The sequence below is a fragment of the Eurosta solidaginis genome, chromosome 1 (assembly GCF_040869045.1).
Source record: "Eurosta solidaginis isolate ZX-2024a chromosome 1, ASM4086904v1, whole genome shotgun sequence".
In the NCBI taxonomy this organism is placed as follows: Eukaryota; Metazoa; Arthropoda; class Insecta; order Diptera; family Tephritidae; genus Eurosta; species Eurosta solidaginis.
In genome coordinates, this window is record NC_090319.1 from 53,583,444 (window position 1) to 53,705,339 (window position 121,896).

The 121,896-nt window shown below is 37.3% G+C and overlaps 1 protein-coding gene across 1 annotated transcript; it reads right to left on the reverse strand.

Annotated features, from left to right (window-relative positions):
* Positions 1-45,064: 45,064 nt before the first annotated feature.
* Positions 45,065-121,655, reverse strand: LOC137253407 (probable multidrug resistance-associated protein lethal(2)03659). Its single transcript, XM_067790282.1, has 11 exons — positions 121,501-121,655; positions 113,362-113,560; positions 111,171-111,256; positions 79,937-80,096; positions 73,168-73,540; positions 65,063-65,835; positions 60,228-61,073; positions 57,673-58,115; positions 52,285-53,063; positions 51,795-52,211; positions 45,065-48,008 (listed from the first exon to the last, which is right to left on the reverse strand). Exons 2-11 carry the CDS (start codon positions 113,436-113,438, stop codon positions 47,970-47,972), a joined length of 3,993 nt encoding a protein of 1,330 aa, XP_067646383.1. The 5' UTR covers positions 113,439-113,560; positions 121,501-121,655; the 3' UTR covers positions 45,065-47,969.
* Between the last annotated feature and the right edge of the window lie 241 nt (positions 121,656-121,896).

Here is a 121,896-nt window from a genome sequence, read left to right on the forward strand (position 1 = left end):
ATAGGCTTGAGTCAATACAGAAGCAATTTTTACTTTTCTCTTTAAGGACATTTCATTGGGACTCTGCGTATAATCTTCCACCTTATACTAGTCGGTTAAAGCTTATCAATCTTCCAACTCTCACAAGTCGTAGAGAAATGCTAGGCGTATTATTTATGGCTAAACTACTGAACGGACCAATTTCTAGCCCCTTTCTTTTGAACGAAGTAATCTTCAATGTCCCATCACGAGCGTCAAGACATTACACACCTCTTCTTTTGAGGCAGTGCAGAACTAATTTCGAATTAAATCAACCTTTTCGGTGTTTGTGTTATGATTTTAACTCTCACTCGAATTTGATCTAACGGATTCACTTTTTACTATTAGGAAAACTGTCCTATCCCAACTCGTAACAAAATAAAAAAATAAAAAAATTTAATTCTTTATATGCTAGAAGCGTTAACTTATTTAACGATTTACTATATGTATTAGGGTGGGTCGATTTGTATGGACGAAAGTTAACCGATATCGCGCCATCGATTTTTCGATAGGATTTGAGCTCAGGAAAAAAAAGGTTCCACTACGCAACCCATAAAAATAATTTTCGAGCCTGCGAAGTTTCATTTTTTTGAGTTTTTTCGACTTTAGTTTTTAAGGTTTTTTTCATGACCTACCCAAAAATGTCCGCTAAAAACGTTGGTCAAAAAATATTTTTTTTTTTTCAAAAAACTGTTATCGCCAACGTTTTTAGCGAATACTTTTGGGTAGGACAGAGTATACATGAAAATATTACAATCAAATGAAAATTTTTTTAATAGGTCATAAAAAACCTTAAAAATCAAAGTCGAAAAAAAGTCAAAAAAATTAAATTTCGCAGGTTCGAAAATTATTTTTTTGGATATGCGTAGTGGAACTTTTTTCCTGAGCCCAAATCCTATCGAAAAATCGATGGCGCGATATCGGTTAATAAATCGACCCACCCTAATATGTATGTATAATTTCCAACTGTTATGTATAACACTCAGCTGATGATTTTTATTCTGTAGCTAAGCAGTTTTAGATCTCGGCGCTTAACAAACCTCCGCCTATCAACAACTCGGCAAAAAAAAATCCATGCGTCTTGCGGATGCCCCCCTCGTGTCGGTTGGGCGGGCTTGGGGGGTTAATCCGTTGGGTTTACTATTATTATAAATGCACATAAAATTTGTTTTGTCAAAGCTGCTCAACTCGGCAAATATCGTAAAAATAGTGGCGAATATTTCCGAAACTAATAAAAATGCCGCAACCAGGAAATACAAAATGTTTAAAAAATATGTAGCTGACTTACAAAAAAAAACATAAAGATACATTCATCCCATTTTTTTTTTTACTATTTCGCTAAGTTTCTCTAAACATTCTATAGTAGTTTTTTGCAGTGCAGAAGTTCAACTTTTCTTTTTTTTTTTGCTTAGAAAAAAAAGGAGTACAAAATAATATGTTGCAACTTTTGTTAAAATAATTTAAACAACTCATATTGTATTGAAAATTTATTAAATATAACATACCCAAAAAGTTAAATACACAAACCTAAACATCTTTGGAATATAAGCTACATATGGAAAGGCCGTCATACCAGTTGCGTTTCCCAATCGTAATATTTCTCACAGGAAAAATTAACATTTGTGCGACAGCTGAGAGCAGTATCTAAATTGATCTTTAAACTTCGTATCTTGTTGGTATCATAACTGATTTTAAATTTTCCTCAAGTAATTCTTTGTATACATTAGACTGGGTCGATTTATTAACCGATAGCGCGGCATCGATTTTTCGATAGGATTTGGGCTCATTTCATTTTTTTTTTTACTTTTTTCGACTTTAGTTTTTAAGGTGTTTTCATGACCTACTAAAAAAATTTTCATTTGATTGTAAAATTTTCATATATACCTGTCCGACCCAAAGATCTCCGCTAAAAACGTTTTTTTTTTTTTTTTTCAAAAAACTGTTATCGACAACGTTTAGCGGACATTTTTGGGTCGGACAGGGTATGCATATGAACATTTTTTTAGTAGGTCATGAAAAAAACTTTAAAAACAAAGTAAAAAAAAGTAAAAAAAAAACGAAATTTCGCAGGCTCGAAAATTATTTTTGTGGGTATGCATAGTGGAACTTTTTTCCCTGAGCCCAAATCCTGTAGAAAAATCGATGGCGCGATATCGGTTAACTTTCGTCCATACAAATCGAACCACCCTAGTATACAAATATACGTAAACAAAAAAATTAAGGAAACCGTCAAATAAAATGAAAATGAGTTATGACAATTCAAATTTTCATTTTATTTTGTGAGATTTCTTTAACACCTCCAAGAATCAATTAAACAGCAAAAATGCCCTCTTTCTGACAACATATACTAAGTTTTGTTCGCAGGCTAAACAGAAATAATGTTATAGGCCAATATTATGGATCAGCCAATGACCAATAGTAAAGTATTGTAACGAATTTTGGGGGATTCCTGATTGTTTTTGCAGCTGCTGTTACCATTCGAATATCTGAACTGTCGAATAAATAACTCAAATATTCAGTATAGCGTTTAAAACAAAACTGATTGACCATCGCTTTCACCGCGCTGCTTTTATACTCTCAGTTCACCTTGTTTACCTATTTCTCCCAGGGTCTAGACTTTTCAATTTTATTTCCACACCTTTCGCATATTTGACTTTAATTCCAAGTAATAGGAAGAAAGTCTGGCCATTTTTGATACTCGGTTAATGTTGGACCTTATTTGGGACTCGCCCATATAAGAGTTAAGGATATACGTATGAAGAGTTAATATATATTTCGTTATACAAATGTGATAGCTCAGTCGTAGTAGAGTACACTAATCGGATCCGTCACAAAATTTAAAACAAAGCGGTTAAAGTGTATGCTCTGAGGCTTAAAATCCAGTTCTGCGCTACCCAGTTTTCCTAAAACCCCATACACTGTCGACTATGCGATAAAAGATAATAACTTTCAATTTTCACTACAAACTACTTTCTGCTACAGTTGGAATTTGAGTCGATGTCTGCACTTGGTGGTAGAAGAAAAGTGTATGTTTAATATCCAGAATAGCTAAAAATTATTAAAAATAAGACCCGAAACCCCAAAAAAATTGGATATTTACAATATTGACGTTTTCATTCAATTAAGTTCTTCCGTTCTACTGAAAAGTTTGTTTAGATGGAGTTAGCAACTTTTATCGCGTCGTCGACGATATTTAATATTTTTAAACAAGTCTAGTTTGTGCATATATGTAGCCTAAAAAGTTTCAGATGTGAGCTTAAATTTTTAACCGTGTACCTTGTAGATATGTAGCAATAGACAGAAACACAAATATTCGTTAACTCTAAATATAGGTATGTATGTAGTAATACGTAATTGGAGCTTAAGTCAGCATAAACCATAAGTGATATTGGTATCTTATATATCATTTCTAATTGCTGTTTTTATGTACAGGTCCGTTTTTCGCTCTTATCTGGAATCTAAATCTATAAATAAAGTTTGGTTGTAAAGATAGAGATTCGTGCTATTAGCGAGCTTAGGGCTTTATTAGTCGTAGTGCGTTTGTTTAGCTATGTTTTATTAAAATAATTTGCTTAAAATTAAAGATTGTGAGCTCACAAAGAAATCTATTTGTACTATGGCACTATTGTGAATATTTGATTAAAACGAACATTGCATTACCGGCAGTTGCTAACATTCGCCAGATGGTTTGATTGATAGAACAGCTGGTTGCTGTTGATATTTGATATGAGACTTTAATATTTGTTGCGCAATATGCGCACGGGTCCGGCTCGTAGTTTATAAATGAATGTTTTATTTGTTTTCCAAATCCTTGCTTTATTTTGCATTTTTCTTTTGTTGCGTCTTAAATATGCTCTCCGTCAAAACCCTAAAGTCGCAAAACATTACAGTACTTACTTAATTGGCGCTTAACCGTTTGAATCGTTATGACCGTCCAACAAGGCTCGCCAGTCGCTGCTTCGTTGGGTTAACTGGCGCCAATTAGACACACGAAGTGAATTTAAATTATTTTCCACGTGGTCCTTACAGCGGTGTGTGAGGGGAGGGAGAGGGGGGCTCATCTTCTTCCTCTGCGAGTTCCGATAAAAAAAAACTTTCTTAGGCCGAACATCATCCTTTATTCGCATAACTTGGCCTATCCAGCGGAGCCGCTGTGTTTTAATTCGTTGGACTATGTTTTATGTAGTACAGCTCATCATTAAATCTTCTTCGGTACTCGCCGGAACTTCTCTCTCGAGCACTACCAAAGTAAAAATACTAATTCCTCCATAGTTGGCACAGTTTTCCGGATCCCTTTCTTTTGGGCTGGGCAGAGAGCACTAGATTCCAATCGTCGGGCAAACACTCCTTCGACCATACTTTTACATAGAAGTTTATGCATGATCCGCAGCGCTCGATTGTTCGTTTTTAATCTGGTTGTCGCTACTCTTACTTCGTGATAGTTGGGTAGGGCGACAATAATTCCATCATTAATAAAATATATGCTTACATATATACACACTAGAGAAGTGCTGCTATGTCGCAGAGTGAAATGATAGAGTAGTACGCCAATACTCAAACTTCACTCGCAGCAAAGATTTCAATGTTCCAATTGTCACATTAGGTATACTGTACCTAGAAACAAGGCATCGCTGCCACCAGGAACATTTTGGCCTAGGCACCGTTTTGAGAGTAGATCTTTATGTTTCCCGAATTATTTTGTCAGAATTTTGTAATAATTTCACGATGAGCTAAAAATTATTTAGGGACTGCTCTCAGAATTGTTCAGAACTATTTTGGAAATCATTTACAATTGTTTTCGGTACCATGTATAGATTCTTGAGGAAAATCAGAATGGTGCTAGGCTTTAGAGAGTGTATGTGTCTTTTGGCGATCCAAGGATCTTAGTTTTCTTCTCGCAACAGCGTCACAATATATACCTGAAAAAGTAAGTAATATTCATATCCCACCAATGTTTAAAATTTAACCAAATTCAACCACTTTTTCTCAAATATACCATAATTTTTTGAATAAACTCTCACTCAGTAATAATAATGTTTAAGTTCGAACGCCGTTGCACACCACAGGGCACAAAAATATGCAAATATTTTATATTTCTACAATAAACGATTAGGCTGGAGTCGCATTGGAGCACAAGTTGAGAGCTAATAGTCGCTCAACTTCATAATCATAACGCTCTCAACAAAAATAACATCATCCTGTGGACGAATTTCAAATTGAGAACTAAAATTTCTCAAAGTTTGCCGATTAAGTGGATCATGATGTTTCACCAGCTTCAGAACTAAAAAGTTCTCAAATGTTAGACGAGTATTTTTTCGATGTTTGTTGGATTAACGCGTGATAGCGTACTCTAAATCAAAGGTCGTGAAATAATTATATGCGCTCACTTCACGCATATAAGTAACGTTCCAATGACGCGTGAACCGGGTACGGATAGAAATTTAACATGAAAATGCAACAACAGCGTTGTGATCCTGATATTTATCTGGTTCAATTTCTGATCCGTATAGCAGTTCTGTTCGCGTTGTTTTCTGTAATAGATTTTTTGACAGCTAACCACTTTTGAGTTGGTAGGACTGAAATAAATATGTGTACCTATTAGCGGTGGCACTATTCGAATAAAAATTATAGAATAATAAACTCTTTTATTCGCCAGGTAGGTATTCGTAATTCGAACTTTTTATTCGTTTATTCGCTTACATTTATTCGAATTCCTTTCCTTATTATTCGAATAGGCGTACCGAACTATTCGAATAGTGTGTCCGAATAGTTCGAATAGTAAAATAAAAAACACTTCTGTTTATCTTACGCTCATCGCTTGTACATATCGCTCATTTACTTCAATAGTGTCTTAACTCAAAAAACACAATTTTCCAGGAGATCCATTCAAAGATTTTAACTGCCATATGTTGCGCATATAAAGGCATATTTTCGTTTTTATAGGACGTGGTAAATTTTTAACTGATCACAAATATTTTTTTATACAACATAGATCATGATATTGGGTATGTTTCTATGTAATTAACTCAAAATTCATGTTTTTTGAGTTATGACACTATTGAAGTAAATGAGCGATACGAGCATGCACATGTATGTATACGTACATATATTTAAGTGTGTATAGATGCATAAGTGCATATATTTTTGTTTGTTTGAGATTGCTTTGTTAATATTCATTTATTTAGTTATATTTGTAACCAAAGTTGTGCTTGAGTCCTTAGCTAGAAATATCAGGGTCGTTATCCACTGTAAGGATCATAGAACTTTGTTTATTAGTAAATAAATGTTCATACACAAATGTACATGTATTTTAATGAGATTAATATGGTAGGAATTTTTATTTCCCATATACATACATATTAGAGGTTTACGCCGGTCACCTAATCGGCGGCGGCGGCGTGGCCGGCGCGCCGACAAAGCGATCGGCGTAAACCTCTGAATTGAATGGCTGGACTTCAGAGTATCACATTCTCCACAACTAATGAATATGGAAACATACTGCTGCCGTCAATGGTATGTTTGACGATCTGGAACAATATCATTATACGGATGAGTAGGGAGGGAGGCTTGTAATGCAAAAATTTAAAAAATAATAATATTTGGAAAGGTTTTGTTTATATATATTTAAGGATGTTTCGGCCATTTCGGAAAGATCGGCGGTTTTTGCCTCAAAATCTCGCGGATCGTTTAAAAAATTTCTGGATTAGCCCCTTGCGGAGAGAGGGGGAAATACTTAAAATGGTCACACTTTTGTAGCGTAGCTTCACCGAAGGAGATATTCTGGGCTAACTCTAATACCTGTCGTCGGCACGATTTCTTTAAATCATTTGTGGCTCTGTGTGGGTCATGACTATTGTGGCACAGTTTTAACGATTAGCATCAATGCTGGCTTATTGTTGATCGCGTCCAATGCCGCCTTCAGTTTTTTCGGCTGTTTCTAAGAGCTACAATTCCCGCCGTACGAACAGTAGCAATCCCAACCACCAGGGGCTACCACGCATCTTGTCACCCCAGCGGGTCAGGGGATCAGAATATACCCGCGGTAGGTATGCCTGTCGTAAGAGGCGACTAAAATACCAGATTCAAGGGGCCGTGTAGCGCAACCCTTCAGGTTGCCAGCACAATATATAGCTTCTCCAAACCCAATTGTCAACCTCACCTATCTTCGGCGAATCCTGGTTTACTAACAGACGAGGCTCTGGCGACCCCAAGCTCCTCATGGAACTTGAGGGTGCGGAGGGAGGGAATGGCCTGAAGGTTTAATGTGGCCTCATAAATCGTTCCCGAGATGGTCGGGCTAGCACCTTAATGGTGCTATGGTACCAGAGCGTACCGGATCTGTATCCGGCAAAGGACCATCACATCGATAACACTCCCCAAAGCCTTCGGGGAGCAACCTTATCGCTACAACAACAACAACAACACATCTTGGCCCTTATACCATATGCCAGCACAGAAGCTATAGGACTGCGACTTCGAACTCATACCTTCGTCGACGTCACTTTCCTAGAAGCTCTAGGTGTAGATCCCAAGACTTTCTGACGGATGTTTTTGTCGCGCTATGCTGCCGAGCTACACCAAAAAAACACCTTGAATCGTTAGGGAGTAACTATTCGGCCAAGGATGCCGCCCTCGAAATCATAAGCAATCTAAGTGCGTTCTCATGGCTGAAAATCGTATAATCCTTGGCACATCTACATAATTTAAACTTTATAAGGACCGTGCATAAAAGTTGTAGGCCAAAATTTGCAGACGTTTGTGTTCGATACATTGACTTCAGTAGTCTTCGTTTCCGGCCTTATGATATTAGAGCTCATAATGGATGACCAACTTCAGTTTTCAGACTAGTTCGACTATCCCCTGCGTTAGGGTAGTAGAACACCCGGTCATTTGTTCGACTGTCTTGAGAAAGCTTTTGCTTCACCACTTTGAGTGTTCTTGCGAAGGACAAAACCTAACCTGGTTAAAAAATGTGCATACAACCATACAACCGATCGTTCAGATAGAAACATTTTGGCCATTTCTCCCTTAGTTTCTAATATAAAAACGTGAAACTTGGTGACATATATTCTAAAATATCATAGAAGATTTCCTGTAAAAATCATTTTGATCGGAGCTATATATAATATATATCCCATACAACCGATCGTTCAGATAAGGGTGTTTTTGCCATTTTGTATTTTATATTTATCATACAAATCGTTTAGGTATATATTTCTTATCTTATACATCCGATTATTTGTAGATTACGAACGGGATAAGATTATTGTGCAGCTCCATTCACGAAAGGTCCCATCCTTACTTGTTTCTTTTTATTTTATCTGATTTTTTGTACCAAAGTTGATTATGTCACATTTTAGCGTTGTCGTCTGGCTAGAGGAACATAGTCTATAATACCACATAGTTCGTATTCATTTCAACAGTGTTCGACGAGTTTTCTTCAAAATTTAAATAAAAATTCAAATATTTGTGGATAAAGTTCATTGTGTAAAATTTCGTCTGGCCAGACGACAACGCTAAGATGTGTTGAATTTATTCAGTGCCAATCAGAGGGTTAAGTATGAGCTGAGAATCATGTCAAAGGAGAATTTAAAACACTGGAGCCTACTAAAGAATTTTGCATCACTAATTTCGTTTATTCTTTCAGCCAATCGGGATATAAAATTCGCCACCTTTTTCGGGTAACTTGCTTTTTTAATAACTTTAAGACAATTTGAAAACATGTTCGACTTGGCACATTTTATTTAAATTCATTGTTCTTATTAATTTTTGAAAAAATTATGCGAAGTGAGCATTTAAATTTATATTATAATTTTTCTTTAAGTGTTTTTATTTAATAACTTGGTGAATTCCGTGATGCGAAATCCGTGTTAAGCTGGCATTGAAAGCGCCTGTTTTCTTAAATCACTTTTGAACGGTTAGAAAGTGTTAAATTTCGCAATTGAATTTTTATAACTAGCAGGGATGCGCATCCCTTGATACCCCTTTCGACCATATCGGACCAATTTTCGAGATGAACAATAAATGGCCCAGACAGCCTTAGAAATGTAGAAAATATAGTAACGCGCCGAACGCCGCCGCGCCGATATTTTTGACTTTCGGTGGCGGCGTGCGAAAAACGACGCAAATCGGCGGCGTATATCTCTAATACATATGTATGTACATATGTAAGTTGTATGGAAAAATTTGTTTTGATATCTTTTGGTTTCTATATGTCATTGTAAACATGCGAAGTGTGATGATTCAAAAGTTATTTAAGGTCAATGTTAACTTAATGGAAGCTTTGGTAAAAATTTCCTGAAATAATGTTTGAAAGAAATTCTTTTCTTTTAAATCTTTCGGTTTTTCCAATAATTTTATTTGTCCATACATACATATACCTACTCGTGTATTTTACCTGCTACTGACTGACCGCAATCCTACGACCATACATATGTACATACGCGTAGGTAATTCTAGGACGTGCATTTGCATATACGTATGTACATAATTTTGAATCATCAGACTTTGCAAAAAATGTTTTACAATGACATGTAAAAATATTTTTTAATGGTGACCAATTAGATGTTTATACAAACCAAAAGATATCAAAACAAAATTTTCCACACAACTTCATATGTAGGTATGTACAGGCCGGACGAGAGGGGAGGGAGAATGGGGGGATTGCCCCCGGGCCCGGGGTTTCTCAGAGGGCCCGTGATTTAGAGGTACTAAGACATTTTTTTAAAGTCCATAGTTGTTCCATGTGCAAATTTTAAGCCGAATTTCAAAAGCAATGAATATTGATAATGATTTTTTGGCTGGGCCTTCGAACAGTGAGGAGACAATAAAAACATCAAAAAACAGGTAAGGAAGGCTAAGTTCGGGTGTAACCGAACATTACATACTCAGTTGAGAGCTGTGGAGACAAAGTAAGGGAAAATCACCATGTTGTAAAAAGAACCTAGGGTAACCCTGGAATGTGTTTGTATGACATGTGTATCAAATGGAAGGTATTAAAGAGTATTTTAAGAGGAAGTGGGCCATAGTTCCATAGATGGACGCCATTTAGGGATATCGCCATAAAGGTGGACCAGGCCTGACTCTAGAATTTGTTTGTACTATATGGGTATCAAATGAAAGGAGTTAATGAGTATTTTAAAAGGGAGTGGGCCTTAGTTCTATAGGTGGACGCCTTTTCAGAATATCGTTATAAAAGTGGACCAGGGTTGACTGTAGAATGCGTTTGTACGATATGGGTATCAAATGAAAGGTGTTAATGAGTATTTTAAAAGGGCATGGGCCTTAGTTCTATAGGTGGACGCCTTTTCGAGATATCGCCATAAACGTGGACCAGGGATGACTCTAGAATTTGTTTGTACGATATGGGTATCAAATGAAAGGTGTTAATGAGTATCTTAAAAGGGCGTGGACCTTAGTTCTATAGGTGGACGCCTTTTCGAAATATCGCCATAAAGGTGGACCAGGGGTGACTCTAGAATTTGTTTGTACGATATTGGTATCAAATGAAAGGTGTTAATGAGTATTTTAAAAGGGCGTGGACCTTAGTTCTATAGGTGGATGCCTTTTCGAAATATTGCCATAAAGGTGGACCAGGGGCGACTCTAGAATTTGTTTGTACGATATGGGTATCAAATGAAAGGTGTTAATGAGTATTTTAAAAAGGAGTGGGCCTTAGTTCTATGTGTGGACGCCTTTTCGAGATATCGCCATAAACGTGGACCAGGTATGACTCTAGAATTTGTTTGTACGATATAGGTATCAAATGAAAGGTGTTAATGAGTATCTTAAAAGGGCGTGGACCTTAGTTCTATAGGTGGCCGCCTTTTCGAAATATCGCCATAAAGGTGGACCAGGGGTGACTCTAGAATTTGTTTGTACGATATTGGTATCAAATGAAAGGTGTTAATGAGTATTTTAAAAGGGCGTGGACCTTAGTTCTATAGGTGGATGCCTTTTCGAAATATCGCCATAAAGGTGGACCAGGGGTGACTCTAGAATTTTTTCCTACGATATGGGTATCAAATGAAAGGTGTTAATGAGTATATTAAAAAGCAGTGGGCCTTAGTTCTATATGTGGACGCCTTTTCGAGATATCGCCATAAACGTGGACCAGGGGTGACTCTAGAATGCGTTTGTACGATATGGGTATCAAATTAAAGGTATTAATGAGGGTTTTAAAAGGGAGTGGCCCTTAGTTGTATATGTGAAAGCGTTTTCGAGATATCTACCAAAATGTGGACCAGTGTGATCCAGAACATCATCTGTCGGGTACCGCTAATTTATTTATATATGTAATACCACGTACAGTATTCCTTCCAAGATTCCAAGGGCTTTTGATTTCGCCCTGCAAAACTTTTTCATTTTATTCTACTTAATATGGTAGGTGTCACACCCATTTTACCAAGTTTTTTCTAAAGTTATATTTTGCGTCAATAGACCAATACAATTACCATGTTTCGTTCCTTTTTTCGTATTTGGTATATAATTATGGCATTTTTTTCATTTTTCGTAATTTTCGATATCGAAGAAGTGGGCGTGGTTATGGTCGGATTTCGGCCATTTTTTATACCAAGATAAAGTGAGTTCAGATAAGTAGGTGGGCTAAGTTTAGTAAAGATATATCGGTTTTTGCTCAAGTTATTGTGTTAACGGCCGAGCGGAAGGACAGACGGTCGACTGTATATAAAAACTGGGCGTGGCTTGAACCGATTTCGCCCTTTTTCACAGAAAACAGTTATCGTCCTAGTAGCTAAGCCTCTACCAAATTTCACAATGATTGGTTAATTTTTGTTCGACTTATGGCATTAAAAGCATCCTAGACAAATTAAATGAAAAAGGGCGGAGCCACGCCCATTTTGAAATTTTCTTTTATTTTTGTATTTTGTTGCACCATATCATTACTGGAGTTGAATTTTGGCGTAATTTACTTATATGCTGTAAAGATATTAACTTTTCTTTTAAAATTTGAATTAAAAAAATTTTTTTTTTAAAGTGGGCGTGGTCGTTCTCCGATTTTGTTAATTTTTATCAAGCAGACATAAAGTAATAAGAGTAAAGTTCCTGCCAAACTTCATCATGATATCTTCAACGACTGCCAAATTACAGCTTGCAAAACTTCTAAATTACCTTCATTTAAAAGTGGGCGGTGCCACGCCCATTGTCCAAAATTTGACTAGTTTTCTATTCTGCGTCATAAGCTCAACTCACCTACCAAGTTTCATCGCTTAATGCGTATTTGGTAATGAATTATCGCTCTTTTTCGATTTTTCGAAATTTTCGATATCGAAAAAGTGGGCGTGGTTATTGTCCGATATCGTTAATTTTAAATAGCGATCTGAGATGAGTGCCCAGGAACCTACATACCAAATTTCATCAAGATACCTCAAAATTTACTCAAGTTATCGTGTTAACGGACAGACGGACGGACGGACGGACATGGCTCAATCGAATTTTTTTTCGATACTGATGATTTTGATATATGGAAGTCTATATCTATCTCGATTCCTTTATACCTGTACAACCAACCGTTATGCAATCAAAGTTAATATACTCTGTGAGCTCTGCTCAACTGAGTATAAAAATGTATGTTTACATGAATCCGAAATCGTAAAGTTTTCGTGGTAACACTGATGAAGGTTCATCTTCAAAAAGTCTTCCAACAATACCACCAACTCTGTATCAAAGTCCAGATTACTTAAACGACTTCGATATCGGTACCGTGAATAATGAGTTTTTGCGATCTGAAGAAGTCAACGAAATAATTCGCGAGGTCATCAAAAGTGTCCTGTTATTTTTCCACGTGATTGTCATGACGAGGCATTTCCTACCTCGTTGTTAAACAGAATCTGGCCAAATGGAGAGAAAGTGGAGCGTGACTGGTTAGTGTGGAGTACCAGTTGCAATGCTTTCTATTGCCTACCATGTCGTCTGTTAAGCACCAATACTTTAAATCGACCTAAAATTTGTTAGCCTGGCGGATATGAGAAATTCCAGGTATGGAAGAAGCTATACGATAAACTGCCATCACACGAAAATACTCAAGATCAAATTAAATGTTATATTCAATGGCGATCTTTAAAAAGTCTAGGAGGCTACAATTGATACACTTATCAGCTATTACAGCTAATCACTGAAATTCAAAAGTGGAAAGAAATTTTATATAGAATTTTGGACACTGTTTTATTTTTGGGTGAAAGAGGCCTAGCTTTCAAAGCCGAAAGTATATATCTTGGTGAACGAAACAATGTAAATTTTTTGGGCATCTAAGATCTCATAAGCCATTATGATCCGATACTTATAGATCATTTGGAGAAAGTTAGGATTTCACAACAGCAGCACAAACGTTTACAAGTTCACTATCTTTCCCCAAACATTCAGAACGAGTTTATAGAAATTTGTGCAAAGCACGTGAGGGAAACGATATTAGATCAAGGCAATAAAGCCAAGTATTTTGCTATTATCGTTGATGCTATGCCTGATGCTAATCACGTTGACTACGTTCATTTTGCGCTAACTCCACTTCAATTCGAAAGCAACAAATTTTACAATTCAAGAACAGTTTTTGGCTTTCGTGAGTTGTAACCTAAAACCTGGTCAGAAAATCGCTGATCTAATTTGCCATACTTTAGGTAAACATGAAATCCCATTAAAAGATTGTCGTGCACAAGGGTACGATAACGGCGCCAATATGAAAGGAGCTTACAACGGAGAACAACGTCACATTCTCGACAAAAACTCGAATGCTGATTACTCGCCTCGTGCAACCCATAGTCTCAATTTATGTGGTGTTGATGCTGCAGAATGTTGTACGGCTGCTTTTTTGGGGGTTGTACAAAAATGTTTTACTGTTTTCAGCAGCACTCCACAACAATGGGACGGTGCCTCCCATAAATTTAGAAAGCAAAAATTCAGAAACACATTTTTTCAGAAAACATTAGTCAGAACTCTTTTTTCAGAAAGACAAAATTCAGAGGTTCGAATTCCAGAAGTGAAAATTCAGAAGTCAAATTTCACAAAGCAAAATTCAGAAGTCAAAATTCATTCACATTAAATTTTTCTTAAAATTCAAAAACGTTTATTTATTTGGAAGGAATTATGTATAAAGAAAAAGTAGTACAATTTAAAATTTTGAATTGTGTGCAATAGCAAGCATGTAATTAATTAATTTTTTTTCGCGTTTATCTTTCAAATGAATTTACAATTTTTGTTGTTATAATGGCCTACTGATTTGTAAGATCGCGGGTTCGAATCGAGCTCAAGGCCTAACAATAATTATTTTATCATTATTATTGAATTTGGTGATATTATACATGTTCCATAATTCAATTAAATATAACGCCTTATTTCGACTTTGTTGTGTTCCAGGCTGAAAAAAATCAGAATTAAAATTTCAGAAGTCAAAATTCAGAAAGTAATCAGACAGCAAAAAACATTAAATTTTGCGCAAAAACAAAAATTCAGAAATCAAATTTCATAAGTCAAAATTCAGAAGTCAAATTTCAGAAGAAAAATTTCAGAAGTCAAAATTCAGAAAGTAATCAGACAGCAAAAAAACATAAAATTTTGCGCAAAAACAAAAATTCAGAAATCAAATATCATAAGTCAAAATTCAGAAGTCAAATTTCAGAAGAAAAATTTCAGAAGTCAAAATTCAGAAAGTAATCAGACAGCAAAAATCATTAAATTTTTTGACTTATGAAATTTGATTTCTGAATTTTTGTCTATGAGTTTTGACTCCTGAATTTTGGCTTTCTGAAAAAAGGGTTCTAAAAAATGTGTTTCTGAATTTTTGTTTTCTGAATTTATGGGGGGAACCCGAAGGGACATCCTTAAAATCAAGTTGGATAGAACTCGAGATTAAATTAAATGTAATCAGGGCTCGCACAAGAGGAGCATTACATTAATAATCAGTTCTACAATTAACGCCATAAAAAGGTAGAAAGCTACGAAGATTACTCTGAGGTAAGTTAAACTAAATTGTCTCCAAAAGGAAAGATCAACCAATGTCGCCACTGATAATATTGTAACGGATTTAGGGAAATTCCGCTTATTTGCAACCTTCTGCTAACGTTCGTATCGCTGAGCTGTTGAATAAAATAACTCCAATATTCAATAATGCAAAATGGTCTTTATTAGACTACTTCGAAAATACTTCACAATAACACTTATACTTCGCAACCAATAGTGTGCTTAACTCAAACTGATTGCTCATGCCTCAGCTTGTGCTGCTTTTATACTTTTCGGTTTCCTCGTACGCATATTTCTAGGCGTTTCTCCTTCTAGAATTTACTATTTAGCTACCAGCTATAAACTTACCAGCTATAAACTACAGATGCACGTTTATAGCTTCTCGCATAGCAATATGCGCGTGTATATGTGAGTAATACTTCCACCGATGATTGCATACTTTTGTGAGTATCTCAGATATATACATATGTTTGTGCGTATCTCGCCGCTGCTTGTATGTGCATATGTGTAGACATAATGATTGATTTGTTTATGTACATACCAGTGACTGCTTAGTATTAGAGATGAAGTATCCCTTAGTGTTGCTAATGTCGTCACAATATTATGAACAAAAGAAGGCGAGAGAACCGTTCGTCTGGCTTCCAAGGTTTTTAAATTTATCAAGAGCGAGATTCATAAAATGGAATTGGTTCATCAAAATTCAAAGAATGTAAAGCATATTTAAGAAAAACCTTTTGGACCCGTTCAATCCTATTAAAGTAGTTTTTGTGACTTGGCCTCCATCTAAAAGCAGCGTATTCCAAATTAGAACGCACAAACGCCGTGTATAATAACCTCAGAGTATAAGGGTCACAAAAATTTGAACTATTCCGCCTCACAAATCCAAATACCGAATAAGCTTTCGGAATAATGTGACTAATATATTTATTGAAAGAGAAAATACTACAAAAAATTACACGTAGATCTTTAATTTCATTCAAACTTTGTAATAGTGAATGGGAAATGTGATAAGATGTCGGCAAGATATTACGAGTTTTCGCATACGTGACTTTAAAACACTTTTTGATATTAACAGAAAGGCGAGAATTAAAGCACCATACATCTAAGCTGTCAATGTCTTTCTGAAACTTAACAGCATCATCCGGTTTTACAATTTTCGAAAATACCTTTAAATCATCGGCACAGAACAAAATTTAAGCAGCTGCTTATATAATTAATAAACAAAAAAACAGTAACGGGCCTGGTATACTTCCTTGAGGAACAACAGGCGAAGAATAGTTCAGAAGAAGTGCCGTCTACTGTTACCACACAATTTCTGTTACATAAATAAGACTGAATCCATTTCAAAAAAAACCGAATAATATCCTAAACGAGATAGCTTATAAATCAATAAGGAATGTGAAACTTTATCGAAGGCTTTTGAGAAATCAGTGTTAGCGCAGTCAACTTGAAGTCCCGAAGAGAAAGATGCAATACAATACTCACTGAATAATGCAAGATTCGAAACCGTAGATCGGTTTGAGACAAAGCCATGCTGGTTAGGCGAAATCAGACTCTCACATACAAAGTATATTTTATCCTTAACGATAGTTTCAAAAAGTTTCGATAACGTAGAAAGCTTTGAAATGGGTCTATAATTACAGACATCATTCCTACAGCCTCCTTTGAGAATAGGACTAATTGAAGTAAATCCAATCATCAACTAAAAAACTCCGGTTGACAATGACAAATTGAAAATTAGTTATAAAGGCATAACTAAAGCAGGGCAATTCTTCAATATTAAAACTGAAAGTCCATCAGAGTCCGTTTTCGCAGATAGTTTAAGTTTATTAATGCCAGTAATAACATCTTTAGAAGACAGGGTAAGAGAACCAAAACTCAAAGTAGATTTGCAGTTATAGTCCAAGCTGGCCGGAAGATTGAAAAAATCTGCAAACAAATTGGCCACCTTAAATGGGGTGCACTGGCATTGGTCGCATACTCGTTTGCGACTCACCCCGGATTCATCCTAAACTAATCGCATTTTTTGCAGGGCATTTACACACTTGTTTACTAATAAACAAAGTTATATGATCAGTATAGTGGTTAACGACCCCGATATTTCTAGCTTAAGACTGAAGCACAACTTTGGTTACGTAAATATAACGAAATAAATGAATATTAACAAAGCAACCACAAAGAAATAAAATTATTTGCACATATGCATCTATGCACACTTAAATATATGCATGTACGTATACATGTATTTGCATGCTCATATGTGCAAGCGATGAGCGCAGTGGCGGATCTAGGATTGTACTTCCGGGGGGGCGGTTTTTACTTCATTATTTTATGTCGTATATTTGATTGTAACATGATGTAGGCAGGGTGCATTTATTTTGATTTTTACCAATGGCCAAAAAGGCAAAACGTTCTCCAGAAAAAATTTGGATTATGCAACAAGTAAGGAAGTCTAATTTCGGGTGAAACCGAATATTATATACCCAGCTGTACACTTGAAATGCTGTTGTTGTTTGTTTTGTGGGCTTAATAGTGTTACAAGGCTGCGCAATAATACATATACATATGGTTCTATTCTGAACTAATTTTTCTTCGAGTTATGGCTCCGAAACATAGAAAATTGCTTAGTCATAAAAGGGGCGGTGCCAGGCCCATTTTTTTAAATTTGAAGTTTTTCCTATTTATTGTTATAAATCCACTTGGGAAATGAAATACCATTGATATAAAGCTCTTTTTTTAAATATGTGGCTTATTTTATTCTCCCACGACCATTTTAAAAATCTCAAAATTTTGTTACGATAGGTTTAACGATTTTTGATTTATGATTAATAATATTTGTAAAATTGGTTTTATCACAAGTGGGCGGTGCCACGCCCATTTGAAAAAAAATTTTCAAATTTTTATCAAGAGTCTCAATATCAGTTAACACGTCAAATTTCAACATTCTAGGTGTATTATTTACTAAATAATCAGGTTTTTGTGCTTTCTAAAATGTTATATATGTAAAGTTATGCAATTAATAACGTTTATTATTCAATTCAAAGTTGAGTATTCAAAAATAAGTACAATTAAAGTTATGGTTTAAAGTGGATTACAATTAAAGTAGGTTGGTACAGCGAATAATTATAGTAACGACGGCTGCTTTGGTCGACGGCTGATTACGACTCACTTTCCCGCTCGCTATTAGATTTTCTCCGAGCTAATTTACTCAGGCTGTGCGCTCGTTATTCGCCTTGAGTGTTTTACATTTGCGCTGCCATATGTGTTGGTATATGCGTGCTGTCACAGTGCCTCCTCACCCGACTTACATTCGGCCACCCTGATTAGTCATCTGCCTCAGATGACAAAAGCTCTTCGTTGTTGACTGTATACTTCCAAAGTTTCATATTATCGCAACTCGTGGACGTATTACAGGGCCCCTCTACATCTGCCGCCTTTCTAACGTTGAACCGGCCATTTCGTTTAACTTGTGTGATTTCGTACGGGCCGAGATATTCGCTAGCCAGCTTTCGTCCGGCTACAAACTGCGTGCGTCGTATTGCTACTAAATCGCCGATCTTGTACCCGTATTCCTTCTTTCGTTTGCTATCAAACTGCTTTTTGTATTGGTTCTGAGCGCGCTCGATTTCGTGCCTCGCCTCTTGCCGCAAATTGTGCCGCCCTTCGTCGTATGCATCATATAGCTCCTGCTCGAGTAAAAGTTGTATCTGATCACTGCATGTGTGGTTCATTTTGACACCAAACATAAGTTCAAACGGCGGCCGCTTTGTAGACGCATGAGTATGTGAATTAATAGCTTGCTGTACTTTTGGAACTAACTTGAACCATTTTGCAGGTTCTTCTGCCGAGAGCTTTGCAATAATCGACATAACCGTTCGATTCACTCTTTCGATCTGTCCGTTTCCACGTGGGACCCCGGTAGTGCTCCAGATGTGATCAATACCCCTCTCCTTTACGTGCTCGGAAAACATATGTGCCGTGAACGCGGCACCTCTATCGGTAACTATGCGTGCGGGGTTTCCAAAAACCGCAGACCATGACTCCAGCTTCTGAACCGCTTCTTCGCAACCTGTGCTCTTTGTGGGGTACAGCCACACAAATTTGGTAAACGCGTCGACGATTGCCAAGATATATGTATACTGCTTTGAGGTAGCGTCCATTGGTCCCAGATGGTCAATATGCAACGTATGCAATGGTTGGTCACCTTTATCAATTGCGTGCAGATAACCCTCTTTTTTACCCAACTTCTTATTATAAATGATACATTTCACACAATTGTTGATTACCTGCGTAACTTTTTGTTCCAGGTGTGGTATCCAATAATTTTGTTGTATAGCATGCATAGTTTTTTGCACCGCAAAGTGACCAACATTATGAGCATCGACAATAATTTCTTTTTCCATCTGCTTTGGAACCACCAAAAGATCGTTACCCTCAATATTTTTATATAACAGCCCACCTTTTATTTTAAAAGCTCCGTATGGTCGGCTATCCAGTAGATCTGCGATTGCTTTAGTCATTGTATCCTCTTGCTGTGCTTTTTTAATACGAGCCGCCAACTCCGACGCTACTATCATAACCTGCTGTGGGTATCGACTGAGGCAATCAACGTGCTTTAACCTTTCGCCTGCTCGGTGTTCTACACTAAAGTCGAAGTCTTGCAAATAAACCACCCACGAGGCAACTTCTCGGGGTACATCCTTTTTACTTAACGTTTGTTTGAACGCCGCGCAATCAGTCACTAGCTTAAAATGAATACCCAACAGGTAGTGACGAAACTTTTTAAAAGCGAGGTATACCGCCTTCGCTTCCAAAACATAACTGTGCTGTCGCCCTTCTGCCCCCGTCGACTTTTTTCTCCAGAAGTACACTGGGTATAGCTGGCCGCTATACCATTGCAATAGTGTTGCACCGAAACCATCCTTCGACGCATCTGTATGTACCTCAGTCTTTGCATTTCTGTTGTACAACCTTAGTACTGGCTCTTTAGTCAAACAATTTTTCAGCGTTTGTACAGCTTCGACTTCAGCTGGACCGATAGCAAACACAGAGTATTTACGTAGTAGATTTGTTAATGGTCTGGCGATGTGTGAGTATCCTTTAATGAACTTTCGAAAAAATCCCGTTAGGCCTAAAAACGACTGCACGGCCTTAACATTTTTTGGGATTGCAAACTTATTAACCGCATCCGTTTTCTCTTTGCCTGGCCACACGCATCCATCTTTAACCAAGTGACCCAGGAAACTTACAGATGCCTGCATAAAATGGCATTTCGGCCATTTGATTTTCAAACCGTGTTCTGCTGCCGTTGCAAAAACCAGCTTTGTCTTACGAAGACAATCATCAGCTGTTTTGGCGTGAATGATAATATCGTCCATATATAAGTCTAATACGTTATTATTTATTAGATTCTGGAAGACGTAGTTAACGAAACGTATAAAAACGGCGGGAGAGTTGCAGAAGCCAAACGGAGCCCTATTAAATTCGTAAAGCCCCCTTGTTGTTGTGAAAGCGGTGTATTTTTTGCTACTCTCTTCAATGGGGACGTGGAAAAACCCATTTTCCAAATCCAAAACCGTAAAAAATTTCGACTTCTGCAACTTTTCGAGTACGTCCTCAATTATAGGGACCGGAAAACAATCTTTTAGTACAGCCGAGTTAAGTTTTCGAAAATCCACACAAATGCGGCACGTACCGTCCTTTTTCTTCACGATAACCATGCGGCTGGCGAAGTTGGACGTAGACTGTCTTATGATTCCAACTTTAAGCCACTCATCAATTTGCTTGTTGACTGCTTCAACTTCGTGGAATGGTATGCGACTTGGAGCGTGCCTGAACGGGACAACGTTACCCTCCGGAATGATCTTCAATACAACTGGACATTCCTCAACATAATCGATTGGCTTGTAGTTGGCAATCAAGGAGCGAATTTCGGCTTCGTACTGCGGAGGAACATCAACATGAGAATTTGTGTCGGTTACATTATAAATACTTATCTGATTAAGATCCTCATAAGTTTCCCCCACGTTTAGTGGAGAAAACTTATATCCATCTGCCGTCGCCGCCAAGTTGAACTTCGAAATAAAATCGTAACCCAGTAGCGCATCATACATAATGTCTTTCAGATACTACAATGAATTTTTGCTGCGTCAGTAAGTCGTCAACACCTACTTCAGCAACGAAACACCCAATTGGTTTTGTAGATTTAGTACCGAGGCCGCGAAGCTGTTGCATATATGTTTGCAGCACACCTCCACCAACTTTTTCGAATGTACTTTTTTTCATAATAGTTATATCTGCGCCCGTGTCTACTAACCCGCTTACTTCGACGTTGTTAATCTTTATGTTTTTACAGCGTTTCGAATTATGAACCAGGTTTACAGCAGCAGCTACAGTTGGACAGTCTTTCGACATATGCCCACTTTTATTGCAACGAAAACACTTTGTTTCTGCTTGGCAATTTTTCCGCATATGATCCGTAGCGCCACAGTTAAAGCAATGTGTTTTCTTTTCGCTTGAAATGTGCGAACGCTTCTCGTTTACGTGTACTTGCCCTTTATGCTCTTTGTTGCTTTTTTCCCGCAAAACTATTTTCTCGTAAACTTCGTATTGATCTTGCAATTCCTTATATGACTTACAGCTCCAAAGGTTGTATTTAAATTCGTCTTTTAATTGCAGTCCACCAACTATATAACGAATCACCGACTGCGTGTCTATATTACTACGTGTAGCCAATTTCTTCATCTGCAGCACATATTCGTGGAAACTCTCATTCTTTCGTTTTTTCCGTTCTCGTAGCTCTGCGTGAACATCAGCACTACACATTTTTGACTTGTCAAATTCGTCTTCCAACATTGTGCGCATTGCACCATATTCGTAAACAGCTACCGATTCAAGAAAAAGTTTCGCAGTTTTCGTCATTTTCGCCCTTGCTTGCACGTACTTCTGTACATTGTTCAAACCGTATGCAGCTGCGTTTAATTCAAAGTTAGTAAACCAGTGTTTCACTGGCATATTTCCTCCATCAAATTCGGGTATAATTTTGCCAAAACTTTCTGCCGTAATTTTGGTTTCGGCCTGCTTTGTTTCGTCTGCTTGGATTTTCAATGTAAGCAATTGCACCAGCTGTTGTAGCAATTCATTATTCTTACATTCCACTGTTTTGTTTTGTTCTGCCATTGCCGCTGCTTCTTTTACTGCTTTCTGCTGCTCTGCTTCGGCCATGACTTTCTTGGAAGCTGTCTGAGCGTATTCTCTCCACCTCGTTGCCTGCTTTGTTGAGCGTGTGTTGTAACGCCGTCTCACTTCCTCTACCTGCTTTGTCTGCTTTTTGACTTTGGTGGTGTTTTTTGAATCGCCTGCGCTTTGGCGACTAGCACGAGTCATATGCGTTGAACGGAATTATTTTTGACCGATCAACGACCCTTTTTTTTTTTTTTTTTTTTTTGCGACTGAACTGCAACTGTAGAAGTACTGTTTTGCCCACTTCACTTTATTGCACTGCTTGCCTATTGTTCTTCAATTCGGCTGCAACTTACATAAGTTTAATTCAATTTGTATTAAGGTTCGGCAGGTTGAGCCCCCAAATGTAAAGTTATACAATTAATAACGTTTATTATTCAATTCAAAGTTGAGTATTCAAAAATAAGTACAATTAAAGTTATGGTTTAAAGTGGATTACAATTAAAGTAGGTTGGTACAGCGAATAATTATAGTAACGACGGCTGCTTTGGTCGACGGCTGATTACGACTCACTTTCCCGCTCGCTATTAGATTTTCTCCGAGCTAATTTACTCAGGCTGTGCGCTCGTTATTCGCCTTGAGTGTTTTACATTTGCGCAGCCATATGTGTTGGTATATGCGTGCTGTCACAGTGCCTCCTCACCCGACTTACATATATATAAAAAGTGGGCGTGGTTATCATCGGATTTCGCTCATTTTCAATACCAATATATTCTGGGTCCAAATAAGCTCGTATACCAAATTTGGTGAAAATATCTCAATATTTACTCAAGTTATCGTGTTAACGGGCGGACGAACGGACGAAGGGACGGACATGGCTCAATAAAATTTTTTTACGATACTAATGATTTTTTATCTATCTCGATTCCTTGATACCTGTACAACCAACCGTTATCCAATCTAAGTTATAATACCCTGTGTACAAGTACAGCTGGGTATAAAAAGAAAGTGGAAGACAAAAATTGCAAAATCTCTGCCCAACAAGATGGGCCAATGTCATGAAGTGGTATTATAAAAGATTAAACTCAAGGTAAATGGTTTTGTCAGTTTTAACATCAATGTGAGGATTCTCTTTATTCAAATATTGTCTGCTTATTTATACTAAATTATTATAAGCATATTCTTACATACATATTTACTTTAAGCATACATACTTACACACATATTTACCTTAAGCATACATACTTACATACCTACATACAACTTGACACAAAATATCTACCTACACATCTGTGTTGAGCTGTGACTTCTGTGGGAAATGGAACGTTTGCAAATTTGATGGAATGCAAATTTGTTTGGTTGTGTGTTGTACACACACCTGTATTAAATCGTGTGAATGGCTATGTCAGCAATAATTATCATATGCCTTTTTATGTGTTGATGAACATTTAGACTAATTTTGTTACAGGGTATCATATTAACTGATTTAAATATTTGGCATTGAAATAGTTGGCTGTTTACACTACATTATCCACTTACATTGAACTTCAGTCAGCAATATTCGAAGCCTTTGAAAAGATAGCAGAAGGGAAAAACGTAAATCCGCCACTGGATAAGCGTAAAGGCTGCGGCACAATGACATTTTTCATATAGATGCGTTTAACACAACTTATGCATTCCAATAACATCGCCACAATCAATCTAGATGTTGCGTTTGTAAATATGAAGGAACTTCAGACTTGGCAATTGAAGTTTATATCGCATTGCCCATTCACATACAAAATTTCTCGAAGCACTATTATAAACATTCTCCCTATACAACGAAAATACTTGCTAACATATTTTGTGTCGTATTCGATTGTTATATTGCAGTTTATAATTGCGAAAAATGTTAGGAAAGTTAGCTAAAGTCGCTCAATCTACCGTTCTCCATAAAAATACGTGCAATCTATGCATAATGCATAAGCTTGTGTTAAACCCATCTACATATATGAAACACTACTTTTGTGACGCGGCTTTAATATAAACAGAATTTTTTATTTTACTATTCGAATAATAAGGAGAGGAATTCCAATAAATGTAAGCGAATAAACGAAAAAAAATTCGAATAAATATTAGAAACGAATAAATTTATTCGTCTTTGCCGATTCGGACAATGACTTTTCACACATCAGCTATAAATTTATAACTACATGAAAAATTATAGCGAATTTCTTTAAAATATTTGCCATTACTTACTTCAAAGAATTGTTCTTCTATTTTCTTTTTATTTAATTTTGCGTTTTTCTATCAGTATCTTCAAATTTTGTGTACGTTTCTTCTTCTTATTTTCAACAAAACATATGTTTTATATTAGTGCTGCCAGCTCTCATAAAGTTGATCCAGATCGTTCCAAGAGATTTGATCGTGAGCCAGAGCTCGATAACTCAACGGAACGCTCCTATTATTATTCTATTTCGTTTAGTATTCGCTGATCAAGTAGACATTGCAAAGGTGTTTTAAATAAGATATGTATCAGCTGTTCATTCACAGCTGGGCGCACCTGGCCTGAATGCTTGTTCCAACTCCTTTTTTGTGGAGGCTATTCGGCAACATTGTACTACTTTGGTATAAAATAGTGTAGTAGCTGTAGTGTAATAATGTGTGTAGTAGATGTAGTACTATTTTTCGCGGATAACTTTTGAAAGGGCCGAAAAATTTTGCTTTTTGTCTGGATTCTTAATGTTGATATAAGTACGCGTCTTTGTATACCCCATTCTCCGACTTTTGTAAAGTTTTTCATATATCACATTTCACACTAAATGTTCCCAAAAAATGTACCATCACAGCTCCCATATCTGAAACATCGCAAATTTGTTCGTTATTCCGATGGTAGCAGACCTGGCAATTTTAACACTTCGTTCAGTGCCAAACTCACGTTCCACACACTGGTCAGTGTTAGATGGCAGAGTGTTAGAAAGAGAAAAAAAATTTACATATCTTACTTGTAAGCCTATACAATGCACGCAGAGTAGCGCTATCGGAGGGGCTATTGTTTATTTGCGTATTGCAAAAAATATATTTTGCAAACAAATGCTCATGCGCAGAATTTTTTAATTGTTTGATGTTTGCAATGTATTTTGTTTAAAATTTTTGTTAGACTCAAGCAATAAATTACTATTTTTATAGCTTATTCTTTTTTAGAGTGTTAATAAACATGCGTGCATACATCTTATCTCGTTGCTTGTTGATCAACGACTAAACCACTACCACTATGAAGATTTTACGCTTACCAACACAGCTAAAGTTGCCTGGGCTTTCCACTGATGGAGCCATTACAATGGTCGTCGAGTTATTTGAATTGAAAACTAAGTAAAATATTGAAACTGATTGGTTTTATGTTTGGTAACACTTTCAAATTTTTTTACAAAGAAATCCTATGTAAAAATTGCAGGAGTATTGTGGTGTTAAGGCACGCCGAATACTTGAAAACTAAGTAGTTTGGCATAAGAAATATTTTAACTGAAATTAAGGGAGGAATACTTTTTGACAGCGGTAACTTTATAAATGAATAACGAATCGCGATTGAACAAATTTACTTTTATATTCAGATTTTGAAGCAAATATAAACAAGTAAGGAAGGCTAAGTTCGGGTGTAACCGAACATTACATACTCAGTTGAGAGCTATGGAGACAAAATAAGGAAAATCACCATGTAGGAAAATGAACCTAGGGTAACCCTGGAATGTCGTTGTATGACATGCGTATCAAATGGAAGGTATTAAAGAGTATTTTAAGAGAGAGTAGGCCATAGTTCTATGGATGGACGCCATTTAGGGATATCGCCATAAAGGTGGACCAGGGCTGACTCTAGAATTTGTTTGTACGATATGGGTATCAAATGAAAGGTGTTACTGAGCATTTTAAGAGGGAGTGGGCCTTAGGTCTATCGGTGGACGCCTTTTCGAGATATCGCCATTAAGGTGGACCAGGGGTGACTCTAGAATGTGTTTGTACGATATGGGTATCTAATGAAAGGCGGTAATGAGTATTTTAAAAGGGAATGGGCTTTAGTTCTTTAGGTGAACGCCTTTTCGAGAAATCGTCATAAAGGTGGACCAGGGGTGACTCTAGAATATGTTTGTACGATATGGGTATCAAATGAAAGCTGTTAATGAGTATTTTGAAAAGGAGTGATCCCTAGTTCCATAGGTGGACGCCGTTTCGAGATATCGCCATAAAGGTGGACCAGGGGTGTCTCTAGAATGTGTTTGTACGATATGGGAATCAAATGAAAGGTGTTACTGAGCATTTTAAGAGGCAGTGGGCATTAGGTCTATAGGTGGACGCCTTTTCGAGATATTGCCATTAGGGTGGGCCAGGGGTGACTCTAGAATGTTTGTACGATGTGGGTATCAAACGAAAGGTGTTATTGATCATTTTAAGAGGGAGTGGGAATTAGGTCTATAAGTGGACGCCTTTTCGAGATATCGTCATTAGGGTGGGCCAGGGGTGACTCTAGAATGTGTTTGTACGATATGGGTATCAAACGAAAGGTGTTACTGAGCATTTTAAGAGGGAGTGGGCATTAGGTCTATAGGTGGACGTCTTTTCGAGATATCGCCATTAGTGTGGGCCAGGGGTGACTCTATAATGTTTGTACGATATGGGTATCAAACGAAAGGTGTTACTGAGCATTTTAAGAGGGAGTGGGCATTAGTTCTATAGGTGGACGCCTTTTAGAGATATCGCCATTAGGGTGGGCCAGGGGTGACTCTAGAATGTGTTTGTACGATATGGGTATCAAATGAAAGGTGGTAATGAGTATTTTAAAAGGGAGTAATCCTTAGTTCTATAGGTGGACACCTTTTCGAGATATCGCCATAAAGGTGGACCAAGGGAGACTCTAGAATGTTTGTACGATATGGGTGAGTAAGGGAGTAATCCTTAGTTCTATAGGTGGAGATATCGCCATTAGGGTGGGCCAGGGTGACGCTAGAATGTGTTTGTACGATATGGGTATCAAACGAAAAGTGTTACTGAGCATTTTAAGAGGGAGTGGGCATTAGGTCTATAGGTGGACGCCTTTTCGAGATATCGCCATTAGGGTGGGCCAGGGGTGACTCTAGAATGTGTTTGTACGATATGGGTATCAAAAGAAAGGTGGTAATGAGCATTTTAAAAGGGAGTAATCCTTAGTTCTATAGGTGGACACCTTTTCGAGATATCGCCATAAAGGTGGACCAAGGGAGACTCTAGAATGTTTGTACGATATGGGTGAGTAAGGGAGTAATCCTTAGTTCTATAGGTGCAGATATCGCCATTAGGGTGGGCCAGGGTGACGCTAGAATGTGTTTGTACGATATGGGTATCAAACGAAAGGTGTTACTGAGAATTTTAAGAGGGAGTGGCCATTAGGTCTATAGGTGGACGCCTTTTCGAGATATCGCCATTAGGGTGGGCCAGGGGTGACACTAGAATGTGTTTGTACGATATGGATATCAAATTAAAGGTATTAATGAGGCTTTTAAAAGCGAGTGGCCCTTAGATGTATATGTGAAGGTGTTCTCGAGATATCGACCAAAATGTGGACCAGGTGATCCAGAAAATCATCTGTCGGGTACTGCTAATTTATTTATATATGCAATACCACTAACAGTATTCCTGCCAAGATTCCAAGGGCTGTTGATTTCGCCTTGTAAAACTTTTTCATTTTCTTCTACTTAATATGTTAGGTGTCACACCCATTTTACAAAGTTTTTTCCAAAGTTATATTTTGCGTCAATAAACCAATCCAATTACCACTTTTTCATCCCTTTTTTCGTATTTGGTATAGAATTATGGCATTATTTTCATTTTTCGTAATTTTCGATATCGATAAAGTGGGCGTGGTTATGGTCGGATTTCGGCCATTTTTTATACCAAGATAAAGTGAGTTCAGATAAGTAGGTGGGCTAAGTTTAGTAAAGATATATCGGTTTTTGCTCAAGTTATTGTGTTAACGGCCGAGCGGAAGGACAGACGGTGGACTGTGTATAAAAACTGGGCGTGGCTTCCACCGATTTCGCCCATTTTCACAGAGAACTGTTACCTTCATAGAATCTATGTCCCTACCAAATTTGAGAAGGATTGGTAAATTTTTGTTCGACTTATGGCATTAAAAGTATTCTAGACAAACTAAATGAAAATGGGCGGAGCCATGCCCATTTTGAAATTTTCTTTTATTTTTGTATTTTGTTGCATCATATCATTACAGGAGTTGAATTTTGACTTAATTTACTTATATACAGTAAAGATATTAAATTTTTTGTTAAAATTTGAATTAAAAAAAATTTTTTTTAAAAAGTGGGCGTGTTCTTCATCCAATTTTGCTAATTTTTATTTAGCACATATATAGTAATAGTAGTAGCGTTTCTGCCAAATTTCATCATGATATCTTCAACGACTGCCAAATTACAGCTTGCAAAACTTTTAAATTACCTTCTTGTAAAAGTGAGCGGTGCCACGCCCATTGTCCAAAATCTTACTAATTTTCTATTCTACGTCATAACTTCAACCCATCTGCCAAGTTTTATCGCTTTAACCGCCTTTGGCAATGAATTTTCGCATTTTTTCGGTTTTTCGAAATTTTCGATATCGAAAAAGTGGGCGTGATTATAGTCCGATATCGTTCATTTTAAATAGCGATCTGAGATGAGTGCCCAGGAATCTACATACCAAATTTCATCAAGATACCTCAAAATTTACTCAAGTTATCGTGTTAACGGACGGACGGACGGACGGACGGACGGACATGGCTCAATCAAATTTTTTTTCGATCCTGATTATTTTGATATATGGAAGTCTATATCTATCTCGATTCCTTTATATATGTACAACCAACCGTTATCCGATCAAACTTAATATACTCTGTGAGGTCTGCTCAACTGAGTATAAAAAGATTTGATTTCGAAAGAAGTGTTTTGTGTTTTATTCTAGTAGGAACAGAACCCATAAACTTCAATAACAACGCTGTTAACTAATTTCTAGTACCTACGTGCCACTGCGTATACGTAACATTTTAATATTACGTATAAACAAATAAAAAAAATTGCAATAAAATAATATTACGACTATAAACTGAGATATAACCTATCCTATATTTCAAGTTAGATCAAACTACCCACGGGGTGCAAAACAAATTCAAAATCGGTTCAGTAGTTTAGGAGTCAATTGGCCTCAAACCTGTGACACGTGTTGTTTATATATTAAGATAACTATCATGCCAACCTAATATAACGCACGGAAGTCATTTTCTGTCAAAAATGTCTCATGCACATACAACTTGTATAAGAGCAACCCATGATTCAATTACTAGAGGTTTGTTCTTCAATGACGGCAGAACTTTGACACTCCCAAATTGAAAAATCTGGACGGGTTGCTTTTACGAAGTAAGGAAAACGGGTAATAATTCAATCCCCTTTAGCGAAAATTGTAGTACAAAAGTACCTTTAGTAGTATATTAGTAGTGATAAAAAATTTGTAAATGGCAACAGGTTTTGGAGAAAATAATTAATTTTCTACTAAATATTTCATGAATTTATAAAGAGCTATGTTGGTTTAGAATTTTATTCAAAAATACACTATCACAATTTGCTTCAAAAACTCCCTATATGAGCATAAGTTCAATGCATTTTAACATAAGGGGGAGTTAATGAAAATCATTCTGAGGCGTTCTTCAATCTAATTCTAAAATAGGACGTTTTTGTGACAAATCATGAAATGGGAAGTTTTTGAAAAATGTTTTGAGATAGGACTATATTTAAAAGGCAGCCGACATAGTCTGCCAAAAAAAATGTAAAAGAAAATGGCTTATTGTCTTAGAACTTTATATTCCGGTCTTGACTTTGACAGAAGAGTTCAGCTTTTATGCGGTCCTGCTACACAGGGAGTATTCACCTTTTTACTCTGAAATTTCGGAAAGCTCCTTTACGTTGAGTATTCATGGAAGTCTTCCGTTAATTTAGAATATTCGGAACACGTTCGTTTCATACTACCTCACGAAGTCCGAATATATCAAATAAGTATTTACTACATAATATTCTAAATATAAACCGATTCCCCAAATTCTTAAATGGTGACGAATTTTCCGAACGTACGGAATGAATAAGTTAACATGCTCAATGAGTACATTTCGTTATGGCATCTCCGATATTTACTAATTACATTTTTACGTAAATCGATTTACTAGTCGAGTTTTTGACGTTGAACGATGAATTTTGAAGTGGTTTAGGCTTCGTCTGTTCATAGGTTTACGAAAGTGAACGATTCCTTGATGTCCGTACTTTTCAAAAAATTACCTATGTTCAGCCACACTAATAGATCATGGCATAGTTAATAAATTCGTCATAAAATTAAAATAAATGTTCTAAGGAATTATGCACTTCAGTACTTATCGGGGATTTGTAAACTGATTGCTTCCTATTTCTACTACTAATATTTTTCGAAAAATTGCAAAGAAGCAACACTGTTAACGGATGTCAATTCGATTTGGGAGCAAAATGGCTGCAATTGTCAAAAAATTCGTCTGTCGAGCAAACCTCTTCTGATTGAATCATGAGAGCAACCCAAATTGTTCTGCGTGACATTTAGATTTGACGTTTGCACACATGCTTTACATTGTCGCAACGCATGCTTATTTGGGTTTGGGCAAAAAACGCCGGTTGTTTGCGTGTGCTAAAAAATCGCAGTGCGGTTTTATTAGGTTGGCATGTATGACACTTTTGTGAATTGCTTGTATCATAATCAAATAAAACAAAAATTTCGTACTTTTTCTGAGATTTGGTCCTTTTTTTCGATGAATTTTGGTCCCAAATGAAAACATGGTGTGGCAACCGTGTACCCAACTATTATTTTGAGTTGTATTTCCCCCTAAAATTGTAAAAAGTTATCAACATTTGTTTTAATAAATATATATTATATTTAATAATTTGGGAAAAATTTAAACAACGTGACATCAGGACGAACAAGACGACAGCTGTTTCGATTATACCTTGTAAATCTCTTCAAAGCCTTTTCTCCCGGGAATTTTCCCCAAATTATTAAATAAATTATAATTAAAAAAAAATTGCTTCAATAAATGTTTTTCATACATTTAAAGCAATAAGGCAGCCCCTGCTTAATTCATACAACAAATTTTTTGTTTTTAGGCATGCATTTATTGTCTCTTCAGTTTTTATAGATTTTTATATTATTATTTAAGCACTAATCTACACATTTAACAAGTCTTACAAAAGTCATGTGAAAATTATTTGTTCTTTTTATGTAGTACACAGTACATAGATTTTATTTTTGAAACTTTTCTTTATTCTTTTTTTTATGTTTTTTTTTTTTTTTAATATGCATGATTTTGTTTTTTAATTTCAGTAAATAACCAACAAAAAATCGATGCTGTTTTTTCAATGAGATTTTGTTTCTCATTATAGATGCGTTTTACTTGGTTTATAATTGTGCAATAGTCCTACATGTATTTGTTACATTTAATTATTTACATAGATGCACCTTGTTTTTTTATAAACAACATCGTAAGCGTATATTGGTTTTTTTAGATATATATAATTTTTTTTTTATATTGTGCCCTTATATTTTATATTTTATGACCATTTAACCGTAAGTTCATAGTAAAGCTTGAGTTCTGATTATTTTATGTTTTATATTTTGTTTGATCAAAAGTCACAGATTGTTTTTATATTGTCTGATTAATTTATTGTTCCATGTTATGCTATATTAATTTTGATATTAGAGAAAAAGTTGCACACGGCTATGATTACTTCTTAATTTCACTGCTTTATCCGTTAGCTTTTCGGAACTTTAGTCGAGTTCACTTGCATTCATACTGATATTAGGGCAGATGGCTCTATCCACACTCAGCCATTTGAATGCCCCGCTGCCTCCCCAGCTGGTTAGGGGGTTTAAGGGCCCATTACTGATACTTAGCATAGACTTGACTTGACTTGAGAACTGTCACTTACAGTTATGTTAAATGAACATTACATGTTACTGATTACTCAAAACTTAGCAACACTTAACTTGACATAGAAGTCTGTTGAATTTTGAATTTTGATTTTCTATGTAAGTTCTAAGTGACATTTACATTTTGAGATGCCATTTGTTTGTTTTCATTTCATTTTGACGTTTTGTCATACAAATTGACATTTACTCATTATAATGCCAGATTGTATACGCTAAGTGGAGTATAATCGTGGCTAAGTTGCCAAGTTTACGCCAAGTCAAGTCTATGCTAAGTATCAGTAATGGGCCCTTATAATATACCCGCGGCAGGTATGCCTGTCGTAAGAGGCGACTAAAATACCAAATGTATACAAAGAGTTGTGTAGCGCAACCCTTTCAAGGGGCTGCCAGCGCAATTTTTGGCTTCTCCAACTCAATTGTCAACCCCATCTACCCTTGGCGAATCCTGGGTCTAGAAGTATAGGAGTTAGATTGTTATTCTTTGTGACCATATGGTACTAAATGTTGCACACTTTTCTGCGCATTTGATATTGTTATAGATATTTTGGTCGATATAGTTTTAGAGTTAGCGATGTTTGGAATTTTTTGGCTGGTCGATAGTAGATTTACCAGGTCTGAAGTCGCCTTGACAAGATACAGTCATATTGAACTGGCGGATTTCTTATGGATAGGGCAGACTACACTAAAATTCCGATCGAATGCATGCGCTCATCCGACCATATTTTGAATAGGCGTTGATGCATGCTCTTTACCAACTCCTCGCCTACGTATAGAACAGCTCAACGGGTAGTCCGTCATTATCTGGCGCTTTGTGATTTTTTAGCCAGGATATTGTCATTCTCACTTCGTCATAGTCGGGTACCGGAACGTGTTTCCCATATTCGAGGTTAAAATAAAATAAATGTAAGGCGCGATAACCTCCGAAGAGATCTAAGGTCGAGCTTCTCTTCCAATTTGCGTCGTGCTCCTCTTGATTTTCCCTACAAATTGGACCTACATGTTTTATACCGACTCCGAACGGCATCTGAAAGGCAGATGAGTTTTCACTGAGAGCACGCTACCATCACACCACGATGGCCGCCGCACGCATATTCGAGGTTAAGGTCTCAGTTTTTTCTCCCTCGCTAGCAATGAGAATGTTTTGCTAGAATTGTTTTATCGGCCTAATGATAAAGGATTCAAGGTTCGATTCCAGCTCTAGGTCAGAACAATAATTTTTTAATGATAATTATTGTTTTTTTTTTGTTTTTTTTTTTTTAATTATTATTGGCCTTTAATCCTTAAAATTTATTAAACTATTTTATGAGCTCGAGGCCTTATCCAAATAAAAAACGCAGTATATATATTTTATATTTGTATTTTTATTTTATATTCGATATTTCGACTTCAGTCTGAAGTCATCATCAGGACTGTGAAACAAAACAAAAACAAAAATTATAACATTTTCAAAAATCAACCTTAAAACAAATACCACTTACACAATTGAGTATGTTGTACAGACTAACCATATGTGCGAAAATTAAGATTAAAATAAAAATACAAATATAAAATATTTATACTGCGTTTTTTATTTGGATAAGGCCTCGAGCTCATAAAATGGTTTAATAAGTTTTTTTTTGTTTTAATTTTTCTATAATTGATAAATTGTATTTTGTTTTTGGAATATTAAGTATAAAACAAACCACCGCTGTATAACTGAATGCGCAGCGTGCCTAAAACTGATGATGAAGGCTTAGCACCCTTCTAAATGGATCTATCTACGCAGCTATACTACTACAATGTTTTAATTATAGAAAAATTAAAAAAAAAATAATAATTGTCATTAAAAAATTATTGTTCCGGCCTTGAGCTCGAATCGAACCTTAAATCCAAAATAATCATATGTGACCTGGAATCATGAAACGAACCTATTGTGCGAAAACAAGTTTTCAAGAAAAACGCGTTTAAAGTTTTTGTTTAGCTTGACTCTGTGTATCGGCCGGCCGTTGTGAACGAATTTTGTAATTAAAATTTAAGTAACTTCCCGATAAGCTGCAAGCTTGAAATTTGGAACATAGTTCAGAACCCGATGACAATGCAATAATAAGAAAAAAACTCCGATAGGTGGCGCATGGATCGAAATATTTGAAAAAATCGTATATGTGGTCCGATTTGGCTTTAAATGCGGTTTGTGAGCTGCGGTTTATTCTGTTGGAAAGAGCGTTAAATTTTCTATAAGAATCACTCAAAAAGTGAAGAACGGTATTTTCGCACAATAGGGTCGTTTCATGATTCCAGGTCACATATATATTATTTCTTATTGCTGTTTTTTTGTACGGGTCCCTTTTTCGCTCTTATTTGGAATCCAAATCTATAAATAAACTTTTAGTTGTAAAGATGTGGATTCGTGCTATTAGCGAGCTTTGGGCAATTTTGGTCGTAGTGCTTTTGTTTAGCCTCTATTTTATGACAATAATTTGTTAAAAATGAACGATTGTGACCACACAAAGAAATTATTATTGGCATTATTATGAATATTTGCACTGCTTTACCGGCAGTTGCTTCCATACGCCAGATGTAAGTTTTAATTGATAGATAGATGAGAAATTAATTGATAGAACAGCTGATTTTTGTTGATATTTGATAAGAGACTTGTATATTGGTTGCGCCAGATGCGCATGGGTGAGGGTCGTAATACTAAATTATCAAGTATGTAATATTGTGACTTCTTATTTTGAGTTATTTGGGCAATTCACAAGAGTGTCGTATTTATGTAAGTTTTTAAGATTTGAGTTGTTTCCAAAGTTTCCAATATAAAAATTGATTAAAGCATAGCCCTTACGGTGAATAGAAGACCTTGTGAATTGCCTAATTATTTTGCTTTTACGTGTTTTTGTATTATAGCATGAGAAGTATGATCTAATAATTGACATAATAAATTAGAATTATTTTATGACCATTTCATATTTAGTACTTTTACGTTTTTCTCGCTATAAAAAAATTACCTATGCAACAATTAGTAGCTTAAAGCTCAATATAGAAAGCATTAATATAATTATTTTAGTTGCATACATATAGCTTATCTAAATAAAGTAAATATATAATATTTGTAATATATATCTATAACTATTAACAACCAATAAAGTTCTTTTTAGAAGCAATGTAATAGTTTTAAGTTTTTTTTTTTTAGATTAACGGCCTTCAAGTTTCTTTCTTGTGAGTTCCATAAATGTTTTAACTTTTAAAATATTTTTTTTTTTGTTTTTTCCTTTACTAGTCTATTTATTATTGTTTCTTTGTTTCAGCTATTTCTCAAAATATCTATAATTTAGTTACAATTATTTACATATACATGCATATGTAGTACAATAAATATATTTAGAATTAAATTTTGTTTGTTTGTATATTACACTCAACATATTAACTGTGACTACTTTTTCTGCATTTAAGTGTTAATTAATTGCGTTTGTCTTTGTAAATGCTCATTTTTATATTGTGGACATACGGTTATAAGCTGTTCTGTGTAGTACATTATGTTTGTGGATCGATAGTGGATGTCTAGCTCTAAGTGATGTGGAAAATTCGGAGAGTTTTAAGATTTAAAAAAATATCTTAGATATGTAAGTAATTTTTTTAGTATATAGTTTACAGTTAGGTTAGGTTGAACAGGCCGGTCAATAAATACCTCACATAGACTGAATGTGTCCATAGTGTTACCAGAATTTCTTTGACGACCAAACGGAAGTTATATAATAACTCCGTCCTCTTGGCAAATACTAGCAGTTTTCTGGGACCCAGCTTAATTAGTGCCTCGAGATCTGGCAACTCTGCCGCCCTTAATAGCTGGGGCCTTGACCTGGCGAGCGCAGGACATGAACACAGAATGTGCTCAACCGTTTCATCCTGCAGCTCACACTTCCTACACTTGCTGTTGTTACTGACGATGCCTAACTTATAAGCATGGCACGCCAGAAGGCAGTGTCCAGTCAGTATGCCCGTGAGACTTAAATCCTCTCTCTCCAGCGATATGAGCCACTTTGTGAGTCTAAGGTTTTGCACATGATCTTAGAAATTTTGCGGCCCCGCGCTGTTGTCCACTCCTTTCCTGCTTGATGAATCCTATGCAACTCCTGTCTCCTTTTGATTTCTCCCAAACGGATTGGGACGTCTATCGTCGACTCAGCCAGTGTTGCACTCTCCTTTGTCAACTCATCGGCCTTTTCCTTACCTTCTATCCCTTTATGACCGGGAACCAATTAAAGATGTATAGTCCGGCCTAAGCGAAGTTTTTCCAATGCTTCTTTGCATTCCAGAACACTTCTTGATGAAGTACTGTGTGCGATTATTGCCTTAATCCCAGCCTGACTATCGATATATAAATTGACGCGACTGCAGCTTAAGCACGCTTCTTCCAGAATTGCTGCTGCTTTCTTTACTGCTATAATTTTGGCCTGAAAAACGCTGCAGTAATCTGACAGCCTGTAGGATTGACTTATTTCTGGTCGACAAAGTAAACAGCAGACCCAACCCCTTCCATTAATTTGAAACCATACGTATACACGTGTATAGTATGTTCTGCCATTTCTTCACCCGGCACCAACCCTCCGCCTCAATTGTGGCCCAATATTTCTTTCGTAGCTCAGGCACGGAACCCTATATTCCGTTGCCCGATATTAGATGGCGCTATACTGGTGGGGCCATAAGGTCTGCACTCAAGCTGCCCTTGTTGCTGTTGCTAACGCGATGTTTTTGGCCGTAAGGTCTGCAGGCGGGATGTGTAGTATGGCATGCAATGCTACTGTCGGGGTAGTTTTTAAGGCTCCCGTTGTGCTAATCATTGATACTCTGCATACCCTCTCAAGTTTTTTGGCATTCGTTCCTTTTTTGTGTGGCTGTCCACCAAACAGGAACGCCATAGTGAAGTATGGGTTTGACAATTGCCGTAAATACCCAGTGAGAGAGTTTGGGTGATAGGCCCCACGTGCATCCTAGTATCCTCTTGCATGCATGGAGTGCCGTGGAGGCTTTCTTAGCTCACAACTTACAACTTACTGTCTAGTATAACTCCTAGATACTTTGTGCTATATTTTCCTTGCGGGTTACCCCTCTTAGTCCAATTATGGACCTTATACTTCCTAGTAAATAATACTACGTCGGTTTTTTCCGCGTTGGCGATCAACCCGACTCTACATGCCCAGGCATGTACATCCCGAAGTGCCTGATCCATCAGAGAGCAGTTTGGGCATCTGCCGCTTATGATGACAGAAACGTTATCTGCATATGCCGTAAGTTTGACTGGCCCTCCGTCGAACCACCTAAGCAATTGGTTTTTAACCAGCGTCCATAGCATTGGTATTAAAAACGCACCCTGCGGCGTTCCTCTGTTTACAGATTTCGTTGCCTCGCGCAAACCCCATTGCGAGGTGATCGTTCTGCAGCTTAACATGGAGGCGATCCAATTTGCTAAAGCCGGATGAACTTGAATCGAGTTCAGACTGTCCGTGATTGCTTTTTTCGAGACATTGTTGAAAGCTCCAGCAATGTCCAGAAAAACACCTAGGGCATATTCCTAGTGTTCCAGGGCCTCGTGGGAGGCCTCGAGTAAAGGGCGTTGGACTTTCACACTAGTTTGGAACGTAGCTCAATGGAATGAGCGGAAGCACGGCGAACTGAACTACCATCTGACGCAGATAATGAGTGGACATGGCGGTTTCAAAGAGTATTTATGGAAGCGTAGGATAGAGGAAGATCCTCATTGCCCAATGTGTACCACAGAGTTATAAAACGCAGAACACGTCATGTTCTACTGCCCCCGTTTCCACGAAGAAAGACTCACCTTGCATGGAGTCTTTGGGGAGGAACCTACCACGAGAAATTTAGTTTCACATATGTGCAGCAGGAAAGAATGCTGGACTGCAGTGAGCAAAATGGCATTTATAGTAATGACACGCCTGATGGATGCTGAGAGGAAGCGCAGAGAAATGCGCATGCGAAGCAGTGGCGATTAAATGGACACTCAGAGCAAATAGCGGGAACCTGGACGCAGAGACAACAGTAGGCTCTTAAAAATGAGAAATATGGAACGCCACCCTGAAGTAATGCGAAAGTGGTGCCGGGGTGGGCGACGGTTCCAGAACGGGGCTGTTTTTTAGTCTACGGACACACGGTTACTGCGACGGCAGCAATTATGGTGCATTAGGCATTTTTCAGCCTCCCCGCAAAAAAAAAAAAAAAAAAAAAAAAGGGCCTTCTCTATATTCATAACCACCCGATGCAATGCAGTATCGACTGACTTGTCTTTGGCATAAGCATGTCGTGCCGAAGAGAATAATTCCTGGTTCATTTTTGATTTTAAATACACATCTATTAATCTCCCTAGGATTTTGAGTAGAAAAGATGTCAAACTAATAGGTCTGTAGTCTTTCGGGTGCAGATGGCTGGCTTTTCCCGCTTTCGGTATGAAGACTACTTGAGCTGTTCTCCAAGATTGCGGGACGTGGTTCAGTTTTATACAACCCTCAAAGAAAGTCCGTCTATAATCGTTCCACCGGCCATCTGCAGCGTAGCATATAGTATAGAGTACCCATCAGACTTCGTTTTTATAAATCCATACAAATTTATGTGCAACTAACGTAGGCACAATTTTAAAAAATGCATTCATTTTCGAGGAGTTTCCCTGCCCGATGATATTTCTCCCTGCGATGTATATACTCTCCCAGTAGACAGAGACATTTGCCATATTGCAGGTTCTGCAAAACAAAAAAGTAAAATGTTCCACATCCAATTTATTACCCATATTGTGAAAACACATTCTATGACCCCTTACAAGACTTCATAAATAATAAATTTCATGTATAAATAATAAATTTCAAACAAACCGCGAACAAATTGGTCGGACCCTGGTCCACTTGCCGAAAAGAAAGGGCCCAAGATATTAAGCTTGTCGAAGAGGAACCCCTGTACTAAAGTTTTAGAAAATCGCAATATTAATAAGAGTTTTTCGAATAGGTCGGTCTATGGTTCAATGTTCAGAAATAAAAGCTTCTCTAATAATAAGCTAGTCAAGCAAGCTAGTCGCACCCTAATTTAATTTTTTTGGAACAGGTTGGCTGTTGATCCAAACAGTTCTCAAATTTTAAGGTAGGCTAATCTCAAGCGAATGGCAACATTAATACGGTTTCTACAACCCCATAGATAAGATTATTTGGAAGGGGTTGATCCGTGGTTCCTTTCCCAGTAGGTTTCTAAAATAATAATAAGCTGGTCATGGATGTTACCATGTACCACATTTTATGGAAATCGCACCATATTTTTTTGCTTTTTTAAACGCTTTTATTTAGATTTACTCTTTGTAGCCAGCCTTACGAATTTTGTAATTGAAATATAGGTAATTTCGCGAAATCCTGCACACTTAAAACTTGGAATGAAAGCGACCTAGGTGGCGCAAGGATCGAGATATTAAAAAAAATCGTATTTGTGGTCCGATTTGGCTCATATTTGAAACACATATTACATATATGAATAGAAAGAGGCATATGAAAAAAACCGCCGCCAGGTGACGTAAGGATTGAGATAGTGAAAAAATTGTATTTGAGATCCGATTTGGCTCATATTTGGAACACATATTACATACATGAACAGAAAGCGATATATGAAAAAATCGCCGCCAGGTAGCGCAAGGATCGAGATAGACAAAAAACTGTACTTGGGGTCCGATATGTCTGATATTTGGAACAGATATTACATATATGGATAGAAAGCGACATAGGAAAAAATCGCCGCCAGGTGGCGCAAGGATCGAGATAGTCAAAAAATTGTATTTGGGGTCCGATTTGGCTCATTTTGGAACGCATATTACATACATGGAAAGAAAGAGGCATATTAAAAAAATCGCGGCCAGGTGGCGCAAGGATCGAGATATTAAAAAAGACGTCCTATTTGGTTCATATTTGGAATACATATTATATATGTACATGAATAGAAAGAGGCATATGAAAAAATCGCCGATAATCAACAAAATCGTATTTGGGGTCCGATTTGGGTCATACTTGGAAAGCATACATGACATACAGAAATAGAAACCGCTTTTGTAAAAAAATTCACGCTAGGTGCCGCAAGAATTGAGATATTCAAAAAACTCATACTTGTCTGTCCGATTTGGTTCATTGAACAAATATTACATACAGTCCGGTAGAAGTGACATCAAAATACTTTGGAGCACATACGTTAAAATGTTGGAAGTGAAATTTCAGTAATAAAATTCAATTCCCGGGAAAAGTGACGTCAAAATACTTTGGGGCACATAACTTAAAATGTTGGAAGTGAAATTCAAATAAAATAATTAAAAAAAAAAGTTTTAAGTTAAACGGGTTTATTGAAAACAATACTTACATTAAGTAATAATAATACTAAAAGATAGAAAATAATTAGGTAAGTCCTAGGTACTAGTCATTACACTCCTCATAAAACTAGGGCGTTGATCAGACAATTAAATAAAATTGTTGGACGCGTCAAATTTCTATTGATAATCATAAGTAAGACCAGCTGAACCTTAATCAGGTTATGCTACGCCTCACATTTCTAGGAATTTCACGCGACCAACAATTTTATTTAATTGTCTGATCAACGCCCTAGTTTGATGAGGAGTGTAATGACTAGTACCTAGGACTTACCTAATTATTTTCTATCTTTTAGTATTATTATTACTTAATGTAAGTATTGTTTTCAATAAAACCGTTTAATTCAATCACACTTTGTTAAATACACTTTGGACTTCTCGTATTGTCCTTAATTTATTTTTATTAATATACTGGCAGACCACGCAGACGTTGTTCTTCCCTAACCTTGGTCTATATGCACATCTCTTAAGAAGTTTTTAACTCTTATCTCACCCCCAGCAATCGGTCCCTGGTCCACTTCCCGAAAAAAAGAAACCTAATTCCTAACCTAGGCAAAGGGCTACCTATATACCAAATTTCAAGCAAATCGAACTATGAAGAGAAATTCTTCGAATATATCAGTCCCTGGCCCGAAGTTTCATGAATACGAATCTAGGCAAATGCCAGCTCCACTTTCCGGAAAAAAAGTTTCGTAAATAATAATCTAGGCAAAGGTCTACCTACATATATACTAAGTTTCAAGCAAATCAAACCGTGAATAGAAATCATTCGAATGGATCGGTCTCTGGTCCACTTCGTGGAAAGAATTTTTCTCTCCGCAAGAATCACCCTCGTACTTCACGGAATATTCTAAAAAAAAGAAATAAATCGGCTCAACCGTCCTCGAGTCATGCGCTTAGCAGCGACTTATTTTTTTTTTTTTTTTTTTTATTATGGACTAACAGACACGGCAGACTTTGTTCTACCCTAACTTTGATATATCTGCATAACTTTTAGGAAGTTTTTATTCTTACTTTCTATCCTTTTATTCACTAATCTCTCTGCCTTTCTCTCTTTCCCTCTCCTTACTCCTCCGCTCCATCTATCTCTATCTGCATATCTTCATCTAACTCGATCTGATTCTCAGTTTCTTTTTGTTTCCTTTTATTTCCTTTCCTCTTCTTTACTTCCCTTTCTTTTCTTTCCTTTCAGAAAAGCTCACTGAACACCTTTGCACCTATTTTGGTAAATGTACACGATAATTTAAACTTTATTTACGAAAAATATTGATCACTTGTAATCTTTTCGTTCGGGTTATTTAAATCTGTTTAAAAAATAAAACTTTTGTGATGATAAAATTAATTCGCTATGAGCACAGATTACGAACAAATTTCAATAACAAAATTCGTGAAAAAACACATTTAGGGCTGCCATGAAAAAATATAAAAAATTAACGCTCAGTCATTTTGTCTTTACGATCAGCATACAAATTGGCATACAAAATATATTGGAGAATTAAGACTCCTCAGTGCATAGACTATAGCATATACATATGTACATACAAAAATACCAAAATATAGAACTTTTGTTTATAATTTGTAACCAAAGAGTATTTTTCATTAGATGTTCATTAGATCTTTACCATTTATGTTGCATTAACTAGGCAACCCGCATAAATATGTACATACATATGTCAACCTGATATAAAATGAAAATACATACATGCATCCATACATACCCATAAGCCTACGCCCGAAATAGGTAGCAGCGAATGCTATATATGTAAGTATGTGTCGCATCATACCTCACCCAAAAGCAATTTGCGCGCACATTTGACAGCGAACAACCACACGCACTGCATTTTTTGGTAAACATTTTACTTTTGTTTAAATAATTTTGCTGATATAAGAAAGGAATCAAGTATTTTTTTATGCAGAACGAAGGTAAATATTTCAAAGTTTTATTGCAAAGAAGAAATATTCCAATCGATCCATCAGTTTTGAATTTATAGCTGTGTAAACCAAAGTTTTATGATTTATTACTACAAGAGTAGAGGTTTTAGACAATTTTTAGAATTTTTCCCTTCCTAAGAACAACCCTCGTACCTCAAGGAATATTCCAAAAAATAATTAGCGAAATCGGTCCAACCGTGCTCAAGAATCGCGCTTATTTCACAATTCAGCGACATAATTTTTATATTATAGATATTTTAACATGTTGTGTCTTTGAACAAAAAAGTTTTTATATCGTTAATTTCAGAATGAATCTCTGATGTTGGCGAGTACCTGGATCGAGCTTTTGACTGGCGATCGATCTTACACCCCAGTGACAACTTGTCAACGTTTATATTTTAAGGTGCCAATTTAATATTCTATTATTTAAATAAATAGTTTTAATATTTAGCTTGTGATGTATGTATGTATGTAGAAACACAAGTTTTTGTGTAGTTATGTTGGTTCTTGCGTATACATTTTTTCTTTTACTTGCACTGTATAATTAATTTTCGTTTATATCTTTTTTTAATTTTCATCTTTCTACATTAATATGTCTATTTTATTAAATTAAGTATTATTTTATAAATATTTATTCTAATATTTACGTTTGTTAGTATTTATGCCTATATATATGTCGTATTCTTAGTACTGATATGATCAGAGTTAAATGGAAGAATGAATGTCTGGTTTATGGTCTCAGCAAAATTTTTTTTTTTTTTTTTTTAATTATGTATATCTAGTATAATGAACACTAAACCGAAAATAACATAACATATTTAGTTAACTAATTTCATGTCCAAATGCATTACAATTCTTAAAGCAATGTACATTTATAAATACATTAACAAACTGAGAGAGCAGAGATTAAGCACCAGTTTTTTCGGAACCACAATTCGGTATGATAACCGAGTCAAAACTGAAAATGTTTTCAAATTTTAAAACTGTCAATGCTTAAAATAATGTATTACATAACAAATCTACGTAAATTTCTCTCTACATGGTGTTGTAATGCAAACATTCGGTTACATTAATCAAATTGCGTCTGTGTGCTTTTTTTATATATATCAGTGACAGATAAAAAAGGTCTGGCATTTGTATTTCATAAAGAAAACTAAGTTAGGAGTTTTACCATAAAAAGGCGGTAGAACTGGAAAAATGTTTATGAAGAATAGGTTTTTAAATTTTAACCACCCAAACTGACCAAATGTCCCACCGTACAACAATTCAACCCCTAGTAAACTACTAAGGCCCAGTTTTTGTAGTTGGTTAAGTTAAGCTGAAACTCTAGTCAAATTTAAACTCCAGTTAGACTAAGTACTGAGCACTTTTTCAGTCACAGTTTAAGGCCGTCTTTGAGGTATGCTTTTTTGTACAGCAACATTGGTTTTTTATTATCTAGATAATTTGTAGATACGACAACAGCTGGATTTTGATATTTCTCCAGCGTGGTATATATTTAGTTCCGGAGGTGATATCCAACATCATTATCTAGTTATTCTTAAACCAGATAGTTCTCAAGTAGATATCCCACTTTATTCTCCAATCCCCATCCAACCTTTGAGAAATTTTTGTAAAAATTATAGTTTTCGCGTCTCTAACGTTATTAGCATTTTCAAATTATTATTCAACCTTTGAGATATTTTAAATAATGTACAATCATCAATTATCAATTGAATATTCAACACGTTTCTCCAGTTGATATCCTGCATTGGATATCGAGTTAAGGTAAAGTTGAAAAAAAGGTGGTACCACCAAAGGCAACAGCTACATATTTATTGTGAGAAATGAACACCTGATTGATAGCAGTCATGAAGCGTAATTAATCAAAAATAAATTATTTACTATTAAACTTAAGTAATAGAATTTTTCGCTTTATAAAAAATTCCCTCTTTTGCTGAGTATGATCTGATTCTCAAGTTGGGCCACTGTTTCGAAACAACTCTTGAGATTTTAGAGGCATGCGAGTTATCAACATGAGCTCTAATGGTACTCAAGCCCAAATGCTTGTTGGGTATATTCGCCGCCATTTCGAACGAACGCAAATCACCGATAGGTTAACTAGAGTTTAACCCTGCCACTTCGGTCGCTTAAGCTCAGTTTAAACTTCAGTTAAAGTAGACTGAAAAACTGAGAATATGTTTAAGCGTAGTTTAACTGACAGATTGAGTTGAATTTGTATTGAAAAACCGGGCCTAACTTGACACTGAACAAACGTAGAAATATTACATACTTTTAGGCGCGAAATTTTGTATTTAGGTGCGGTTTTAGTGCGAGTTTAAACTTCAGTTAGAGTTGACTAAATTTTAACCCTGCCACTTCGGTCGCCTAAGCTGAGATGGGCAGCAAAATTTTAAGTTATCGAACAAAGTGGCAAGATTAAACTCTAGTCAACTTTAACTGGAGTTTAAACTGGCACTGATAAACCCAGTCATAGTCAGCTTAGCGTGTAAACCGGCCTAGTCTCGTTTTTGTCAAAAATTTATTTTTGATGCAATATGGTAAAGCTGAAGATACCACACAATCTAGGCAAATCAGTAACGTCATTAAACAAGTGAGCCAACTGTATATTTAGTCTGTTTCCTATGATTTCAATGAAAAATTAGAACTGGGCCCTTATGGTATTGTGACGAATATTAGCATCACTAAGCTGATAAGTTTCTATCGGAACCCGCCTATGGAAGCAGATGTAGAGGGCGGCCCACTCCGTTGGATGGACCAGGTGGAAAACGATTTAAACTCCCTTGGTGTGACCAATTGGCGCCGGTTGGCGGAGCGAAGGAGCGACTGGAGCGCCTTGTTGGACGGCCATAAACGTTTAGATGGTTAAGCGCCAATTAAGTAAGTAAGTTGATACTAAATAAATAATCACGCAACAATAAAAAAACATGAAGCAGCCACTCGTATATACATGAACACATCAATCATCATTTACACACATATATAGAGGCAACGAAGAGATATTTCACGCACACGCTTGTGGTCATCAACCGAAGTAGTTGCTCACACATACACACGCATATGACTATGAGAAACGCATAAACTACAAATATACATGTATAACTCTGGTAACCAAGCGGTAGATTAGAGAAGGTGAAACGTCTAGACCTTTGGAGAAATATGTTGACGAGGCAACAGAGAGTATAAGAGCAGCGCAAGCTGAGGAATGAGGAATCGGTTTGATTTAAACACGCTATTAGTTGCGAAGTGAAGTATAATTGTACTAATCCCATATTAGTCTAATAAAGACCATTTTGCAATACAGGATAATGGAGTGATTTATTCAACAGTTCCGCGATTCGAACGTAAGCAGAAGGTTTCAAATAAGCGGAGTTTCCCGAAATTCGTTAGAGTATTATACGATCAGTGATGGACAACCATGCTATGGCCTAAAATATTCAATGCGGTCATATTAAAACGTTCCAGAGATGGTTGGGCTTATACCTCAAATGAGCTTGTTCCTGAACCTTCACTCCTACTTAAGTTAGTCAGAGAAAGCGAATGAATCGTTGAGGGCCATTAGAAAGTAATATGATTGAACGAATGTGCCACCACCCAGTACTCGTAATGGACAAAACATACTCCGGGTGGAAGTGTGGCAAATCCCCACGCACGCACTTTTAACCTAACCTAACCATGCATCGCTGAGTTTGAGAAAGTGTATGACTATCTAAATTTTTCAAGAAAACTTGTTATCGATACCGAAAAGGCGCGGTCGCGTGCCATATCTGTGTCAATGATCGACTATAGGCTTGGTGATCTATTGAACTAAACAACGAGAGAACTAGATCTTTTAATTGAACTAGTTTGCTAGTTCGTTCAGTAAAGTAAACTAAACTTTTATCTGGTAACTTTGCAAATTAAAATTGCAAAATGTATGGGAACTCACTTTTTTGTCAAAATTAAAACAGCTTATCGAATTTCGCGATGTTTACCGCCATATCGTCATTTTGTGAAGTTTTACAATTTATTTTAGAAGTTCAGTATTTTAAATGTAATAGTGTTTGCATTTTGCTTTCAAAAATTTAACTAGAAAAATGTGTGCCTAATACATAATGATTTGTTTCAGATGCCAAAGCGAAGGGAAATGTGGAAGCACATTAAAGAAAGTCATGAAGAAAACATAATTTAATGCAAGTAGGTACTGCTGAATTTCCATAAGTTTTGCTGGCAGCATATATGATGTTTAAATCAGGGAGTGAGTAGATTTGGCTTCCGAATTGAACTATTTCAATTGGTTGAACAATAGTTCAGTTAGGTGACCGAACTAAGAGCCAAAAGAACTAGTTCAAGGGACTGAACGAACTAGAAGTGAACTAATCCTTTCATTGAACTAAAAAATCCAACTCTATTCGACTGCAATGTTTCTCTGTTTCGTTCATTGTGTTAAATAGGTATAAGTATTGGTGTCGTGGAAAGTTCAACTTAGAAAATAGTGGAGTTGAGAATTTAATGCATAATACCTTTCTGTGGTTTAATTAGACGAAATTCTCCCACGTTAAAAAAAAAAAGCAAAATGTGTAACATACAAATATTATTTTTAATGCCCTAATATTGTCATCGGAGGTTTGGAACACATTTAAGTATATAACTACTTTTATAAAACTTGCGTTTAATTTTATATTCACACAAAGTTTGATTATTTTATTTTAATATATAAAATCAAAACATTTTAAAACAAATATTTAAGTATTAAATGAGGTAAATCTGTTATTATTGTATTTTTTTTTTCATTTTATAATTTTTCTTATTATTCTAAAAAATAAAACCTAATAAAAATAATTATTTAACTAAAGCAACGAGCTTTTGTGACAAAATTCATTAACTAAATAATAAATATTCACTAAGTACATACATAGTATAAAATTCTTCTACGGTGAGCTTTACAACAACTCAATTTGCTATTGCACACGCCCAAATTTGGGGTATGATAATTTTTTTTTTTTTTATTTTTCTTTTTTTTTATTTTTTTTTGTTCTTTTTAAGCTTGATTCTATTTTTCTTTGTGTTGCATTAATTATTGTCTCGTTTTACATTTTTAGTTCAATTTTGTATTTAATAATTATATGCACATATTTTTCTTTTTTGTCGATATGTACAATTTACGAATCTCAGGTAAATTTTCAATGTAGCTGCATTATTTACCCATTTACTTAAAAGTTATATTTGGAATTTCTTTTATATACAACATTTTATTTTATTTTTTTGTTCACTAGTTTTAATTGTCTTATTTAGTTATTTACTTTTATTAAGTATTGTATAAAAATAGGCCGCGATATGATAATCTACGATTTCCGTTCCCATTCACCCTTCCATTGTTTGTCACTTCCTGCTATCCCAAGAAATTATGGTGTGTCGCATCGGTGAGTGTTTTCTGTATACGTACATTTGCCGGATGATTTGTTATCGGTTCCAGAAATTTAAGTAAATATTCTTTGAATACCTTTGGTACAGCAAAATGTCAAGAATCCTTTTTCGCGCGCAAATTCTCCTCATGCGCCTAAAATAGAATATTAAAATTCAGAACTATTAATTCAATAATGAATAATGAAAGTATAATTTTAATAAAATAGTATCTAAGATATAAAGTAAAATAAAAACGGAGAGGTGACATAAGCTCAACGGCCATAACATCAATTAGTCTTATGGCAACTTTAAATGGCCACAAGGTAAAATAAAGTCGACGATATGAAATGATCACAGCACCTCGCTCTCTTTCTCATATTTTGGTCTTATTCAATGAAAAAAATTTATAAAAAGCTGGCCCAAAGAGGTCTTTTCTGAGATAAGAAGACCTTTGGCCCTTGACTTCATGTCACCTCATCAAAAAAACTAAATCGAGAAAAAAATGCGCTTGTAATTTACAACCGATTTAAATGTTTTATGCTCATTATTCTAATCTCTATCTTTTTTGTGTCCCTTTCTATATTGCAGCGCACTGCACTCAAGAGGCCCAATGATACCAGGCTAATCCTGCTTAAGTGTCTACACAACGTGGGACCGCCGTTAGGCATAACGTCACGTAGGGAAAGGCCATCTAATAATTTAATCGCTACTGCTTCGCATGCGCATTTCTCTGTGCTCCCTTTCACCGTGCTGCAATCGCGTGATAACTAGAAAGGCCATTTTGCTTACAACAGTTCAACAATCTATTACATAACTAACTCAATGGAAATTTGCACTCCAAAAAAGCTGTGTACAGAGGGTCTTTCGCAGGAAAACGAGGACAATGAAACATTACATGTTCTGCGTGTTCCATTACATTGGGACAATGTGGTCAGAAAAGATTGTTATCTATGATGTATATTGGAACGATTTTCCGTCATCCCTTGTCAAATTTGGTTTTGAGACAAACCGGTTTAGGCGTTGTGCCATCGTCAGTGTCGATTTTCGTTCTGATCTGTTGTTGTCGTTTGTCCTGTATTTATAGTTCGTAGGTATATGAGCAGGTATTGTCAAATTGATGCTTGTGTATATTTACAAATACGCTAAGAACCACTTTACGTCAAAACTATTTTCAATTCAACAATAAAATATATAGACAAACAAACGGTCTTGGAATGGGAAGACCCACATCAGCAATTCTTATGGAAGTTTTCATGCAAAATCTGGAAGAAAAGTACATACAGGAGCTGAAGTCCAAATTAGGCGTGTCATTTTATGCTAGATACGTGGATGACATAATATGCGTTTTAACTACTAATAACGAAGAGCTTGTACTGGAGTACCTCAACAAGCAGCACGGAAATATAAAATTTACAATGGAAACCGAAAAAGACGGAGGAATCAACTATCTAGACCTCACGATAAATATTGATAAAGAAGCCAAAAGGTTTTACTATGACATATATAGAAAGTCAACGGCCACCGATACAATAATACACAATACCTCAAATCACCCTCAACAGCATAAAAATGCAGCATTAAGGCACTTGGTACATAGACTTGAAAGAACACCGCTTACACAAGAGGCATATAAGAGAGAACTTGAGGTCACATATAATATCGCTGCGAACAACGGATATAAAAAAGCACTAGTAGATAAGCTCAGAAGGACAAATGGAGAACCAAAAAGAAATAATGAAAAGGAAAATAATAGCTGGACGACTATGACATATACAGGAAAAGCAACATATAAATTGGCAAACTTCTTTAAAAAATACAACATTAACACAGCATTCAAAACATCGAACAATCTAGGGCGAAAACTAAGAACTAACATTAACTCAGAGGATCGGTTTAGCAGCCACGGCGTATACAAGCTCACCTGCGGATGCCAGCATAGTTACATAGGACAAACAGGACGGCAAATAAGAACAAGGTTCAGAGAACATATTAGAGATTACAACAAAAAAATACGGAATCCAAACATTATACCCGAGTCTAACTTCGCGAATCACATGGTCGAGAATGAATGTTCCCAAGCAAACATCAATAAAACAGTTAGGGTTCTTCACATACAGGAAAAGGGCCGACGTCTCAACGTACTCGAAAACATGGAAATCTACAAACAGAAAACATTCGACGGTAGAATAATAAACGAACAGATAAACACAATTTCTGACACAATATTTGAGCCTTTAAAACTTGTTTACGACACTGACGATGGCACAACGCCGAAACCGGTTTGTCTCAAAACGAAATTTGACAAGGGATGACGGAAAATCGTTCCAATATACATCATTTATCCACCCTGTCGGAAAATCAACCAAACAAGATAAGTCGATTGTTATCTATCCTACGCTTATGCAAATAGCTCCTGAAATCGCTGTGCCCACTGGATATCTGCGTGCTGTGTTAGTTTAGTTCAACATGCTTCCGGTCATACCAAACCTCTGTATGTCGAATTAAGGTGAAGCCCCAGCGACATTTCCTCTATTCTTCCCACTATTCTTGCCACCTAGCTATTGCTCGTGACCGACCGCTTCTCTTGTCATTTTCCGATGGTCGCCCGATTCCAATGCCATACATATTGGCCATTGCCCTTGACAGCAGATCTACTGATATTCTCCGAGATAAAACAAGGATCAAGTATTTACTATTCGTGTAAGAGTAATTTGGTATCAGCCTAGTTCATTTTTTTTAAAGGTTATATTAGATCCGTGCCACACTGGTACAGCGTATAATATTATAGAGCTTATTAAGTTGGACAATAGCTGATAGGTAGCTCCATCTGGTCCGCCGATGTAGGGCATTGTTCGCATTTGGGCTCCACTAACTTTAGATCCTTTCTCTCCCACCGCCCTGGAGTGCTCCTTAAAAGTTAGTTTTGAGTCAATGTTTACTCCTAAATATTTCAAGTAAGCCTTTGAATTCATTTCATAATCTCCTTACAAAGACCACTTCTGTCTTACTGCTAGCCATATCCAGTCCCATATACATCAACCATTCTTTTTCCACTTATTCCTTCCATCAGATCCAGTCTCTTGGCCACTGTTACTACGACAATATGATCTGCATAGTCGACAATTTGCGTGACTCCGGGAAGATCGATTTGTAGCACACCATCATACATCGCATTTCATAGCGTTGGTCCTGGAACAGATTTCTGAAAGGCTCCGCCGTGATGTTGTGTGAGGAGTACTCAATAGCTAAATTTTTTACCAATTATTCTGCGCAGGTAATTAGGTGTACCATAGTTTCGTAGCTCTATCCTTATCTTTATCTCTTTACTATATTTATCTATATATTGCATTATCATCATATATATTATTTCTAATTGCTGTTTTCATGTCAAATCTATAAATAAAGTTTTGATTATAAAGATGGAGATTCGGGGTATTGGCGAGCTTTGGGCAATTTTGGTCGTAGTGCTTTTGTTTAGCTATATTTTATTAAAATAATTTGTTAAAAATAAACGATTGTGAGCACATTTGTTTGTGCTAGGGCACTATTGTGAATACTTGCACTGCATTACCGACAGGTGCTACCATACGCCATATGGCAGCGCAAGCCTGTAAGTTTTAATTGATTGAAAGAACAGCTGATTTTTGTTGATATTTGATAAGAGACTTTTATATTGGTTGCGCAAGATGCGCACGGGTCCGGCTCGTATTGTATTATATTAACTTTTGTATTTTTATTTTTTTTGTAGTTCCTCTGAAGACGATTACCGTGTGTAATCGAAATATATTGGGAATAAAATAAATAAAACTTGCGTTTAAATTTATCATCCACGGACCTCAAGCCGGCTTAAAACATATTTATTTTTCATCTTTATCCTTATCTTTATCTTAGTTAGCCGTTAACGTTATCTTAGTCGTCTTCAATCTTAAGTACTACTCACCTTTTGTGCAACCATCAGCAGATTGTCAAATGCACTATCACCAGCTTGTTTCACCATACCATAGAAAACTTTCGTTTTGCTTACAGTTAATAGCTCAAATGGTGATCCGAATTCTACAGCACGTCCAGCATCCATAACCAGCACTTTATCCGAATCCATAATTGTGTGTAGACGATGTGCAATTGTAAGAACCGTACAATTCCTAAATTTACTTCTTATTGTCGTTTGTATTAGAGCATCAGTCTGTGGATCTACATTTGCTGTCGCCTCATCCAATACTAAAATCTTATTTTCACGTAATATGGCTCTCGCCAAACACACCAATTGACGTTGACCCACACTAAAATTGGTGCCACCTTCAGATATTTTGCTTTGTAAGCCAGTTGGCAAATCTGATAAAACTCCTTTTAATTCCACCTAAACAAAATTTTTTTTTTTTGGTCAATGATTACATTTTTCACGGCGAGGTGTCAAGAAGAAACAATCTTACCTCATCAAGTGCCTCCCATAATTTAGCATCTGAGTATTCATCGAATGGATCCAAATTGTAGCGCATTGTACCTGAGAAGAGCACCGGTTCTTGTGGTATAATTGAGATTTTGCTACGCAAATCATGTAAACCCAAATCATTTGTATTTCGCGCATCAATAATTATCGCACCATCATTGTACGATAATCTGAATAGAGCATTGATCAGTGAAGATTTACCCGCACCAGTTCGACCCACAATACCAATTTTTTCACTAGATTCTATTTCAAGATTTAACGCTTTCAGTACACGCTCCGATGTGGGGTCAGGGAAATAACGCAAGCTGAGTTTATCAAATTTAATTTTACCATGTTCGGGCCATGTTTGTGGTGGTTTTTTAGCTGGTCGGCTCTCCATATCGCCCTCGGGCTCAATTTCATCATATTCCAAAACACGTTCAACACAAGTCATATTATTTTCCAGCTCAGCCGATTGTCGCATACCCCATTGCACCATACCAGTTAAAGCCATAGCCTGTGTAATAGCCAAACCCACATCACCACCACTTTTCGGCGAAAATACAAAGAACCCCAGTGTAGTTATTGCTATGTAGACTACACAGATACAATCAAGCCAATAACCAAAAGCGCGACTTGTTGACAAAAACATGTAAAATCCGGAACTGTGTAGGTCCTGATAGTTATCGAATTCAGCTGTTAAAATTTTTTGTGCACCAAAAGCGCGTATCGTCGAGAGACCATTTAATGAGGCGCCCAAGTGTGAGTATATGGGTGAACGTGCTGTATAGGGAAAATAATAAATTTAAAAAAATATAGATATGAAAAGAGAATGAAATGGAAAGGGAATGGAAAATGGCCCACTGTGCGACTTAATTCAAACTATGTCATTTTCAGCTGTAAATAAGAAAGACTGACGTCAAAAACAAGAATAGACGTTTCAAAATGAGAAAGCGTCAGTTGGAAATACGTTTTCTTAAATGTAAATTAGATTAGTCAATTGAAAATTAATAAGCATCAAATGTAAATGCGAAAGCGTTATATGAAAATGAGAATAGTAAATTGTAAATACGAAAGCGTAACATCTCTAATATATGAGTTCTTTGTAAATGAGAGAGCGTCAAATGAAGCGTCACTGTTCTGATTTTCATATGACGCTTTCTCATTTACAATTGACTTTACTGATTTTCGTACTATTTTGTTTATTTTATATTAAACTTACTAATTGCAATTGACTGCTCTTATTTACAACAGACTTTTCCCAATTACAATTTACGCTTCCTAATTAACGTATGCCGCTTTCGCATTTACAATTGACTATTCTCATTCACAACTGACAATTCTCTATTAAAAGCGACGCTTTGGAAATTTCTTTGACGCTGTCTCATTTACAACTGGAAATGGTGTTGTATTCGCAGTTGCAACATTTTTCAGGGAGCTAATTACATTCACGACGGCGGTGTAGACTCCACATCTGTCATATTATTTTTACACATATTCTTATGAGTGTCGTTATTTTCGGCGCGACAGAGCATCACGACAATCAATCACGAAAGCCGTTGTAGCCAGATTAACCCTTAATCTATTTTTGGGGAGCGACAGTATTATAAAACTAAAATAGAAGTAAATTACAGATAATAAAAGCTAAAATCATTCTTTTGCGAGTTTTTTAAACATAATTAATATTTTTTTCTAAATTTTTCGCTGCTGTTTGCTGTAATTTATATTGGTGGCTGCGGCTTTCAAAGTAATCAATAAGCCAATGCTTGGCTACGGTTGTCGTCAAGCTTTGCTTAATTGTGGTTGTGGTCTGTAGACGCCGTGTTGAATGGAATCAGCCCTACACGTTTAGCTTCATTTAGAGCCGTTTGCACCATCTTCAATTAATTAATTTTCGTTTTTTCCATGCTATTTGAAGGTTCGTGTCTCGGTTAAGGCCTAGGAAAAAGCATGGTGGAATAACCAGGTGAAGCCGTCAATTGTCTCGCTCTAAATTCTTCTTTGTTCTGTCATTCGGCTATCCGAAAATTTTTCACCAATGTTGTCCGCGAAAAAGTGTTGCTTTTTGCATCTTTCAGGAGTAAAATATGCCACTTTTAGTAGTTTTTTCACATAAACTATGAAGCTATGAGGTGAATATCGATGGACCTTTACTGGATTTAATTACAGAAATTCATCAGTTAGGGTATCTTTGGTGTTCTCTTCCATAAGTAAGGCCGTGCTAAACTAATACTTCCATATTTTTCATATTATCAAATATATATATACATATGTTTAATTTTTTCCCAAAAAAATTGAAAAAGGACAAACTATTTGCATTCACGTCATAATTCAACCAAGGATTTTCCCCTGTACAGTACTAGTGAAGACTTTCGAAGAATGTTTTTCTTATTCCTACAAGAACCCCAAAATTGTCGTATTATACCTTATTTTGAAAAAACTTCCGCTAAACAGTTGTATGCTAAATATACAAAAAATTATAACTCACTGTTGCTGTTTCGCCCTAAAAATCAGAACAGTAAGATGAGAGGAGTGTTACACTTAAGGATTGTAATTTAGAATATATGAATCCAGCTCGCTTCGGATCAGCATCTTATCGTTCTAGGCCGAATGCCACTGGGCTAGTCTATTCCCTGATATATTTTGGTAAATAAAACTTGGTAACATTAGTAATACATCATGAATTCAACAGTCAAGAATTTTTGGGGATCTTCTGATTAAGTTTGTTGTTATATATTAGAGAAGCATATTTTTTAAACCCAACTCTCAACGAGAAATCAATAAAGCAGATGAACATGTCAATGAATTTTAACGGGGGAAACATATTTAACACTATCACGATCACGTCCAAGTATGGCTGTAAAACTTTTCATCGAACCCGAAACCAATTTAAGTTCCGCCAAAGGCAGAAAAGTACAACTAAATAACTGATGTACATATGTATGTACTTTATATGAATAACACATGTTTCTTTTATGTCCGGTTTTTCAATGAAAGTTTCAACTTCAGTTGAAATTGAGGTCAGTTAATGTGGCAAAATTGAATTTTTTATTTTTATTCGATCCTAAAAGTAATGTTAACTCGCACTGGTCCTTTGTATTCAATTTTGCATTGGCGTTAGGTGGCACTGATATGCTGAAAACAGCAATTTCTGTAATGGGTAGCAAGGTATTAATTTTTCTATTCCTATTTCTTCAAAGCGGGTAAAAATTTTAGCCTCTACTGGCCGTCGAAAATATATCACTAGCGTTTCAGATAGCGTAGGTACATCTTCCGTCTTTTTTTATTTACTTCACCTGGTGATTCCACCATGAGAAAAAGTGTAAACAAAAGTCAGCTTTTTAACTAATTTTCGAGTGCTCGAATTCTTCGACAAAATATTTACAATTATCGATATAACCGGTGGTTAGTCACTCTGTGTTGGTGAAAACGAAATTATCAAATCATGATGATAGATTGCTATCCTCCAGGCAAAATCTTTCTTATGCTATGTCTACACGGTACACGATTTCGGTAGTATGATTTCGTAAATTACATTCCTGTCCACACGATTATGCTTCTTCTTTTGCATAATTTCAAATTACATTTGTTTTCGCTTTTTTCCCATAGCCGAATTAAAACGTTCAAGATAATCATATGTTTTTGAAATTTGATAGCTAGTGCGGGCAGACCATCGATTATTTTGTGTAAATTGTAATCGACCATATAGTCGCTCAGTAAATTGCACGTAATTTGGGTCCAATTTCGATTAAATTAAGAATTTCTAATTTCGTTTGACAGTTTTTCCATAACGAAATTAGCTAATTTCGGCTTAAATTAAGAATCTTCCGAAATCAACTTGATTTTGGTGCCGTGGAGACATAGTATTACATTGTGGATAAAACAAGTGTGATATCTTTTCCGGCTACTTTTTAGCATCTTGGCAGCGTTTCGAAAAGGTGTTCAATATGCCGGCGCATAGGGCCAGCTATATTCATAGTACAGGTTTACAAGTATGATATGTATGAGAAGGAAGCAGTTCCTTTCTCTTTCTAACACATTGCAGTTTGACATTTCGGTCAGTGTCAAACTATTGTGGAACTCAGTAGAACGTGCGTGGAACACGCGTTTGACACTGAACGAAGTGTCAAAATTACCGGGGTTGATGTCGTTGGAAGCGACGCAGGGAAACAAAAAAAGGAGCGGAATATCAGATATGGGTTGCTGTGATGGTAAATTTTTTGAACGAATTTAGTACGAAAATGTAGTGCACCTATATGGGTCCTACAGAAAATTATACAAAAGTCTTGAATTGGGATATCTGAGAATACAAACACGGGTGCTAAATTTTTCTACCCGTTCAAAAGTTATCCGCGAAAAACAGTTTGAAACCGAGGTTGACTGCAATAACCCGTCCAAAAATGTGGAAAGAGAAATGAAAAGACGCGTTTTGTCCTTTTATCAATTGCCCAAAGGCGAAAAAGTATTCGAATTATTGGAAGCGAGCAAAAACGCGTCTATTAATACCTCCCCCACGGTTTTGGTCGCGTTTTAGCAATTGTCCCCGGTAATAAAGTATCACAATTTGTTAATAAAAATTGTCGAAAACATATGGATTCTAAAGAGGGATGTAATTAAGTGCTCGTTTGACAGTAAATAAGGGCATTTCTTTGTAAAATTACGATAAAAATTTTACGCAGTTTTCGTTAGCAGCTACTACACTTTTCTTGGACCTAAGAAGTACAACAGTGCCAAATAGCATCCACAAAAAACGAACAAGAACAAGCATTTTATCAGGTGAGCGTGACTGTGTATGTGCGTGCTGCTACATATCCTACTTGTAGACCTGTACTATGAGCTATATTCAGCGGTTGATAGAATGAGACAGCGTTAGTCAATTAAAGATCAGGTGATCCATTCTATTTGTAATTTTGACGTCTAAGCAGAAGTTATCACATTTGTTTTATCCACAATACTTTCCATTGTTTACTATATAGTTTGGCAGCTTAAGTAGAGGTTATGTTGCGAATAGAGTGGAAGGCAGTGGACTAGGCAGTCGAATGTCATATAATGAAGGAATGGTGTTCGGAGATTTTTCGAAGTTAAAAAAAAAATGATAAAAGCTTTAATATAAATAAAACTATTGTTTTGATAACAACAAAAACGCCATATATATTCTGAATACATAAATATGTAAGGATTATCTCACTTTAAAATTTGAATTAAATAATCCAAAGTTTTGTTTTGAAACTGAGTCGAGAACTGTGCGTGTGAATGTGCGAATTTTCACCGATCAGCTGTTAGTTGCGCTACTTGGTAAAATTTACAATGATGCTTTCTTAGCTGGAGATGGTGAAAACAGCACTTAGTGAATATCTTTCATAGAAACTCATTTATTTTATATTAAACTTACTAATTGCCTCTAGCCGCTTAACATCACGTGATGTTTTTATATAAAATTCTCGTATATAGTAAAATATAATGCCAAGAATGAGTGCCATCAACAAATTCCATGGATTAACGACTGATATCAACATCACACTACCAAAACAGCTTAAAAATATTTGTATAACATCCATCAATGTCGCTGGTAATATTTCATCAACTTGCCCTAAATCTTTTGCGAATCTATTTAATATTCGTCCTGATGGATTTGTGTGGAAAAAGTACATTGCCGCATGTGTAAGTCCATGGTACATGGAATTGTGCAAACTGATGGATGAACGCTGGGCCATTGTGTAGAAAACAAAACTGCGAGTGATGGCGAAAAAAATGGTTGCCAAAATTATGCCCGAAAATATATAAATGTCAACAGGATCAGTTTCTTCATATAGCTTTGCTTGGTTTTTATTTACCCTGTAAAAATACACAAGAAAAGAAAGAATTTAATATTTATTAAGGTGTGAATATCTAGAAAATTATATCGAGAGTTTGGAAAAAAAAACAAACTCGAAACTGAATCAAAACTAATTAAGCGGCTTCAGTGATGCGATCTATACAGACCTTTCAAAAGCTTTCGACAGAGTCCTTACTATTAAGAATTCATGAGCTTAACATCGGCTTATAATAATTTATAGTTATTATTAAGAATTCATGAGCTTAACACCTGCTTATAATAACTGAATATTCAGTTATTTTGTTTTTCTAAGAGAAACTGAAAAGAAAGAAAAAAACATTTACTGGCATATTGCGATGGTACCATTTCGAAAACCGCTACGAATTCATCATCAGGCAATTTCATCATGTTATCAAAGGTTTCACCGAGATTCGAACCGCGAATCACACGATGAAACTGCAGTTGCCTTAACCAGTAGGCTATCCTGCTTGTATTTGTTTCCTTGCTAACATTACGATATTGCCTGATAATGAATTCGTGGCGGTTTTCGAAATGGTATCATCGCAATATGCCAGTAAATGTTTCTTTCCTTCTTTTCAGTTTCTCTTAGGAAAACATAATAATTGAATATTCAGTTATTATAAGCCGGTGTTAAGCTCATGAATTTTTAATAATAACTATAAATTGAACACACCATTAAAACACACAAACATAAAGAAGTCCTTGATTTCAACACTGAAGGGCTTTGGTTATCACTCTACTTTTCTTGAGTGGCTAAGTCATACTTATCTAACAGGCTCTATAATGTCACTATTGACAATATCTCCTCCTGCACTTGTATGGTAATTTCGGATGCTCCTCAAGGCGGCATCTCGAGGCCCTTGTTGATAATTTCCATCAATAATATTGGTTTCAACTTTCAAAGCTCAAAGCTTCTGCTATATGCTGATGATCTTAACATATATACTCCGTAATTCGAGAATGTGATGACCCTCCTTGCCTTCAAGCCGACCTTGCAAGACTTAACTCATGGCGCATTCGAAACTATCTGTATTTTAGTGTCAACAAGTTTTTCCACTCTACCTTCCCCAGAAGAGTTAGCTCGTTTCCTAAGCGCTGTTACTTGCCTGGGCCAAATTTTACATTAACTTCTGAATTCAAGAATTTACGCGTTTATTTTGATACGAAACTTAGTTTTTTGAACCATATCAACTACATTATCTAAAAATCGTATGTATGTTCGGCTACATCCAGATGAATAGCAGTCTTCTCCGATCCATACACTTTAAAAGCACTTAATGTTTCTCTAGTAAGTTCCAGGCTAGACTATGCTTCTTTCATTCGTCCTACACTAGTAGCCTAGAAAGAGTTTAGAAAGGTTTTAAAGAATTTGATTTGCGATCTTTGAACATCAGTGAATCGTCCCATCTTATGAATCCGTCTGTCTACTTCTTAATATTAAACCACCAAGAAGTAGATTTTCATTTCTTGCAACCATTTTATTCGCCAATGTAGTAAATGGTTTCGCAGCAAATAGAAGGTATATACCTCAGAGTTTCAGCGATGCAGCGAAATGAATGCATACAAGATTTAGCGCAAATTAACTCGAAGAAAGCTACACTCCCTCCAGAACTTAGATACCTGGCGCCCGAGCAGGAAGTTGAATCCTGGAAACCGTATTACGCAGCAATGAATATTTCAGGAAACGAATACCAACGTAATTCGTAGTTATTAACGATAAGGCTTAAGAACCGGATTCGTTTTAATATTATTGCCTTTTTTGTTTGTTTAACAAACGCTTAAACTTATGACGATTAATAAACACTATGTTAAGTTAGAAAATAAGAAAATATTAGCACAAAATAATATATTATCAACATTAACTTGAAAAAAATTACATGGCTTCAAAACTTCAAAAGCTTAGACATATGGCGCCCGAGGAGGTACATGAACCCGAATATTTTCTCAACTAAATATCAACTTATTTCATGTTCATTATGGATGTTTAGACTTTAGAAAAGTATTTGGTTTCCTTACCAAAATAGCCTTACATGCGAATAATGGAGATCCCAGTTCGACTGTTTTTATTCATATCCATATACATTTATGTTTCAAAGCCCCTTTTCACTTACCAATAAGACAAATAATAATCACCAACTGAAGCCAAAATCTGTCCCGTCAAAATGAATACCATTGATAAAATGAACAGCAAATAACCGCCGCTTGCCTTAAAATACTTTGCATATAGTTTAAATTTGATTTTGCCTTCTGCGCGTTTTTCTTCCACCTGCATAGGGGATTCTGTTTCACCAACCACCGATTCGGCTACGGAATTTAGCGAACCTGTGCTATTCTTACGTTGTGCGCTGTTTTGACGTGACATACTCTTCTTATTTGTAATATCGCCACCGGCATCAGTATCCATGTGCACATCTGACGCCATTAATAATTTAGCAAAGTCCAAACCACTACGACGCATCGATTCATAGGTACCCACAGCACTTATCTTGCCCTTGTCCATAATTACAATAACATCGGCTTGTTCGAGAAATTGCAATTGATGTGTTGATAAAATCACAATTTCATCACGCAAAAAACCACGCATACATTGATCGAATAGATGGCGACCGACACGTGTATCCACGGCACTCAAAGGATCGTCGAGTAGATAGATGTCTGCTTTACGATAACAAGCACGTGCCAAGCTAATACGTGCTTTTTGTCCACCCGACAGCGAAGCACCACGTTCGCCCACAATTGTTTTGTCACCATTGGCGAAGAGCTCAAAATCGCGTTCCAATGCACACCTTTTAACTACACCACGATAACGATTCTTATCCATTGGCTCGCCGAATAAAATGTTTTGCCGGATGCTGCCAGTAAAGAGCCAGGGTTCCTGAGATGCATACGAGTGTGTGCCATGTACATGAACGTAACCGGATTCGGCTGGTAGTTCACCAAGGATTGCTTGAATTAAGCTAAAATAAAAATAAGAAGGGAACTATTATTTTTTAAGATTATTTGTGAGCAATTGAGGAAGTCAAGAAAATATATTATTTTATTAACTATTTGGGAGCGAGACTCTATTTATAGTTGGCAGATTCTGTGATTGTTAAAGTACAACGTGGCACGTGACTGCGTCAACACAGTTGCAGCGGTTCTTATCCGTGACTGTAACTGAACGGTGACAGGGGAGCAATATGTTCTTAATCGAAGTCTTCACAGCAGAACGATGACCTGCGATAAATGCCGCAATAAACTGCCATATAGACAGCTATGAAAGCTCCGTCGCTTTCAACTTACTGTGATATTTAGCAGTACACACATCAGCACAAATCATGGCTTCATTGATTCAGTTTGTCGCAGTTAAGTTGCAAGAGAGGGTGTTTGCCTGGTCTACTATGTAGAACCTTTCGCCAATATCTAGCGTTGCTTTGTCACAGGATAAATCACAATCTCTTTGGTTCATATTGTAACGAATTTAGGGAAATTCCGCTTATTTGAATCCTTCTTCTAGCGTTCGAATCGCTAAAATGTTGAATAAATAACTCCAATATTCAGTAATGTAAAATGGTCTTTATTAGACTACTTTGAGATTACTTCACAATAACACTTATACTTCACAACTAATTGCGTGTTTAAATCAAACTGATTAGTCATTGCTCAGCTTTTATACTCTCTGTTGCCTTGTCCGCATATTTCTCCAAAGGTCTAGGCGTTTCTCCTTCTAGAATCTTCTGCTTGGTTACCAGCTATATGCCTGTGTATTTGTAGTTAATAGCCTCTCGCATAGTCATATGCGTGTGTATGCGTGAGTAACTACTTCGACTGATGACCACATGTGTGTGTGTAAAATATCTCTTCGTTGCCTTGTATGTATGTGTGTAAATGATGACTGATGTATTCATGTACATCAGTGTGACTTGCTTCAGGTTTTTGTTGTTGCGTGATTAGTTAATAAAGGCCTAGTGATTTCAACATTCGCCACAATATGTATTAAGGCAGATAAATGTTCCTGAAACTATAGTTGTGATAGAGACGATGATTTGCCATAATTGGCATGTGTGATAACGAAGGAGACGCATATATTGTGATAGCCACGAAGGTGTCACTGTGACAAAATCACATGTCTATGTTGTTGCTTCCACGTTATTGGATTCCTTCAGTCCTCCAGCTTCAGAGCAACAGCTCCTGCTGATGTGCCTATCCTGCCTCGGTGACTTGGCACTGTGTTCTTTCTGCTTCTTAAAAGCAAGCTTGTCGACTTCAGCCGATGACTACCTTTTTATCCTCCCCTCCAAGGCAAAGTTCTTGTTAGCGAATTGCCGTTTATCTGCTTCATTTAGCCTCATTGACCAGTACAAGCCCTCAATCTCCGAGGAGGTTGGGTCGACCATGGCTCCCAATCGCTATGACATTTTTGTCCTTCCCGATACTGCGAGCGAGCTCTCTTACTACATCTTTAGTATTCTTCTCCATTTTTCTCCTCTGTTCGGACACACATGATGCCCCTTGCCGAGCTCATTGACTTTCGTTTGCTACCGACTTATCGCTTGTAGCGATTTCATCTTCTTAGGCTTGTGCCCTATTCTGCCACTCTCCTCCTCATCTTCGTTATAAGCTTCTGAGCGCATAATATTAGTCCTACGACCACCTGACCGGAAAGCGGATCCAGCAATCTAATAAGAAAATAGAAAGAAAGCCCTCCACTACAGAAGCGTCCCTTACTGTAATAAGGTCGGCATTACTTCTGTAGGCGGCCCGGTATCGGCAAGGTTTGGTTCAAATACAACCACCGCAAATCATCCAATAGGCATGATCTGGATAGCACCTTAAATCTGGAAGGTAGGGGGTTATTGGTCGCTGATATCCCGCTGCCCCCTATGCGGCGGAAAGAAGTATGTAAATGCAGGCTCTTCAACCGCTCATCCACTTATTCGGGCCATCACTCCATCGACCAGATGCGTACCTGTATAGCGGTTCATAGTTTAAACGGTTTTATATGTCCTAGAGGTTTACGCCGATCACTTCATCGGCGGCGGCGTGGGCGGCGCGCCGGCGTACGCCGGTGTTCTTACTTTAAAAACCTTGATTTTTCTATTTAAAAAAATAATATTTAGGAAAGGTTTTGTTTGTATGTATTTAAGGAAATCAACGTTTTGGCCATTTCCGAAAGATCCGAGGTTTTTGCCTCAAAATCTTGCAGATTGTTCAAAAATTTTCAGGAGTAGCTCCTTGTGGAGGGATTGTACCTCGTTCACTTATTCCATAGAGGCTTCGAACCTAACCACGGTCTTTGAAATTGGTACTGCTACGTCTGCTGAAAAGAAACAGAGTATATAATCGTCGACGCATCTACATAATTAAAATTTTACAAGGACCCTGGATACAATTTTTAAAATGTAGACCAAAGTTTGCAGACGTTTGTGTTCACAACATAGATTTCAATAGTCTTCGTTAAATCAAAACGATATTTTAGAATGAAAGTGGACCGATTTTAAGTTGAAAGGTGTTAACTGCTGTTTTCTGGCCTTATGATATAAGAGCACATTATGGATGACCGCGTAGCTTCAGTTTTCAGACTAGTCCGACTGTCCACAACGATAGGGTAGTAGACCACACAGTCATTAGTTCGACTGTCTTGGGAAAGCTTTTGCTTCACCACTATGAGTGTTCTTGCGAAGGACAAAGCCTGACCTAGTAAATATATGTGCCTACGTATTCACATTTGTAAAAGGAGCCGTAACGTGTAGGTGATATTTAAACTTGGTTCGTAGGCTATAATCAATGTGATTCAATCCAGGGGACTAGGTTTGCATAGGGCCGCCAACTTTAGGAAATGTCAAACCCGAAGACTTGGGTGTTGGAGGATGAAGTGTGAAAATCAAAATTAACATTTCATACGCTATTGTATAGTTTCGCAAATAAACAACAAATGTTTGAATGTAAGTCCAAGAAATTTTTCAAACCCTTCTCATACTCACATACATATATCCCCAACTTAAGTATGAGGTAAGGATCATTTCAAAGGAGTGTTGATGCCCCTAGAACTTACCAAAGGATTTTGCGTCATTGATTTCGCTTATTCTTTCAGCCAATCGCAATATACATTTTTTTTAAATCGGCATCATTTTTGGCTATTTTTCTTATTTTAACAACTTGAGGACAATTTGAAAACATGTTTGGGTCATTTGATTTGAATTCATTGTTAATTATTTATTTTTTTGAAAAAAAAAAAATATATGTAAAGTGAGCATATAAATTTATTATATAAATGTGTTAGTGTTTTGTTTTAACAACTTGGTGAATTGGGTGATGCAAAGTCCGTGTTAAGCTGACATCGAAAGAGCCAGTTTTTTTAAATAACTTTTGAACAGTTAGAAAGAGTTAAATTTCGCAATTAGTTTCTTATAACTGGCAGTGATGCGCATCCGTTGATACCACTTTCGTCATATCCGACAAATTTTCGACATGAACAATAAATGGCCTAAACAGCCTTAAACGAGTAGAAAATATATTAACGCGCCGGGCGCCGCCGCCGTCGCCGCGCCGATATTTTTGACATTCGGCGGCGGCGTGCGAAAAACGACAAAAATCGGTAGCGGCGGCGGCGTTTATCGGCGGCGTATATCTCTAATATGTCCAACTATGCGTGCTTATCGTTTCTTGGCTTCGCGATCTAGACTCAAATGGAAACCCCAAGTAGGCTCGTGTTCAACTTTGTGCTTTCAACGATGTGGGGATATCCCTCTTCATCTGCTTTCACAGAGCATCGTATTTAATTGCAGTATAATATGGCCTATCCAACTCAGCTTTTGGGTTCTTAATAGCTCAACTATGTCGACTTCCGTGTAAAACTCACGCAGCTCATCATTCATCTTCGATACCCGCTGTACCCCCGATGCCGTGACAAAATCAAGTGATTATGACTCAGCTTCTACGCCTAACAGACTTAATTACCATTTACCTTGTTTTTCCGGAGCCTACTGGTCCAATTACAGCAACCAAAGTGCGTGGCTTCACCTTCAACTCGATATTGTTTATCGTATATTCCGTCATCGAACTATCCCATTTCGCCTTCAATTTATGTATTTCAATACCAATGTTGGGTTTTTTTCCTTCTGTCGGTGGGTTTAAAGGTTTGAGGGTGCCATTCATTCCTAGTGACTTTTCATTCTCCTCTGTTAGAATATATCTTTCTTTAAGCGTCTTTGATTCCTTCACGCTGTCCTCTGAACGATCCTTCACCTTTGTCTCATCATACAACAAATAAGTTTGTATACGTTTCAATGAGACCAATGTCTCAGCAAATTGTGTTATAGCCAATGGAAAGAAGATGGTCATTGTGTTGCGCAATATATTATAGTAGGCAGCGATCATAAAAGCCTTCTCAGCTGACAAGAAGTGCCCAAGCAAAACAAAACCCACTAAACTAAAAAAGGTAGTCACACGTGTCATGAATAAGATGAATGACTGCAAACCGCCACGAATAAAGTTGACAGTGCGTACGGATTTCATTTCTTTTCGGCGTGCTTCTTGAACCATTTTGCCAAAGGGTTTCTCCCACGCATACATTTTGATTACCTGTATACCTGAGATGATTTCGTTCATCATACGTACGCGCTCGTCGGTACAAAGAGCTGTACGCAAACGTAGAACCGATGTTCTCTTGCCAAGATATGCTTGTAATGGCAAAAAAAGTAACATAAAAACAACACCAAAAAACGCTGCCACGCCAATCTACAGGGGAGAGAAAGAAACAGTAGTTACTGCATGTCTATGATTAAATTAAACTGTACTGTCCTGCAAAAACTGAGTACTGAATTTTGGCGATCTTAAAAAAGGAACTTTTTTTTTAGACTGTGGCGAATTTTAGCATCACTAAGCTGTTAGTAAATAAAGGTGCAACACAAAAACATTAAGCAAGCTGCCACTCTTGTATACATGAACACATCAATTTAATCATTATTTACACACATACATGGAAAGCGACGAGAAGTACATGCACACACATAACTAGTAGCTCGAAGTGAAGAGATATCTCACACACACACACATGTAGTCATCAGCCGAAGTTCTTACTCACACATACACCCGCATATAACTAAAATTACTAAGCAGAAGATACAACAATTCTAGAAGGTGAAACGTCTAGACCTTTGGAGAAATATGCGGATGATGCAACAGAGAGTATAAAAGCAGCGCTATTGGTTGTGAAGCATAATTGTAAGGTACTACTCCCAAAGTAATCTAAATAAAGACCAGTGTGCAATACTGAATATTGGAGTGATTTATTCAACAGTTTAGCGATTCGTACGTTGTAAATGAGAATAGTGAATTGTAAATGCGAAAGCGTAATATGGAAATGCGAATAGTCACATGTAAATGAGAATAGTCAGTTGTAAATGCGAATAGTCAATTGTAAATGCGAAAGCGTCATATGGAAATGAGAATAGTCACTTGTAAATGAGAAAGCATCAAATGAAAATGCGAAAGCGTCATTTGTAATTGAGAATACGTAGTCAATTATAAATAAGAAAGTGTCACTTGAAAATGCGAAAGCGTTATATGGAAACGAGAAGAATCACTTCTAAATGAGAAAGCAGATCCAAATTTATTGCTTAAATAACTTAAAACCGTGGTTAGCTTTTTGGGTGGTATTTACTTCACTAAAATAACACTAGGTATTAAATAAGGCTTTGTTGATTATTCCCATTGAGTCCCTCGAACTTCGGACTCCTTATGCATTTTTTGAAGATAAGTCCAAGTTGTTGTTGTTGTTGTAGTGACAAGGACACTCCCCGAAGGCCTTGGGGAGTGTTATCGATGTGTACGGTCCATTGCAGGATGCAGATCCGGTATGTTCTGGTAACAAGCGTTATAAAGGTACTAGCCCGACAATCTCGGGAACTATTTGGTATGACCACATGCAACCTTCTAGGCCATTCCCGCCCTCTTACCCCCTAGATCCATCAGGAGTTCGGGGCCAGAGGCTCTGCTGTTAATGAGACAGTATTCGCCACGGGTAGGTGAGATTGACAATTGGGTTGGAGAAGCTATATATTGTGCTCGTAACCCCTTGCAAGGGTTGCGCTACACAACCCCTTGAATCAATTTGGTATTTTAGTCGCCTCTTACGACAGGCACACCTACCGTGGGTATATTCTAAGCCCCCTAACCCGCTGGGGCGAGAAGTCCAAGTTCTTGTACAGTGGTGGGAAATGGGTAATGATAGGGAACCATTACATTATACCTTTATATAAAATTGAGAAATTTTATTCTTAATAACCAACAAGTCTTTCGAATTTTCATTTAATGCTATATCATTCAAAATTTACTTACTTCTTTCATTTCTATATAACGCTTTCGCATTTACAATTGACTATTCTTATTTCCATATAACGCTTTTGCATTTTTAAGTGATACTTTCTTATTTATAATTGACTGCGTATTCTCAATTACAAATGACGATTTCGCATTTTCATTTGATTCTATCTCATTTACAAATGACTATTCTCATTTACATATTACGCTTTCGCATTTACAATTGACTATTCTCATTTACAAGTGAATATTCTCAATTACAATTGACGGTTTCTAATTTTCAAATGACGCTTTCTCATTTACAAGTGACTGTTCTTATTTCCATGTGACGCTTTCGCATTTACAATTGGCTAATCTCATTCCCAAATTACACTTTCGCATTTACAATTCACTATTCTCAATTACAACTCACTATTCTCAATTACAAATAATACTTTCGCATTTACAATTGACTATTCTCAAATCCATATAATCGCCCTAAATATTGCAAGCACACCCAAAAAAGACATGAAATTCTGCAACGAAAGCTCTGGCCTTAATCGGCTAATCCCTACATGAAGAATTTACTCTATTATACTAAGCCCTATGTACATATCTCCTTGGAGACACTGGGTACAGTCGTTTTTCTTATTACAATTTACTTTGGTGCACTTTTTGAGTGTAGCCAATCGTTGCAGAGGGTTGCGAATGCCTTATTATGTTGTTATTATTGTTAATGTGTAGGAGTACTTGACCATGTTTAACAGCGCCGCTCATATCTTCTATCGCTAGTCTTGGAAAGCGGGATCTTTGAAAGGAAGCGCTGAACCAAAAGAACGAAGGTAGAAGAAAGATTAGTTTAACATCATGTCATATGAACCGATGGTTCACCAAGTGGGAATGTCGGTAACGACTGCATAAGCAAGAGTTTAAACAATTGCAAGTTTAAAATGTCTTACATCTCTCTAGAAAAGAGGAGCTTCGCCGTGTGGGAGATGCTTCATCCAATTTATTCCGACAGTTGTAATGCCTTACCTCGATCTCGACGGTGTGGATGGCGATGTGGATTTTAAAGTTCCGTCTTCCACTTGCAATCTTGGTTTAGATACTAAGGCCTCATTCAGCTAATTAAGGGGTGTGAGAGAGCAAACTTATTGTGACCAAGTTGATGCCAAACGGCGCTTAAACCAACTTCTTAAGCCTCATAACGCTCACTTATTGCTTATTGCACCGATAGGACATTGCCTCAATATTCCGAACAATATATGCAGCGGAATTCAGGGTGCATCATGCTAGTTATACCTCCTTTTTGTCTTACGTACTCTAATTGGAACGTCTACCGAGGTTGCGCTCTCCTTTGCCTGCTAAACTGGACTTTCATTATCATTTGTCTGACGAAAAGAAGTCATTTTCTAGCTATAAGCAAAGTTTTTCTAAGAGACAGGATAGCGGAACCGGCCAGTGGTCACAAAATATGCCAAGGCTACGATATAATAAATAGGCCGAAGAGTAATCATAGCAGACGACTTTAACTCAAGAGTCATCGCTTGGGGCTACCAGTCATAAGTTCGTGCTAGCGTAACACTTTCAGGACAGCAGCCTTCCAAAGAAACTTTATCAGATATCACGATAATTGCTGACATCAACACTGAGATCACTCTGAGATCACGCACAAGTGCCATAGAGCATGGTCATTCTACCAAATGAACAACTCAAAAAGTGTGGGATAAGCCATGAATCAGTCATGCAAAAACAGGGAAAGCCAATATCATGAACAATAATAAACGGAAATGAGAGGAGCTATAAGAAGTCATCAACAGCGGCTCTCGGCTATAAGATATCACTTAAAAATATAACTGGCAGTGTATCGATATCAGAGTTGAATACAGCCGTAATGCACACTTTTCTATTCATGAAATCAGAGCAGATACAGCAGCGAATCCAAGTTTTTCACGGAAGAATGACCTAGAACTTTCAGCGGCCGTTGTTGTGGTTGTTGTTATAGCGATAAGGTTACTCCCCGATGGCTTTGGGGAGTGTTATCGATGTGATGGTCCTTTGCCGGATACAGATCGGTTACGCTCCGGTAACAAAGCACCATTAATAGGGGCTGCAAAATTTCTAAGATCATGTGAAAAGCCTACGATATTAGACTCACAAAGTAGCTCATATCTCTGAAGAGAGAAGACTTAAGGCTCACAATGGGCATACTGACTGGACACTGCCTTCTGGCGTCACATGCTTATAAGTTAGGCCTCGAAGGTAACAGCAAGTGTAGGAAGTGTGAGCTGCAGGAAGAAATGGTTGAGCACGTTCTGTGTTCATGTCCTGCGCTCGCCAGGTCAAGGCTCCAGTTATTAGATCTTGAGGCAGCAATTAAGCTGGGAAACTGCTGGTATTTGCCAAGAGGACGGAATTATTCTATAACATATGTCCTGTCAAACAAATTCTGGTAACACGGCCAGTTCAACCTAACCTAACAAGAGCCGTTAGTACGTGAATGTATCGGAATCATATAAGTAAGGCAAAGGACGGTCACTTTCGCTTTACTCTTTGTAACCATCGGAGGTTATTAAGTTAACATCATAACATTTCTTCGTACATGGTCTAAAATTTGAGCCTTAATTTTAAACCATTCATGGGTTTAATCAAATTTTAAATTCATTTATACCACATTGGCAGCAGTTTCGAAACAGTAAATGACTTCGTTTATTTGGTAACCAGCATTAACACAAACAACAAAAATTCAGTCTAGGAATCCAGCGTTGAGTCACTCTTGCTAACAAATGCTACTTTGAACTGAGTGGTCATTTGTTGTTGTTGTTGTTGTATTAACGATAAAGACACTCCCCGAAGGCTTTGGGAGTATTACCGATGTTGATTGTCTCTTGCCGGTTCATGAGGAGCCTCGTCTGCAAAATATGTTGATACATTCATATTTGTAACAGGATTCCCCTCGCGTAGGTGAGGTTGACAATTGGGTTGCGGAAGCTTCGTATTGCGCTTATCAACCCCTTGAACCCCATATTGGTCATAGTAAAGTCTTCTTTCGGCAAACAAAAATCAGGCTCTACAAGTCACTTATCTTACCCGTTCTGCTATATGGTGCAGAAGCATGAGCCATGACAACATCAGATGAGGTAGTTCCGGGAGTGTTCGAGAGAAAAGTTCTACGACAAATTTATGGGTCTCTGCGTGTCCTCGACGCTGAGTACCGACGTATATTTAATGATGAGCTGTATGAACTTTACACAGACACCAACATAGTCAAGCGAACTAAAATACAGCGGCTAGGCCATGTTACGCGAACAAAAGATGATGCTCCGGCTAAGAAAGCTTTTTTTTTTATCGGAACCCGCCTATGGAAGCAGAGAAAGAGGGCGGACCCAATACCGTTGGAAAGACCAGCCGGAAAACGATTTTATTTCCCTTGCTGTTACCAATTGGCGCCAGTTGGCAGAGATAAACGCGACTGGCGCGCCTTGTTAGACAGCGATAACCATATAAACGATTAACCCTTTCGCGATATTGTTGCCATATGGCAACAGTAAATATTGAAAGGCCGTCAACACTCTCTTATAATATCAACTTTTTTCGTACATATTTTCAAAAATTTAAGTTTAATCGTTAAATAGAAATTAAGTATGTTATAATCGCCCATTAAATATCGGTAATATAACATTTTTAAAGAAAGGCTTCTGGCGTATAGCACTTTACCCTTTTGTGTTTTGCATTTTTAAATTTTTGAGGTATTTTGGGCAAATGTTTTCAACAGTTTTTGAACAAAGTGTGTTGAAAAATGTCCACTCTGTCGTTTGGCATATAAATATTTTTTCGGTCGAAGCTTTAAAAGTAGGGCTAATTTTAAAACTAATATTTGCAAATATGCCAAGAAAAATAAGTGACAGAGTTATAGAAAAGATTTTGGAGAATTTCGAGGACTTAGATCTATCAGATTTTGAGGATTCGGAATCGGAAGAAATATTAGAGGATTTATTTGAGGCATTTGACAATAATGAAACTTTCATGATGGAGGAACTTTCCCGTCAAGGTCCGTATGATATAAGTATTACAAATATCAACGAAGAATGTAATGACGAACTAGCTCAGAAGCTCGTGCTTCGGACTATCAACCAAAACAAGTTAACGACTTTCGATCGAAAAATACTTCGTGGGCTCCTCCTCAATCTGTGTTTTCTGAGTCTTATTCAAGTAGCGATGTACAATTTCCAGTACAGTACTTTTTGGATTACTTCACTGTAGATTATTATTGAAGAAGTATTGCAGGCGACAAACCAAGCCTCTCTTTTAAAAGACGGTCGGCCATTTAACTTAACGAAGGAAGAATTTTTTAAGTTTATTGGTTTGGAGGTTATGATTGGTACAATTGGTTATCCCAGATTGGATATGTACTGGACAGCACCCACAGATATTCCATCATTTCGTCAAAATATCTCAAAGGAAATAGGTGTAGTAAAAAAGGAAGGTAGATGTATTTTTGATTACCGCATCGAAAGGGAGGGCAATCTTTATGTCATAAGATGGCTTGATGGAGGTATTGTCCAATTGATTTCATCAATATATAGCGTAGATCCGCTTAAAAATGTGCAAAGATTTTTATTTGAAAAAAAAAGACGAAAGTTGAAATAGCTCAGCCAAACATTGTGGAAGGAGTTGAAAAAGTAGACTTTCTTCTTTCATTGTATTGGATATGGATACGGTCAAGGAAATGGACTCTTAAATTATTTGACCACTTAATTGACCTGGCCTGCAACTCATGGCTGGAGTACAGGAAGGATCATGAGGGTAATAATAAAAGCCAAAAGCAGAAACACATGGATTTGCTTGAGTTCCGCAACGACATTGCTGATGGACTGCTAGCGCAAGCAAATAAGGACGCGTGTTCTCGCAAACGTGGACAGCCAAAAATCTCTTTGAATGAAATAATCGACAGTCCATAAACTTCTCGAAAGAGATATGAAACAACACCATCAGTTTCTATCCGATATGATGGAAATCAGCATTAGGTGGAGTGCACTGAGAAAAAAAAAGATGCAAATTAAAAGGATGTTCAGGATTTTCGATATAAAAATGTTCAAAGTGTTCGGTTCACCTATGTCTACCCAACGGGGATCGGGATTGCTATGAGGACTATCACTGCAGCGACTAAGTTCTTGGTAAGATACTTCTTTCCTTTGTATTATTTTAAATAATTTATATAGCTCTAGGTTTCTGTATTACTTTATATGCTAAGATTTTTTTTTTAGTTTATATCTTTATTCATTTTGTAATATGTCAGTATATATTTATTGTATTGAATGGAGTTTTTTATTTAAAACCTTTTTCTATTGTTTTACGCTAGTTTAGAACTCTTGATTTATAAAAAAATAAAATTTTGATGTCAAGCCGAATTTTAATAAACGTGCGAACCTTTATTCAAAAACCAAAAAAATACTGCTTTTCTTTACCATACAAAACATTTGTTGCAATATGGCGACATAAAAAAGGCACTTAACAAAAAAAATTTTCAAAATCATCTGGATTGTGTTGGTGCTAAAACAAATATTCAGACAAAAATTTGGATTTTTGAATGGCGCAATAAAAAGATGTAGCGAAAGGGTTAAGCGCCAATTAAGTAAGTAAGTAAGCCATTTTACCATTTTTTTCGAGTGATGAAAACAAATGTCTAAAGTTTGCAGAGTAGTGTTATTATTAATAAATACGTTGGTGATGTTTTAATAAATTCATTATTTTCATATTTGTACGTACCTCTGTGTACATAAGCCATGTTATAATTATAATTTCAATCGGTCCCAGCCATAAATAATGAATTTGTATAAGTGACAGATCCAGCCGTCCCACATCGTTCGATATCAAATTCACTACTTGGCCAGTTGTGGTGCCACTTAATGCCGTCTTGCTCAAACGTAACGCCTTCCGATAAATTACACTGCACAATGCAAGACGTATCTTCATGCCCATATGTTGTATGCCTAACATATACGGATGCGTGAATAAAACATTCAGAGCACTGCAAAGTATTACACCGGCGGCATAGAGATAGGCAGTGCTGATATTGCTATTGTTTGATGTATTGGCATAGAATTTAATAAGTCCTCCAAGAAAGAGTGGCTGAGTAACACTGCAATATTAAAAAAAAAAAGATGTAAAGAAGTGATTAAATTGAATGTGTTAGTGAATTGAAAACAAGTAAGGACGGGACTGTCTTCAGCTGTGCAGAAGAGTTTATACCTTTCATGAATGGGGCTGAACAATAATCCTATTCCATTCGTAATATCCAAATAATCGGGTGTATAAGATATAAAACCAAACAACAGATGTACCTACCGACGCGATTTTTAAAATAAATATAAAATAAAATAAAAAAAATTGAAGCACTTCCTTTATATAAATGGACAAAAATCATCGAAAAATGTCTCCTTATATAAAAACATATTCTTGCTAAACTTTGATTTTTAAATTTTGACACAAATTGCAAAAATATTTATGAGAAGTAAAAATATAAAGGTGGAGCGCACATTGCTTGAATTGGAAAGTTGGTAGGAAAGGAGGTATTATTAGTCAATCAATTGCGCTTCACCTTTATATTTTTACTTCTCATAAATATTTTTGCAATTTCTATGTCAAAATTTAAAAATCTAAGTTTAGCAAGAATATGTCTTTATATAAGGAGACATTTTTCACTGATTTTAGTCCACTTGTATGAAGGAAGTGCTTAATATTTTTATAACTTTCATGAAAATGAAATGGTATATTAATTTCGTCACGAAACCGAAAATTGTAAGTCCTTAAAGGAAAATAGATAGACCTATCATTAAGTATACCGAAATAATCAGGTTGAAGAGCTGAGTTAATTTAGCTATGTCCGTCTGTCCGTCTGTCTGTTTGTATGCAAACTAGTCCCTCAATTTTTGAGATATCTTGATAAAATTTGGTGAGCGGGTGTATTTGGGTGTCCGATTAGACATTTGTCGGAACCGACCGGATCGGACCACTATAGCATATATCCTCCATACAACCGATTTTTCAGAAAAAGAGGATTTTTGTAATATCTTACCCAATTTAACAGATTGAAGCTTCAAACTTCACCATATACTTTCGTATATTGCACATATTGTTGCCTGAAAAAATGTATGAGATCGGTCGTATATATAGTATATATCCCCCACAAACGATTGTTCAGATAAGGAACTTTTCGTAATTACTGCCCTATTTTAAGAGCTAGAGGCTTCAAATTTCAACGAATGCTTACATATATAGCATATATTGTTGTCTGAAAAAATCATAAAGATCGGTGGTATATATAGTATATATATGGTGTTATATATAGTATATATATATATATATTTTCGCAAATTTTAGCCCCATTTTAACAGCTAAAAGCTTCAAATTTCACCGAATACTTACGTATATAGTACATATTGTTGTCTGAAAAAATCATAGAGATCGGTTGTATATATAGTATATATCTCATACAACCGATTGTTCAGATAAGAAACTTTTCGCAATTTCTACCCCATTTTAACAGCTATAAGCTTCAAATTTCACTGATTGCTTACGTATATAGCATATGTTGTTGTCTGAAAAAATCATAGACATCGGTTGTATATATAGTATATATCTCATACAACCGATTGTTCAGATAAGAAACTTTTCGCAATTTCTACCCCATTTTAACAGCTATAAGATTCAAATTTCACCGATTGCTTACGTATATAGTATGTATTGTTTTGTCAAAAAATCATAGAGATCGGTGATATATATAATATATATATGATGGTATACATAGTATATATATATAGTATATATATATTTTTTTACGATTTCGGCCCCATTTTAACAGCTAGAAGCTTCAAATTTCACCAAATGCTTACGTGTATAGCATATATTGATGTCTGAAAAAATCATTGAGATCGGTGGTATACATAGTATATATCTCATACAACCGATTGTTCAGATAAGAAACTTTGCGCAATTTCTGCCCCGTTTTAACAGCTAGAAGGTTCAAATTTCACAAAATGCTTACGTATATAGCATATATTGTTGTCTGAAAAAATCATAGAGATCGGTGGTATATATATTATATACTTCATATAAACTGTCATTTTGAACCCTTTTTTACGGCTAGAAGCTTCAAAATTCATCAAATTTCATCAAATAGTTACGTTTACGTCATATATTTTTGAAATACGTGATTCGTAGTCATAGTTTTTACATGCAGACCACAAAAAACGTGAAGCTTTGCATCCTCACACAGATTACCTACCTATTTTTTATTTTATATTTATCTTAAAAATCGTTTAGATATGTTAAAATTTCACCAAATGCTTACGTGTATAGCATATATTGTTGTCTGAGAAAATCATAGATACCGGTGGTATATATAGTATACATCCCATACAACCGATTGTTCAGATAAGAAACTTTGCGCAATTTCTTCCCCATTTTAACAGCTAGAAGCTTCAAATTTCACCAAATGCTTACGTGTATAGCATATATTGTTGTCTGAAAAAATCGTTGAGATCGGTGGTATATATAATATATATCTCATACAACCGATTGTTCAGTTAAGAAACTTTGCGCAATTTCTGCCCCTTTTTAACAGCTAGACGCTTCAAATTTCACCATATGCTTACGTATATAGCATATATTGTTGTCTGAAAAAATCATAGAGATCGGTGGTATATATATTATATACCCCATATAAACTCTAATTTTTGCCCCCTTTTTACGGCTAGAAGCTTCAAAATTCATCAACTTTCATCAAATAATTACGTTTACGTCATATATTGTTGAAATACGTGATTCGTAGTTATAGTTTTTACACGCAGACCACAAAAAACCTGAAACTTTGCATCCTCACACAAATTACCTACCTGTTTTTTATTTTAAATTTATCTTAAAAATCGTTAAGGTATGTAGATCTGTTCACTTTATATTTCTTATCTTATACATCCGATTATTCGGAGATTACACGAACGGGATAAGATTATGGTTCAGCCCCATTCATGAAAGGAATGAAGCCTTCGGCACAGCCGAAGCCAGTCCCGTACTTACTTGTTTATTTTATTTTTATTTTCTCCTTTTCTTACATTTTCTCGGTGTCTTAACCATCTGTCAAGTTTTACGCTTGTAGCTCAATGAGAACTTACATAAAAATCAATCCAAAAATTCCCTCCGCTTGATTTTTCTAAATGTTTCCGTGCGCCTCCTAGCGGATCTTTTTGTATCGTATCATCGGCTGTCATCGACCTCTGAATTAAGTTTGAAATTTCAAGTCTCTAGCTCATCGAGATGTTACTTAAAAGCTGGTTTGAAAATTTTCTAATTCTTATCTAATTATTTCGATCCGTGCGCCACCTAACGGATTTTTTCCTTTTGTGGCATTGTCAGGGTGTTCTTTGTATGAAAAGCGGACAAACACTCAACCGACCGAAAGTTTAACGTTTTTTGTGGTCTGCATGAAATACCTATGACAATAAATCACTTATCTCAGCAATATATGACGTAAACGTAATTTTTTGATGAAATATGAAGCCTCTAGCCATTACAAGGCGGGCAGAAATTACGAAAAGTTTCTTATCTCAACAATCGGTTGTATGGGATATATACTATATATACCACAGATCTATAAAATTTTTTCAGACAACAATGAATGCTCTTAACGTAAGCATTCGGTGAAATTTGAAGCTTCTAGCTGTTAAAATGGGGCAGAAATTACAATAAGTTTCTTATCTGAACAATCGGTGGAATGGGATATATACTATATATAGCACCGATCTATACAATCTTTTCCGACAACAATGAATGCTCTTAACGTAAGCATTCGGTGATATTTGAAGCCTCTACCTGTAAAAATGTGGCGGAACTTACGTAAAGTTTCTTATCTGAACAATCGGTTGTATGGGATACATACCATCTACACGACCGATCTCTATGATTTTTTCAGACAACAATATTTGCTATATACTTAAGCATTTGATGAGATTGGAAGCTTCTAGCTGTTAAAATGGGGCAGAAATTACGAAAAGCTTCTTATATAAACAATAGGTTGTATGGGATATATACTATATATAGCACCGATCTATACATTTTTTTCAGACAACAATGAATGCTCTATACATAAGCATTCGGTGAAATTTGAAGCTTCAATCTGATAAATTGAGGAAGATATGACAAAAATCCTCTTTTTTATGAAAAATCGGTTGTGTGGGGGATATATGCTATAGTGGTTCGATCCGGCCGGTTCCGACAAATGTTTAATCGGACACCTTAATATACCCGGACTAGTTTGAATATAATCAGACAGATGGACAGATGGACATGGCTAAATCAACACAGCTCTTCATTCTGATCATTTCCGTATACTCATGGGTATATCTATTTTCCTCTAAGAACTTACAAATTTGAGATTCGTGACAAAATTAGTATACCATTTTATTTTCATGAAAGGTATAAAAAATTTGCAAGGTTGACTTGTTAAATCCTCTACATAAAAGGGGCAAATTTTTTAGCGGCATCCTTTCTAGAGGGAAAATATTTAAACACTCTTAAAAAATTCCATTACAGCAGAGCTGGGTAGTAATGATTACTTTAGAAACTAAATTACCGTCACTTCCTCATTACAAGTACCAAGGTGAAAGTAACCAGTTCATTTCCTCCACAGCAAAGGAAGGAGAACCAAGATGGGTGGCATTTTCCGCGTCCATTTCATCATTTTTCTATAACACCTTCTAACACTGGCAACATCCGTTTCTCCTCACCAAATATAAGGACTGGTATGGTGAGATTATACCATCGCGGTTTAGATTTGCTGCTTTAAGTTACTTCCCGAGAATTAGGCTATTAATGTTATAAGATTTCGCGACGAAACGAAACGAAATCATTTCGTTAAATTAATTTGATTTTATACGAAGCGTAATGGTGGCGTTTCGTTTGTTGAGCATACTTGATTTAAGTACCTCTTCAGGCTTTTTACTCCATATAAAAAAGTGATTAAGAGCCACGCCACCTAGATGGGAGAGCCTTTGCCTTGCCACAAAGACACATTCGCAGAGAATGTGAGCCGGTGTTTTATCCTATGGCTCATAAAACCACATAGATGATTTAGAGCTTTAGATGATTACAAAACGTGGAGTAGCTGCTGTCTTCAAGCAAAGAGTCAGCGCATTTGCGCCTTAGCAACCATGGCCCTGTTGGCAGCCATAATTTCGAAATAGTAAAATACTTCGTTTATATGGGAACCATTAACACAAACCACAACATCAGCTTTAAAATCCAGCGAAGAATTAATTACTTAATTGGCGCTTAACCGTTTGAACCGGTATGGCCATCCAACAATGCTCGCCAGTCGCTTCCTGGCTCTGCCAAGATTGTTCCAGAGCGGTTAAGAATCACTCTTGATAATAAATGCTACTTTGGACTAGGTAGGCAATTGAAAGTAAAGTCCTCTCTCGGCAAACGAAAATGATACTCTACAAGTCACTTATCGTGCCAATCCTGCCATATGGTGCAGAAGCATGGACCATGACAACATCAGATGGAAGGGCTCTGGGAGTGTTCGAGAGAAAAGTTCTTCGAAAGATGTATGGACCCCTAAGCGTTGGCGGCGGCGAATACCGACGAAGATTAATTGAAGAGCTGTACGAGCTTTACGCACACATCAACATAGTCCAGCGAATTAAACGCAGCGGATACGCTGACTAGGCCACGTAATGCGAATGAAAGATGATGCTGCGGGGAAGGAAGTATTTTTATCGGAACCCGCCTATGGAAGCAGAGGAAGGGACGGCCCCTACTCCATTGTAAGCACCAGGTGGTAAGCGATTTAAACTCCCTTGGTGTGACCAATTGGCGCAAGTTAACCCAACAAAAATTCGACTGGCGCGTCTTATTGCACGGCCATAATCGTTTAAGCGGTTAGGCGTCAATTAAGTTGTAAGTCAGGTGTGTGAGCGTTCGTAGGTCCCCTCTGCTAAGATTAATGAGTTTGGCTGATACCCTGGTTGCTGGGGGTGTTAACAATTTGGCATGTCTTTACATTCCACCCAGCATTATCTAAACTGTATGTATCAGTTACTTATGGTTACCCTAGTATGCACCGTTGTGAGTCCACAGACGGGCTCTGAACTACAGAATGCTGCATTAGTACCCTGCCTTGCTAGGTAGTCTGCTTATTCATACCTTTATGTCCCTGATGATCGGGAACGCATCCTTAGAAAATCTTATTTTCGGCTCCCATATCATTTAGGACTCCAATTCATTCACTAGCTTAGAATTAATTGTGTAGCACTGCCAGGCATGCAAGGCGAGCTGACTGTCTGACATAATGGGAAACAGGTTCATAAAATGGCACTCTAGTAAACTTTAACTGGAGTTTAAACTCGCACTGAAAAGCAAGGCATAATTCAGACAAAGTGGCAGATAGACAACTCTCTTTCGTTCGTTCCAAGTTAAGAAATTTTTATCAGGACCGTTCGATATGTATATCATTAAAATGCACATTCTGATTACTTACCGTAGTCCTATTTCCAACACAAATATCACCGCTCCAAATAACGCATAACGCGGACCGAACACACGTAACACAGCGCGCACCAAAGTCGGTTGCTTATGTTTTTCTCTTTTTTTATCGATCTCCGCCTCCCAAGCAACGCTCATTTTATTCCCAAGTTCGGCTGAAATGAACCAAATCATACACAAGCTTATGTTAATATTTGCAGACATATAAACATAGTTTAAGGATTATAATTGTCAAATAAATATAGTTTACAAAAAACTAAACAACACGCGGTGCATAGAGGTTCGTGTCTCCGCTTTGCTTAACTCGTTTTGTAGCGAGTTTAACCACTAAGGACTGGACCAGGAGTAAAGGTCTATCGGCCAATTCAGCCAAAACTGAACTGGTTCTGTCCACTAGGAAATATAAGATAACTGTGTTGCAGCTGCCGGTGCTAGCGGGTACGACTCTGACGCTGAGGGACTCTGCCAAATACCTAGGAGTAATTTTGGATAGGAAACTATCCTGGAAGGAAAACGCTCAGGACCGTATGAGGAAAGCAGCGGTGGCACTGTACAGCTGTAGGGTAGCTGTTGCACGAAGATAGGGACTGTCACCGGATATTACTCTACACTGCTGTGGTTAGACGAATCCTTCTTTACGGGGCTTTGGTCTGGTGGATGAGCTTAGATACAAAATCAAACCTACGAGTATCCCAGAAGGTACAAAGAAGTGCGTTGCGGGTGCTCTGCGCACCAGCCCTGCGGAGGCGCTGGATACTCTTTTTAATGTGTTGCCAATAGATTTAATGGCCAAGTAATGTGCGGCCTTTTCTGCTCTACGGCTGAGAGAGTTATCCGACTGGACTATGTGGTTGGCCATGCAGCCATCCTTAAGAATCTAGATTCGCCTTCGTCGGGCTATTGCGCTCCGACTATATTTTTCGATATGAAGTACGAGGTTGTTATCCCGGATAGGGATTATTGGTCGCAGGAGCCGCCAGACCTGAGCGATAAGCTGCAGTAATGTATATACTGACGGCTCCAAACTGGATAAAAAGATGGACAGCGGGGTCTTTGCACCTCAACTAGGGTGGAATCTATCCTTTAGCCTACCCGATCATTTCAGCGTCTTTCAGGCGCAGGTGGCTGCTATAAATAAGGCCGTTGATCACCTGAGGAATGCTGGTTACGGCTGTAATAAAATTTGTATTTACTCTGACAGCCAGGCTACACCAAAAGCGCTTGGATCGGTCACATGTAAGTTCCGGACAGTAGAGAAGTGCCGCAAATCTCTAAACGAGATCGCTGAGCAAACTACCCTCAGTCTGGTATGGGTGCCTGGACACTCGGAAATACCCAGCAATGAGATGGCTGACGAACTTGCAAGAGGGGGCACATCCGTTCCGCTTTCGTAGTCCTGGAAGGGATTGAGCATGCCGCGCGCTACCTGTAAGCTCACTTTGCAAGGAATTTTCCTTACGGAAGCGGGTGTGAGATGGGGCAATATCGAAACCTGCTATCACACTAAGCTCGTGTGGCCTGAATAGGAAGCGAGACGTACAAGAAGTCTCCTTCGTCTTGGAAGGGGGGCATATCTCTGGTGGTTGGACTTATAACCGGCCACATAGTAATCAGGAAGCATGCACAAGGATTGGGTGCTCCTTATAATGATTACTGCAGGAGGTGCAAAGACGAAGAGATGATACAAACAGTCAAGCATTTTCTGTGCGACTGTGGAAGAAATCTCTGGGATCTCCCTTCTTTGACGATCTTTGTGATATGGCTAAGTTGGAACCTAAGAAAGTCCTGACATTTGCTGAATCGATCTGTTGGTTTGAGTGGGGGAGAGATCCACGTGTATCACAATGGGACCTTTTGGGCCTAAGTGCACTGGTGCTCGCACCGGTGGCCACTCTAACCTAACCTAACCTAACCTATTTAACCACAGCCTTCTTCAATAATTGCCTATAGATGGGTCTCTTTGCGCGCCTAGCCTAGAGAGTTACAAACATACAAGTGAAGCTAATATAAGCGTGTTAATAAGAATGGAAAATTACACTGAAGAACTCAACCTTGAAACCGGTTTGTCTTCAAATGAAATTTGACAAGAGATTGCGGAAAATCGTTACAATATAATTCAAATTAAAGATCTGATTCCATTTTGCTTTTGAAATTGGCCTGATTTAGAACCAAAAAAAATTATTAAAGACCTTTGCTGGACCCGTTCCTGTTTTTGGAACGGAAAGAATTTGCGCTATAACACTTGTCAAATATTTAAGCATTTAAAGGCACAGAGACCAAAATTGTAGAATCTACAATGGTTCTGTGTTACTTAGTTGCTTTCGGTCATAGAAAAGTGCAGGGCATATTGTCAACTAAAGCTGTCCACGAACGTACGTACAAAAAAACGTGTCAGCTCACACGCCCTATCTTAGACTATGTTCAAACAGAAAAATAAATTGAGGCAATTTCGATTTAAATTGAGTGGTGTTCATACAACTCAATTTAGCTTACACAATAGTAATTTGATAGCTGGTTGGCTCATCTCTACAGCAACAACATACCTTTGTTCAGACTGTCAAAATGTGCGTGTCGGTATTAGGTGAATGCAAGTGAATAAAAACATAAAACTTTGAAATTTTTGTGTGTTGTAGAAAATGTGTTCAATGTTTTGGTTTCATTTTGAGTTTTCCGTCTTCTTTTGACAATCTCTACTCCAGTGAAATGAATAAAATTAAATCAGCTGATGAGTTGAGCCATGCGTAACTGACGTTTAAATCTACTCAATAAACACACTTTACAAGGTTGCATTTGCAGTTTGAAACAATTTATTACTTAATTTTTTTTAAATTGGCAATTTATTATTACAATTTATTATATGATAGATTGCGTAATAAATTGCCCAAATGGTATAAATTGCCAATTTGGTGTGTGTTTGTACATAGTATTATGAATGTGCAATGTAAACGAAAACTCACCGACGTGCAACGCACGTCCGTACGTAGCACGGAACGTAGAAGTCAAAACAATTTAATCTTTTTCCGTTCGTTCGTTCACTAGACAGAGGTGCCTAGTAAACTTTTGTGCACTAATTTTTTACCGTTTGCAGTTTTATGCAAAAACACCTAATTAACCGTCCTGGGGGTCAATTTCCTAACTGTGAAAAACTGAAAAATGTACACTCATTGAAAACTCATTTGCACACACAATTTACACTTAAAATTTTCATGCGATTCTGTAAATTATTGTGCACATTGTTTTGCTGAATGAGCGCTGAATGTAAAAGTCTTATGTCAGTGAGAAAATATTCATCAAACGCCATGAAAACAAAAAAGTCATTCTACAACAGCGCGTATGAGTTTTGAATGTCACAATAGTGTACACTGGCTGTCAAGAAAACTCACGAAGTTTTTATAAGTGAGTTTTTTTGTTCACAGTTTTGCTTTACAGAATCAGAATTCCAAAATTTACAAAATTTCGTGTGTACACTTTAAAACTGACAGTTAGCGAATAGGGCCCCTGTTCATGAATAATTTTTCTTCTTAGTTCGCATGGCTCGGTACCCGGGTACCACATGGCAGTTCATACGTGAGAACTACTAGTGGTACCTGGGTATCCCAGCCATGAGAACTAGTAATAAAAAACTAATTTTAGTAATAAAGAACTAATTTATTAAAAAAACATCTTTATGGAAGTATATTTGAAAAAAGTGTCTCTCCTTTTTGTAGAAAACTTATTCCCATAGGATACCACACAATTTTAAGTTGTTTCTATTTGTAGATTACGTAAAAACGTGAGAACTACGAGTGGTACCTGGGTATCCCAGCCATGAGAACTAGTAATAAAAAACTAATTTATTAAAAAAATTATCTTTATGAAATAATATTTAAAAAAATTGTCTCCCCTTTTGTAGAAAACTTATTCCCATACGATGGCTCAAAATTTTAACTCGTTTGTATTTGTAGATTATTTAAAAATGGCTTTTGAATATGCAAAAGGTACCCGGGTACCCATCTATGCACAGGACGGTTAAAGTTTCAAACATCAAAATTTTAGAAACAAGTTTTTTCAATTAGAAGAAAATGTTTCTAAGCGGGGTCGCCCATCTCAGTTCGGAGTCGACATAAAACAAGTAGGTCCCGTCCCGCCAATTTGTAGGGAAAAATTAAAAGGAGCACGACGCAAGTTGGAAAAGAAGCTCGACCTAAAGTATCTTCGGATGGAGTCAAAGTTAAGATCGCAACTAGAGGTGGCGCAAGGGTGTCCAAATGGCGGACGAGGCGATATACGGGTACACCCATGGTTCCAAAGTAGTGGAAAGAGTAGGGTCTGCGGTATACTGTGCTGATCCATAAATAAATAGATCCTGCAAGCTGTCAGATCATTGTACCGTTTTCAGGCCGTAACCAAAGCAGTAGAAACACTGGAAGATAGCTTAAACTGCTGCCTTGTCAACTTTTGTATTGACAGTCAAGCACCAATTAAGGCAATAATCTCACATAGCACAGCATCTAAAAATGTGCTAGAGTGTAAGCAATCCCAGGTAAGAATGGGGCAGGGAGAAGCATACAGTGCCACATGAGGGCTAAATTTTTTCCAGAAAAGAAAACGCTAAACTGGGAAAAATTGTTCGATATATGTATAAGGACCACCCTCATGTAGATATGAATGTGTAATTTTAATGACTTGAATAGAATGGACCCGATCGGACAGTAATCAAATCACCGACTGCTTCCGATTGATCAATTAACAGATTAGTCGTTCATCCTATTATTGGTTTGCTTTCATTAAACATGAATAAATTTGAACAAATGACAGGTGGCCTTATTTGACTTTCTACACGAGTTAATACTATTAAAAGCTTATTATGGCAGATGGTTATACATATGTAAGCAACTTGAGCGTACTCGTATGTTTATATGTATCTCTATTAGAATTGTATTTACATATTTGGTATGATTAACCATTTAGGCAATGCTTCATAATAGAGATACTTTGCATGCAAAGAAGGTTTTCAATAAAATTGCTCAAATGGACTTAAAGCTTTAATGGGTAACATAACTTATTCTTATTCACGGGCTTATTCACTTATTCTTACACGGGCTTATTTAGTGTAGTGATGTACAGTGCGGAGTTTATAAAAACCTGGTACTGCCAAAACGTGTTCCATAGTGAGCCGGTTATTTAATTAACACACCTATCACCAAATTAAAATTATTTTCATACTCAGCGTAATTTACACCCAGAGTGTATTAACTTTGATTGGATAACGGTTGGTTGTACAGGTATAAAGGAATCGAGATAGGTATAGACTCCCACATATCAAAGTAATCAGTATGTATCGAAAAAAAATTGATTAGGCCATGTCCGTCCGTTTACACGATAACTTGAGTATTGAGATATCTTCACCAAATACAGTATACGTGCTTATACGGACCCAGAATAGATTGGTATTGAAAATGAGCGAAATCGAACTATAACCACGCCCACTTTTTCGAAATCTAGAATTTATAAAAATGGAAATAATGATATAATTCAAAAACGAATACCGATACGCTAATGAAATTTGGTAGTTGGATTGGTTTTATGACGTAAAACATAAATTTAAAAAAAATGTTGGAATATGGGCGTGGCACCACCCACATTTAGAAGAAGAAAAGTTTAGCTTATCAAATCAATTTGCTGAACGCGTTAACAAAAGAATAAAATTTTGAAACGTAGAATTTCGTACTTCGAACTTCGTAAGCCGATATCTATTTTTTGGAGGCTAAGTTCGAAAAACGGAGATAGTACTTTGTTTACTTAAGCCTCAATCTCTACAAAAAAGTGGGTTTTGTCCAATACCTAGAAAAAAAGTTGATTTTGTCGCATAGCGTTTTTATTATAAATACGAAAGAACAGGTTTGACTCACTTATTTACTTTGACTTCCGCTATTCATGATATTTGGCATATCTTTATTAACTTTTCAATGCAAACCCTGCAATTTTTCCTTCAAAAATATCATGAGTTTCAGGTCTAAGTATAATAAGAATCGCCTGATCATAGCTTAAAAGGACATTAAACGGAAATGTGAAGCTTCTCAAGGCCAAAATAACGACATATCAATTTTAAAAATCGGACGTCATATAACCAAGTTACAACGAAAAAACACTTTCGGCTGTATTTCGAAGGATCAAAAAAAATTAAAAAAAAAATGTTCCGAAACCCTCTCAACATAATCTTCAAATTTAGGGGCGGACATTGGCAACTTTTTTTTTGTATGGGGACCAACCCATTCTAATGTACATATATGGCTGCAACGAAGCATGAAGTTCGCGAAGTTACTAGACCTTAGGAGAAATGGCTGGACAAGCCAACCGAGAGTATAAAAGCAGCGAAAGCTGACTAGTCTGTAATCAGTATGATTTAAACACGCTATCAGTTGCGAAGTGAAGTTTCATTGTGAAGAATAATTGTATTACTCTCAACGTATTCTAATAAAGACCATTTAGCAATACAGAATATTGGAGTGATTTATTCAACAGTTTAGCGATTCGAACGTTAGCAGAAGGTGGCCAATAAGCAGAATTTCCCTAAATTCGTTACACTATATATTTGGAAAAAAAGAGCTTTATATCAGTGGTGTTTCATTTCCCGAATGGAACTATAACAAGAAAAAGCAAAAAAATAAATTTTTTTAAATGGGCGTTTTTCTATGTTTCGGAAGCCATCAATCGAAGGAAAATTAACGGATCGTATTAAAATTGGGTGCACATAATTTCCTCAAAGTAGGAAATGTTTTTAGTAAATCTGGACGGGGTTGGTTAAAGACCACGTCCACTTTTATATATAAAGGATGTTTAAAAGCGTCGAAAACTAGAATAATAAGCTATATCTTATCTTATTGTAACGAATTTTGGGAAACTCCGCTTATTTGAAACCTTCTGCTAACGTTCGAATCGCTAAACTGTTGAATAAATCACTCCAATATTCTGTATTGCTGAATGGTCTTTATTAGACTACTTTGGAAGTAGTACAATTATACTTCACAACCAATAGCGTGCTTAAATTCAAACTGATTCGTTATTACTCAGCTTACGCTGCTTTTATACTCTCCGTATCCTCGTTAAACCATTTCTTCTAAAGTCTATTAATTTCCCGAACAGTTGTAGTTCATACTTGGTTAGTTACCAGCTATATGAGTACATGTATTATTTGTAGTTTATAGCCATATGCGTGTGTATGTGTGAGTAACTACTTCGGCTGATGACTACATCTGTGTGTGTGAGATAGCTCTTCGTCGCCTTCTGCATAAGTGTTGCTAGCTTTAATGTGTACACGTACATAAGAGTGGCTGGTTCATGGTTTTGTTGTTGCGTGATTATTTACTAACAGCTTAGTGATGCTAATATTCGTCACAGTATTAATGATATTCCACTTACCAAGTTTTATTGTAATAGGAAATCGGGAGACATTTTTTAATGGGTGGTGCCACGCCCGTATTCCGATCAAGCATTACATAACATTTGTAGAGCCCAAAATAAAAGAAATCCCTTGTAACGAAATTTCGAAAAAGTAATTTACCTGAAATGAACTGTACAATTGAAACTCACGCTGAGTATATAATGTTCGGTTACACCCGAACTTAGACACCCTTACTTGTTCAAACTGACGTAAAATTTTTGTTCGAACAATACAGTGTTCACGAGGTCTCTTATGCGTCGTATCAATCAAATTTAGTATTGAAAACTATGTAAATAATTTAAAAGTTAAGGCTTTACAACAAATACGAACTCTTGTGAAATGCTTAATTTTGTATTAGCTAATTCATTTTTTTAACTATTCTGTCCAATTTATTGTTGAAAAATTGTCCAGAGTGGTAAAGAAAAGTTATTTCCCATTATTTTTTTAAATACCTTATTTTTGTAGGTATTTCACAAAATTTTGGTGGAAATAACTTTCCTATGCAGTAAGTTGGGGAAGCTCAACGTAGAGAAGAGAGTGGAGAAGGCATCGGCGGCACTTTATGCATGTGAAAGAATGCTGGGATGTAAGTAGGATTTATCGTCCCCGAAACCCTGAAAACAACCATGACGGCTGCACTGTATGCCATTGGGCACATTCCACCCGTAGAACTGTACATAGCGCTAACAACCGCAAAGAGACTCAATGACTTGGGGTAGCTTCAGCGCAGACCATACGGTTATAGTAGTATAGCTTCATCGAATATTGAACGAGGTGTAAGGTTGTAAGGTTGGCGTGTAGGCCACTGGTTCTAAATTAATTAAAGTAGTAGGGTCTGCGATATATCGCGCTGATCTGGAAACAAACAGATCATACAAGCTGCCAGATCACTGTAGTGTTTTTCAGGTGGAAGTAGTAGCCGTGACTAAAGTAGTAAAAACACGATAGGAAAACAGCTTAAACTAGCCGCGTCATGTATTCATAGGATAGGTTCTACAAAGCTTCTAGTATTCGGGAAGAGAACGGAGCTATTTTATAACATAGGTCCTGGCTTATGATAGGGTTTTTCAGTTTGATCGCTTGGCAAAGTTCTGGCAACACTCTGGACTCGTTCAGTCTTTTATAGTTGTTGCGGCCCTGCTGACCTCAGTTCCTTTACGCCACCTTTTAGGTTCTTACAAGTGTTCTATTGAGTTGCGTAAAGTACCCGACTCTCCGGATTCGGTTCCTCGCTGCTCAGCATCGCTAAATAGGTGAGCTTCACCGTTATGCCATAAGATTTTTTTCGCTTTCTCACTATAAAGTATTTATTTGTTCTACGCAAACAGTAATAAAGAGATTATATACATTTTCCCTCATTATAAGTGAAAACCTGTACAGAATGCGTATGTATGTATATTAGGGTCAGTCGATTTGTATTGACGAAAGTTAACCGATATCGCGCCATCGATTTTTCGGTAGGATTTGGGCTCAGGAAAAAAGTTCCACTACGCATACCCAAAAAAATAATTTTCGAGCCTGCGAAATTTCCTACTACTAAACAAATTTTCATATGTATACCCTGTCCGACTCAAAAATGTCCGCTAAAATCGTTGTAGATAACAGTTTTTTGAAAAAAGAAAATATACATGAAAATTTAACAATCAAATGAGAATTTTTTTTGTAGGTCATGAAAAAAACCTTAAAATTCAAAGTCGAAAAAAAGTCAAAAAATGAAACTTCGCAGGCTCCAAAATTACTTTTTAGGGTATGCGTAGTGGAACTTTTTTCTTGAGCCCAAATCCTATCGAAAATTCGATGGCGCGATATCGGTTAATAAATCGACCCAGTCAAATGTATATATTAACATTTAAATTTCTGTAAGCCAAATATTCAAATGTTAAGAGAGCTGTTTACATATTCACCTTCTCCTTTTTCATTTATCGACAATATGTGAATTGTTAGCTGAACTGGCGCATAATTATTGGACATAGTCTAAAGTTTACTAAAACTTGGTATTCATATCGAAAGAAATGAAAAATTGCATACAAAAAACACTCAATTTGTGGTTCAACTAGTATCCACCTCCCAAGGAAACTACACTATTTGCTACCTTTTCTAACGATTTTTTTTAGCAAACGTGCACAGGGGATCTCTGGTTTCAGCAAAATATAGATGTGCGTCTCATTATTTATTGATTAATGTGTTCTTTTTCTCTTGATGAGTGTATTCTCTTTTACTAAAGCGCATTTTTAATTTGGATATATTAAATTGTTGGCCACTATTGTTTCACATGGAATACTTTTTGGCGCGCTCAACAGAACTGTTTGCCACATCATGGGTTTTTTGTTATTATTATCAGAAAGAATAAAAAAATGTTTAGACAACTTCTATATCTGCTTGTAGTGACATATATCAAAGGCTGCTGAATTCCAAAACTCATCAGCAACCTTTGGGTCCCGTTGTTCTAACCATTCGGCTATCACAGCGCTACGACATCTGTCGATTGTGAACGTTGGATTTGTTTGTATGACAATCACGTCAGAGTGCATTTATTACACCTTTTTATCTTTTGCTTCTAAATATATTCACAATTTTGTTATAGTTTTCTTGTCCTATTAATTTCCAAGCCGTGAATTCTAAGCGACAACTGTTTTGATAGCATCGCATTTATTGCATTTTGTGAACGCGCTTCCGGTGTTAACTTTAATAACAATATTTTTTGGTTGATTTGATAGCGGCAAATCCCACTGTTTATTTTAATTTATTGCTAATGATATTAGAGATAAAAAAGGTGTGTTTTAAAAAAATGAAATTACTAATTTGAAAAAATGGAACATTATCACGAAGTTGCGAATGTGTATCTGGGAGGCTTGTTATACGAAAACTCGGAGTTGTCTGTATATGGTCCCAAGACTCAACTTTTATCTATGTAAACCAGGGACGGAAAATAATACTTTTTTTTCCGAGTCGAAAAAGTCCTGGTAAAAAAATGGTTCTAGGTGAAAATGTTTGAGTTCCCAGGTATCCCTATAGCAATATCATGTCGAATCATGCATCCTTTTTATTTTTCGATCTTTTTCCATAAAAGTCCACATATAAAAGTAAAATCTGTATTTTTATTTTTTGAGTCCGATAGAACTAGGAATAACAGTTTCAGCCCCTGATGTATACTAAGCGTTAAGGCTCATTGAGCAGAGAAAGGTGGATGGTGTAAAAGTATATAGCGGCAAAGATTTTAAAGCAACGTTTCTTCAACAAATCAGAGCTTAAAGATTTACCTGATGACAAAAATAAACTTTAACTTATAAGAAATTTATTTTAAATAGCTCTTGCTAACACTGGAAACGTGAAATACTCCCTGCCTTGTGATCAAACCACAGATACATTCTGAATTTCTCTATCTATACACTTGCCTCTCCCCTGTCTCACCCTCTTCTTCCACTCTTATTTCTAGTCCCTTCTGCGTTTTTCTTGCTCATGCCCTTATCTAAGTCTAACTCTCTCCTAATCTTATCCTTATGTTATTCTTACTCTTCCTGTTAACCTCTTTCCTATTTTTTCTAAAACCATTACTCTCCCTTTTTTCCTCTTGTTTCCTTTACTTTTCCGAATTGCCTCTGGCTTTTTCTCTACTTTCCCTTCTGAATTTACTTTATTTCTTATTTTCTCCTTTCTATTTTATTTTTTAGTGTGGAGATATATTCATGACCGGATTATGAGGGCCGTTGTTGTTGTACTACTAACTTCAGCTGTATGATTTTATTGCATCAGGCTCTAAATCAATAACAAGATTACCTCGGTTTTGACGTTGGAGGCGATAATAATTTTGGAAAGAATTACATTTTTTCAATCTCTGTGTCTGCATGTGTAAGCATATCAAATTTTCTATAAAATTATATTTTGACTTTTGGTCTAACGAATGCAGTTAGGGTTGGATTAAGGATATGGGGGCCTCTGGTATAGTTCATGAGTGGCTACTATAATAATTTTTTTTGCTTTTTTTGACTTCTACTTCTCGTTTGGAAAATAAAAATAATTGTTCCACTTTTCAATTTCGCTCGGAAAATAAAACTTGTAAAAGTTATAAGAACTCTCTGAATCAGGCGTTTCGGGATGTACATGCCTGGACATCTGGAGGTAGGAAATATGAGCTCCCTAATTGAACTAATCCTAAGCTTGGAGGGGTAACTCTTCAAGAAAAGTACAGCACAAAATATCTAGAAGTCATATTAGGTACTACATTGTCTTCGAAATTCCATATGGAATACAGCGCGAAGAAAGCCTTCGCGGCACTGTGTGCATGCAAGAGGATGCTAGAATTGTCCAATAGGTTATTAACAGCAATTGTCAAACTCTCTCTAATAGGTTATTAACAGCAATTGTCAAGTCCATACTTTACTATGCGGTCCTTGTTGGTCCTTGCGGGTGGACAGCCGCCCAAAAAAGTGCTTATACAAAAACATTAGAGAGAGGGTATGCAGGTTATCAATTATACAAGTTTACAAATTCAGTTCAACTTTTGGATCTGAGCAGATAATAACGATTCTTAACTATATTTGATATGCTGCATTCAGTTTTTTAAGATTGATTCTAGTTTCCGATTTCTGGCATGATAGCACCATTGTGCTCTTATAGCAGCTTTTAAATAGTGGCACTGCTTGATAAGTCATTTCAACTGTAACTGTAAAGTAATAAAAGTGATTAGAGCAAATAAAAATGCAGAGACAGTGTTGCAAAGTTGATTCAAAGTGTTTTTGTTACGTTTGTGGTTGTTATATGATTAAAAAAAAGTGGCAAAATAATAACAAATGCGCTCAAAGATGCGTATCTGCACTACTTTGGTTTCAGAGTAGCAGACAGTTGTTGTTGTTGTTGCTGTTGTTGTAGCAATGCTCGCCCCACCTAATAGCCGCGACCGATCACAAATTGTCATCAATATCCTCTAACGGGAGTCCAAGGAAACTTGCCGTTTCAACAGGGGTGGACCATAAGGAAAGGGGTGTTAGAGGCGTTGGTTCCACATTACAATTAAAGAGATGGTTGGTGTCATGTGGGGACACATTGCAAGCGGGGCATACATTTTGTATGTCGTGGTTGATTCTGGATAGGTAAGAGTTTAACCTGTTACAGTATCCAGAACGAAGTTGAGCAAGAGTGACACGCGTTTCCCTGGGGAGTATGCGTTCCTCTTCCGCGAGTTTTGGATACTTTTATTTAAGTACTGGATTCACCGGGCAATTCCCGGCATAAAGGTCCGACGCCTGTTTATGGAGTTCACCAAGGACCTGCTTGTGTTTTTTCACTTCATACGGCTGGGTTCTCAGGTGCCGTATTTCTTCAAAATGCTTACTGAGATTACTCCTTAAGCCCCTAGGCGGTGCTGGTTCATCAATAAGATGTCTATTGGGATGCCCAGGTTTCTGGGTATTGAACAGGAACTGTTTGGTTAGCATCCCATTTCTCTCCCTGATGGGGAGTATTCTCGCCTCATTATGCAGATGGTGTTCTGGGGACATAAGAAGACAGCCCGTGGCGATTCTGAGAGCAGTATTTTGGCAGGCCTGTAGTTTCTTCCAGTGGGTAATTTTTAGGCTTGGCGACCATATGGGTGACGCGTAGCACGTAATCAGCTGGCTAATTGCTTTGTATGTAGTCATGAGCGTTTCTTTTCCCCATGTACTGCCAGCGAGGGATTTGAGGATTTTGTTACGGCTCTGAATTCTCGGAACAATTGCGGTAGCGTGCTCACCAAAATGTAGATCCTGATCAAACGTCACACCCAAGATTTTGGGGTGTAGGACGGTCGGTAGCGTGGTGCCATCGACGTGGATGTTCAAAATGGTCGACATTTGGGACGTCCATGTTGTAAATAAGGCCGCGGGAAATTTAGTCGGTGATAATGCCAGGTTTCGCGAGGCGAAAAAACTGGAGAGATTAGGGAGGTAGCCGTTTATTTTATTGCATAGCGCATCGATCTTTGGGCCTGGGCCTGTGGCCGTTATTGTGCAGTCATCGGCGTAGGAAACGATTGTGACTCCCTCCAGTGGTGAAGGTAGCTTAGATATGTAGAAATTAAACAAAAGTGGGGATAGGACACCACCCTGTGGCAGTCCTTGTTTAATTCTCCTTGGTTTTGATGTTTCGTTTCTAAATTGCACCGATGCCTGCCGACCACCGAGATAATTTGCGGTCCACCTTTTAAGACATGGGGAAGGGTAGACCCTTCCAGGTCTTGCAGTAACGAGCCATGGTTGACCGTATCAAAAGCTTTTGATAGGTCTAGCGCTACGAGTACTGTTCTATGGTGGGGGTATTGATTTAAACCGCAATTTATCTGGGTGCTAATGGCATTTAGCACGGTGGTAGTGCTATGGAGTTTTCTGAAGCCATACTGTTGAGGGGCTAGCTGCAAATTTGCTTGGAAATAAGGGAGCAAAATGGCTTCAAGCGTCTTTGCCACTGGCGATAGGAGAGATATCGGACGATACGACTCATCTATGTTAGCTGATTTCCCATGCTTTAGTAGCGGGACCACCTTGGCCATTTTCCATTTCTCGGGTATGACAAAGGTGGAAAGAGACAGCTTGAAGACATGCGCTAATATTTGAAACCCTCTTTCTCTAGGCTTTCAAGCATCGGCATGGCTATGCCGTCTGGGCCCACTGCTTTGGGTGGTTTAGCGCGACCAATGGCGTCCTCAACCTCTTTAGCGGTGATGGTGATTGGTGACTCGCTGAATTTGTGTTTATGTGCGTGTCTATTGGCTCTCCGTCTATCTTTGTCGACCGTAGGATGCATTATATATTGTCGGCAGAAAGCGCTCGCGCATTTTTTCGCATCCGACAGCTCTTTGTCGCCAAAGGCGATGGAAACTTTGTCTTTGTCTTTAGACGGATTCGATAGGGACTTTACGGTGGACTAAAGTTTACCCACACCGGTAGAGAGGTTACAACCTCTTAGGTGCTCCTCCTATTTCGCCCGCGTGTGTTCATCCACAAGCAATCTGATGCGTTGGTTTATATCCCTTATTTGGGGGTCGACTGAATCAAGCTGTCTTATAAGGTCACGTTCTCTCGCTAAGTTTGCGGCCTCCGCCGGGAAGTGGGGCCGGATTTCGGGAATTCTCCCGGCGGGAATGAAATGTGCCGAGGCGGATTCAATGACCTTAGGGAAGGCACGCTCCCCTTGGCGGGCATCAGTCGGGATAGGGAGGGCAGCAAAGCGGTTGTCTGTAAAAGATTTATATTCTTCCCACTTTCCTTTTTTGAAGTTTATGAAAGTGCGTTTTTCAGTGACGATGAAGTCGGCGGTACGCTCGAGCGAAATAAGTATGGGCAGGTGGTCGGATGCCAATGTTACCATCGGCTGCCAGTTGACGCAGTTTACGAGTTCTGCGCTCACGATTGAGATATCAGGCGAGCTATGACAGCTTCCTACCATACGTGTGGGGGCGTCTCCGTTTATTGTGCAGAACGTCGTTTCTTCTATTTAATCCGCCAACATCTCACCCCTACTGTCCGCCCGCAAGTTTGAATGTCATCGATCATGATGGGCATTGAAATCGCCTAGGATAATGCGATTGTTGCCAGTGAGTAAGGCCCTGATATTAGGGCGGTATCCACTGGGGCAACAGGTGACAGGAGGGATGTAGATGTTGATGATTTCTAGGTTTGCATCGCCTGACCGGACAGATAGGCCTTGACGTTCTAAGACATTGTCCCTGCGGTCGATGCCAGGATCAAATATATTATATTGCACAGAGTGGTGTATGATAAACGCGAGGCCGCCTCCATTTCCGCTCTCGCGGTCTTTCTTGTGGACATTATACCCAGAGCAGGTCTGCAATGCAGATCTTGAATCGCAGCAATGCCGATGTTGTGCCGCTTCATGAAATCGACTATCTCCGTAATCTTCCCAGTTAGTCCTTTACAGTTAAACTGCAGAATTCTGAAGTGCATAAGGGGTGACGCCGCCACTCTGGGGGTAAGTGACGGGTGACTACGCCTGGGTTGTGGAAGGCCAGGACGCAATTGCTGTTGTGGCCCTGGGACTGGGCGTCCTTGGGCAAGCATTGGGGTACCCGGATGATTTGGGCTTGCGACCTGGCAACATGGCGCGATGAAACCCGTCGGGGGGTTGCCGTCGCGGAGAACAGAACATCTAGGAAAGTGGCACCACCCAAGGCAGGAGCTGCATTGGGCGGATGTCGCAAACCTATATATGTGGCGGCAACCACATATTACGAATTTACATAAATAGCTATAATAGTTTCTTAGTGTTCATTTTAGAATTAATACCTAATGGGTATAACTAAAGGTTAAGTTATCTTATATTTAACTTTACATTATTATTCCAACTACATTTTAATATAGCATAATAATGCTATCTCTTTCACTCATATGAATTAAGCTATTATATTATTGTTCTCAATAATGTACAAGACATCACCTGATGTTCCTTATTTACTCCAACAAGAATTTACAGCAATGCCTAATTAGAATTTACTGCAATGTCAAAAACCAGTTGGATTTTGACTATTGCGTCGTGCTGACGCGTTCCGAATTATTAAATAAATACCAAGATCCTACATTGGTGACCCCAACGAAGACTACAACACCGAAGGTGAGCCCTACAAAAAGTGCAGTCATCAACTGCTTAACTCTTGTATCACATTGGGCATACATCTTTCTACTTCGCCTTGTACTGCCATCTTGTACAAGAGCAGCCTGTTAGTATTTTAAACACTCATTGGCATTTATTGGTTTTAATTTGCAAACAATTTTTTTTTGCGCAATACCAATTTACAAAAATGCCATCCGATGAGGAGACACCGCGCACATCAAAACCAGCATTGTTTTCCGGCAACAACGCAAACACCGCAACAATCCGTGTGCCCAGTTTTAATCAAGACAAACCGGCACTATGGTTTGCACAATTAGAATTGCAGTTCAGAAACCACAACGTGACAAGAGAGATCGACACATTTCACCACACGATCCCACTTATAGATACGCGCATTGCTGCAGATGCTGAAGATATTATATTGAAACCACCGGCAGACAAGCCATATCGAAAATTGAAGACATCATTAATCGCTTGCTATTCGAAATCTAGAGAAGCAAAACTTCTTCAGCTTCTGGACGGGGAGCGTCTTGGCGATAGAACGACCTCTCAACATCTACGCGGATTGGTTCCTGATATTAGCGAAGAGGTTTTAAAAACCAGGTGGCTCTCACACCTGCCCGATCAAATGCGCGCATGTTTGGTTGCACAACGCACAGCCGAACTTCCAGAGTTGGCCGAAGCAGCCGACCGTTTGCATGATGTACTCAAACCAGCTCTAGCACACGTGTCGCCGCAACATCGTTTTCAAGCGCCCAAGGTGTTTTGCACTCAGACTTCGAGCAACAGTTAGCTCAAATTACGAAATGTCTGCAGAAACTGTTGGATAACCAACAAACAACTGTACGTAAACGCTCACGCTCACAAAACATTAGAAGCAGGTCAGTTTCTCCCGCTAGTACAGCCGGAACCATGTGCTGGTACCACAAAAAATTTGGCAACCTAGCTCAAAAATGTACACCTGGTTGCAAACACGTGGGAAACGAGTCAGAGAGACGTAAGCGGCGGAAAGCGCCTCTCTTTCACCATCATACCGCCTCTTCATCATCGACCGAGCCACCTGCACCCACTTTTTAGTGGACACTGGCTCCAAAGTTTCAGTATACCCATACAGAGGTACTGTCACTGCGAAGATGGCGACTGGTTTCCAACTCATTGTAGCTAACGGAACGCCGATCAATACATTTGGCGTCACAACTATCAGTTTAATCATCGGTCTTCGAAGACCATTAACATGGCGTTTTATATTGGCAGACATATCACGTCCAATAATAGGCGCTGATTTGCTATCCTACTACGGCCTTCTCGTTGACCTCAGAAAGCAACGCCTTATCGACGGAACCACTTGGCTACTTACCAAAGGCACCACCAGGAGCGTAGATGTGCAGTCAATCAAACTGCAACAACCGCACCAATCATCTGCGTTTTGGAATCTACTCGCTGAATTTCCCATGGTTACACGCCCAGACGGCATTCCTGTGCAAGTTTCACACACAACGAATCAATCAAATTCCTGTAGCAGAGGAGGACGTACAGAAAACGGCCATAATAACACCGTTTGGGTTCTTTGAGTTCCCATTTATGACATTCGGTCTTCGAAACGTGGCCCAAACATTCCAGCGTTTCATAGACGAGGTAACTCGGGATTTGCCATTCGTTTTTGCATACATCGACGATTTATTAGTGGCATCTGCAAATGAAACCGAGCACCTACAACACTTGCGTATTGTGTTTCAGCGTCTTCAACGGTATGGTCTGGTTATAAATGCAACAAAAACGCATTTGGGTTTAAACGAAGTCGAATTCCTCGGCCACACTATTTCTGCACACGGCACAAAACCACTTGCAGCTAGAGTGCAGGCAATAATCAACTACCCTGGACCGTCAACCATCACTAAGCTTCGTAACTTTATTGGAACAATCAATTTTTACCGCAAATTTATCAGACACGCATCAACGTTATTAGCACCACTAAATAAGCTACTTGAAGGTCCAAAAATTTCGGGAAAAACTCCCATAACTTGGACTTTATCACTCGAAAATACATTCGCAGAATGTAAAAAGGCCCTTGCAAATACAATACTATTGGCACATCTAAATCACAACACGGAATGGGCAATATTTTCAGACGCATCTGAAAGTGGAATAGGTGCCGCCCTCCAGCAACGCAATGGCGATCACTGGCAACCGTTTGCTTTCTTCAGTCGCAAGCTTTCAGCTTCCGTGCATACGATCGCGAACTTAATGCGATTTACGAAGCAGTTCAATATTTTCGCCACATTTTCGAAGGGCGACACATTGTCATATACACGGACCACAAACCGTTGATGCATGCCTTCAAACAAAAACCTGAACGTGCGTCACCATGGCAATTCCGAAAATTAGATTTCATAAGCCAATTCACGACTCAAATTATGCACATCGCTGGCTCAAACAACATAGTTGCCGATGCGCTCTCTCGAGTCGACGCAATCCATAAGGCAGTTACGTCTGAAGAGCTCGCACATGCTCAGGCCAATGATACAGAGCTTCAACAGCTAATCACCGACTCCAATACTTCACTAGAACTACGAAAAATAAGCAGCAATTTCACAGACGTTGTTCTCTACTGTGACATATCGACAGGCACCGCACGGCCTTTCGTTCCGCAACCACTGAGGCGGCGGATATTCGACACCCTCCATTCAGTTTCATATCCAGGTCGTCGAGCATCCAGGCGCCTTATAACAAGTAAGTTCGTTTGGCCATCGATTAGCAAAGATTGCATTAGATGGGCAAAAGCGTGCATTGCATGCCAGCGCAATAAAATCGCCCGCCATACAGTCTCACCCATCGCAACCTTTGAACCACCATCAAGTCGTTTTGAACACATCCACATAGATTTGGTGACTCTCCCACTGTCAAAGGGACACACCAAGTTTCTAACGATAATTGATCGGTTTACTCGATATCCAGCCGCCGTACCACTCATAGATGGCACAGCTGATCGGGTTGCACATGCACTTATGTTAACGTGGATTTCATATTTTGGCGTCCCAATTCGCATAACTACCGGCCTGGGAGGACAATTTGAGTCAGATCTTTTCAAAAAACTCTCTGACCTCCTCGGTTTCCATCAACGCACAAGCAGTTACCATCCTCAATCAAACGGACTTATCGAACGCTTTCACCGGCAATTTAAATCATCCCTTCTGTGTCATGGCGAATGTTGGTACGATGCAATTCCCGCAGTTCTCCTCGGGTTGCGTGCTGCTTTCAAAGAAGACATCAAAACTACACCAGCAGAAATCGTTTTCGGTGAACCGATTCGACTACCAGGTGGGTTTTTCGCACCATCACGTAGAAGCATTGATGCAACCGAACTCGTCAAAACGCTCAGAAAAGCATTCCAAAACCTACCACCTACGCCTGCATCTCGACACAACAAAGAGAAAATATTTATTTCAAAGGAACTTGCTAACTCATCGCACGTATTCATCCGTAACGACAAAGTTAAGCAGTCATTTGCATCACCATACGATGGACCATTTCTCGTGGTAGAGCGATTTAACAAATTCTACAAAGTATGCTTCATGGGAAACCTACTACAATATCCATCGATCGACTCAAACCAGCTTTCCTTTGTAATGATAGAAGCGAACATGTAAATAGCAGTCCATCAGGGGATAATCAACATCACAATAACAACACCGAGTAAAGAAGCCCAAAAAGAGTTCGTTTCCAAATTTCATCAAAATAATTATTTTTGTATGTACGATCATTTTTTTCTGTATGTAAAATTTTTTTTCCCGCAGTGGAGATATGTGGCGGCAACCACATATTACGAATTTACATAAATAGCTATAATAGTTTCTTAGTGTTCATTTTAGAATTAATACCTAATGGGTATAACTAAAGGTTAAGTTATCTTATATTTAACTTTACATTATTATTCCAACTACATTTTAATATAGCATAATAATGCTATCTCTTTCACTCATATGAATTAAGCTATTATATTATTGTTCTCAATAATGTACAATACATCACCTGATGTTCCTTATTTACTCCAACAAGAATTTACAGCAATGCCTAATTAGAATTTACTGCAATGTCAAAAACCAGTTAGATTTTGACTATTGCGTCGTGCTGACGCGTTCCGAATTATTAAATAAATACCAAGATCCTACATATATTCTGTGCTGGCAGACGGTGCAGACGGAGGTAGGGACTAAAGGCTCCATTACTGATACTTAGCATAGACTTGACTTGGCTTGCGAACTGTCACTTACAGTTCTGTTAAATTAACATGGCATGTTACTGATTACTCAAAACTTAACTTGACTTAGAAGTCTGTTGAATTTTGATTTTCTATGTAAGTTCTAAGTGACGTTTACACTTTGAGATGCCATTTGTTTGCTTCCATTTCATTTTGACATTTTGTCATACAAATTGACATTTATTTAAAAATAAATTTCAACGCTGATTATGATGCCAGATATTATGCGCCAAGTGGACTATAATCTATGCTAAGTATCAGTAATGGGGGCTTAAGAGTCTGTTTCCCTGACCTGCATGATTGCTGACGGAAAAGAGGGGGGGGAGAAGACGGGGGCAGGGGCTGATGCTCAGCATTGCTACCAACTCTACTACGAAGGTAGTAGTTATGAGTGGTATCAGCTGTTTGAGTTGTTGGCGCCGTGGGGCGCGAGCAGCAGCGGGTACTTGTTGTGACTTGCTGAGCAGCGGGGCTGCTGGAAGGTAGTGAGGGGCGCTTAGGCGTAGAATACGGGACGCCCTTGGGCGTGAACATCAAGGAGCCACAAAAGGTTTATAAAAGTTACGTGGACGTCGGGTTCAAGCCCAGAACAACCTGTCCGATGCAACCATCCCTTGCACGAGACACACTGAACCGAGTATGACCGTCCTAAAAAGATTCTTTTCCGGCAGATGCAGCAAAACCATTTCTCAGGACCGGGGTCCTGCTGCATGGAGCTGCTGGGAGGATAACAATTTGTGGGAGGGACGAAACAAATTAAATGGGGTCACACTGAAATGACAGTCCTTGGTCGGGAAAAATCCTGAATCGCTCCGGTACATAGAACCGACTGCCTTGGGAAGCGAGTAGCAGGCAGTCATAAGTCATGGTTACCGAAATTTTCTTGTAACGCATGCAAAACAAAGCTGTATAAGTGGTCATTGGGAGAACGTGAGTACTTTTCCTTTTCAATGCCAGCGCTCTGGAGAGAACCTGAAAACCATGTAGATGATTGCTACTTTTGTTTGATGAAAGTTACGGGTAGGTAGGTTGAACTGGCCGGTCCATGAGGACCTACGGCCGGTCCATGAGGAGTTACGGGTGTAATGCAAAAAATTAAAAAAATATATAAATATCCTTATGTATCATCAGTATCCAAGCCACGTTCCACGTACTGCTGATGATTCATTTTCAGTTTGTCCAAGTATAAGTGGAAATGTCCTGCAAACTAACTCCATCGCCCCGAGCAGTGAAAGCGACTTCGTCATTGAAGCGACACATCTAATTTTGCAAGATGAACTAAGCGATTTGATTCGTGATTTGAATTTGTCGGAACAAAAAGCAGACTTGCTAGCATCACGGTTGCAACAATGGAAATATCTAGACTCTCGAACACAAGTTACTGTATACAGAAACAGAAATCAGGCACTTCGACCGTTCTTCAAAAAAGAACACAACATAAGTTTCTGTAACGATATTAATGGTTTATTTAATCAAATGAATACACCGTACGAAAACTTGGGTGATATGAGCGACGAACAAGGAGAGCGGCTACACCAAGATCTAGCCAACATTGAAAGACGATACCAAGGATTTTGGGATGAAGGCATGATGAGCGACTACTGTTGGACTCTAATACGCGAAACAGATACTAAACAATACAAAAGGCAAAGTTTCACCAATCTTCATTTCTGATTTGTTACATTTAAGTTATTGAAATGAATATTATTTCACAAAAATCTTTAAAAATGAATTTTTTGACTGTATTAAAAACTAGAATCAATCTTAAAAAACGGAATGAAGAATCGGATTCAGCGTCATAAATTGTCTTAAAAACCACTTTTAGTTGCCTAGATCCAAAACCGTGAATACTTGTGTTATTAGCACATCGGGAGCACTAAAAACTACCCCAGCAGCAGCATTGCATGCCTTCCAGCACATTCTGTCTGCAGACCCAATGCCAAAAAATGTTAGCAACTACAACAAGACTTACATCACATCGTGCAGCCGTGATGAGTACAGACCATATGGCGATATCAGTATAGCACCATCTACTGTAGGGCAAATAGACTACACGGTCCCAATCTTGAACTTTGAAAATAATATTTTCCCAACAACAGAGTAAGAGAGTTGCCGCGTATACCGGTAGCTCCAAATTAATGGAAAAGGTTGAGATGCTGTTTACTATATCGATCCAGAAATAAATAGATCCCACAGGCTACTAGATTACTGCAGTGTCTTCTTAGGCGGATTTGTTGCTGTGAAGAAAGCAGTAGAAATTTTGTAGGAAATGTGCTTATACTGAAGTTGCGTCAGAATAAATATTAATAGACACGCGGCGATGAAGTTAATAATCTCACACAGTACTTCATCAAGAAGTGTTCTGAAATGTAAAGCGGCATTGTAGAAACTTCGTTCAGGCCGGACCATACATCTGTACTGGGTTTTTTGCCATAAAGTGATTGAAGAAGATAAAAAGGCCGATGCTTGACAAAGTGGGATGCAGTACTCTATGAATCGACGGTAGACGTCCCAATTCGTTTGGGAGAATTCAAAAGGTGATAGGGGAGTTGCGTACGACCCTTCAAGCAGAAAAGGCGTGGATATATTCAAAATTTCCAAGATCGATATTAGACTTACAAAGTGGCTCATACCTCTGAAGAGAAAAGACTTAAGGCTTACCATGGGCTTACTAACTGGACACTGCCTTCTGGCGTCACATGCTTATAAGCTAGGCCTCGTAAGTACAGCAGATGTATGAAGTACGATATGCAGAAAGAAACGGTTGAACACGTTTGCGTTCGTGCCCTGCGCTCGCGCTCGCCAGAAGTTGCCAGATCTCGTAGAAAACTTTTAGTATTTCCCAAGGGGACGGAGCTATTATATAACATAAGTCCTGCCTTTATTGCCAAGCCAATTCAACCTAACTTATTATTAAAAACTTGTCCCCTAAAAATTTCGAAATTTCTGCGAAATATTGAAAGTTTGATGGATTTCCCCATATATGAAAATTCTGCGACTGCAGGCAAGAGATTTTTCAACTATCCAAATATTATATTAATGTAAGCAGTTGACTGTAGATATTGTAATTTGAAACATGTTTTGTTATATAAATATTTAAGACCCTTTTATTGTGTTTGGTTCGTGCGCGCTGTGAAAAGAACATTCTTAGAACTCTATCTATGTATAAACATACATACATATATGTACGTTAGGGTACCTTACTAGAAAAAAACCTATATATATACATACCAATTAAAAATTTACAATCTTTAAGACCAGGGCTGATCAAAAATGTTTATATTGAATTGCAAATCACAATACATATACAAAATTATATGTACAATGAAACTTTTTAAAATTGAAAAAAATATAAAATTTATTTTAAAGAATTTTGATGGTCCCCTTAATGAATAAATTTTGAATTAAAGTTTTTCTCAATACTACAATATTAAAAAAAATGTTTTTGGTGCCAATTGTTAGTGTTAATTTCAATATCATACCGAAGTGCCTCGGCTTCATACGGAAGTGCTTTTTCGTTGAACTTTCAAATTAGGGTAAAAAGTAATTTAATAATCATGCATAAAATCCTTTGCAACAAAAACTGTGTCGACCAGTGTAATTTTTGTAGAAAAAATTCTCGACCTTAGATGTTCCATAGAGTACTCTGAAGGAGTATCTGAAGTAGGTGATTCTGGTCTAGAAGATCGCAAAGTAAATTGACGATACCTCTAAAGTTTAGATTCCTCTGAGTTATTCGTCAACCTATTTAATGAAGAAAAGCTAAATGCAGCATATACGGTATTTCATCATTTATTTTGATCCTCTGTCATTCAAAGTGTGGCGAATGTTGACATCACTAGGCTGTTAGTAAATAATCACGCAACAATAAAAACATGAAACATATGCAAGTACACATTAATGCTAGCAACACTTATGTGCAAGGCAACGAAGAGATCTCTCACACACATGGATGTAATCATCAGCCGAAGTAGTAACTCACACATACACATAGCTGGTAACCAAGCAGGAGATACAGGAGGTGAAACTTCTAGACCTTTGGAGAAACAAGCGGACGAGGCAACAGAGAGTATAAAAGCAGCGCAAGCTGAGTAATAACTATTCAGTTTTGATTTAAACACGCTATTGGTTGTGAAGTATAATTGTGAAGTACTACTCCCAAAGTAATCTAAATAAAACCAGTTTGCAATACTGAATATTGGAGTAGTTTACTCAACAGTTTAGCGATTCGAACGTTAGCAGAAGGTGCATAAATATCAGAAATCCCCAGAATTTGTTACAAAAGATTCTCTTCAGGGAAGAAATTAACTAAAAGAGGTTACGACCCCTCTGTGACATGACAACACAAGAGTAGTAAGCGGCGTTTTCTTTATGGCAACTCTGCATCACACCAAGTTCAATAGCTTAGAGGGCAAGGCTTGTGCCAATATTGAGCGCATTAGTGGGCCACTATGTGAAGTAGTGACTAACTGGGACTCTCACTTTGGTGTGGATATATCGGTGGGTGAGAGAGAAAATGTTGTTCAGGGCAGTTGCATAGTATTGTGAGCAACGACTGGGGCCGTACTCATCGTGCTGTTCGTACAGTATATCGTAGGCTCTTTGTAGCTTGTGCTACATATGATATCAAATGGTTACTGCTGCTCATAGTCTCAGGCGTATCCTTAATATACAATTGTATTTGTGTTGTTGACATATTTAATACGTGCTTTAAATAGCTGCGGGTAATATAGAGGGATAATCGGTATGAATTGAGCCGGTCGATAGAATCGTTAAATGGGTTTGTTTTGTATGTGTTTAGCCGGAGCAAATGCAGGGTAATAACTGGTGGTGTTCATAAAATTAATTTCTATCTGTAGTTTTCTAGGCCACCGGTCCGCAGAAGGTGATTATCCAGCTTCGGCTACGAAAGTCTTTAAATGTGATTCCAAGGGGAGCAGATAGCCCGCGGAGCTTGCTCAGTTTTCGCTCATTTGGGAAATGTTGGTGGCTGTGGTTGATAGAATTGTTTAGCTCGAATGTGCACTTGCATTGCAACCGGGTACCATTGCCCATAGATTGGAAAAGGTTTTGGATAAACCTTCAACCCCATGAAGGTGCTGGTATCCACTCACATCATTAGTTGTTTCCAAGGAAGGCTAATCTTGGGCGCAGGTCATATGTCCTTTGAGCAGTGTGCATTGGCGCATTGAAAGTGAGTTACATTCGGTATTCCCGTAAAATAGTCAACGACTTTTCAGCTTGTTTTTAGCATTTGAATTTTTTTTTTTCTCAGTTGGTTTGCGTTCATTTTGGAAGCCTCTTGCAAGCATAGCTGTTACTCACGATATTCGACGCTTGCATCCCAACTCCAGCTTTAAAATATATGAAGTCACTCTTATATCTAACGTCGAGGCTTTGACGTATCTTACTACACAAAGTTTGTGGAACGTAAAGAGGTGCAAAAAGTTGAGATATCCCTCGTGTTCCAATCAGACGTGATCCAGATACGGATAGAGATTTAACATGCAAATGCAACAACAATGTGACCCATATGGATCAATTCGTTGTTGTATTTGCATGTTAAATTTCTATCCCATCTCTAGCTAAGTTATAATTTAACTGGAGGATAGCAATCCCTCAAATAGCGTAATTTATTATCTTCGTTTTTACGAGTACAGGGTAACCAACTCCCAGTTAAACCGATAATTGCAAATATTTTCTAGAACAAATCGCAAAAATTTATTGTGGAAACACGAAGACCAGCAAAAACAGCTAACTTTTGTTTACTAATTTTCTTTGGTTACAGTCGCTGTTCCAGTTAACACAGCGAAAAGCTGAATTTCGATACCTTATGGATAAATAACTAGCTGAAGAATATGAAAACGGCCGTTATAGAATCTATCCTCTTTGGATACATGCGGGATCGGGATTGAACAATTTATCAAACGCTTAACTCAAATGTGCAGGTTTTTTATAATGTAAATCACCAAAATAGATATCAGTTACATTCTTTATTGTATTTTGTCAGCTGTTTTTGATAGCACATCTACGTTTAGACGTTTTGTGCACATCAACATATGCACATGTGTGACTCAAGTGGCCACTGCTAGCCTAAAACTCAAGTGTTCTCCAAAATATCACATTCAAATTCTTTAAAATATCAAAGTTGTGCTGACTGACGGCTACAAAATTTCAATTTCTTAAGAACGTGCATATGTATGTTTGAAATTATCTCTACATACATACTTACATACATACTAACATATGTAAACCCTGCAAAAAATGCGATTAGTCTAGGATGAATCCGAGATGAGTCGCAAAGGAGTATGCGACTATAGCCAATTCTGATCTCTTTATATGAGTTGGAGTGGTCGCTTTTGTTTGAGCATGTCCTATGGAGAGACCAATTGTACCTGCTTACGCCTGAACAGGTAGTGTCGGACAGGTCCTCTTTATACACCTTCGGATACTATCGAAGAGATCCTTGTTGTAATGTTCGACACTTCCTCTTGGGTACTGTTCGACACGCCCTCTTTGTACCCCTACGGGTATTGTCGGACAGATCCTTTTTCTACTCTCCATTATACTCTTTCGGGTACTGTTCGACGCGCCTCCTTTGTACCCCTGCGGGTACTGTCGGACAGATTCTCTTTGCTCGCCTATGGGTACTGTCGGACAAGTCCTCTTTCTACTCATACGGGAATTCTTACCGATTTTACAATTTTTTAAAATTTAATACAATATTCTAAATTTTGTTTCGTATTGGTTTTTGTACAATAATAAAAAAAAAAAAATATTACGATAGTGGAACATATGGTCCTAGAATTTTAGGTTCGGTATATAGCTCCGTATTGTTCTTAAATAAATCTATTCAATCACATTTAATCTTTCTATTTTATTCTTTTCGTTGCTGTTTGTTATTTATTGTTTTTTTTTTTTTTTCAATTGGCTACATAAATTTCAAACTGACTGATGCCAAATATACCCAAAAGGGACTAGAGGGGATCAATTATACCCCAATGTGGACAAAAGAGATCAATCGTAGACCGCTCTCCTTAGGGATTAATTGCACGATTTTTTGCAGCGAAGTGTAATAGAAAACAAAAAATGTATTAGGGTGATATCGGATAATACGGTACAAGTGTAAACCGATGGTTTCAAATTAATGGGGCAGGTTTGCAATATACCATGCTGATCTGGTAATAAGCAGATCGTAACAGCCGCCACACAACATATCACAGTGTATTAACAACAGGCGATCATTTGGATAGCTGTTTGCTCAAGCTAAACAAATTTGCAGTGAGAGTACATACACAGGCCTTTGCGCTATTGCACCAATGCTCCGACGATGGTGCATACCAGCAGAGGCCGTCAGGGTGAGGAGGAAGAGGAGTCAATTCTTCACTTTCTTTGCTAATGTGCAGGAGTACAAACAACACGACTCAGATTTTTGGGCGCACGGTTTTTCAGAGGTTGGAAATGTGGAACTTTCACTACTACTTAAGTTCATCGGAGAACGCAAATGGAAGTAATCTGGTTGAACGAATGTGCGGACAAAGGCATTCAGCGAGGGCACTCACTATGGACAAAAATTTATTCTTGTGGAAATGTGGGAAATTCCACGCACCACCTCTTAACTTTACCTAACCTTGTGTAAGATAAATGAATCATCAGGAAAAGTAGCACTTAAAACTTATAAATAGCACTTACAATATTTTTGTTGGGGCATTTTAACAAGCAAATGCACATAAAAAACCGGCGTGAAATTTCAAAGTTCATTGTGCATTTATTTATAATATAATGATGCTTGCTAAAGTTTTAAAAATGCTATAAAACAGGTGCCTTTGCATATATTTATACTAACAATGTCTTAATATAGGGCATTACTATTGAATATATAATATTATGTATTCGAAACAACACTGTGTTACAAAGAAAAAAACACCCTACACGCTTCATTACCTAATTGAGTGAACTAGAGTTCACCCAGCGGTTGAAATCCTATCCGTACAGATGTCACTGTACCTTCCTTAGCTTTCTTCTCCTTTCCTTTTAAATACTTTTACTTCCTTGCTTGCCCTTTTATTTCATTGCCTATCTTTCTTTTCTATTTTTCCTTCCATTTTTTCCATTTCTTATTTTGTTTTATTTTATTTAGGGCTTTACTCTGTATTGCGAACGATAGCTCAGACAAAATCGATTTCTCTAGCAGTGGAATCATACTCGTTCGGCCTTTACCTTTTTTAATTTATGTCAAATAGGAAGGTGAAAGCGATTGTCAAATGATACCATGCCAGCATTTAACATAGTTGTTCCTTTGAATTATAATTTGGCCGTTAAAGGGGCGGACAAATTTCAACTTGACTCAATTCGTGCGATTTACCTAGATTTAACAATTTTTTAATGGAAATACACTGGGATGAATTACTGGAGGGACTTGATACCTCTAACTGCTTCTCCACGTTCAAATCCATTCTATTTAGTCACTGTTTGGATAAAATTCCGGTAAAGAGAAAGAGGTCGTATAAACTTCCGTGGCATTCGAAAGAATTAAAAAAACTGAAGAACATAAAAAATAAATACTTGCGTAAATTCAAACGCTCAAAGAATCATATATTACTAAGTACAAGCACTATTTAAATATATTTAATCATTTAGATAAGTTTCTGTACAATAACTATATTCATAATATTGAGTCGAATATTAAATCGACCCTCCGGAGTTTTCTTTGATGATCATCCTGCGCGATCTTTAAGTGAGGCAGCCAACTTATTTGGTGAGTTTTTTAAGTCAAATTTTTCTCCGGATGATAATAATAAAGCGTTTGATTTTTCAATGAATGCTGTTAGTGTTCTGAACTCACCTCGATTACGCCCGTTTTCAAAAGTAGAAATAAGAACGATGTGCTTAACTATAGACCAATATCCAAGTTGTCCACGATCTCTAAAATTTTTGAGCATGCTGTGAACGCCAAGTTGAGTTTTGTTGTTAAATCCCTTATATCCCCCCACCAGCACGGGTTTGTTGCTGATAGGTCTACGGTTTCAAATCTTGCTGTTTCTAGCGAATACTGTGTAGAGTTTTTCTCTGCTGGACTACAGGTTGATTGCATTTACACTGACTTCTCCAAAGCTTTTGATAGGTTCCTGACACAGTTCTGATAAAAAAAATTAAGCTGTCTCGGTTTTCATTCAACGTTTCTTTTGTGGATACGTTCTTATTTAAGTAATAGACACTGCGTTGTTACCATTGATTGGAAAATTTCTAGTTCGTTTGTTGCGACTTCTGGCGTTCCCCAGGGAAGTATACTAGGTCCACTTTTATTTATATTATTTATTAATGATATCAGCAGTTGTTTTTCGTTTGCAAAGTGTTTACTTTATGCAGATGACTTAAAAATATTCTCAGCTATTAAATGGCCAGAAAATGCCATAAAGCTTCACCAATGGGGCCAGAATTCCCGTCTCTCTTTAAATACGCTTCCAAATTATTTATTAAAAAAAAACTATCTAACTATGCAATTCAATGTGTTGATGAGGTTAAAGACCTGGATGTCGTCTTCGACAAAAGGTTTTCTTTCATTAATCATATTAACTACGTAACATCGAAAGCGTATTCTATGCTCGGATTTGTACGCCGTAATGCCTAAAAATTCTTAGACCCCTAAAGCTTTAAAGCTGCTCTACACGTCATACGTTAGATCTCATCTTGAATGTGCTGTCTCCATTTGTAGACCAAGCAACCAAACGGCCATTTATAGAATTGAGAGAATTCAAAAATGTTTCCTTAAATATGCCCTTCGGCCGTTAAACTTTTCGGAGCCGATTCCTTCCTACTCTGCACGTCTTTTACTTTTAAGGCTCAAGTCTTTGGAAAATCGTAGATCTATACTGTGCTTGTCATTCACGTATAATAATACACAGCCCACAGAAAAAAAACGTGGGATGTTCAACGGAGGAGACAGGTCAATTCTTAAGGATTTTTGGTCGCTGAACACGAATCCGTTGTCACAATTCAAAAGTTAGCTCTTGTCTTTTCTGGCCAAGTTTTAAGCCTGCATCATTTAAGAACAAAATTCCACGGTATTTTTGATCGAATTTGACTGTTTTTAGGTTAGGATTAGTTAGTTTGAGTCACAAATAACGTTTTAATATATGTTGAGGATTGAGTGATCAATATCCAAGGTCATTATTGTATTAAGTTACGAGATTGAACTCGTGAATTGTGCATATGTCTCAAAAACTCGAAAAACGGGAGTTTTTTGATGTTAGAAAAAAAACAAGAGCTAACTTTTGAATTCTGACAACGGATTCGTGTTCAGAGACCAAAAATCCATAAGAATTAACCTGTCTCCTCCGTTAAAACAGGCCCCTTTTTTTGTGGGGCTGTGTTATTAATGGCTACATTGATTGCCCATATTTGCTGGAAAGGATTCGATTTAATATTCCCCAGAGATCTCTCAGAAATTCCATTCCATTTTATTGCGATTACTTTAGAACAAATTACGCTGGAATGCTCCCATTACGCGTGCTATTCGGGAGTTTAACTCAATAAGTAATTCCGCTGATCTAGATTTCTCTATACAAACGGCTGAATTTATGAATATTTTGAAGTCTGCTTTCTAGGTACACCGATTACTTTTAGGCATAAGTATTTTTTAAATTTTCTTTGCATTATAGTTTGTAAGGATTAAAATTCATAGACTTAAATAAATAAATAAAAAAATAATAATATATAGATATCACAACGAAAACCAGATCAAAATATTTGTGAGGAATTCTGCGTGCGATATCAGCCAATTTTGGCTGCTATTTCGAAAACGCACTTTTTCGAAGCTGTCAGCTCACTTTTTATAACAATTTAGTTGAGAAATAGATTTACAGAATTTGATTTAAATAAAATTATTCTAAATTAAAAAAAATAATAATAATAATGTATAGTTTCATATAGTAAGTAGCTCACCTGATCTATGTGAACTCAGGGCTCGATAGAGATCATTCTCATCCAGGATCTTTTTCCGTCCTTTGAAAAATACTGGCATTGTAAAGCTGAAAAGAATTTGTGAAATTTTTATTATAAATTGTGTCTTTAATTTCAAAATACTTATGTAATTATATAATATTTTATGGGTTATAGAGAAGATTATCCTATCTCAACAACGCCTTGCGCTCCCCAGATCTAGAGCAGCAAGTAACATAGGTCCTCATAGGCTTCTCGTATTTGCCAGAGGACGGAGTTATTTGAAACCAACGGTCCTGGTTTCTGATAAAGTTTTTCAGTTTAGTCGTTGAGCAAACTTCTAGTAATACAATGTACTCATTCAGTCTAAGTGAGGTCCTCGCGGATCGGCCAGTTCAACCTAAGCTCACCTAGCTGCCGATCGGAAGTAACTATTTTTCAACTTTATTGGTTGGAGAATCAGAACAAAACACAAGAAAACTCTTAAGCTTCCTAACATGAGATGAATTTGTACTTGTGGTGCACTAAACACGACACCGACTGAACTCTCATAAATAAACAGTACATTAAAAGGTCAAGGTCAAGATGTTCGAGATAATGACCAGTAAACAATTATATCACCAGATTACTTACCAGTGGTCCTCAACGAACCACTTGCTTTCACTGTAGATTTGTTAAGCTTGATTGAAGCTTGTTCATTTCCTATCCGAACATGGCCATAAAGACCTTGAGACCTCGCAATCATCTTGGTTGGTCCACAGCGAGTACGTTGGCCTAATCTCATATTCCTCGATTTTTCTCAGAAGATAAATCAGCAGTGGTCATACAGAGCTGTCCGCCTCGCTTATGTCCATTTCCGTACCTTTCGTTGCTGTACCTAGGGACCTAGGAAAGGGAGGCACTAAGGTGCCTTATGAAAATCAGCGAGGCTCGATATTGCCGCAGGATATACGTCTTTATCACTTTGGATTCGAATGTTTGTAAGGCGGCCTTGAATTATTTTAGTCGTAAACCCCCTTTCGCGACTAATCCCTGCACGCAACACTTGTAGTAGCTTCAAGATAAAAGTTACGTTTAACCCTTCTTGAGGTGCGCTACCCACTGCGCCCCACATACCGATCATGGTAGCCTTTGCACCTTACCTTTTATGTTGACTGCTCTTTTTGTCTAGAGCCTTCTACCAAACAAGAGCTTCATACGTTCGTATCGGTGTAATGACTATGTTGTACGGTGACAATCTTATATAATATAGACAGCCAGGTATAGTATGCTGCCAGAACTTCCTTTAACCTCACTTCAATGTTGCTTGTCGAACTTAGTTTGGAGTGAGGACAGGACAAGTTCCGTTTTTGTTGGACTTAACACCAGCCCGTTTTGTCCTGCCTATTGCGAAATGCCTCAAAGTGCCGTATCCATGAGCTCGCTAATCGTTGCCAAGAATTTACATGTGATCAGAATTACTAAGACGTTGGCGTATGCGACTACTCTCGTTCCTTCTGTCCTAAAGATATCTAGAAATTCATTAATTACCAGCATCCAAAGAGGCGATAGCACGCCCTCCTGAGGTGTGCCTCTGAGCAATTCCTAAAGTTGCGTTAACGATGCTACTCCTGAGCTTAGAATCGATTCATTCAACTATAGAGTCTTGGGTTTCATGACGGATGAAGCGATAATTAGAGTCACTGCGGCATTCGGCCTACGCATACGGACCGCTAAACTTGAAGTTGTTTCAAATGCCTATAGACTATCGTTTCGAGACTGCTTGGGTGGATACAATCAAAAATAGGGCCAACGGGAACCGAATCTCAATTTTAAAAGATTATACTATGGTTGCAAAACTGATACATGGATATAATGTAGGTCTTAAAAAAAAGTTTAGGCTGTGGTCCATTGTCAGAGTTCGTTAGGAAAAAATGAACTCTCAAATATAGAAGTGTTTGCGGAACCTTACAAGTTGACACACATACAAACATTTAATTTTTTTATTATTGTGATTCTCTGATTGATGCAATTTGCATGTTAAATTTGTATCGGTATCTGAGTCGGGTTTCATTGGAACGCAACTATAATGTGTAATAAGTAACAAACTCCGTAAGAAATTACAAACATACCCCGCTTGTCGTACACTAATTAATACTAATTTAATCAAATTTTGTTATTATTAGTTAGCGAAACTTTAAAAACAAAAACTTACCAAAACATGAGCGCCGAAAGTGGATTAGCGCTTTCACGCGGATTTTCCGGCAACTCATCCGCCTTAAATGTTTGCATGGCGGTGGTGACGTCTCTGTGCGGTTGTTGTTATAATTTGTTAAGTTTTCTAATTGGCAGTGATTAGTTATTTGTTATTAATAAAAAATTGTTCCTGGAACTTTACAACACTAAACGATTAACTGCAATAAACAATAAAGGGATGAAGTTATTTCGAGAGACCCATATAATATTTTTTCACTGTTTTTGTTAGATACATATACAGCGGTGGTCATATAAATAGCACACCTTTATTTTTCATACTTTATTTGCAATTGATTTTATATTTGACTTTTTTGTTGGGTTTTTAGTTAAAAACGATGATTTCTTAATTTAATTCCATACAAATTCACAGAAACACATTAAGGGTACTCACAGTCCCTTTTTAAAGTTATAAGTTTTTAATTTTACCACACTATCTGTGTGCACACCTTTTACTGTTTTTATACTCAGTTGATGTTGGTTGTACAGGTATAAACGAATCGAGATAGATATAGACTTCCATATATCAAAATCATCAGTATCGAAAAAAAAATTGAGTGAGCCATGTCCGTCCGTCCGTCCGTTAACACGGTAAATTTGGAGGTATCTTGATGAACTTTTGTACGTAGGTTCCTGGGCACTCATCTCAGATCGCTATTTAAAATGAACGAAATCGGACTATAACCACGCCCACTTTTTCGATATCGAAAATTTAGAAAAACACAAAAAGTGCGATAATTCATTACCAAAGACGGACAAAGCGATAAAACTTGGTAGATGAGTTGAACTTATGACGCAGAATAGAAAATTAGTAAAATTTTGGACAATGGGTGTGGCACCGCCCACTTTAAAAAAAAGGTAATTTAAAAGTTTTGCAAGCTGTAATTTGGCAGTCGTTGAAGATATCATGATGAAATTTGGCAGGAACGTTACTCCTATTACTATATGTATGCTTAATAAAAATTAGCAAAATCGGAGAACGACCACGCCCACTTAAAAAAAAAATTTTTTTAAAGTCAAATTTTAACAAAAAATTTATTATCTTTACAGTATATAAGTAAATTATGTCAACATTCAACTCCAGTAATGATATGTTGCAACAAAATACAAAAATAAAAGAAAATTTGAAAATGGGCGTGGCTCCGCCCTTTTTCATTTAATTTGTCTAGGATACTTTTAATGCCATAAGTCGAACAAAAATTTACCAATCCTTGTGAAATTGGGTAGGGGCTTAGATTCTAGGACGATGACTATTTTCTGTGAAAAAGGGCGGAATCGGTTGAAGCCGCGCCCAGTTTTTATACACAGTCGACCGTCTGTCCTTCCGCTCGGCCGTTAATACGATAACTTGAGCAAAAATCGATATATCTTTACTAAACTCAGTTCACGTACTTATCTGAACTCACTTTGTATTGGTGTAAAAAATGGCCGAAATCCGACTATGACCACGCCCACTTTTTCGATTTCGAAAATTACGAAAAATGCCATAATTCTATACCAAAGACGAAAAAAGGGATGAAACATGGTAATTGGATTGGTTTATTGACTCAAAATAGAACTATAGAAAAAAACTTTGTAAAATGGGTGTGGCACCTATCATATTAAGTAAAAGAAAATGAAAAAGTTCTGCAGGGCGAAATAAAAAACCCTTGAAATCTCGGCATGAATGCTGTTCATGATATTACATATATAAATAAATTAGCGGTACCACATTTTGGTCGATATCTCGAAAACGGCTTCACATATACAACTACCACCACTCCCTTTTAAATCCCACATTAATACCTTTAATTTGATACTCATATTGTACAAACGCATTCTAAAGTCACCCCCGGTCCACCTTTATGCCGATATCTCGAAAAGGCGTCCACCTATAGAACTAGGGCCCACTCCCTTTTAAAGTACTCATTAACACCTTTCATTTGATACCCATATCGTACAAACAAATTCTAGAGTCAGCCCTGGTCCACCTTTATGGCGATATCCCTAATTGGCGTCCACCTATAGAACTATATCCCACTCCCTCTTAAAATACTCATTAATACCTTCAATTTGATACACATGTCATAAAAACACGTTCCAGGGTTACCCTATGTTCATTTTCCTACATGGTGATTTCCCCTTATTTTGTCTCCATAGTTCTCAGCTGAGTATGTAATGTTCGGTTACACCCGAACTTAGCCTTCCTTACTTGTTCAATGTTAGTAGTGTACCATTGATTCATCGAGCTCTGGATCACGATCCAATCTCATTGGAACGACCAGGATCAGTACTGTGAGGGTTGGCAGCACTCAACGAATGTGTACACATGATAGAGTGTCTGTTATTTTCCACCTTTTTTCCCCCGAATCGCTCCATAAAATTTTACTGAAAAAGTTAAAACAACTTAGCAAACCAATAACTAGTATTATTAGATCCCATATTTACCTATATAAACCAAGCGTTAAGCAGTAGACTCAAATGATAAGAGCTTATAGATTTACATGATGGCAAAAAATAAATGTGGCTTATCAGATCTTTATTTGAAAGAGTTCTGGCTTACCCTGGTAAGTTGAGAACAACATGAAATATTCTTAGCCTCTCTTCAAACCCGACGGACGGTATTCAGACCTTCTCTATCTATCAAGCTGTCTCTCCTCTGTCTTACATTCCTCTTTTTAACTCCATTCTGAACTGAATGCTTGGATCTTCAGAGTATCACATTGTCGACAACTTAGGAATATGAAAAGAGACTGCTGAAGGCAATAATCGATTGATGATTTTGAACAATATCACGAAGTTTCGTATGAGCCTCTAGGAAGCTTGTAATACGAAAGCTCGGGATTGACGATATACAGTCCCCAGATCAAACATTTATCTATGTACACAAAGCGTTAAGAGGTAGACTCATTGAGCGGAAAGAGGTGGATAGTGTAAAAATATATAGCGGCAGAGATTTTGAAGCAACGATGCTTCAAGGCTTATAGATTTAACTGATAGCAAAAAAGAAACCTGTGTTCTATCATATATTTATTTTCAACAGTTTCGACCTACCCTGGAAACATTTGGACTAGGGGTCTGAATTCCATAGTTACAATTGTGCTCTCACTGCGTATGTGATAGGACATTCACTCTCAATTTTTAGAGACCCATGGTTTAGACAAACATGAAATACTCCCAGCCATGAAATACTCTGTTGACTAACAATTGATAATGTCACCAAAAGATAAGCAATGAAAGCTGTTGAAATAACAGATTTCTATCGACATAAGAATAACAGTAACTGCTGATATGACAGAGATCTCTGTGTCAAGATAGTCATAAGGTACTGAGGTGAGTGCCGTGAACGTAAGTTTATCTTTAAAATTAGCCGATGTATTTGCATAAAGGCCGAACCACAATGAAGTTTTTCATATATATGCGTTCAACACAATATTATGCATCCCAATAACATTAGCCGTGTTTTTTTTACACCTATGTATATACATTTACGTTTGCGCGTAAAAAAAACGCTTATCCTCACTTAGATAATGTTTAGGAGACCCATGTAGCGGCAATTAGCTACAGAACATGTTGTACCGAAAAGTGCAGACACAAATCTCTGGTGGCCATAGTGTATTGCGATGAATGATGGACACACACCATCTGTAGTGGTAATACAAATAATTAGTGTAGAGGTGAAACATAGACACATATTTCAGTTGCATCTGAGTATAATGCGTATTGAAATTTAGGAATACTAATTTTACGCGCATCAATTTCAGAAGACTAGATAAAGTTTAACGCTTAGCAGTCCATATAAAGTTTAAGCGTAAGCGAATATAGATGTAAAAAAACACAGCTATTGCCACAATTACACAAGATGTTACGTTTGCAAATATAAAGAAGTTCAGACTTATTGAATTTTGTAGCTTATTCCGCCTTGACCATTCACATACACAATTTCGCGAACCACTGCTATAAACATTCCCACTAAACAAGAAAAATACTTGCTAACATATTTTGTGTCGAATTCATTTGTTAAATTGCAGTTTTTAACTGTGAAAATTGTTGGAAAAGTACCAACGAGTGGGAAAAATAATTTTACTTGCAAAGTGTGAAAGCACCCTTAGTCAAAGCAAATGTCGAATTTTTCTTCTTATGCTTTGCTTGCAACAGAAGTTGGGAGTTGGCTACTTTATCATGTCATATGGCGCCATCGTCGCCCAATCTGCGGTGCTCCATATAAATTTATGTGTAATAGACTGGGCCGATTTATTAACTGATATTGCGCCATCGATTGTTTTTAATTTTTCGACCAAAACACTCCCCAAAACCCAAAAAAAAAATTTTTTTTTTTTCAAAAAACTGTTATCTCCAATGTTTTTACAAGTTTTTTTAGAAAAAAATATTTTATGGGTTTTGGGGAGTGTTTTGGTCGAAAAATTTACCCTTTCGCCATTTTTTCGCAGGCTGGAAAATTTATTTTTTGGGTATGCGTAGTGGAACGTTTTTTCCTGAGCCCAAATCCTATCGAAAAATCGATGGCGCGATATCGGTTAACTTTCGTTCATACAAATCGATCCAGGTTAATGTGTAATCTACTCATCACGCATAAGATTGCGTTAAATGCATCCATATCAGAAACTGCTTATTTGACGGGGCTTTAACATTGAAAGTTGTTTGCGGTTGAAATTACCTTTGAAATCAATTCTTTTAACAGAAAAATCAGTTAGATTGCTTTAGAATCTGTCATTTTTACTGAGTACTTTTAACTTGAGAGCAACAGTTTTTCTTCTGTTGAAATAACTAAACAAATTTGTATTCTTGACAAAAAAAATTGTTGAATTAACCATAATCAATTTTATCAATTTTACTGAATGTCTGTTAACTCCAGAACAAAAAACCTGATTTCTTGATTTTACTAGCTTCATTTCTTTCGGTGTATTTGGTGAACATCAATGAGCATACATTGATAGATTTATACATACATGTTCATGTAAATTGTATGTAAGATAAGCTTTTATGTATCACAATTTGTTAACACTGATATGAACATTTGTACAAAAACCATATTGAAGATATACTTTAAGCCTACTCATCGTCAAACATCACGGATGTAGATATGTTTTATTTATGAAAATGAGTTAGCACTTATTTAGAAATTACGGAATAAAAGCTAGTAAATCATGCTGCAAAACGTATTTTTGTTTTTTTTTGTTTTTCTTTATTAAAGAAAAAGCGATAAAGTAAAAAACTGAAATAATTTAAACGTCATTATGACTAAGCGCACTGTTGTTCTAGCAGTGGCAATATACCCAATTCGACAAGCACTTTCTCATGGCCCTAATGCCTTGCCCATTATCAAACCTCTTCACTGAATATTTTTGTTGTTGTTGTTGTAGCAAATAACAAATGATAATGATAATGTTAACAAATTGTCATCAATATCCTCTAATGGGAGTCCAAGGAAGCTTGCAGTTTCTACATGGGTGGACCAGAGTGAGAGGAGTGTTAGAGGCGTTGGTTCCACATTGCAATTAAAGAGATGGTTGGAGTCGTGTGGGGACACATTGCAGGTAGCACACACATTATGCATGTCGGGGTTGATTCTGGATTGGTATGAGTTTAACCTGCCACAGTACTCAGATCGAAGTTGAGCACACTCAGAAAAAACTTGAATGAAATGACACTTAAGAAATTTTATCCTCATTCGCATGGCCAAATTTCTTCAAAATGAGGGGAAAAATTCTTCAAATTGAGGAATTTCCCATTCCCATTTTCTTCAATCGGGAGACGTTTTTTCTGAGTGCAAGAGTGACGCGCGTTTCCCTAGGGAGAGTGCGTTCCTCTTCTGCTAGTTCTGGCTAGGTTTCTTTAAAAGATCCGACGGCTGTTTCTGGATACCACAGAGGACCTGTTTGTCCTCGAACGTGCATGGGCACGGTTCTAGCTAATAACAGGATACAAATCTACATCGATAGGTCCAAAATGGAGTCAGGTATAAGTGCTGAAATCTTTTCGTATTTACAAGAGACTTTCATGTTATTCAAACCGCCGTCGTACTGTAGTATGTTTCCGGCAGAAGTCTTTGCGATTTGGCAGACCTGCAAAACACGCGAGTTCCGGACATAAATGACAAATTTTCTGGTAACTTTTCTGACAGCCAAGCAGCAACAAAGGCGTTAGCTGAACCATACACTAGCTCAAAGCTAGTTGGTGCATGCAAGAAACTGAAAGCTGCGTAACTCGACACTCTGGAAAATCCATTATCTAGGTTCCGGGACATGGAGGAGTCGATGGACATGAGATGGCACGTAGGGGATCAGCGGAAGGAAGTGAGGAAATAACCAGCGTCGAAGTAGGCATACCCTAAGTGTACTCGGGGAGAAATTCGAAATTTGTACGTCAACAAAAGCAAAAGTGGAAGATTACCGCGGGCTGTGCAATTTCAACGGCTACAAAGGCACATTACTATAAAAGGAGAACAAGGATTCTATGGATCTAGGGATCCGACACGCATAAACTTATAGCGGCCTGCACCGGTAAATGGGCTTTAAGCACTCATGCGGAAAAGGTGAATACTCCGCATAATGACTAATGCAAAAGTTGTAAAGACGTAACTACAAAAAAACTGTTGAGCATTTTTTGTACAAATGCTCGGCTCTAGCCGCTTCATGGAAATTCTGGGTAGATTATCGGTAATAAGGAGTCCATATATTCTTGATTTTATAAACAGCCCGGCTGCTTGTAGTGCATAGGCGATGTAGCACTCAGTAGGTGCAAACAAGTTTTATGGCATCAAAACGACTTTTCATTAGCTACTTGGGCACCCTGGGTCGCAGCCCTTATAACTATCTATTATCGCCAAAGCTGATCAACCCCTATACACTTATAGCACTTTTTTTTTGTTTTGCCCTGAAGAATAGGCACAGATACAAATTCACTCTTTGAATATAAAAAAAATTTCATAGCACTCCCATATGCCCTCACATATAAATTGGAGTCATATGAAAGTGCTTGAATTTAATTTGAAAGTGCAAAGGAAATGCACTTCCATATGAAGCCAAAGCTCTTCGGTATGATATTCAAATTTACGCTAATTGACAACAGAAAACTTTTCAAATATTTTAAGGCAAAATTTATACAGTAAGGGGACCACCAAAATTCTTTAAACATTTACGAATTACTGAATTTTTTTTTTCAATTTAAAAAAGTTTCAGTGTATATATAATTTTGTATATGTATTGTGATTTGCACTTCAAAACAAAAATTTTTGAACAACCCTGATTATTGCTAAAATTAAAAAAAAAATGTATTTTAATTATTATTTTTGCTGAAATTTTATTTATATGCACTTTTTTGTTTGGAAAATTCAGCACAACAATTTCCGATTTTTTTTTTTTTTTTTTTTTGTTTAATTGCTATTTTGCTGTTTTTCTATATTTCATTATAGACACTAAAAAACTTTTTTATTTTGTCTCCAATCGGATTAATATGTATTAGTTTTTTTTTTTTTAATTTATAATATTTAATTACTTTTATTAAGTTTAGTTCACTAAGTTTTTTTTTGCATTTTTTTTTTCATTTCCCCAAAATTTCTGCGACGGGTAATTTCAAATATTTGAACATGGTAAACTGTCCGCTGTGAATTAAAACATTTTAATTTACATATTTATCTCAATTGATATTCAAAAAAAAAAACCATCACAAAAGATATATACATTAGGGTGGGTCGATTTATTAATCGAAAATGTCCGCTAAAAACGTTGGCCAAAAAATATATATATATATTTTTTTTTTTTTAAACTGTTATCGCCAACGTTTTAGCGGACATTTTTTTGGTATACCCTATACATAAAAATTTTACAATCAAATGAAAATTTTTTTAGTAGGTCATAAAAAAACCTTAACAACCAAAGTCGAAAGAAAGTCAAAAAAATAAAATTTCGCAGGCTCGAAAATTATTTTTTTGGGTATGTGTAGTGGTACTTTTTTTTCCTGAGCCCAAATCCTATCGAAAAATCGATGGCGCGATATCGGTTAACTTTCGTTCATACAAATGGACCCACCCTAACATACATATGTACACATATCCGGCCCAATTTCATTATTTCAAATATGCACTAAAATTAATTTTTACCAAAAAATGCACACTTCATTTTATTCAGGAATAGATTTTTTTTCAATCACCAATCACTTAAATACAAAAACAAAAAAAAATTCATACCACCAATAATCGAGTTTTCAAATTTCTTTACTTTCACGCGCGATCATTCCATTCAACACATTCTGATCTTCCGCCGGCAACAGACTATTTCCAAAGAGCACTCGCTTAGCACTTTTATACCCATCGTCACTGCCGCGTGCTCTTGATTTTATACACGCTTGTTTTGTATAAGATCTAATGTCTAAGAGTGTGCATATCAAATCGGGCATGTGTATTCTCTTTGTTTTGGTTTTTGCTGCTTTTTATACGTTCTCTTGTATCATTTATTTTATTATAAGCCCTAATTACTTTAGTATTGTATTTGCTTTG

Bases quoted from the DNA above. Each gene is read 5' to 3' on its own strand.
- LOC137253407 (XM_067790282.1), bottom strand. From the start codon at position 113,438: ATGCAAACATTTAAGGCGGATGAGTTGCCGGAAAATCCGCGTGAAAGC. The intron at 65,836-73,167 runs GTACGTACAAAT...TCTCCCCTGTAG, and splicing joins CATGGCTTATGTACACAGAG to ATTGGCGTGGCAGCGTTTTT. The intron at 61,074-65,062 runs GTAAATGGTAAT...TTTTTATTTTAG, and splicing joins GTAGGCTCCGGAAAAACAAG to CTTAATTCAAGCAATCCTTG.